Source organism: Symphalangus syndactylus, chromosome 14 (assembly GCF_028878055.3).
Source record: "Symphalangus syndactylus isolate Jambi chromosome 14, NHGRI_mSymSyn1-v2.1_pri, whole genome shotgun sequence".
In the NCBI taxonomy this organism is placed as follows: domain Eukaryota; kingdom Metazoa; phylum Chordata; class Mammalia; order Primates; family Hylobatidae; genus Symphalangus; species Symphalangus syndactylus.
The window spans coordinates 94,310,805-94,454,983 of record NC_072436.2 but is presented as its reverse complement, the minus strand read 5'-3'; the positions used below and the strand labels follow the sequence as shown (position 1 = coordinate 94,454,983).

The 144,179-nt window shown below is 41.9% G+C and overlaps 4 protein-coding genes across 11 annotated transcripts; 2 read left to right on the top strand and 2 right to left on the bottom strand.

Moving 5' to 3' along the window:
• Positions 1-23,135: 23,135 nt before the first annotated feature.
• ATP6V1E2 (ATPase H+ transporting V1 subunit E2) lies at positions 23,136-54,229 on the bottom strand. 6 transcript variants are annotated; one of them, XM_063618067.1, is made up of 7 exons: positions 53,852-54,229; positions 53,037-53,100; positions 48,267-48,359; positions 47,446-47,566; positions 45,280-45,382; positions 43,416-43,507; positions 23,136-24,096 (listed from the first exon to the last, which is right to left on the bottom strand). In XM_063618067.1, the coding sequence occupies exon 7, from the start codon at positions 23,997-23,999 to the stop codon at positions 23,304-23,306; it is 696 nt and encodes a 231-aa protein (XP_063474137.1). In that variant the 5' UTR covers positions 24,000-24,096; positions 43,416-43,507; positions 45,280-45,382; positions 47,446-47,566; positions 48,267-48,359; positions 53,037-53,100; positions 53,852-54,229; the 3' UTR covers positions 23,136-23,303. The 6 variants fall into 6 exon arrangements, with proteins under 6 accessions (XP_063474137.1, XP_063474136.1, XP_055099681.1 ...); XM_063618066.1 differs by having other exon boundaries at positions 45,280-45,385; positions 53,852-54,086; XM_055243706.2 differs by lacking the exons at positions 47,446-47,566; positions 48,267-48,359 and having other exon boundaries at positions 45,268-45,385; positions 53,037-54,086.
• On the top strand, positions 54,141-95,730 carry RHOQ (ras homolog family member Q). Of its 2 annotated transcripts, none has more exons than XM_055243703.2 (5): positions 54,141-54,840; positions 55,406-55,464; positions 87,844-88,008; positions 88,317-88,412; positions 93,552-95,730. In XM_055243703.2, the coding sequence occupies exons 1-5, from the start codon at positions 54,699-54,701 to the stop codon at positions 93,705-93,707; spliced, it is 618 nt and encodes a 205-aa protein (XP_055099678.1). In that variant the 5' UTR covers positions 54,141-54,698; the 3' UTR covers positions 93,708-95,730. The 2 variants fall into 2 exon arrangements, with proteins under 2 accessions (XP_055099678.1, XP_063474138.1); XM_063618068.1 differs by having other exon boundaries at positions 54,643-54,808.
• On the bottom strand, positions 93,835-130,347 carry PIGF (phosphatidylinositol glycan anchor biosynthesis class F). 2 transcript variants are annotated; one of them, XM_055243700.2, is made up of 6 exons: positions 130,149-130,347; positions 128,113-128,361; positions 126,869-126,960; positions 125,458-125,574; positions 105,400-105,508; positions 93,835-94,215 (listed from the first exon to the last, which is right to left on the bottom strand). In XM_055243700.2, exons 1-6 carry the CDS (start codon positions 130,197-130,199, stop codon positions 94,102-94,104), a joined length of 732 nt encoding a protein of 243 aa, XP_055099675.1. In that variant the 5' UTR covers positions 130,200-130,347; the 3' UTR covers positions 93,835-94,101. The 2 variants fall into 2 exon arrangements, with proteins under 2 accessions (XP_055099675.1, XP_063474135.1); XM_063618065.1 differs by lacking the exon at positions 105,400-105,508 and having other exon boundaries at positions 130,149-130,313.
• CRIPT (CXXC repeat containing interactor of PDZ3 domain) lies at positions 130,316-138,205 on the top strand. The gene is made up of 5 exons (XM_055243704.2): positions 130,316-130,513; positions 131,981-132,046; positions 132,819-132,873; positions 136,930-137,033; positions 137,321-138,205. Exons 1-5 carry the CDS (start codon positions 130,498-130,500, stop codon positions 137,383-137,385), a joined length of 306 nt encoding a protein of 101 aa, XP_055099679.1. The 5' UTR covers positions 130,316-130,497; the 3' UTR covers positions 137,386-138,205.
• The last annotated feature ends 5,974 nt before the right edge of the window (positions 138,206-144,179 follow it).

Sequence of the window (144,179 nt, the reverse complement as noted above, 5' to 3'; positions counted from 1 at the left end):
GTTCTCTTTATGAAGACAATGCTCTTGGCTAGGAAGGTCTTCTAGGGGGAATGAGAGGGAGAACAACTGAGTGCACAGCCCTTCAGAAGTGCTATGGGGTTTCCATTAACCTCTGCCGCAGGCTAGGGGTGGCAGGAGCTTACTGTGCCACATCAGGAAGCTGAGCCTGTGGTAGCACATCTGCCCCTCCTCCCTTTCACCAGTTCATGCTCTGGGCTTCTGGGGGACCAAATGACTTCACCCTGCAGGCCAGGACTCAGCAGAAAGTTCCAGAATGCCCTCAGGCCTGTGTCTGCCTCTGTCCCTTTTTTGATCTGACTCCCACGTGTAGCTTTGGGGAAATCTTGCTAATATACATTCATTTATTATTTAAAGGTTGCCGCTGTTCTTCAGGAAGGTTAAGCATGATTAAAAGATGGGATTTTTCCACAGGGCACAGCAGAAAAGCTAGGGCTTCCACATTTTTAAGCTGTTTTGGCCAAGCCTTGTTGCATAATTCAAAGTCTGTGACTTACTTAGATTTAATTAGCCAAAGGAGCAGCAGCTGCAGGTTCATTAGTCAGTATTTATTAAGCACCCTCAGAGGGCTTTGTAGGCTCTTAAGAGTGAAGTGGAGGATGGGTTTCGGACTTGCAAATTTCTTACACTTAAGTAGGAGGGGATTACAGATAGCTTCAGGACGTAGGCATTTTTGTTCCTCAAAGAGAGCAAAGGGGTGGCATCAAGAGGCCTGGGTTCATGGGGCAAATCCTACAAAGGGCCACGAGTCAGACAGATGTCAGTCCCTCACAGGGTTATAGTGACAATTAGTGCGATAACAAGGTGGAGGCTGGTGGTGAATGAGAAGCTACACAGATGAGAGATATCAGCCAGAGCAGGGAAGGGAAGTGACTGCTAACCTGAATTTCCAGAACTGGGAGAGGTGGGGAGGTCAGGCTCCTGAATTTGTGGGCCCAGTGCAAAAGAACAATGTGGTGTCCCTTATTCAAAAACATCAAGAATTCCACGACGGTGACAGCAGAGCATTAAGCCATGTGCAGAGCCCCCACTGAGTGCAGGGCCCTGTGCCACTGCCCTGGCGGTGGATGACGGAGACCCCAGGGTTAAGGGGCTTTTCTGGTGCCTCTAAAATCTCACCCAGAGAGTGACTATCCTTGGCCTGTACTCCATCAACAGGAGGGAGGGAGGGAGCAGGCTCTGTGCATTTTGCAGGGGCAGGGACCGTTGGAGCAGGCCATTGGAGGAAGCGAGTCTGGTGGCCCCAAGGGCAAGTGGCACCTGCACGCCTTCCAGCTCTGGGCGCAGAGTCTGGCTGCAGGGGCACCTCTTCACAAGCAGGTCACGCTCTAGGCTTCCAGCTGCTAATCACAGGGGCTCTCCAGCTTGGGGGCATTTCCTCTCTCTGCTCCTGGCTTCCGCCCCAGCCCATTCAGCTGATCATTCTCCTCTGGGCTAGAATATCCAAAAATAGAAGAAAGCTATACTTTTTACCCCCTTGAGCCTCTTGTATCAAATGACACAGTCACTTTGCCTCAAACTTTTCATCAAAGCAGCCTTTGTAAGGTCCTGGGGCAGAAAGCAGGCCTTGGAAGACAGCCACCAGGAAGCCATGCAGAAAGTGCTGAGCAGGGGGACCCTTGGTGGAGGAGGTGGGGAGGGCAGGGTTTCAGGAGCTTCCCTCTGCCCCAGAAAGAGCCAGTGACAGACACTTGCTACCATGGGGCAGCTCTTCTCTGAGCACCAGCTCTAGCTTCAGGTCTTGGAAGTGCAAGGGCAGCAAATAGTGTGGCTGCACAGACCACCCATTGCCAAGGTTCAACAACCAGACCACAGAGCTCAATCAGTGATTAAGGAGCAATGATTGATCAATCAAATAAACAGAAGGAGTGTAAGGACAATCTGAGAAAGGCTCTGCCAGCTAAAGCATTCTGTGACGGCTTCTTGAAAAGGAAGCTCACCCTTGCCGAACACCTAGGATGTATTGTACCTTGTCCAATGCTCTTCATGTCATCTATTTTATCCCACAGCCCTCCATGAAGGAGCACTGGTACACACTAGATTAATCTGCCCAGGCTGCTCTAACAAAATACCACAGACCGGGTGGTTTCAACAACAGATGCTCATTTGCCCACAGTTCTGGAAGCTCAAAGTCCAAGATCAAGGTGTTGGCAGGTTTGGTTTCCTCTGAGGCCTCTCTCAGTTTGCAGATGGTTGCTGCCTTCTCACTGCATCCCCACGTGGTCTTTCCTCTCTGTGTGCATCCCTGGTGTCTCTCCGAATGTCCAAATTTCCTCTTCCAAGGACACCAGTCAGATTGGATTAAGCCCTCATTTTAACGCCATGACTTCTTTTTTTTGATTTCAATAGTTTTTGGGGTACAGGTGGTTTTTTATTACATGGATAAGTTCTATAGTGGTGATCTCTGAGATTTTGGTGCACCCATCACCCAAGCAGTGTACACTGTACCCAATATGTAGTCTAAAGCCCCTATCTCCAGATAAGGTCACATTCTGAGGTATTGGGGGTTAGGATTTCAACACATGAATTTTGAGGGGAGATCATTCAGCCCATGACACCCACTTTGCAGATGAGAAATCAGACTCCGAGAGGTTCAGGAATTGCCCAAGCTTGCTCAGCCAGGAGGTGGCAGAGACCAAGTGTGGCAAGGAGCTGAAAGATGATTGGAAGAAAACAAAGAACCGTGCTGCATCTTGTTCATTTAGGTTTGTGAACAAAGGTTCCAAGCTGGTTTGATAACATGGGAAGAGAACTGCTACTCCATTGCAGATGGCATTGTGTGGCCCCCTGTATATCTCTCTAGATATGTGTAGCTGGGGGTAGCGGCTCCAGAGTTTTTCTGCTTATGAATCTACCCTTTTATTCTAACTATTCCCATGTTTCTTTTTTATTTGATTTGTTCTGTTTTTTTTGAGACAGGGTCTCGCTCTGTCACTGGTGCTGGATTGCAGTGGTGCAATCTCAGCTCACTGCAGCCTAGCCCTCCTGTGTTCCCACACTTCCCTCACCAAGCGCTAAGGAGGAAAATGTCTTTGAGAGGGGGAAGATGTAAGGCCTCACTCACTGGCCCACCTGACCCACACACCTGCCATTTCATGAGTGGCAGCAGATCTATACTCAAAGGCCTGGGTAACTCCCTCTGGATCCCAACCCATGTCCTCTCCTAGGTCCCCTAAGATGGGAGAGTGAGTCTGTAACTGGCAGCCTGGGGTCTTCCCTCTTGAATCTGCTATGCCTGGCTCTTTCTCTGAAGACCAGTTTGGTACGTCCACTCTGAGACAGGAGTAGCTATAAGAAAGAAGAGGGAGGTGGTTGGGTAAGAGAGAAACCCTACACAGTTCACTCTGGCTGACTTTTACTTCTGAGCAATCTCCATAGCCTCACATACACAAAGCCCATAATATTTGAGCTAGCCCAAGTGGGTTCCAAGAAAACAATGATTGGAAGACTCTGGAAGCACAGTAGTTGGTAAAAAGCTCACCTGCTCTCAGGTATCAGGCTAACTTCAAAGGAACTCCAGATGACTGCGCTTAAGCAAACTCGATGCACTGTGGGAGAATCCTTGTTCTCAAAACAGACCAGTTAGGAGACTGAGCATGGTGGCTCATGCCTGTAATCTCAGCACTTCGGGAGGCCAAGGCGGGCAGATCATCTGAGATCAGGAGTTCAAGACCAGCCTGACCAACATGGCAAAACCTCGTCTCTACTAAAAATACAAAAATTGGCCTGGCATGGTGGTGTGCACCTGTAATCCCAGCTACTCGGGAGGCTGAGGCAGGGGAATTGCTTGAACCCAGGAGGTGGAGGTTGCAGTGAGCCAAGATCATGCCACTGTACTCCAGCCTGGGTGACAGAGCAAGACTCCATCTCAAAAACAAAAACAAACAAACAAACAAACAAACAAAAACAGATCAATTAGGGCCAGGGTCAGAAGCTCAGATGCCAGGAGGGCCCAGGTGGGCCAGGTAAAAGTGGGAAGCTGGCCAGGCATAGCTGACAGGAAAGGAAGAACCCGTAAAGCAGGAAGCTTCTACTCCTTCCCTCCTTCCCATCTTCACCATGTGGAGATACACACCCCATGTCCAACTCAAGGGCAGCCAGAAATCCAGACTTTTATGTGATACCTGCTGATTTTTAAATGTTGGTTCAATTTTCTTTAGCCGCTATACAGACCTAACAAAAGTCCATGGGGCCAACAGTTCACAATCTCTGAACTTGAAGTGTTATCTCCTTTATGATAAAGTCTCTGTTTCACTCAGAGACACACTGGGGGATTTTGTTAAACAGAAGACACTCCTAGTACAAAAATAGAATGTGATTCACTCTCTAACAATGTTTAAGCACAGAAGCCGCAGTAAGGGATGCTTCTTCCCTTCACAAATTGCCTCACCTTGAGGTGTTTCAAGAGACAGATCTCTTAATGCATTTCAAATCAGGTTAGAGTGGCAAAAATCTAATTTTCATACAACTTCTTGAAGAAAGATGGCAATTTCACTAAAGCCTAGATCAAGATTAAGGAAGGCATGAAACAGAAGCCTGGGAGCAGGAAAATGAGGCAGGAGAGGGTGGCGGGGTGGAGGGTGAAAAGAAGGTGAAGCTGCATGCCCAGGCTCAGTGTTTGCAAAGAGGCTGGCAACCGTGGTGTGAAGCCAGTCAGACAAAGAGCAGTGGGGCCTGGGGACCAGAGTGAGCAGAGAGGGGAAGAGAAGGAGGGAGCATCATTGGTTGCCATGGTGACAAAGGAACAGGGATAGGAAGAAAGAGTGAGGGGGATGTCAGAGAAGAGCTATGTTGTGCTGCTGCCTACAACAAAGTCTTCTTTACCCAGGCACCCTTGTCTATGATTTCTTGGCCCCTCTGATACTTCCCCCATCCTCATTCTCTGCTCATTCCTGGCATGAATAAATTACTACGAAATTAAGGACATTTAGATCCTAAACATGGATGTGATGGATGAATGGGTACCTACTTATTGAGCCTCTGGGTCTCCAAAAGGCCTCTTGGATTCAAGATATTTTCTCCAACGTGCTTCCATAAAGCCCATGATTCCACCATTAGGGTAACATTGCTTATACTAAGGCTTTGTTCGTGTTCAAAGATAAACCCTCATTAAGAGGGGGAATATCTTGGCTATCAATTTCTAGGGTCTCATAAGGAATTGATTTATCACGTGTAATGACATGTATGTAATGATAACGTATTTAACGGGATCTTGGCTTCAGCCTAAGAATGTCCACTACTACGGCTCAGGCCTGTCTAGATATGCATGATAAACTGGTGGGGCAGACCCTAGACAGGACAGTTCATAGGACGGTTCCAGTAACATCTGCTGCGTGTGTCCGGCATTTATTTCCCCTTGATTTTCTTTTGGGCCACTCCCTCTTCCTCAATCTTAGTCCATGAGGTTCAGGTAAACTGACTTCTAGTCAAGGGGTAGGCCCAGGACCCAGATCTGGCCAACCAGGGCATTCCATCTTCTGGCCAAAATGATTGGTTCATATGTGGACACATGACCCAAGCCTGACCAGTGAGTTTCGAACCTGGATGTTTTGCGGAAACCCTTAGAAAGATGAGCTCTTATTCCATTGGCTACTAAGCTGGTAGACTATGTGTCCAGAGATGCTGTTGGTCATCTTGTTCCACTTGGTTTGGAAAGCCTACCTGAGAATAAAATCGATATGGAGAAAAGCAGAGTCAAGATATGGGAAGACAGATGGAGAAGGAGGGAGAGAGAAAGTGATTTCTTGATGACATGATTTGGGTCCCTGGATCCACCTGAGATAAGAGCTATCCCTAGACCTTTCAGCTTCCATTTTTGCTGTTAACTGATTTGAATTGGGTTTCTCTCACTCACAACCAAGAGTTCTGAATCCTGCAAGGGCTTTCTCATTATATGAGTTGGCACCTTGGCTCAGCAACAGCTAACATAGGAGATACCATGGCATCCGTGCCCAGCCTGTTCTATAAAGAAAGATGTGTTCATGAACCTAACCAAGGGAGTCTGAGGGAGATGTAGAGAAGCAGAGCCATTGGAACATATGTAAGCACGTGTGACCATCTGCAGGGAAGGGAGCCATTTCCCCACTTCTTGAGAGAAAACAGCCCTCCTCTAGCACCATGAAGGGCTTGATGACGGTGCCAAAGGAAGTAGCAGCAGGGCCTGGCTGACAGGGGATGCCCAGTGGGAAACTCCACAGACAAGCGTATGCTGTGCACTGCCAACATACAGAGCACACGCTCGCAGGATGGTCCATGAAAAGTCTGGAAGCAGCCCAGGTGTCAATCACCCAGTGGGTAGGTAAATAAAATGTGGGATATCCATACAATATTTGGCAATAAAAAGGGATGAATTACTAATTCCTGCTACAACATGGATGAGCCTTGAATATATTATGCTAAGAAGCTAGTCACAAAGAGCCACATGTATGATTTCACTTACATGGAATGTCCAGAATAGGCAAGTCTATAGACAGAAAGTAGATTCATGGTTGCCTAGGGCTCGAGGAACAGAGGGATTTGGCGGTGACAACTAAAAGGTATGGGGTTTCTTTTGGGGTAAAGAGATGTTCTAAAATTGATTGTGCTAGTGGTTGGTTGTTCAGCTCTATGAACACAGTAAAAACCATTGAAGAATCATATACTTTAGAGCATGAATTGCATAGCACGTGAATTATCTCAATAAAATTGTTACCAAAAAAACCAAGGTTCTTGAGATACCTGCCCAGTTTGCGTGTGATGGGGTTGAGGGCAGGAGACTGGCCTCCAGAAGGCAAGGGCACATCACATAGCTGCTGTCACTCTGGGACGCAGTACTGCCCTCAGACTTGGACAAGAGGGACCTTGCTCTGGGAGTGCCCTTTAAGAGGCCTCTACTCTGGCTCTCCTCCAGCTGACTCTTCTCTGTGGGGTAAGGAGTCTCCAGGACCCAGTGGCTGTCTCCACCCATGCTCACACTTCCTTCTTCCTAGACCATACTCTCGGTATACAGGACCCTGGAATTACTTGCCCAAAAGTCCCCAGATCTGTCTCTAGAAACTGCAGGCCATGGCCAGGCACAGTGGCTCATACCTGTAATCCCACCACTTTGGGAGATCAAGGCGGGTAGATCACCGGAGGTCAGGAGTTCAAGACCAGCACGGCCAACATGGTGAAACCCCTCCGGGAGTGGTGGTGGGTGCCTGTAGTCCCAGCTACTTGGGAGGCTGAGGCAAGATAATCACTTGAACCCGGGAGGCAGAGGTTGCAGTGAGCCGAGATCATGCCACTGCACTCCAGCCTGGGCAACAAGAGCGAGAATCCGTCTCAAAAAAAAAAAAAAAAAGGAAGCTGTAGGCCGTAAGAGGTGTGATTGGAACTTGGATATGGAGTCTGGAATGCCCATATCAGACTCCCCAAAGATTGAGGCAGAGTTCAGTGTGACAGGAGGGCAGGCCATGGGCTGTGAGTTGCAGGCTCTGGGGTCAGGCATGGGGAAGGCCTGCAGCCAGCCCTCCCCACAACCACAATGTTCCAGCATGGCTATCTCAGGGCAATGAGATTCTAATTCAGACTTGACCTTCCAGGTCATTATGAAGATTTGTCAAGATAGGGGGCTACAGCATTTGACAGTTTGCTATTAATAGATTATAGTTAAACATATGTCAACACAAGTTTTGTGGATCTCCTTTTGTCCTCTTGTCCTAGGTCCCCACAAATATTAGGCACTGACTCACTGGGAGGTGCTGTATTTAAGAAAGAAATCTATCAGAGCTTTTCTTTATAGCGAATCGTGGTGTGGGGTTTTCTCAGGGTGCATTTATGGATTTGGGAAACGCAATTCATAGACTCCTTGCTCCAGACTTAAAAAAAAAAAAAAAATAGCTAACACATGGCTGCCTGCAACCTTGAAGTTTAATGATTTCCCTCAATGATGTCTTCTCAGCTGAGCCCAAGGATTGAGGCATGTGCTGAGGCTGGAGACTAGGGTAGTTCTTTGAGCCATGCTAGGGAATTCCATGTCTGTCTGGCTGTCTTTAGTTTATTTTTTTAAGGTATAATGTAATAGAGTCCATTTGGCAGGGAATTCCAGCAGAAGCATATGAGAAACATCTCTGAGCAGGGCTGGGGGCAGGCCAGAGTATCCATTCATCCTTCTTCTACATCTATCCTGAGTGTCCCCAAACCCCCCTGGTTAGGCAGCTGTGCAATGCCAAAAGGTGCCCAGCTGCGGGGACATGTGGGAGCTGAAATCCAGCCCACCCTCCCGTGGCCAAGCCACGCCCCTTGGCACTGGGCTGCATCAGTTGAGAAGAAGGGGAGCTTTTTTCTTAGTACAAAGGTGTCCTGTCCTCCCCACCCCATGGGCTCATGGTGCTGCATCTGCCCAAAAGAGGGTCTTTTTCTAAGGACACAAAGGCACCATGAATGAGCGTGCCCTGGCTGGTGAGGAGAGGGAAGCTAGCAAAGGAGGCCGGTGCTGTGTCTGGGTCCAACAGGACTCTCGCTCTCCCTAGCCTTGGCTGACCCCACAATGCTCCCCTCCACTCTGATGGGTCTGTTGCAGACACCACCCTGCCCTTGAGAGGCACCCCATGGAGGAATGACAAGTAGGTTCTTTCAAGAGCTCAAATCAGGTTGAACCAAAAAGAGAAGGAAGGCTCTGAGAGAAGAGTCGGTCTGGAGAGACAGCAGCTGGCGGGCCTGGGGTTCAGATCAGTTTTGCTTTTGCCTCCTCCCAAGACAGGCCCTGAAGAAAGAAGGTCACCCCTCAGGGAGGTCAGCCCTCAGGAGAGTACCTTCCCTCCTGCAAATAAACCTTCAGAACTTGCAGGACCCCTCACCCCATTGCCTTTCTTTCCTTTGCTCACCCATCCAGGAATGGGCCAGTACAAACTAAGAGGCAGGCACTCTTAAGGATATGAAGACTTTCCAAAGGATTCGTATTTTGGTGTGGGTCATTTAAAGAGACTCACGGGACCAAATCCTCAACTTCTGCTTGGCTCTCTTGTACAGGTGACCTGTCTGAGCACATGCCAGTGGATGCTGCTGCTGCTGGTTCTCCCTCCTGCCTCTCCTTTCTCCCATTTCCCAAAAAAAAAGGGCATACCTCTTATCCATCCCACATCTTACCATGGTGCATTGACCAGGGAAAATGTCCAGTGCAAATGAAGGGAGAATCTAAATCCTGGTATCCATGTTGAGAAAATGAGCAGGAGCAATTCTAATGACCGAACAAATCAACTAGCTTTCAATTCCCTGCCTTCATTCAAAGTGAAGGAGAATCAATTCTAGCTGTCAGCTGATAGATTTTTAATGATCTGCCCATATGATCTTTGGCATTTAACTCGAAAGGAGTTTATACAGTTGAATGACACTGCTATCACCAAAGCCCTTGCATTACTTTGTCCTTATGTGAAAAAGGTTTCTGAGCTGAGCATCAATTTTTAAAAAAGAAAAACAGGAATAGAATTAATGCTGAACTCTGACCCTTTCTAGCAATAAGGATTATTCACCCATGAATATAGGAACTAACTGGGATAAGGAAGGAAGCTTCATTTCCTTAAAAGATGCATTATTCTTTATGCTTTCTTGTTACCTATTACAATTTGTAAAGCATTTGTTTTGATTGTGTACTAGTCATCCTGGTAGAAATAAAGACAAAATGTTCTTTAACACTCAGTATATGGTCACAGAAAAATTTAAAAATAAATTCATTTTATACACATAGTTTTGTTGGGAAGAAGTATGATAGGGTGAAGGGTGATACATAAAAGGCTTTGAATCATAAAAATATATGCTGCTAAAATTCTGTAGGGGAAGTAGAAGAGAAATATAAGTTCAAGGAGAAAAAAAGAAATGAAATTTGTTCAACTTGTTCATGTATTTTTAAAAGGGATGATGGTTGTATCCAATCACAATAGCATTACATTTAGAAACATTTTTCAGAGTACTGTGACAGTTTTATTTTAAAATGTCAAATATTTGCAATACACCAGAAAGTAGACTCTATGTAACTATTTAAACTTATGAAAAGAATTTAAATGTTTGCACCTAAAAATGTGCAAGGGGTACACAGATTTTCAAAATTCTTTTAGGAGTCTGCAAGGAAAATGTTTAGAGAACCAGGGTCACAGAGCTGGCGCTACCCTGCAAGGGGAGTGTACTTAGACGTAAAACCAAGGGCTTTGGGGATGGGAGGGCACCCTCAAAGTTAGGGGGTAAACTCTCACTGGAGCTGGGTTGGTGGCAAAGGAGCCAGGGCGTTCCCCCTTCATCCTAGCAATACTTTCCTCTGGTCTTTTGTTTTCTCGTTTTATTTTCAGCGTTCCTCTAAAATCCCATTCTCTCCACTACAGATGCTCTGCCAGGTCAGGCTGCGTTCTGTTCTGCGTTTTTCCACCCTGCCTAAACGCTACCTTTCTTCAGGGAAGCCCTCCCCGCCGGCTGCGCCCCCACCCCACCCCGACCCCTGGCTCCCCGAGTCCAACACGGTTTTGCGTAGCTAGGCGCGCGCCGCTTCCTCCCGTTGACTATGACTTTGGGCCAGTCCTCCCTCCCCAGCTGGCTCCTAAGTTTTCTCATCGGTGTCTGCAAGTCTGTTTCCTCGGCAGTGAGATGTCGATAATTAGAATGAAGTAAGATGAAACCTGGCACGGAGCTTGGCCTGCAGCCAGAACAGGGCACCTAGTTGCATTTAGCAAATGTTTCCTAATTGTGAGGCTAAATCGTCTGGCTTCCCAGCGATTAGAGAAGCCTGGGCTTCCCGGTGCCCAGGAAACCAAGGAGAGTTCCCAAACCCTCAGGTCTCCTTTGAGTAACTTGCCAACTTGGGGTGATGAAAACGCACTCCCCTCCTCCCGCCGCCGCTGGGTCGGGCTCTGAACGCACGAGCCTTGGAGCTGTGAGGTCATACACGGGTCACATGACCGCTGCCGCATCTGTCAACTGTGATACAATTACTAAGACTGTCCGGGCGCTTCTGACATTCAAACCTGCTCTCTCCTCCTCCTCCTCCCTCTCCTGTGCGCCGGCCCTTTTCACACCAAGGGACCGTCTCAAAAGTCTAGGCTCCAAATGCTACAATGCAAGAAAGGAGGAGAAAGAGGGAGGAAAAAAGTCGAAGATTGCACTTCTCGTTGCTGCCGTTTGAAAACTATGCTTAAGCCCCGTTCTTTAAAATCCTTTCTGCCAAAGCAAGTTGGCATATGTATTAAGAGCCTTTTAAAAATCGTCATATTCTTTAACTCATTAATTCCTGTTCTAGGATGCTTGCATATGGAAATAGTCCATACTAGAGCAAAGGTTTAGGTATACCAAATTCACTCTCTTATTATTAAACCAACTATATATGATGAGAATGAATAAATCAGGGTATAAAAGAACAATATAAAGAAGTCATTTAAAATGCTGATTTTTAAGAATTTTTCATGACATGGAACATGCACCCAACCAATGACAATAGCAAGTATTTGTCATGTGCCAAATGTTCTGCTAAATGCTTTATATGGATTGACTCTTACAACCTTAAGAGACAGATCATCTAATTCTTTCTTTTTTCTTTTCTTTTCTTTTTTTTTTTTTTTTTTTTTTTTTTTTTTTTTTTTTGAGACAGGGTCTTACTCTGTCCCACAGGCTAGAGTACAGTGCCACAATCATGGCTCATACAGCCTCGACTTCCCTGGCTCAAGCAATTCTCCAACCCAGCTTCCCAAGTAGCTGGGACTACAGGCACTCGCCAACACGCCCAGCTGTTTTTTAAATTTTTTGTAGAGACGGGGTCTCATGTTGCCTGGACTGGTCTCTAACTCCTAGATTCAAGCAATCTGCCCACCTCAGCCTCCCAAAGTGTCGGGGTTACAGATGTGAGCCACTGCACCCAGCATTCTTCTTCTTCTAAAAACTGGCCTAGACAAAAAAAAATTGCCTAATAAAGTGTGAAAAATTGAGGGTTACGGTTTATCCAAAGGGATGAACTCTGATTTAGGTTAATTTGAGTCTAGAGCCCAGCCTCTTAGCCTCCACACTCTGAACTGTCTGCCACAATAGTAACTAGTAAGAAATAAGAATACGACACTGCATATACACCATCAGGCCAGTGATGTGTATATGTGCGTATACATTTGCCACTACACACAATGTATGCAGAGGAAAAGGATGGGAAGACAGACTCCCACATTTGCACTATGGTATCTCTCAGTGGTACAGTCACCAGTGATTTAGATTTTCTTTTAAATTTTCTATAATGTGTGTGTGTGTATTAACTTAACAGTTAGACAAAATGTTATGTACGGATCGATTTCACTAAAAAGCCAGGTGCTGATTACAGCAGTATTCATTGTAATGAAAACTTGAAAGTAGCCCACATATCAATTACTGTTGATACTCGGGTCACTATTGGATTTGTTAAGTGAGTTATAAAATATATACCTATTGCAATAGTTTGCAGGCATTGAAAATGAAGATTGCAGAGACCAAGTGATACCATTATGTGAAAAAATAAAAAATGCTAGGCATATTATGCATAATTATTTGAGGATATCATTGTAAAATGTGTAAGGAAAGAGGAAATGATAACTGCAACAGGATAGTAAAATTAAATTTGATTTAAAAATTTTTTTTGAACTTCTATAACATTTTTCTATTTCTTGTTTAATAATAAAACTAGTTTCATTGATTTAAGGTTTAGTATCAAAATTAGCATGGAACACATAGATGCCCCTTTTGCCTTTTAGAATATGCTTTCTGCTTCATCTCATTTTATGGCCCAAACGTCCCAATGCAAACAGGCATTTTCCCTCCCACGTTAATGACAGGACAGTTGCGGCCAAGAAAAAGTGAGCAAGTTGCTTGATGTAAACTAGCAGATAAATGGCAATGCTGCACTAGAACCCTAGGCTTGCAAGCTCCCGCCCCAAGGCTCTGGCCTGTAAAAGCACACTGATTCTCTCACATAGAGGGCTGCAAAGCCCTGCCTAGAGAATACAAACTGCTATTATTAAGACCCCAAACCCAAGATCCAAGTGTAGGTTCTCTCTAGTGGGTAAGCCTGGAGGCAGGAGACGTGCCTATTAATGCTCTTTGTCTTCAGAATGGGAAGTCAAAGGCCTAAAGCATTCTCCTGCACTCTCCAAACTCATCCACCCACCCACTTCCCCCCAGCCATACACACACAGCCACCCTTGTCCCCAAAAGCAGTCTCCCTGGTAACATGCTTTGCCCTTGGATGGAGAGAGAGGCCAGTAGATTTGTAGTTTATCCTCTTCTTGCAGTTTAAGGTACAACCCTGCCCACAACCCCAGTAAGAGAAGCAAGGATCCCTGAGGCCAGAATGTGCCAAAGACCAGTTGCAAACCAGGCCGGTATCAGTGAAATAAGCCTGGAAAGAGAGATGAGAAGAGGTCAAGGGTCAGCGACAGCTGGTGAAGCCAGCACTGGGGTGGGAATTGGGGGCCTGGAGAGCCCCAGGAAAGTTGGTCACAGGCCCCTGGCCCCTCACTTAATAGAGATGTGACTTGCCAGGGTCACACAACAGCTGGAGAGAATGGGGAGTGAGCCCAATCTAAAGCCCAAAGGAATCCATCAAAGACAGGGCCACAATTCCACAAAGCCAGGCTCTATTCATTCATTCAAGATATACCCAGCACCCTTCTTGCTTACCATATCTTTCTGATTTTTATGGGGCCAGAGCGCCAATACCCTAGCCCTCACCCCACTCCCTAGTCCCTTGGTGGGGCCGATGAACCTCATGGCTCAAAGTGGGAAAAATCTGGGAAGTCACAGGTAAAGGGGTGGTCATCTCTCTAGGGCAACAAACCGAAACTCCAAAGCACATGAAACAGACCAATGGGCTGAGAGTCCAGGAGATGTCCGAGTCTGAGGATTCCATAGCACAGTGGGGAAAGTTTCTGGAAGGTAGAAGGAGGCAAGAAGAGGTGCCTCTCAACTCAAGTACTCGAGAAATTTAAGCATGCTTTAAAGAACTAAGAGAAAACCGAAAGGTATGGAGGTGTGGTAATGGCACAAAAATTTAAAAGGGGGAGCTAAGCCTAGGTTTAGCAGTCCTGCTGGCAGGTGAGGGTCCCCAGTAAGGAGAAAGGGAGGTGAGAGTGCGTGGATAAGGTGATGCTTCGTCTGCTGGCCTGAAGGATTTCGGTAAATAGTGCATGTGTTTGTTCCTGCCTTGGGGTGGGATTTTCATAATGTTAGCCATTTCTGCTACTAAAGACATGGGTGAAGCTAATGGTATGCTTTGCGAGGAAAAGGGATATCATCAGCCCCAAAAGCTATTTACAGGGGGCTTTCCAGAAAAAAACGTTTTAAGTGTGCATTGGTCGGAGCTGGCTGGTGACGGGGCATTGGCTTTCCTATTTTTGTGGAGTTGTTGAATTATTTTGAGCAAGGAAGGGGAGAGGCAAGTGCAAGAACCAGCACACAGTAAAATGAGGCTGTGTCCCTTACATACTTTGGAGCTCCCAGTGGCTTCCCACTCTAGTTAGGATAAATCCAAATTCCTTAAATGCCACCCACAAGACCCACAAAAACCCTATCCTTTCTCTTTCTCCTCCACACACTTAGCGAAGCCCCGTTGGTCTCCTTCTTGCTCCTTAAACCAGCAGAGCTGTTTTTGTCTTGATGCCCCCATGGTTCAAGTGTTGGCTGTGGTCTGCATGTCGGTGTCCCCCTAAAATTCATATGTTGACACTTAATCCCCAATGTGATAGTGTTAAGAAGTGGGGCCTCTGGGAGGTGATTAGATTGGGAGGGCTCTGCTCCTCATGAATGAGATTGGGTGCCTTGATCTTGGACTTCCCAGCCTCCAGACAGTGAGCAATGAATTTATCTTGTTTATAAATTGCCCAGTCTAAGGTATTTTCTTATAGCAGCCCAAACAATCCAAGACAGATGTGACACACTTGCCGTTCCCTCTGCTTAGAATGAATGCCCTTCCTATCTCCCCAGTTCCCTCCTCCCCTTCTTCTGTTTTTGTGGCTGGCTCCTTCCCTTCCTTTAGGTGCAAGGGAGATTTAGGAAGAGGCCTTCCTTGAGATGGGGTCATGGAAGGCCATGCTGCCCATAATCCTTTACTTCTCCTTAACACTTAAACCAATCCCAAGTCATCGCCTGCCCACTTGTTTAGGGTTCCTTCACAAACCTGACCCCTCCCACTGTGCCCACCCCTCCCCACTTCATCCACATTGGAATGTTCCTTTGTGAAGGCTGGGCCTTAACTGTCTTGTTCATTGCAAGGGATGCAGTGGCTGGCAGAGTGCAGGACACTTGGTAACTATTTGTTACCAATAAATATTTGTCAAATGAATGAATGATTGAATAAGAGGTCTACTGATTTGAATTTAGCTGAATGAAAACCCAGGGTTCAATTTCCAAACAAGCAAAGACCAAAATCTTCAAACACTCCCTATTGTTCTCCTTCTACCAGTTGAACCCCAACCCAGTTTCTACTCCCTCCCCTCCCCTTCCTTCCCTCTCTCCTTTCCTTTCTTCCTTCTTTCCAGCCTTTCCCTGGGCCCCTCAAGTCACATCCCTTGTGCAGTCACCCACAGGCACCCCTTCTCTGTGGGCCTTCATTTTGACTGAGCCCTGAGGTTACAACACCCTGGGAAGGAGAAATGAAGGATTTTCCGAGGATCCAGCTGTGGCTACGCACTTTCTGTCTTCTCTGTCCTGCTGGAAGCCAAAGTTCTTAAGCTTCTGTACAGCAAGTTTTTCATAAAATAAATGATGACAACCTAGTCTTTTCAGGCTTTCTGTTTGCAGTTCCAGGAGGCTTCTTAGCTGGTGATGACCCTGGACTTCTTCCTGGCTTCCTCTGGGCTTCAGATTCGGACAAACATTTGGCTCTCAAGGTCCCTTCATGCTCTAAACCTTCTGTAATCTCCAGGACATGAATCCACTCAGGTTTGGTAGGAACTGGGGTGAGTCAAACATCACCCTCTACAGGCTCATCTCCCAGTGATGAAAGCATGTGCTCGGTGCCCCCACTCCAAGGATGTGCTGAAGGGTGTGGGGAGCCGGGCCCAGGGCCTGCCTGGACTGATCCCCTTGTGCTGCATCAGCAATGGGAAGCAGAGTAACTCACCTCCCAATGAAAGGAGTTAAGAAAAGAACCTTTATCTGAGGAATACAAGTCCTTTTAATTATCAGGCCCAGAGAGACACTAAAACGAGACAGCAATCATGTCCTACTCCTCCGCTTTGAGCAATGTGTTCGTCTCTTGAAGCTGCTTGCTATCACCACAGGTAGCTATAGATCAACCTAATAATGCCATACCAGACACTGTAACCCACGCTTTATAGCTTAACAATGTATAGCCAATCAAATCAATGTTATTTATGTGAACCAATAAGAATTCCTGACAAACAACTTTATATCAGCCCATACCGTATCCTCTGCTTTTGCCTTTAAAAATCTGCTTGTAACTTCAGCTAATCAGTGTATATTCGGGGCAACTTGAATCTATGCTCACAGGTTGCAATCCTCAAACTTGACCCAAAGTCAATCTCTACTTATATTAATTTTGTCTCTGCTTCTACCTTTTAGGTTGACATATTGCTGTTCTGTAAGACAAGACCACTGGGTGAGCTGTGTGATTGTGCAGGAAAGCATGGGGCGCTAGGAAAGGTGAGGGTTTATCGTGCTTTAGGACCGCTTGCCGGGCGCGGTGGCTCACGCTTGTAATCTCAGCACTTTGGGAGGCCGAGGGGGGAGGATCACGAGGTCAGGAGATCGAGACCACGGTGAAACCCCGTCTCTACTAAAAATACAAAAGATTAGCCGGGCGTGGTGGCGGGCACCTGTAGTCCCAGCTACTCGGAGAGGCTGAGGCAGGAGAATGGCGTGAACCCGGGAGGCGGAGCTTGCAGTGAGCCGAGATCACGCCACTGCACTCCAGCCTGGGCGACAGAGCAAGACTCCGTCTCAAGAAAAAAAAAAAAAAAAAAAAAGGACCGCCCACAGGAAGGTGGGGGTGGGAGGTGAGACTAGAGTCCTTTCCCAGTGCTGTCAGTACCAGATGTGATTTCAGAGATGAACTCGTGAATTGGAAGGGGTGTCTGGGTGGACTTGGGAGAGCATAGGATGGGGGCAAAGACTTCAGCAATGTCCCTAGGGAGCCCAGGAAGGGGCTGCAGTTGCTCCCTAGAGCTGTGGTAGGGGGTGTGTCGTTGGGCCCAGAGTTGATCTGCTGACCCACTTCTAGGGGCCCTATGAGCCCAGAGTCAGAGACGAAGCCCTGCAGCATTTTCTGTTGGTTCCCCTGCCTTCTCTGAGGTCCTGCCACACAGTCAAAGCATCCCCTCCATCTCTGGCTCTCCAGGCAGCTTAAGGTCAGAACCAAATCCACACTCTCCCTTCACCAAATTACTCTGCCTACCATCCTCAGGAGGCAGCTGGCCTCCTAGCATGTGGGGCAGGACCTCCCTGCTGTGTGTTCAGCTTCCCCCAGCTCTTCCCCAGCAGGGAGTCAGTCTACAGCAGTCCCATCACCATAAGCAAAGCCTCTGCATCAGTAGCAGACAGCTTCCCTTGCGCCTGGGGAGGAAGTGTTAATGAGGAGAGGTGTAGGGAAGGGTTGTGCCTGCCTGCCGTTGTAACAGTTTGCTCCTTTTGGCTCACGGGACCAAGGAGCTTACACAAGGAACGTGCCTTCTAGAGGTGAGGATGTTAATGCCAATAAAAGATGCATGTTAGTGTGTACCATTCACTCAACTAAGAGAATGCGCCCAGTGCAAACCTTTCTAAGGTAAAGACCTCTACAGGGCCGTAGCTGTCGGAGCTCAACAGGATAGTGACAGGTAGCCCACCCCAAAGGTCAAGTCTAGCCTTGATGGCCACATAGACATGAAGGCTAAGATGTGCCTCTCCCATGGCTGAGGTCCCCATGGAGGACACAGACCAGGCCCAGTCCCTCCAGAGCCTCCTGACTCTGCACCCAGGTCCAAAGCAAAGCCCCTCCCATCTGTTTCCCATGGATGGATGGGATTCAATAAACCCTCAGGCAAGCCCAGGGGTAACCAACCACTGGACTGAAGTGAGGCAGGGGGCATATCCTGCCTGAATTTCAGGCTGTTCCCATCCACAGTCTTTCCCTGGGAGCAATAGAGGATTTTCTTGTCCAGAAGGATCTTTGGAATACAATGCACCACCTTTCCCCTGACCACCATCTCACATCCTTGCCCATTTTTATGGCCAAATCTATGGACTAGGAAAGGAGAGAGGCTCTGGAGTCCTCCATCCATAACCCAGAGCCAGGCCTGGAGAGAAGAATGTAACAATGATCAACACTTGTTCAGAACCTACTGTGTTAGGCACTAAAGTAACACAGCAGCAGGGGATGCAAAAAAGAGAAAAGACACAGTCTCTGTCCATAAGGAGCTGTGTCTAAAAAGATGAGACACAGTAGATAAAGTTGCTGACAGTAAACAAAGGCAGTGCGTGAAAAGTCCTCAGTGAGAGACACAGTCCCTACGTCCAGAGGCTGCGAGAGGCCAAGGCTTTTGTGTTGCTGAAGGGACATGGTGAGGTAAAGGCTGGAATCCACGGGGTTGAGAGGGAGAAGGCTGGGGAGAAAGAGCTAATGTGTGGCAGCTCCAAGAGAGAGAAAAGTTGGAAAATATAGAGATGCTTAAATACGACTTAGGGGAAAGTTTGTCCCATAGGTACAATGCAACCCTCTCCTCAACTTCCCACAAAATCCTTCATAAAACCTAAGACTATCCATTTTTGGGGGAGGTGAATTGATGTTGGGGGCAGCTGACAGATTGAGGGTGGCTCAGGGGGCCAGAGCTAGGTTAGGCCGAGGGGGTCCAGGCACTCCAGGGTTACAGCAGAAAGTGGGGGCTGACTTCCCGGAATGGGAAGGGCTGGGGGCTTGATCAGCTGGGAAGTGGGTGCTTTGCTGGGCCTGGAATGATGGTGAGGAGAGACGGGGGAAAGCTTGGAGGGTAGGGAGACTCTCATAAGAAAAAATTGTAAGATGTTATGAAACTGTAATAAAGCCTCAAGCATGGACAAGTGAAAAAATATATTGGGGTGGGGGAAGGGAGGAGGCATAGGACAGAAGTCACTGATTCTAATCTCTTCCACCTTTGTATCATGAAGTTCCCCTGCCTCACGAAAGAGTGGGTAGGTTATTTATCACCTCTCAGGCTGATAAATAGCCCCCGTGAGAGGTGCCCTGCCTCCAGTCTCTCCCCCACATTAATGTGTCCTCCACCCACAGCGACACTGGAATAATCTTTCTAAAAGTCCAGCTCTCATTGTTTCATTCACTCTTAAATTCCCTCAATGACCTCCTTATCACTCACCCACCAGAATTAAGTCAAAACTCCTGAGTAGGCCAGGTGTGGTGGCTCACGCCTGTAATTCTAACACTTCGGGAGGCCAAGGCTGGAGGATTGTTTGAGCCCAGGAGGTCAAGACCAGCCTGGCCAACATAGTGAGACCCGTCTCCACAGAGAATAAAAAAAATTGGCCAGGTGCAGTGGTGCATGCCTGTAGTCCCAGCTACTCAGGATTGGGGACCAAGCCCCCAGCCCATCCCCTTCTGGGAATTTGGCTCCCACTTCCTGCTGTAACCTGCTGAGATGGGAGGATCACTCGAGCCTAGGAGGTTGAGGTTGCAGTGAGCCAAGATCACACCACTGCACTTCAGTCTGGGCAACAGAGCAAGACCTTGTTTCAAAAAAAAAAAAAAAAAAAAGCAAAAAATAACAAAAACAAAACACAGAAACAAAAACAAACAAACCAAAAAAACCCCACCAACCTCCAGAGCAACACCCTGTAATGAGGCCCATCTTTCCACCTTCATCCATGGTCTTTTCCTCCTCACCCCTCACATTCCATCACGCTGAACTACACACAGCTCCTCTAATGCACCCTGCATTTTCACACCTCAGGGCCTTGGCACATGCTTTCCTTCCTTTGCCTGAAGTGCTTTCCCCAGGTCAACTGCCAAAGCCCCGGAACTCTTCTGTTACCCTCCCTTCCTGCCACTGTCTTCCCACAGGATTGCACATCAGCACTAGGCTGGCACTTGCTACATTGTATCATTATCATGATCATCATCTGTTTATGTGTCTATGACTCCTTAAAGAACAGAGCCAGATCATATTCTTTGCAGCCCAGCACCCAGCACAGTGCCTGGCTCATCACTGGCATTTAGAAAATGTTCACTGAGGCTGGGCGCGGTGGCTTGCACCTGTAATCCCAGCACTTTGGGAGGCCAAGGCGGGCAGATCATGAGGTCAGGAGTTCGAGACCAGCCTGGCCAACATGGTAAAACCCCATCTCTACTAAAAATACCAAAATTAGCCAGGTGTTGTGGCATGTGCCTGTAGTCCCAGCTACTCGGGAGGCTGAGGCAGAAGAATCACTTGAACCCAGGAGGCGGAGGTTGCAGTGAGCCGAGATCGTGCCACTGCACTCCAGCCTGGGCAACACAGCTAGACTCTGTCTCAAAAACAAACAACCACAACAACAAAAAAAACAATGTTCATTTGAAACTCAAAAGGGCCCACATAGAAGACACCCTGTGGGGAGTCCGTTCAGTTGACAAAGACCCTTCTTTCTCTGGGAACTACCCCAGACACCAAATGGACCATAGGTAGACACCTGACCCCAGCTCGGCCAAACAGATTCCCTCCTGGGAAAATGGAATGGACTTCAAGAGAAGCAAGTTTGTTTCTGGGACTATAACATGTCAACTTTGGAATGGTGGGGCATGCATATTCCACCATTTAAACTGGGCGACAGAGAAAGTCACTCGCTAAAGAAAGAAAAATGGCCATATAGAGGATTTCAGATGGCTTTCTGAGTCCCAACTCCAGCCCTCTCCTGAGATCATGAAGGATTCCTGTTCTAGGTTCTGTGAGACACCCCAACTTACTAGTAGCCTGTCCCCTCCTTTGTGTTTGAGTTTCATGAAGTTTCTGTTCCTTACAGAGTCCTAACCACACAGGCCAACCTTTGCCCTCAGCAGAGCATCTTAGGATTTCTTTTCTTCAAAAAAATTCTATTTTAATAAGTAAAGCAACATCAGGCATGGACTAGACCTTAAATCACACATACATATGCAGAACCCGCTATGTAATCTGCAGAACCCAGTACAAAATGAAAATGTGAGATCTGGCCAGGCATGGTGGCTTATGCCTGTAATCCCAGCACTCTGGGAGGCCAAGGTGGGTGGATCACCTGAGGTCAGGAGTTCAAGACCAGCCTGGCCAATATAGTGAAACCTCGTCTCTACTAAAAATACAAAATTAGCCGGGTATAGTGGCACGCGCCTGTAATCCCAGCTATTCGAGAGGCTGAGGCAGGAGAAACACTTGAACTCAGAAGACGGAGGTTGCAGTGAGCCATGATCGCGCCATTGCACTCCAGCCTGGGCAACAGTAGAGAAACTCCATTTAAAGGCCGGGCGCGGTGGCTCACGCTTGTAATCCCAGCACTTTGGGAGGCCGAGGTGGGCAGATCACGAGGTCAGGAGATTGAGACCACGGTGAAACCCCATCTCTACCAAAAAAATACAAAAAAAATTAGCCGGGCACAGTGGCGGGTGCCTGTAGTCCCAGCTACTCGGAGAGGCTGAGGCAGGAGAATGGCGTGAACCCGGGAGGCGGAGCTTGCAGTGAGCCGAGATTGCGCCACTGCACTCCAGCCCGGGCGACAGAGCGAGACTCTGTCTCAAAAAAAAAAAAAAAAAAAAAAAAAAAAAAAAAAAAAAAAAAAGAAACTCCATTTAAAAAAAAAAAGAAGAAGAAGAAAAGAAACGAAAAGAAAAGAAGAAAAGAAAAGAAAATGTGAGATCCTTTGTTCAAAAAGCAGGAAAGAAGTGCCATGAATGGCACTAAAATATAAAGCTTTTTCCTTTCTTCTGTAGTTTTTTCTTGACTTTTCATAGTGTTTATTTGCTACATAATGTCTTCTTAAGCAAAGAAAATTTAAATTATTAGCATGAATTCTGCCATTTAAAGTTTAAATTATTAGCATGAATTCTACCATTTACTTTTCTATTGTGCAATGCCTATATGCCGAGTCACCAAAATTATACAATCTGTATTTCTTGGCTCCTCCCAGAAGGTGCCTCACACTGGCCAGAAGAGATGCATCCAAGTTCCCCCAGGCACTGAACTGTCCAAGGGAGGACGCTGCCAGGCACAGAGATACTTTGCAGGCCAAGTGCAGACATTTACAAGCTCCTGAGGGTCCTGCCCTAAGACTCTGGTGCAGCAAGTTCGGCAGTGGTTGGGCCCCCTTCCCACTAGCCACCAGTGTGGGCCCGGGCCAGGATCAGGAAAGATGAGCTGGCATCTCTCCTTCCAGTGGGCTGGCTGCCCTATAGCAGATAGGTAACTCCTAGGGTCTTTAAACCTCTACACCAGGACGGGCTCAGTATCTGGTAGATAAGAGACTCACCCCTTCCCCCAAATTGTCTACTGAATATGCTATGGAGCTGCCAGCCTTGGGCAGGGATTTCTGGCCCTGAAACTCCACAGAGCATGAAACCCCATTCTGACCCTCCCTGCAGGTATACCAGGCCCCCGCCAGGGGCAGAGGGAAGCAATGCTTACTGGGTGAGGTGGAGGAAGGCTGGGCCTCAGGGCACCAGGGGAATGGGAATTGGTTGGCCAACAACCCATCCGAAGAAGGTGGGTAGGCTTTGGGAGTCAGTACTATGTGTGAGCCAAGGCTCCAAACCCCTGGCACATGCCCCAATGTTCCATCAAGCATCACTTACAAAGCACACATCCAAAGTTGGAATTAGGAATTTCAGGGCAGCAAATACAGATCACTAAACCCCAGGTGCTGGGCCCTTCTGAGCATGGGCCCCTGTGTGACTGTGCTGGTTGGATGCCCATAAAGTTGGTTCTGGACATGTGAGGAAGACCTCTAGACCTCATTAAATAGCATAAGTTTGGGTACTGATGCTGAAACAAAAGAAAAACACACTTCATATGCATATTAAACTAGAGCACCCAGATCCACAGGCCAAGAACACTATTCACATCTCACACATTCGCCACCTGAGGCCAAGCTGAAGAAGAGATGTCATCACCCCCCCTTATCCCAGACTGCAGAATGGACCAGAAGCTGTGGCATGTATGGAAGAATTGGAATTTGAATTCTGAGCATTAATTTGGGCTTTATTTCAAAGTTAACACTTTAGCTATCCAAAGGGTATTTCATGAAGAAAAACAGAACAATATCAGAGCATCAAAGAGGAGAAACACTGCTAGTTTCCTTTCCCCAAAAAACTTAAACTTCTATGGTTTAGTGGTTCAACACTAGCTTCACTTCCCAGAGGCTAATATAAAGAACTTTCTGTTGGCATTAGCACCAAACAAGGCTATTCGTATTTCTGGCATCTTTTGCTTGGCTGAGAGATCCAGTCGGCTTTCCAAGGTATTTGAAACCTTTATTCTCTGATTGCCACTGTAGACCTCCACACCTCCAGCTGCATTCACAGCCAGATATGCCTCTTGATCAATCTGGACCTCCACATGTTTTTGGGAAATTGTCATGTACTCAGGGATGGCTTTTTGCACAGCAGCCTCCACCAGGAGGAGGTCCTGTGGACGGCAGCGCACAATCATCACAGGTTCCAGCAGTCGGAGCAGACCCTGGAGCACCAGTTTATCCAGCAGCCCCTGGTAGACCTCTGGGTCCTCCACAATCCTGCTGAGTCTCAGCTTTGCCGCACTGAGCAAATCTGAGATGAGGTCATCTCGGGCTCTCAAGACTTTCATCCTCGCCCGATTCCTCATGGTGGACATCAGGATTTTCTTCTGCTGCTCTATCTGCTTCTCCTTTTTCTCATAATACTCCATAATCTTCAGTCGTTGGGTTTGCACAAGGCATCCTTTCTCAATGTTAAACTCTTCCTCAGCCTTGGCATCGATTTCCTCTGCTTTCTCCTTGGCTTCCTGCTCAATGAAAGCCATCATGTGCTTAATCTGCTTTTTCACATCGACATCACTCAGGGCCATGGCTGCTCTCAGAGGGGATGGCAGAGAGGGAGCTGGTACACTGTTTGGCTCCTTTGACTTAGGACAAAGGAGTGTCTCTGGAGTTCCACTTTCTCAGCTATACCAGTGAACAAGAGGATGAAAGAGAAAGTAAGAGGCTATAGAGGACGATTGCAGAGACCTCACTTCACAGATGAGGAAACTGAGGTTCAGAGAGGGAACACAATTTATCCAAGGTTATACGCTAGAAGAACAGAGACTTGAACCTAGGTCTCCAGAATTTCATCCCTGCTACACTCACTATCATTGTCATCAAATAATAATGAGGCAGTTAGGGCAGACCTAGTCCAGAAGTTCTCTACACAGCAGTGGCCTAAGATTCAGATAGCAAGCCAACAGAAGGGAAACACCAAATTAATACATAAATGGAAAGCATATCCACATTTTGGGGTCAGGAGGGTTGGGGAAAGTCTTAAGAAACTCACGGTCAGCCAGGATTTAATCCAGAAAGGATTTAATCCAGCCAGGATTTAATCCTTCCTGGAGGTAGGAGGGTTGTAAGAACCTTCAAATGATACAGAGAAAAAGGAGTACTACTAAGCAGAAAATGGCACCTTGGAGAGCTGAGACTTGCTTTGTAACCTAACATGAGATCCATCCTAAAGAATGTTCCATGTGCAGTTGAGGAGAATGTGTATTGTGCTGCTGTTGGGTGGAATGTTCTGCATATATGTCTGTAAGGTCCATTTGGTCTATAGTGTTGTTCAAGTTCTCCGTTTCTTTACTGATTTTCTGTCTGCATATTCTATCCATTATCTATTCACTTCCCAGAAGCTTATATTTTAAAACTTTATGACTGGGCGCGGTCGCTTACGCCTGTAATCCCAGCACTTTGGGAGGCTGAGGTGGGTGGATCACGAGGTCAGGAGATCAAGACCATCCTGGCCAATATGGTGAAACCCCATCTCTACTAAAATACAAAAAACTTAGCCAGGCATAGTGGCACATGCCTGTAGTCCCAGGTACTCAGGAGGCTGAGGCAGAGGAATCGCTTAAACCCAGGAGGCAGAAGTTGCAGTGAGCTGAGATCGCGCCACTGCAGTCGAGCCTGGTGACACAGCAAGACTCCATTTCAAAAACAACAACAACAAAACACTTTATATACTTTATATAAGCCTAGACCTCCCTACTTCCCTAGAGCTTATATAAGGGAAGGGGAAGAGATTGAAAGTGGTCTTTTTACTAGAAGTGGTTTCCAAACCTGGATGTATATCTGAACCACTTGGAGGATCTTTAAGAAATATAGCTTTTAGTGTGGTGGCTCATGCCTGAAATCCCAGCACTTTGGGAGGTCGAGGTGGGTGGATCAACTGAGGTCAACAGTTCAAGACCAGCCTGGCCAACATGGTGAAATCCCATCTCTACTAAAAATACAAAAATTAGCTGGGCATGGTGGCGGGTGCCTGTAATCCCAGCTACTCAGGGGGCTGAGGCAGGAGAATCGCTTAAACCTGGAAGGTGGAGATTCCAGTGAGCTGAGCTCGTGCTATTGCAGTCCAGCTTGGGTGACAAGAGTGAGACTCTGTCTCAAAAAAATAAATAAATAAAAACAAAAAAGAAATATAGCTTTTAAGGCCCCAACCCTATACCTACTGAATCAGAATCTCTGCCAGTAAGGTCTGGGAATCTGTATCTTTAAAAGGTTCCCTGGGATGCTCAACAAGCCCAGGAAAATGATGTATGAACAAAATGAGAATATCAAAAAAGATACAGAAAATATGAAAAAGAACCAAACAAATTTTGAAGCTGAAGAATACAATAACTGAACTGAAAAAATTCACTAGAGGAGTTCAACAGGAAAAGATCAGTGAGCTTGAAGATATAACATTTGAAATTATCCAGTCAAAGGAGCAAAAAGAAAAGAAGAATGAGAGAGAGTAAAGAAAGCCTAAGAGACTTATGGGACATCGTCAAGCAGACCAATATATGCATTATAGGTGTCTCAAAAGAAGGCTGGGAAAAAAGGATAGAAAGTTTTTAAAGAAATAATGGCCAAAAACTTCTCAAATCTGGGGAGGGAAATGTCAATCCATATTCAAGAAGTCTAATGGACTCCAACTAAGATAAACCCAAAAAAGTCCTTATCAAGACACATTATAATCAAATTGTCAAAAGTCAAAGACAGAAAGAGAAAAGAGTCTCATCACATATAAGGGAGCTTCCATAAGACTACCAGTGGATTTCTCAGTAGATATCTTGTAGTACAGGAAAGAGTAAGATGATATATTCAAAGGGCTGAAAAAAAACCCTGCTAATCAAGAATACTACATTTGGAAAAACTGTTCTTCGAAAATGAAAGAAAACTAAAGATTTTGCTAGATAAACAAAAGCTGAGGAAGTTCATCACCACTAGACCTACCTTACAAGATATACTAAAGGAAATCCTATTTGAAACAGAAGGCCACTAGACAGCATATGAAAGTATAAAGCTCACTAGTAAAGATAAAGATATTGGCAAATACAGAATACTGTAATACTGTAATGATGGTATGTAAATCACTTTTAATTCTGGTATAGAAGTTAAAAGGCAAAAGTATAAAAAGTAACTATAACTATAAAAATATGTTAATGGATACATAATATAAAAAGATGCAATTTGTGACATAAATAACAATGTTGCGGGGTAAAAAAAGAGTTTTCGCTTGTGATTGAAGTTAATTCATCAGCTTAAAATAGACAGTTAAAATTATAACATGTTTCATGTTAGCCCACAGTTACCACAAAGAAAATACCTATGGAAGTTACACAAAAGAAAAGGTGAAAAGAATTGAACTATGTTGCCACCAGGGGTTGGGGGCAGGTGTGGGGGAGTCAAACACAAGGAAGATAGCAAGAGAGGAAAAGAGAGACAAAAAGCCATGAGACAAAAAAAAAAAAAAAAAAGAAGTTAACAAATAGCAACAGTCAGTCTTTATCAGTACTTTAAATATAAATGGATTAAATGTTTCAATCAAAAGATATAGAATGGCTGAATGGATTAACAAAATAAACAAGATCTTACTATTTGCTGTCTACAAGAGACCAATTTTAGAAATTAAGGACACACCTAGGCTGAAGGTGAAAGGATGGAAAAATACATTCCATGCAAAAGTAACAAGAGAGGGCAGGGGTGGCCATACTGATGTCAGACAAAATAGACTTTAAGTCAAGAACTGTCACAAGAGACAAAGACATTATATAATGATAAAAGAGTCAATTCACCTGGAAGATAGAACACTTATAAATATGTATGTACCCAACATCAGAGCACCCAAATATATGAAGAAAGCATTGACAGAACCAAAGGAAGAAATAGACAGCAATACAATAATAGTAGGAGATTTCAGTACCTACTGTCAAAATGGAGAGAATATCCAGACAGAAAATCAGTAAAGAAGCAGAGAACTTGAACAACACCATAGACCAAATGTACCTTACAGACATATATGCAGAGCATTCCACCCAACAGCAGCACAATACACATTCTTCTCAAGGGCACATGGAACAGTCTTTAGGACAGATCACATGTTAGGTTATGAAACAAATCTCAATAAATTTAAGAAGATTGAAATCACACCAGGTATCTTTTCAACTGTATGGAATGAAACTGGAAATCAATAACCGAAGGAAAAATTAGAAAATTCACACATGTGTGGAAATCAAGCAACACATTTTTGAACAACCAAGGGTTAAAGAATAAGTCAGGCCAGGTGCAGTGGCTCATGCCTATAATCCCAACACTTTGGGAGACTGAACAAGGAATCACTTGACTGGTAGTGCGAGGCTATAATAAGCTAATGAGGTGCCAGCGCACTCCAGTCTGGGGTACAGAATGAGACCATCTCTAAAAAAAAAATTTTTAAAGAATAAGTCAAAAAGAAATCTAGAACATATCTTGAGACCAAATGAAAATGAAACTACAGGCCGGGCGTGGTGGCTCACGCTTGTAATCCCAGCACTTTGGGAGGCCGAGGCAGGCGGATCATGAGGTCAGGAGATGGAGACCATGGTGAAACCCCATCTCTACTAAAAATACAAAAAAATTAGCTGGGCGTGGTGGCGGGCGCCTGTAGTCCCAGCTACTCGGAGAGGCTGAGGCAGGAGAATGACGTGAACCCGGAAGGCAGAACTTGCAGTGAGCCGAGATTGCGCCACTGCACTCCAGCCTGGGCGACAGAGCGAGACTCCATCTCAAAAAAAAAAAAAAAAAAGAAAGAAAGAAAGAAACTACAACATACCAAAACTTATGAGATGCAGCAAAAGCAATTCTAAGAGGAAAGTTTATAGTAGTAACCTCTATATTAAAAAAAAAAAAATCTCTCGGGAGCGGGGAGGGATAGCATTAGGAGATACACCTAATGCTAAATGACAAGTTAATGGGTGCAGCACACCAACATGGCACATGGATACATATGTAACAAACCTGCACATTGTGCACATGTACCCTAAAACTTAAAGTACAATAAAAAAATAAAATCTCTCAAGTTACCTACTTTATACCTCAAGGAACTAGAATACTTGTTTACTGAAAACTATAAAACATTGCTGAAAGAAGTTAAAAACAAATAAATAGAAAGACATCCCATGTTCATATGTTGGAAGAACTAATATTGTTAAAATGTCCATACTAACCAAAATGATCCACAGATTCTGTGCAATCCCTATCAAAATCCTGATGCTGTTTTTTGCAGAAACAGGGTGGGAGAATTCTAAAATTCATATGGAATCACAAAGGACCCCAAATAGCCAAAAACAATCCTGAGAAAGAACAACAAAGCTAGAGGTCTCACACTTCCTGACTTCAAAATATACTACAAAGTTAAAGTAATTAAAACAGTATGGTACTGGCATAAAGCTAGATATATAGACCAATGGAAAAGAATGAAGATCCCAGAAATAAACCCCACATTTACAATCAAATGATCATTAATAAGGGTGCCAAGACTACACAATGGGGGAAAGATAGTCTCTTCAATAAATGGTGTTGGGAAAACTAGATATCCACATGCAAAAGAATGAAATTGGACCCTTATTTTAAGCATACACAAAAATCAACTAAAAATTGATTGAAGACTTAAATATAAGGCCTGAAACGATAAAATTCCTAGAAAGAAATAAATGGGAAAACCTTCATAACATTGGTCTTGCCGATGATTTCTTGGATATGACACAGAAAGCACAGACAACAAAAGCAAAAATAGACAAATGAGATTGCATAAAATTTAAAAGCATCTGTGCAGCAAATCAAACAATCCACAGAGTGAAAAGGTAACCAATGGAATGGGAAAAATATTTGCAAACCGTATATCTCATAAGAAGTTAATATCCAGAATACATAAGGAACTTTTACAACTCAAAGCAAAAGCAACAACAACAACAAACTTGATTTTAAAATGGGCAAAACACCTGAGTAGGCATTTCTCCAAAGAAGACATAAAAAGACCAACAGGCATAGGAAAACATCATGTGCTCAACATCAATCATCAAGGAAAAAAGCAAAAGCACAGTGAGATATCACTTTACTCCTGACAGGATAGTCATTATTTTTAAAAAAAGAAGAAAGAAAAAGAAAATAACAAGTGTTGGCAAGGATGTGCAGAAACTGGAAGTCCTGTGCACTGGGTTGGTGGGAATGTAAAATGATGCAGCTGCTATGGAACACAGTATGGTAGTTATTCAACAAGTTAAAAATAGAATTACCATGTAATCCAGCAATCCCACTTCTGGGTATTTATTCAAAAGAACTGAAAATAGAATCTTGAAGAAATGTTTGCATACCAATGTTCAGGGAAGCATTATTCAAAATAGCCAAGAGGTAGAAACAATCTACATGCTTATTGATGGATGGATAAAGACAATGTGGTGTATACATAAAATGGAATATTATAAAGCCTTAAAAAGGAAGAAAATCCTGTCACGTGTTACAACATAGATGGACTTTGAGGACATAATTCTAAGTAAAATAAGCCCATGATAGAAGATTAAATACTGCATGATTCCACTTATGGGATATCTAAAGTAGTCAAACTCATGGAATCAGGAAATATTAACAGAATGACAGTTTCCAGGGGTGGGGGTAGGGGAAATGGGGTTCTGTTCAATGAGTGTAGTTTTTGTGATGCAAGATGAAAAAGTTCTAGAGACCTGCTGTACAGTAATGTACAGTTAACAGTACTGTACCATACTCTTAAACATTTGTTACACACACACACACAACACACACACACACACACACACACACAAATACTATCCCAGAAACCTGTACCACTTACCAAGCTTGGTGGAAAAAGCACCCAGTGTTTGTGACAAAGACCAAGCCCTTGGGTTCAACCTTACAAAATGTCATTGGAAGTCAGAAGGAAAATTTATTTAGCCTATCCACTCCTCATTACTTTAGGATGTACTTTAAAAAAAACCTGCATTTTTGTAACTACAGCAAAAGCATTTTCTGCTCCTAAATAAGACAAGTCAAGTGTGTGTGTGTGTGTGTGTGTGTGTGTGTGTGTGTGTGTGTGTGTGTGTGTGTGTTAAGGCTCCCCGGGTAACCCTGATGCTGACCAGCTTTAGCAACCACTGTCAATGAAAGCAGAGAGAGTACAAGGTCCAGGAAGCCCTAGGTTACGTGTATATAGGAAGAAATATATCAGGTGAAGCCTTACCAGTCCCCTGCCAGGGGCCTGCCTTTGCTCTGGCATTGGGAGTCTGCACACAGAATGTGGAACTTGGAATGCACGCTGGAACCTGGCACTGTTGCTTCCTTCTTTCTACAGATGACCCTTGCAGTCTGACCAGGCAGCTTGAATCCAAAGAGCCAGGCTGTCACTGGGGAAAGCTGGCCAAGTCTGCCAAGAGGAGGCTAAAAGGGATTTCCTTGGCACCCGGGGCCATGACAGGGGTTATCCTTGCACATTCAGAATCTCAGTTAATTGGCACACGGTAGCCTTTAGCTCTGGGGTGGGCTCACCTTAACAGGTATGCATGGGGACCCAGGCAGCCAGTTTGCTAATTTACTAATGAAAAATCCAGCTGTCATGTTGGCGGATCATGGCCTCCTTTCCCTCTATGTGAGTTGCACGTGAAGCCAAATCTGAAGGTTGTTTAATAAGAAACCAGTACAAGCAAAATTCACCAGATGGTCTTTAAGAGAGCCACACCCACAACAGGGGATTCTGTGTTCCAGCTCATGAGGGAGGACATCCTCTTCATGCCCAGACAGGGCCTAATGGGTATCGCCAGCTTCCACGGCGGCATGGGCTCTGCAGTCAGACCGCCGGAATTCAGATCCTGGTTCTGCATTTACCATTTGTATGACTTTGGCAAAGCAGTATACCCCTCAAGCCCTCAGTTTCTTCATCTGTATAATAAAAATAATAGCAGCCACATCACTGGATTATTGTAAGGATTAAATGAAAGAAGTGAGACATTTAACACAATGCTAGGCATGGTTAATCTTCATGTCTGGTAGTTGTTATTATTATCATCATGACCACGACTACTATTATTACTGTCCTCGTCTCCTCTGATTTAGGCCTCACTCTTCATCATAGTTGTTCTGTGTGTACAGGATACCAATGAATGATTAGGTTTCCACTCACTAAAGTGGAAATATGTGCTAGTCTTGCCTCTTTGTAATAAACTTAGCAGCCCTGCCTGGAGTTAGTGGCCCTCCTCCCCACAACACTTCATGGTGCCTTTGCCCACAGTCTCAGGTGACCAGCCATATCCTTTGTGATGGTGGTGGAAGTTCCTGAATCCCAGGGATCTGAACTGGAGATGAGGTGGAAGTCATCTCACAGCCTGTCACACATCCTTGTGCCTGAATCTGCAGTCCTGAGTTCTCGTGTCCCCTCCCTGCACCCCCACTTCTAAATAGCTCATTAGTGCTAGCACATGAAGGCAGCTGCAGGGTGGGGCAGGGTTAAAAGGCAGGGATTGAGCAAGTGCCTCTGCAGGAATGCGTGTGCCCATGTGATGTGTCTAACAGATGTAACTTCCGGTCTGTCTGGGATGGAGATTATGAGCCCACATGGGCCTGTGACTTGAGCAAAACAACAAAACAAACCAAGAAATGTGAAACGTACGTGCCTGTCCTTACACGAGGGCTCAGACACTTCTACCCTGCTGAAGCAGGCGGATGCTGTAAGTGGCACCCACTCTGCCTGTGCTGGGGACAGCAGAAAGGGCCCTCCAAGCCAGACTTGGCTGTAGTGAACCCTTCACAACTAGGGCCTCCCCCCAAAACAGCCTCAGTCCCACTTAATAGCTTTGGCTCACGCTGCTGTCTTGGCTATAATGCTTCCCTCCACTTAATAAATCCTCCCCATATACTCAGGCCCAGTTTAAGCCCCACCACTCCTTGATCTCTGGACTCCTCCTCCAAATGACAGCATGGTCTGTTTTCCAGATACAATTCAGAGCTGGATTCGGTGTTTGTTTTTCCAGTTACTTTTGCTTCCTCTAGGAAACTTCTTTGAAAATGAGAATCTCCTTCCCTAGCAGGGGCTGGGTGCAGATAGGTGTTCCTTTAACATGGATCGATTGGATTAAGGGCTTGGGGATGGAAGGATTTTTTTTTTTTTTTTGCCTTTTTAAAAATTGTGAAATACAAAATGCAGTCAGACAAGTACATAAAACGGCAATGTCTTGCTTAATGAATGTTATGAGGCAAATATCCTGTAACCACCATCCAGATCAAGAGAACATTACCAGCATCCCAGAAGCCTCTCCATATGACCTTTGGGAAGCAGACATTTCCAAACTGGTGATTGTATATTTGTGGGCGTGGGAAAGGTCTTTATTTCATTTTTAGAAATGGGTTTCACCATTTTGCTGAGGCCGTTATCAAATTCTTGGGCTAAAGCAATCCTCCCACCTTGGCCTCCCAAAGTGCTGGGATTATGGCCATGGGCTACCATGCCTAGCCTGGGAAGGATCTTTAGAGGAAGTGTGAGCTGGGAAATCTCTTCTCGGGCCCTTGCCTACATGAGCTTGTGAGCATCTTGGGGAAGTACCAAATCCACGGCACCATGAGAGGGAGGAGGCAGCCACAGGGAGTGCTTGGTGGGCAAAATGTGTCTGTCAACCTGGAGCCCTGCCCAGACCCTGAAGCAACTGTTCTTCATTCCAGCTGGGATTTGTAAGCAAATCTGAGGTCAGATGTGTCTGGGTGTGTGCTTCCTACCCCTAGCCAAAAGGGAAGCAGGACCAAACGTGGGCCTCCAGACACTTAGAGATTGTAGACTGCGGAAGGAGGAGAAGGGGCTTTCCAGAGCTTGGAGCACAGGGCAACTTACAGGGCCCAGGAAGTGGGTGAGAAAATGTAGAGGAGTAATGACTCCTTTGGGGGATTTTAAATATTGAGTATGTGGGAAGTGGGGCATCCCCTCTTCTGTCTTTCTTTCTTTTCTTTTTTTTTTTTTTTTTTGAGACAGAGTCTCATTCTGTCGCCCAGACTGGAGTGCAGTGGTGCGATCTTGGCTCACTGCAACCTCTGCCTCCTGGGTTCAAGCAATTCTCCTGCCTCAGCCTCCCAAGTAGCTGGGACTACAGGCGTGTGCCACCACGCCCGGCTAATTTTTTGTATTTTTAGTAGAGGCGGAGTTTCACCATGTTAGCCAGGATGGTCTCGATCTCCTGACCTCGTGATCCACCTGCCTCAGCCTCCCAAAGTGCTGGGATTACAGGTGTGAGCCACCGCGCCTGGCCCTGTCTTTCAAAAAGTATTTTTTGGCTGGGTGAGGTGGCTTATGCCTGTAATCCCAACACTTTGGGAGGCAGAGGTAGAGGATTGCTTGAGCCCAGGAGTTCAAGACCAGCCTGGGCATCAGAGTGGGACCACATCTCTACATTTTTTTTTTAATTAGCCAGGAATGATGGTGTGCGCCTGTGGTCCTAGCTACTTGGGAGGCTGAAGTGGGAGGATTGCTTGAGAGGTCGAGGTTGCAGTGAACCAAGATCATGCCATTGCACTCCAGCCTAGGCGACAGACCGAGACTCTGTCTCAAAAAGAAAAAAAAGGATAATGGCAGAACATGCAGCATGCAGGTTTGTTACACAGGTATATGTGTGTCATGGTGATTTGCTGCATTTATTGACCCATCCTCTAAGTTTCCTCCCCTCACCCCCAGCCCCCAAAAAGCCCTGGTGTGTGATGTTCCCCTCCCTGTGTCCATGTGTTCTCAATGTTCAACTCCCACTTATGAGTGAGAACATGCAGTGTTTGGTTTTCTATTCCTGCATTACTTTGCTGAGGATGATGGCTTCCAGCTTCATCCATGTCCCTGCAAAGGACATGATCTCATTCCTTTTTATGGCTGCATAGTATTCCACGGGGTATATGTACTACATTTTCTTTATCCAGTCTATCACTGATGGGCATTTGGGTTGGTTCCAAGTCTTTGCTTTATAATTAGTGCTGCAATAAACATACATGTGCATGTGTCTTTATAGCAGAATGATTTATAATCTTTTGGGTATATACCCAGTAATTGGATTGCTGGGTCAAATGCTATTTCTGGTTCTAGATCCTTGAGGAATTGCCACACTGTCTTCTTACAATGATTGAACTAATTGACATTCCCACCAACAGTATAAAAGTGTTCCTCTTTCTCTACGGCCTCACCAGCATCTATTGTTTCCTGACTTTTTAATAATTGCCATTCTGACTGGTGTGAGATGGTATCTCATTGTGGTTTTGATTTGCATTTCTTTGAAGATCAGTGATATTGAGCTTTTTTTCATATGTTCGTTGGCCACGTAAATGTCTTCTTTTGAGAAATGTCTGTTCATACCCTTTGCCCATTTTTTCATGGTTTTTTTAATTGTAAATATGTTTAAGTTCCTCATAAATTCCGGATATTAGACCTTTGTCAGATGAGTAGATTGAAAAAGTTTTCTCCCATTCTGTAGGTTGCCTGTTCACTCTGATGATAGTTTCTTTTGCTGTGCAGAAGCTCTTCAGTTTAATTAGATCCCATTTGCGAATTTTGGCTTTTGTTGCAATTGCTTTTGGTATTTTTGTCATGAAGTCTTTGCCCATTCCTATGTCCTAAATTGTATTGCCTAGTTTTCTTCTAGGGTTTTTATGGTTTGGGGTTTTACATTTAAGTCTTTAATCTATCTCAAGTTAATTTTTTTTTTTTTTTTTTTTTTGAGACGGAGTCGCGCTCTGTCGCCCAGGCTGGAGTGCAGTGGCGCAATCTCGGCTCACTGCAAACTCCACCTCCCGGGTTCATGCCATTCTCCTGCCTCAGCCTCTCCAAGTAGCTGGGACTACAGGCGCCCACCACCACGCCCGGCTAATTTTTTTGTATTTTTTAGTAGAGACGGGGTTTCACTGTGGTCTCGATCTCCTGACCTCGTGATCCGCCCACCTCAGCCTCCCAAAGTGCTGGGATTACAAGCGTGAGCCACCGCGCCCGGCCTCAAGTTAATTTTTACATAAGGTGTAAGGAAGGGGTCCAGTTTCAGTTTTCTGCATATGGCTAGTCAGTTTTCCCAACATCACTTACTGAATAGGAGATCCTTTCCCCATTGCTTGTTTTTGTCAGGTTTTTCGAAGATCAGATGGTTGTAGATGTGCGATGTTATTTCTGAGATCTCTGCTCCACCGGCCTATATGTCTGTTTTGGTGCCAGTACCATGCTGTTTTGATTACTGTAGCCTTGTAGTATAGTTTGAAGTCAGGTAGCATGATGCCTCCAGCTTGGTTCTTTTTGCTTAGGATTGTCTTGGCTATATGGGGTCTTCTTTGATTCCATATAAAATGTAAAATAGCTTCAAAATTCTGTGAAGAATGTCAACGGTAGTTTAATGGGAATAGCACTGAATCTATAAATTACTTTGGGCAGTACGGCCATTTTCATTATATTGATTCTTCCTATCCATGAGGATGGAATGTTTTTCCATTTGTTTGTGTCCTCTCTTATTCCTTGAGCAGTGGTTTGTAGTTTTCCTTGAAGAGGTCCTTCACATCCCTTGTTAGCTGTGTTCCTAGGTATTTATTCTCTTTGTAGCGATTGTGAATGGGAGTTCATTAATGATTTGGCTCTCTGCTTGCCTATTGTTGGTGTAAAGGAATACTTGTGTTTTTGCACATTGATTTGGTATCCTGAGACTTTGCCGAAGTTGCTTATCAGTTCGAGAAGTTTTTGGGCTGAGATGATGGGGTTTTGTAAATATAAAATCATGTTGTCTGCAAACAGAGGCAACTTGACTTCCTCTCTTCCTATTTGAATACACTTTATAATGTATTGTTGACCTGAAGATGTTTAAACCAGGTAGGGGATGGTTTGAGACCTTCCATGGATAACAACAGAACACCAATAGGGAGGGAGGGAAATGAAGATAAATGAAAGAACATAAGGCAATTTAGGAAAACTCAGACAAGAAAATGAGGTTTCAGGGCACATCAACATAGTACCTTAACTTGGAGGCAAGTCACCTGGAAAATGTAGAAAGTTGGTAGTATTTATTAAGCATAATTTATCCAAATAGACAAAAATCAATCACATCTTTATAGAGACCCAACTTTAAGCAATGCCTTGTGGTTTCAGAGAGGGCCCTGGTTTAAAATAGGAGAAAAGTATCTGGCACTCAAAATGGGATGGGATAAGGGGCAGGAAAGGACACAGCTGGAGTGACTGCAGACTTCAGCCGAGGTAGCAGCCCTGTGGGCAAGGGGCCAGTCAGGGAGGGAGTAGTAAGGATGGGCACTGAGAGATGGACCGTCATCATAAGCAGAAAGAAAGTAAGACACTGGTTGGGGAGAACACTGCGGGCAAAGGCCTGCTGGTAGAAAGGGGTCTGAGGTCTGGGTGTGGAGAGCAGGTGGGTTTGGCAGTAGCCAAGAGACTTGCAGAGGACAATGTCTAGAAAGACGCTGGGGTGCGACCGGGAAAGGGTGGAAATGTCCGTCTGAGAGTCGGGGCATTATGCAGAAGAGCCCATCAAAGACTTCTTAGCAGGGCTGTACCTTTGCCAAACTTGGGCTCAGGAAGATCAGCCTGGGGGTGGTGGGGACAGGAGTCTTGGACTATATGCCAAAAGCTAGAGGGAGCCTGTACACAGTGAGGGCCAGGACACAAGACAAGGCATCACTAGTGTAATGAAGAGATGTGGCCCACGAGCTGTTGGGTGTCAGGTCTGAGGACTCGGCCTCTGGCCACACAGAACAGAGCAGCTCAGCTTGGGGTGAGGGTGTGAGAAAGCAGGGACAGGCATCCTGCTCCCTTGCGAGCAAGCTTGGGAGAGAAGGCAAAGGCGAGAGAGTTCATTTGGTCTGGAAGTAACAGGAGACACCTGGAGAGAAAATCAGAAGGGCCTGAAAAGCTTCATCTGTGCTTCAGTTGCTGATGAGTAAGGGGCCACATCGAGTTTTATTCCAAGAACTCCACTCACGCTGGCAAAGCAGGCTTTGGTCAGGACTGGAGAAAGCTAATGCCTACAGGCAGGGGAAGAAACCTTTCTCCCAAAATAATTTACATGAAGAATTCACAACTGAATTTCTCCTAAAACATCTGCAGGCAGGTTACTTCAAAGCAGTCAGGTTCTCCCCAAGAGTCATTTGCTTCAAAGCTGCATATCTAGAAGTTTCCAGTGGCAGTTTCTCCAAAAAGAAAAGCCCTTCATTTCCATCCCTGTCTAAAGGGGCAAATACTTCCCTGGTCTGTTGCCTTAGAAAATGTGGACTAGGATGTCATAAGATCTGATTTTTTAGAGAAGTTGGAAATCCTATTTTAAAAGTGAAAACTTTTTTGTTTTATTGTGGTAAACTGTACATAACAAATTTTGCCATTTAACCATTTTTAAGTGTATATTATTTATTATTATTATTATTTTTTGAGACGGAGTTTCACTCTTGTTGCCCAGGCTGGAGTGTGGTGGTGTGATCTTGGCTCAATACAACCTCCGCCTCCTGGGTTCAAGTAATTCCTGTGCCTCAGCCTCCCGAGTAGCTGGGACTACAGGCGTGCATCACCACGCCTGGCTAATTATGTATTTTTAGTAGAGACGGGTTTTCACCATGTTGGCCAGACTGCTCTCAAACTCCTGACTTCCAGTGATCCACCTGCCTCAGCCTCCCAAAATGCTGGGATTACAGGTGTGAACAACCACACCCTGCCTTTTTAAGTGTACATTTATGTAGCATTAAGAATATTCACATGGTTTTGCAACTATCACCCCATCCATCTCCAGAACTTTTTCGTCTTCTCAAATTTAAACTCTGTATCCATTAATCCACTAATCCCACATACTCTTCCCCAAGTAACTGTTGGCAACCACCATTCTACTTCCTGTCTCTGTGAATTTGAGTACTCCAGGTACCTCCTATAAATAGAATCATAATATTTGTCCTTCCTTGGCTGGCTTATTTCACTTAGTATGATCTCTTCAGGATTCCCCGTGTTGTAGCACAGGTCAGAATTTCCTTCCTTTTTATGGCTGAATATTTCATTGTGTGTATATACCACATTTTGTCTATTAATCTATTCATAGAGACTTGGGGTGCTCTCCTTTCTTGGCTGTTGTGAATAATGCTGCTATGAACATGGGTATATAAATATCTGTTCAAAGACCTGCTTTCACTGCTTTGGGGTATATGCCTAGAAGTGGAATTGCTGGATCATATAGTATGTTCTAAGCTCAGCGTGTTGAGGAACGTCCGCACCATTTTCCCCAGCAGCCGCACTATTTTATAGTTCACAGCAATGCAGTGGGTTCCAATGTTTCCACATCTTTGCCAGTACTTGCTGTTTTCTGGTTTTTTGTTTTTTTCTTTCTTTTGTGTCTTGGCTCTGTTGCCCAGGTTGGAGTGTAGTGGCATGATCATAGCTCACTGCAGCCTCAAACTCCTGGCTCAAGCAATCTTCCCACTTCAGCCTCCAGAGTAACTGGGACTACAGGTGCACACCACCTTGTCTGACTAATTTTTTTTTTTTTTTTTTTTGAGACAGAGTCTTGCTCTGTTGCCCAGGCTGGAGTGCAATGGCGCGATCTCAGCTCACTGCAAGCTCCGCCTCCCAGGTTCACGCCATTCTCCTGCCTCAGCCTCCCGAGTAGCTGGGACTACAGGTGCCCGCCACCACACCCAGTTAATTCTTTCATATTTTTAGTAGAGATGGGGTTTCATCATGTTAGCCAGGATGGTCTTGATCTCCTGACCTCGTAATCCGCCTGCCTCGGCCTCCCAAAATGCTGGGATTACAGGCATGAGCCACCGTGTCCGGCCAGTCTGACTAATTTTTAAATTTTTTTGTAGAGGAAGGAGTCTCACTTTGTTGCCCAGGCTGGTCTTGAACTCTTGGCCTCAAGTGATCCTCCCCTTCAGCTTCCCAAAGTGCTGAGATTGTAGGTGTTAGCCACCATGCCTGGTCCTGGGTTTGTTGTTGTTGGTTTTTTTTGTTTTTAAATAATAGCCATCCTAATGGATATGAAATTACCCATTGTGGTACCATTGTGGTTTTGATTTGCATTTCCCTAATGATAAGTGATATTAAGCATCTTTTCATGCGCTTATTGGCCATTTGCTTATCTTCTTTGGAAACTGTCTACCCAAGTTCTTTGCCCATTTTTAAAATCAGGTTGGTTTTTTGTTGTTGTTGTTGAGTAATAGAGGTTCTTTATCCCTCTGTGGTCCTGAGCACTCACTTCCAGCCACAAGCCAGTGCACTCAGCCAGCAGAGACCTGCATTGGGGTGTCTCCAAGTGTGAACCGTGACCCTTTGGTGGACTGTGAAATCATTTAGTGGATCATCACTGAATAAAACGAAATGAAACCAAATGGAATCAAAAATCCAGAATTCATTACAGGTGGTAAGGTTAAGTATTGTTATATCAAACCTTTGCTATATGTATAGATATATGTGCACACACACGAACATAATATATGTATGTGTATGTATTCCAGTTCACAATGAAAAATGTATTTGTTACTGCAGTTTGCAGGACAAAATATTTGAGAAACACTGCACTACAAGTTAAATAAATTCACCCTTGTTAGAAAGCAGTGAAGCAACCATCTGTTGTTACTTAAGAAGATCTTGGAAGGTCTCATGTACTCACTTAATCCACTTGTCAAAGTATTCACCCCCCGAAATAGCCCTCTTTGAAGGTGGGAACAGGATGGTGGCAGTGATCTGAGAGTCTGGCTGCATGGCATATAAGCAGTTTACATGGCTAATAGTGGGCATGCCCCACATGCTGGGTAGACGTGGGACATCACAGGATGGTGACTCCTCCAGGGCAGGACTCCCTTCTCCCGCTTCATGAGGGTGGAAACCAGGCTGACCCTGGAACAGGAGGTCTCCCTCTGCCTTGGAGGCTCCATGGGCAGCCGCTTGGTGTCACAAGATGCATCCAGGACTGGGCATCAGAGGTTCAGACCCCAGTCCTGATGCCACTCGTAGGTTGGGCAATCTGGAAAGGCTGACAATCTGCCTGAATTCACCTAGAGACACAAAACTACTTCTGTAAAACCAGGATGTTGATGAGGAGTTCTGTTGCCCTCACGGTGGAGCTGAGAAGGCCAAATAGAGGAAGAAGCAAACAAGCTTTGTAAAGTGAGAGAAGTATCAGACGCTGTCATTCACAAAGCACCACTTCCCTGCCCATGGGCTCCCAAAGCCCCTCATTCTGCCCTTCCTAGAACCATACTCCTAGAGCTGTCTATGGAGAAGTTGGCCCAGGCTGGAGGTCAGAGCCCCAGGCAGCCTCCAGAGGGGCCGAGGGTAGGTATGAAGTCAGCAAGGAGCCCTGGGAAATAGCCCTTCAGAGGCAGCTGGCTGCCCAAGCCTCCAACCTGTAAGTCGTGGGTAGGGACAGCCCCAAGAGGGAGGGCAGGAACACCAGAAGCAGTGTCAACTAGTCCTCAGCCTTCAGTTACACATTCAGATGCCCAACACTGCTTTGATACTGACTTAATTCTCACCATGACAAGTCCTGGCTGGCCTCACATTTGCTGTTAGACACAGCTCAACCTATAATGCAGGGAAGGTACTGGTTTGCAAGGAAGAGACTGTACCCATTCAGTGCTGTCCCTCACCATGCCTAGGGGCTTCATCAGTGATCTTCTTGGGAAGGGGACTATTTCTGACCCACTCTGCACTCATCTCAACACTGTCCACAGAGTCTAGTACATAGCGGTAGATTAATAATAATGATGTGGCTGGGTGTGGTGGCTCACGCCTGTAATCCCAGTGCTTTGGAAGGCCAAGGCAGAAGGATTGCTTGAGGCCAGGAGTTTGAGACCAGCCTGGGAAACGTAGCAAGACCCCATCTCTACAAAAAATTTAAAAAATGAGCTAGGCATGGTGGTGTGCACCTATGGTCTCAGCTACTCAGGAGGCTGAGGCAGGGGGATCACCAGAGCCCAGGCATTTGAGGCTAGAGTGAGCTGTGATTGTGCCACTGCACTACAGCCTGGGCAACAGAGTGAGACCCTGTCTTTAATAATGATGATGATGATAATAATAATAATAATTTATTGAACCCAGGGATGAATGGTTTAGGTGGTTAGGAAGTAGTCTCCCCAGTAGAGGGAGGGTGATGCAGTGGCCTGATCAGGGCACTCAGGGAGCTCAGGGCAGGAAATGTTTTGCAACCAGAAAGAAATTATTTCAGTATATTTATAACCTGTCCTGTTACATTGTTGCAAAGGGGGTTGAAGGAAATCCCTGACTGTATAGCATCTGCTGGAAATTCCCACCTCTAACTGAAGGTCTCAGGATCACTCAGTTCAGGCCACAGCTGCACATCTCCAGAATGCAGCTCAGCCTCCTACCACCTACATCCAGAGCTCTCTCTTCTTCCAGCCCCAGGATTCCCTCGTCCCTACAGCATGTGAGATACCAGGATGGCTCGAGGAGAGAAGCACTGGGCTGAACAGAAGCTGAGAAGAGGTTCAGGCCTGTGCACAGTAAAGGGATGATGGTGGTGGGTGAGGTGGTCGTGCCCCCAGTTCTGCCAGTATCTCTGGGTAGGTCAGGCATCTACCTCGCAAGAACCAAGAACCATCATCCTCCTCCCTTCTCCAATACTTATTTCAGAGGTCAAACAGTTTGTCATTTAGGTCCTCAAACACAAAGGTTCTCATTATTACCTGCTTTCCCTGGCCACCTGCCCTGCACGCTCCCCAAGTGTTATTATATATGACATAATTATCAGTATGGTTGGATTTAAGTCTTTTATCTTGCTATTTATTTTCCATTTTAACCAGCTATTCTTTCTTCCTTTTTTCCTGATGTATTAGTTTGTTCTCACACTGCTAATAAAGACATACCCAGGACTGGGTAATATATAAAGGAAAGAGGTTTCATTGACTCACAGTTCAGCATGGCTGGGGAGGCCTTACAATCATGGTGGAAAGCAAAGGGGAAGCAAGACACGTCTTACATAGCAGCAGGCAAGAGAAAATTGTACAGGGGAACTCCCCCTTGTAAAACCATCAGATCTCATGAGACTTATTCACTAGCACAAGAACAGCACAGGAAAGACCCAAGCCCATGATTCAATTACTTCCCACCAGGCCCCTCCCATGGCACGTGGGAATTATAGGAGCTATAATTCAAGATGAGATTTGGGTGAGGACACAGCCAAACCATATTACCTGACTTTTTTTTCTCTTGGTTTGTGGATACATTTTTTGAAATTGAGGTGAATTTAAAGTGAATATTTCAGTAGCATTTATTACATTCACAAGGTTGTACAACCATTGCCTCTATTTAGTTTCAAAACACTTTTATCACTCCAAAAAGAAACCTCATATTCATTAAGCAGTTGCTCCTCATTTTCCCTTCAAATCCTACCATCCCCAGCCCATAGCAACCACCAACCTACACTCTGTCTATGAATTTACCTGTTCTGGATATTTCATGTAAATGGAAACATACAACATATAGCATTTTGTGTCTGGCTACTTTCACTTAGCATAATGTTTTTGAGGTTCATCCAAATTGTAGCAACTATCAGTACTTCATTACTTTTTATGGCTTAATAATATTCCACTGTATCGATATACCACAATTTATCCATTCACCAATTGATAAATATTTGAGCTGTCTTCACCTTTTGGCTATTGGGAATAGTGCCACTGTGAATATGGTATGCACATGTATTTATTTGAGGACCTGTTTTCAATACTTTTGGATATATACCTAGCTCTAGAATTGCTGGGTCATATTATAATTCTGTAATTAACTTTTTCAAAGACCTTCGAACTGTTTTCCAGAGGTTGAACCATTTTACATTCCCACCAGCAATGTAAAGGGTTCCAGTTTCTTCACAAAGGGTTCCAATTTCTTCACATCTTCACCAACACTTATTTTCCTTCCCCCACCCCTAATTATAGCCATCCTAGTGGGTGTAAAGGGGTACCTCATTGAGGTTTTTATTTACACTTACCTAATGACTACTAATGATGTCAAATACCTTTTCATGTGCTTGTTGGTGATTTATATCTTGTTTGGAGAAATGTCTGTTCAAGTCTTTTGCCCCTTTAAAAAAATAAATTATTTGTCATTTTATTGTTGAATGATAAGAGAACTTTATACATTCTGGATGCTAGAGTCTTATGAGCTATTTGATTTGTAAGTATTTTCTCTCATTCTGTATGCTGTCTTTTCACTTTCTTGATAATGTCCTTTGATGCAGAAAAATTTTGTAATTTTTATGAAGTCCAGTTTTGGTTTTACTTTTGTTGTTATACTTTTGACATCATATATAAGAAACTGTTGATCTATCCCTAGGTTTTCTCCTAAAAGTTTGTGGTCTTAGCTCATGTCTTTTGGTTGTCAATTCATTTTGAGTAAATGTTTGTATATGTTGAGAGGGAAGGATCCAGATTCATTCTTTTGCATGTGGATATCTAGTTTGTCTCATCACCATTTATTGAAGAGACAACTCTTTTCCTAAGACCATTGAATGATGTTGGCACCCTCCTGACTTTCTTTTTGATTTTTTTTTTTTTTTTGGTATTCCACTTTGTCTTTACTGTTGGCTTATTAGAAATACCTCTGTGCTTTATTTATTTATTTATTTATTTATAGTGATGCTCTAGGTTTTACAACATGCATCTTTAAGTTTTCTTAGTCTACCTTTGCTATAGTTTGAATGTATGTGTCCTTCCAAAATTTATGTTGGAACTTAAGCCCCAAGGTGATGGTATTAAGAGGTGGAAACTTTGGGAGGTAATTTGGAAGGGGAGAGCCCTCATGGATGGGATTAGTGCCCTTATGAAAAGGGCTTAAGAGAGTTTTTTGTTGTTTGTTTTAACCCCCTTTTCCCTTCTACTATGTGAGGTCATAGTGTTTGTTCCTTTCCCTCTGGAGCATGCAGCAACAAAATGCCATCTTGGAAGCAGAGAGTGAGCCCTCACCAGATGCCAAATCTGCTGATTCCTTGATCTTAGACTTCCCAGCCTCTAGAACTATGAGAAACGAATTTTTATTATTTGTGAATGACCCAGTCTATGGTAGATTGCCATGATAGCAGGAAGAGACTAAGAGAACCTTCAGATAATACTATACCACTTAATGTGCAATGTAAGGATTTTATAAGAATATAGTTCTATTTCTGTTTTTCTATCCCCTTTGTTATTATTGTTATAGGTTTTATTTCTACATGTTATAAACCATGTAATATACTGCTATTAGTTTTGCTTTAGATGGTCAATTGTGTTTTTTATTTTTAATTATATATATATCTAATGTTATATTATACATCTAACATTATATTATATATCTAACGTTACATTATATATCTAACATATTATATATCTAACATTATATATAATGTTATATCATATATAGTGTGTGCATGTATGTATAGATAGATAGATAGATAGATAGATAGATAGATAGATAGATAGACAGATATAATGGTTTGGGTTTTTTTGTTTTGTTTTTTTTTTTTTTTGAGACATGGTCTGGCTCTATCACCCAGACTGGAGTGCAGTGGCATGATCCCAGCTCATGCAGCCTTGACCTCCTGGGCTCAAGTGATCCTTCCACCTCAGCCACCTGAGTAGCTGGGACTATAGGAGTGTGCCACCACACCCAGCTATATTTTTGTATTTTTTGTAGCGATGGGGTTTTGCCATGTTGCCTAGGCTGGTCTTAAACTCTCAAGCTCAAGCAATATACCTGCCTCAGCCTCCAAAAGTGCTGGGATTACAGGTGTGAGCCACCATACCCGGCCAAAGTCAATTATGTTTTAAAGGAATTTTGTAACAGAGAAAGAAATGTCTCATATTTACCCATATATTTACCATTTCTGGTGCTCTTCATTTCTTTGTGTAGGTCAGTGGTTTCATCTGGTACCATGATCTTTCTGCCTCAGGAACTTTATTTCATATTTCTTGTATTGAAGATCTTCTGATTGAAAAAAATACTTTAAGTCTTGTTGTCTGACAAATATTTATTTTACCTTCAATTTTAAAGAATATTTCTGGTGGATATAGAATTCTAGATTGACAGTGCTTTCTTTTTCTTTTATCACTTTAAAGAGGCGATTTCATTAAGTTCTAGTTTGCATTATTTCTGAAGAGAAGTCTGCAATTATATCTGTCTTTGTTCCCTGTATAAAATGTGTCTTTTTTTCTCTTTCTGCTTTTAATTTTTTTCTACTTATTACTAGTTTTCAGTGATTTAATTACAAAGTGCCTCACTTGATATGGTTTGCTTTGTTTTTATCCTACTTTGGATTTGTTGAGCTTTTTGGAGCTATACGTTTATAATTTTCATTAAATTTGGGACTTTTTGGCCTTCAAATCATCACCTTTAGTCCTTTTCGAGGACTCCAGTTTTTAATATCATCTTAAGGTGATTGAGGCTCTGTGTTTCTGTGTTTCTTTTGTTTCCTTTCTCTCTGCTTTAGTTTGGATAGTTTCTATTGCTATGTCTTCAGTGTCACAGATATTTCATTCCACAATGTCTAATCTACTGTTAAGCTCAGCCACTGAATTATTCATTACAGGTGTTGTATTTTTTAGCTCTAGAAGTTCCCTTTGGTTATTTTCTATATCTTCCAGTTTTTTCTTCACTATGTTCATGTTTTCCTTTAAATCCTTGTGTTTAATTTTTTAAGTCCTTGTCTGCTAATGTCATTATCTCTGTCATTTTTGGGTTTGTTTCTATTAAATGATTTTTCTCCTGATTTTGGGTTCTATTTCCCTACTTATTTGCATATCTAGTATTTTTAACATTCTGAATTTAATGTTGTTAAATGTCTGTATTTTGTTGCTTTAAAAATGGTAAAATTTGTTTTGGCTGGCAGTTACGGTAGTAGCGGATGAACTTCCTCTTTTTGAGGCTGCTTTCTAAACCTTGTTGGAGGAAGTCTAGAGTTACCTCTACTTTTCGGCTTAGTTCGCCCTTCTACTAATGCCGTATTACCCTTTTGGGATTTCTACTGAATTCCCTGGACAGTCAGCAAGGTTTCTTCACATTGGTGAGTTGAAACTCAAACATTGCCCAGTGAGCCCGGGAACCAATCAGCTCACAGCTCCGCGGTAGTTCTTTGCCTCGCATTGTGAAGTTTCACCTTATGCATGTGCAGCTTAGTATTCAGCAACAGATTCAAAGGGATCCCAGGGGCCTGTTTTGCTGTTATATTCTCTCCTCTCTGATACTCTGCCTTGAAAAGTCTGCTCAACTATCTCCTCAACTCAGCAAGACCACTATGCTCTGCTTGGGTTCCCCCTCATTGTGCTACAATTTAGACGGCATTTTCAGCAGAAAGTTAGAGTGATAGTAGGGTTTGCCCCATTTGTTCCCTACTTTCAGGAATCACGGTCCTGTGCTACATGCTGTTCAACATCTGAAAAGAGGTTTCATATATTCTGTTCGATTTTAAAGTTGCTCAAATTAGAAAGGTACATCTAGTAGCAGCTATTTGGATATGGTAGAGGTAGAAATCTCTACTCTCTCTACATGAAGCACATTAATAAAGTGATCTGCTTGTCCAATCCCTTCTCAGGAGCCTGGGTTGCAAGCAACAGAAGCTGTTTGTGGCCGATTAAAAAGAAAAGAAATCTTAAAAGGATCACAGGCAGGTCACAGGATTGTAGAAAGGCTAGAGAAGCTGCTCAAGATAGAAACAGTGCCCGACACATGACTCAGGAACTAATTTGATGAGAAAACCACTTTCAATACCATTGCTTTCACCAAACCCTAGACAACTCATGTGTACAGTTGTCACTTCTGAACCAGGAACTCAATTATACCACAACCAACACCACTGCCTGCCCTGATGTGCCACTTCCTGGGTCAGGAACTGAATTGTGTACCCACCACTAAAGCTGCAGCCTCCAGAGACAGTGTGCCCTGTATTTAACTCTGGCTATACTAGCTTTTAAGTCTGACAAGGAAAGCAAGAGTCTGTCATTTCAGCTTCTATAAGGAAGGGATATTCTTTTCTTCCCACCAAGGCTCACCATGTAGAAGATTCTTCAAACTCAAAATGTGGTTCTGATGTCCAGTGGCCAAAACATCCACTATGGAGGAACAACTCTATGTGAGTCTTGGGATGGTTTTCTGGCACTCTTGGTTCTGAAACTTAAAATAAAATCATTCATTTCATTTTTGGAGGAGGGATCTGTGATCTAGTCTCCTTTGGAGCCTATGAGAGGAGACCACTCCTAAATCATATGAGTATTCCATACCAGCAACCTCTAAGGAAATGTCCTTTCCTATAGTTCACTAATGGATGGTGATGCCATCAGTCATAATGACTAGTCTCCCAACCTTAGGTTGCAGCAGAAAACAGTTAGAAATGAAAATGGCAAAACATTAAGAGTGTTTGAGCCGAAGTTCTCAGAGGCTGGGCCATTCTTCTGAGTTTCTGGTATGTAATGAACTAGAAAAAGAGATCTATGTACATTCTAACTGGGAATGAAAACCAGGCAAACCAATCCTACTGGACTTATTTATCAGCCTGATCATTAGGAACTAGTGACCTTTAAGAAATTGCTATGGTGTTTAAGTCATTAATACCTTAGCTCAGAATATTGTGCAGTGTACCTACACTGGAGCACAAAGAGAAGAGGGTGCCAGTGGGAGGTTTTAGTGGCAGGGAGAGAAATAGGGATAGGGATAGTTAGGGTATGTGGCAGGATGCTGTAGGGAAGGCCAACAGGCACCCTGGGGAATGAAGAGGCTGCAGTGTGAGGATTCTGGGCATTGTGGTGGGAAGAAGCATAGCAGAACAGCAGGGCAGCACCAGTGTTAAAGAATGACCATCATTTTATCTCCTTACCAGTGACTTCTAAGAAGATGCTTCAGACAGGGAGAAGAATACAGGCCAAAATTAGGGATTGAGTCAGTATGGACTCCTGTATTGACAATCCACCTGAAATTTGGAACAAATCACAGATTTGATTTGGAGCCTTCTCACTTTCCTTTCCTCTTAACATTTGCCTCTCTCCTAAACTTCGTTTTTTTTTTTTTTTTTGTGACAGTGTCTTCCTCTGGCGCCCAGCCTGGAGTGCAGTGGCACCATCTCAGCTCATTGCAACCTCTGCCTCCCGTTTCAAGTGATTCTCCTGCCTCAGCCTCCTGAGTAGCTGGGATTACAGGTGCCTGCCACCACTTCTGGCTAATTTTTGTATTTTTAGTGGAGACGGGGTTTCACCACGTTGGCCAGGCTGGTCTCAAACTCCTGACCTCAACTGATCCTCCCACCTCGGCCTCCCAAAGTGCTGGGATTACAGGTATAAGCCACTGTGCCTGGCCTCTCCTAAAATTCTTTATTTCCAGTGTAGCCAGGGGAAGGCCTAGGAACGTTGACCCTTAGGCAACAATGTAGATGTATATTGCTGGTTGCCTCCTCAGCATGCATTCCCCCAAACTTGTCACCCACTGTGCAGAAACCATAGAACCCGGGTAGGTGTGAAACCCCAGCCCCTGTGGGGGCAGGGCTGATATGTCCAATTAGGATAGTCCTAACTCCTTGCCACAGTGATGGTTTTAGGGATGGGCAGTAGCCCAGGCCTAAGGCAACAGTCACCTGACAGTTTACTACCCACCATGACTGGTTCAGGGATGAACTAAGTTGAGCTAATCAGAAGAAGTCCAAGACTTTGTTCAATGAGTGGGTCAAGACAAGCTCTCTTTCCTTCTGGGAAACATGGTATATGGATGGTGATGCCTGGACTTGGTGCAACTATTTTGCTTCCAGGAAAGAAAGTATGCTGAGTAGAAAGTTGACCCATAGAGAAGAAGAAAAACTGAGATGTGCAGAAAAAAAAAAAAAAAAGAGTTCTGATCAATTCATGCCTGAAGCTTGGACTACTTCTGGATTTTTCCATAACAGAAGTCCATACACTTCCCTCATTGCTGAAGCTGGTTCGAGTTGAATTTTCTATGACTTGCAACCTAAAGCATCCTAGCCACACCACCAAATGATCCCTTGGAGTCCATTTTTCCATTTCCTAAGCAGACATGAGGGAACACACAAAATGATGCAAATGAATGTGTTTTAGAACATACTGTCCTCTAGAGTTCTAATCTCAGCTTGATTTAGACAGTCAGTTGCGTGGTTAGGAAACAATCGGAGATGGAAAGGCTTAAAAAGCAAGGAAGAAGTCCAAAGAAGAAGTGGGAAGATAACAACAGAGGACATAAAAAAAAAAAAAAGAAAGTAGATGAAATCATAATGTAGATGCCTCAGAGTTATCGTAAAAACCTTGTTCTCTCTCGCCTCCTCTGTCATCCCCACATCCCCACACTGCTACCAAGCCCTGTTGATTCCATCATCCAAATCTCCCTGAAACCCACTGCCTCCTCTTCATGTTTACCACCATGCTTGGGTCAGACTGTTGTGATCTGTCTCCTCCTGGCTCTTTCTGCCTTCACCCTTATCCTTTCCAAATCCATTTTCTATGAGTCCCAGAGTGACCTTCTCAAATGACAGGTCCAAGCTTGTCATTTTTTTACTCAAAAACTTTTGATACCTTGTCAATGTGGAATATGGCAAATGCATTAGCTTTGAAGAGAGATGATTTTGAAACCTAGCTCTGCCAGTTACCAGCTGTGTGATTTGGGGCAAGCTTCTTAATCTCATCATCTATCTGAATTATAGATATAATATTGTAATAGGATTCCTTTGGTTACCAGTTACAGAAAACTAACCCCTACTAACTGGGCAAAAAAAAGGGGAAGATTTATTAACTCAAATGACCAATGGGAGAACAGCTGTGCAACAGGATCTCGGGGATAATGCAAATCAGTAACTCACAGATGGCCTGTTTCCTCTCTGCCCTTTGTGATGGGGGAGTAGTGGTGGTGGTGGTGGTAGTGTTCTCTCTCTATCTTTGCTTCTCTCTGCACTTTAGCTACATTTCCTTGAATTGGCTACTTTGTGAATGGCTGAAACATAAATGACCTACAGCTTCCAGGCTCACATTGCCCAGTTCAGTTAGTAAAAGAAGAGAAACTCCTGCTGTGAATCCCAAATTCAAAATTCTCAGGCAAGGCTTGGTGGCTCATGCCTATAATCCCAGCTTCTTGGGAGGCTGAGGTGAGCGGATTGCTTGAGCCTGGGAGGTTGAGGCTATAGTGAGCCAAGACTGCACCACTGCATTCCAGCCTGGGCGACAGAGTGAGACTGTCTCAAAAAAAAAAAAAAAAAAAATTCAGGAAAGAGTTCTAATTGTCCCATCTTGAATCAGGTGTCCACCTAGGGCTCAACAGGTACCAGGGGCAGGATGTATAAGAAGATGGAAGCTTCCATTTAAACCACATGATTACAGAGATTACATTATAAAAACATTTAGCAGAAGCAAATGGTGCTGTTCTGGATAGACAAACCAATAGATACTCTCTACAAAGTTTACAAGGTTGTTTGGGGGATGAAATAAGATGTCCCATATCAATGAGCACCAAATACCTGGGACCATAACTGGATACAGTATACAGCAGATGCTCTAGAAATTTGTGTTTATTCCCTCCATTACATCCTCGCTCCCAGAACCACTGCTTGTCTAGACAGTGCCTTCGTCTTTTGCTACGTAGACCAAGGTTCCCCTCTGAGTGGATGCACCCCTATGGGCACAGGGTTTGACAAACAGAAGTCACATTTGTGATAAGAAAAAAGTGCCCTTCTTGCAATGAACACAGCCTTGAGCTGGGGCCATGCCTTTGTAGTAAGCGTGTGGGTCAGATTTCTTCCTCAGTGGCCCCATTGGCCCTGGCCTTTGACCTTTGTACAGTGGAGACTGCCCAACCCATGCCAGACACTGCATTCTTCTTCATATGGCTTTCAGAAGCTTATGGACTGTCTGAATTATATGGTTCCCAATTAAATACAAACCAGTTCCCCAGCACCACTAATCATGCTCTCTGTCCACCTTACATGCTTCACCATTCCCAGGAAGTTGTGTGCTGTTCCTTCTTGCTTTGATGCAGGGCTCTTGGCCTTTCCCAGGCATTCTTACCTTACTCCCATTAGACTCTTAAGCCCCAGGTCAATGACATCACTTCTGCAAATCCTTCCTCAGCACACCTGGAGCTATGTACTAATTGCCTCCTCTGCACCTCCAGAAACCTATAGTCGATTCTCTAGCACAGCATTGCTCACACTATAGAGTGCTTGCCTGTTTGCTAATAAGTTCCTTGAATGCTTTAGCTAGAAGTGACTGTGGCTTTCCAGCTCTTTGTCCCCAGCCCAGGAATAAAATCTGGCATCTAACAGACCTCAATAAATGCTTGTTAATTGAAATATGGAATGAATTAAGCAGGGGAGGAAGGAGGGAGTACAGGAAAAAGAGTAAGAGAAGGCTAATCAGGAATTTCACTGTTCTCAGCCAGGTGCAGTGACCTGTAAGCCCAGAACTTTGGGATGCTGAGGCAGGCGAATCACTTTGAACTCAGGAGTTCGAGACTAGCCTGGGCAACATGGCGAAACCCCACTCTACAAAAAAATACAAAAATTAGCTGGGCATGATGGCACATGCCTGTAATCCCAGCTACTTGAAGGCCGAGGCTGGAGAATCACTTGAACCAGGGAGGCAGAGGTTGCAGTGAGCCAAGATCATGCCTTTGCACTCCAGCCTGAGTGACAGAGCAAGACCCTGTCTCAAAAAAAAAAAAAAAAAAAAAACAGAAAAGAAAAAGAAATTTCCTGTTCTCACACAGACCTGTGTCTGTTTCAACATTTGCACAAATAAAAGGAGAGAAGCAAGCAGGCAGCCTATGGGACACTCACAAACAAAGTGCTTTCTATCTCCAGTCCCCGAAATTTGAGAGCTTTTTCTGTAACTTTTTTTGTTTTGTTTTTTACCCCTTGGACATTATTTTCTTTGCTCACGGGAAAGTGAGGTTTCTGTTAAGGTCTGATTGGTGCTTCCAGCTAAGGCATTCATGGGCTGACAGGGGGGCATGCTGGATAGCCCCCCTCACCATCCCACATACACACCAAGTGGGATCAGCCCCAGAGCTCTAAGTATTCCTGGCAGTCAGTTTTGGCAACTCTGCGGGCCAAAAGAATGAGGTCACTGTCACCAATGAAGTCACCACTGCATGATTCATCGGACATCAGTTCCCCACTGGGAGTGCTATGACATTCCCAGAGCTTCTCCTACTCTTAGTTCACATTTATAGATGAGAAAACGAAGGCCCAGAGAAGGGAAGTGACATGCTCAAGGTAACACTGCTAACCAGGGTCAGAGCTAGGACCAAACTCAGCTCTCCTGGCTGAGTGCTCTCCTTCTCAAGCTCCTGGATAGACCTTCCTTTCAGGATACGAGTCCCTGCAAATGCTGCCTGAACAAATGGTCCTGCAAGCGAAGAATGGGGCAGGCCCTGCTCTCTTTCTCTCTAAGAGCAAGTAGCAGAGGCTGGTCTTGAACCAGGAACTGACCTTAAGGCACTGTTCTGCCTTCCTCAACCTCTTATTCAGTCCATACAAAATATCTTCCAGATTCATTGCATCTAAAGCAGCTAGCAATGCGCATACCTACTCGCAGACACGCAGGGCCAAAGGATGGGGCCTGGGGAGAGGCTCATTGAGAATCTGCAAGGAACTTACAGTGATTTCCGAAGCCTTCCTGGGAGAGTGGAAATCAGATTTGGAGTTTGACAGTTCAGGCCTCCTGGAAAGTGAGGAATGGGAATACAACAGTGAGCATTTCCCCAAGTGTCATCCAAGTCCTTGAGTACTGGGAACAGCTGGAAGCCTTTGGGACAACCGCTTCACCTTTCTAGGTCTCAGTTTTCTTCCCTACAACTTAAGGGTGATGGTCCAGTTGACCTCCGCGCTGCCTCTCAATGCTGCATTTTTCTAACGCTGTGAATCGATGAAAGGAAGCGATTACCTCTAGTCAGCAAGTTGAGGGGAGAGGTGCGGTGTCAGCGCGGAGTGCACCCCCGCCCCAGTGCCCAATGTTCAATGCTGCATTCTTGGCCAGTGAACAGGACCTGGCCAGACGGGTGTGTTCAGGCCTCGCCAGGCAGAGGGGCAGGGGTTGCCGCCTGGAGCACAGGCCAAGTTTCAGAGCACTAGGGTGTATCAGTTCTCCGGGATTACAACGGAATACCTTCGAGGGACACTGTGGCCTCCAGGGGGAGCCCAGGTACATTTGCCGGGTCCAGAGCCGACGGGGTATCCCTTTTCTGGCTGGTGTGTGTGGCGGGGGGGGGGGGGGCGTGCTTCAGTGGTTCAACACGCTGTATCTCCCTTAGTCACCAGTTTCATAGTAAATGATTAAAGCTCGTGCTACGGAAGGCGTGGGGTGGTGGTGATGGGGGGGACCACGCAATAAGCCAGGGTCCCTGCTTTCCAGCTCAAGGACCGCCACCACCCCACGCACCTTAAATTTTTTTTTTTTTTTTTTTTTTTTTTACCCTTTTGGTCTCTCTTCCTTGATTTCTAGTTCCGTTGTGCACTTAAGAGGCCGAAAGGATGGCTCTGGCCTTCCGGGTGGAGGTGAAATATACATGTATAATTTGACATGACTATTGCGTCATCGTGGAAGTCGTCGTGGTTCCCCGAGAGGCCTCCACGTCTTCTCCCAGCATCGGGGCCTTTGGACGCTTCCGGGCGCTGCGGGCACTAGCGCGAGGAGCCCTCGGCTCCCCAGGCGGCTCCCCTCCTCCCCTCCTCCCCTCCGCCCTTCCGCGGTCCTTGGCTCCTCCTCCTCCTGCGCGCCCCTCCGCGCGGCCCTAGCAGGGAGTGAGGCTCGGGTGCGCCGGGAGGGCCGCGCGGCGGCGGCGGGCGGGGGCGCGGGGCGCGGGCCGCGCTCGGGGAGGCGCCTGGGCCCGCCCTCCTCCGGGGAGCCGCGGGAGGGGCCCGGGCTGGCGCGGGGCGGGGAGAGCCGCCTGGCCCCTCCCCTCCGCCGCCCTCCCCAAAGTTGCCGTCTCCCCCGGGGCCGGCCGGTCTTATGATCCGGCGGATCCTCCTGGGGAGGCCGGGCCGGGGAGAGGGCGCGGGCGCCGAGTGGCGGGGGCAGCGGGCGGGTGCGGCGACTGGGGCCGGGGCGGGGATCCGGGCGGCGACCGCGGCGGCGGCAGCGCCCCGGGCCCGCCGCCCCCTCCCCTCCGGCGAGGGGAGCCGCTGCATGGGGCTGGGGGGGCGGCCCTGCGGCGCGGAGCGGCGGCGACGGCGGCGGACCCCCCAGGCGGGCTGGGGCTGAGCCCGGGGCCGGGGCGGGGGCTCCGGGGGGACCATGCCCGGAGGCCGGCCGGCAGCAGCATGGCTCACGGGCCCGGCGCGCTGATGCTCAAGTGCGTGGTGGTCGGCGACGGGGCGGTGGGCAAGACGTGCCTACTCATGAGCTATGCCAACGACGCCTTCCCAGAGGAGTACGTGCCCACCGTCTTCGACCACTACGCAGGTATGCCTCGGAACTGCTGACTAAGGGGCCGCTCCCCGGGCCGGGAACTTTGGAGCAACTTTGGCGGAGCCCCCTCGCCGCCTCCCCAGAGCGCGCTCCTCTCCCCTCCCCCGCCGCGCCCTCTGCCAGGCGGCCGGCCCCACCCCCGAAGCTTCGCTCCTGGCAACCCCTCGCCCGCTGATCCACCCCCTCTCCCACCCGCCCCGCACGCGGCTCCCGCTCCCCGCACTTCCTACCCCTCGGCGCCCTGGGCCGTCCTCCTTGACCTTCCCACATCCCCTTTCCTACTGCCCCAAGGCCCCGTGGGAAACATTCGAGGGGACCAGGCGAGACGTGGCTACGGGACTTGGGAGAAGGGGGTGGACGGCTGGGGACCACATCACACCCCGGCCTCTTGCCGGTTCACAGTGAGCTGGGCGCACGGGAAAAGGGGGTGACATCTCGCGGGGAGCACCCCCACGCCTCTAGCTGGGTTGGGAGAGGAGGGTCCGGGTGGGGAGCGAAATTACCCCAGAGCCCAGGTCATTGTGAGCTTCTCTCCCCGCCCCCACTTCTGTCCTTGCAGTCAGCGTCACCGTGGGGGGCAAGCAGTACCTCCTAGGACTCTATGACACGGCCGGACAGGTGAGTGTCTTGGCCTCTGGCCGGCGCCCCCCTCCTGTTCCCCAGTTCTTTGTGGCTGCGAAGGGCCTTTGGAAACCGAGGTGTCTAGGTGGGAGGGTGTGTCTGCGAGGGGCTCCCCCTGGATTAGGTCTTTATTTCTTGTAACAAGTCAGCAAATTAGGAAAACAAACAAAACAATCAGACCCGGATCAGCCCACCCATGTGAACCCATGGGCTGTGAAAGTTTTTGCCTGTGTGGGTCGTTCTGTGTGGCGCCCGGTGTGTGGGTCCCAACTCCTGTTGCAAAGTGGCAGCAGCCAATCATGAAGCGCCCTTATTTTTAGTTGCAGATGACCAGGTCTCCCCCCCACAGCCTCTGTCTGGTCCCTCATTGGTGAGTGGTCTGCCTGCCCAAGGAGCCTGATTGGTGGGAAATGGCATCATCTAATATGATGGGAAGGCATTTGGTCCTGGTTATGTTTATTACAACATCATTGCACTCTGGGACTCCAGTCCCTGAAAACGTAATTTGTGGTGTTACCGAAGGACCACAGGGAAAAAAGAAAAGAAACAGCAACCATCTAGCCACTCCCTGGGGTGGGGAGGAAGGGTTAGGAGTTCAGAGTGAATCTTGGAGGAGGAGGGGTTCCCCCGGCCCTACTTCAGAACGGCCAGGTGACTTTGTCTGGGTTTTCTTTGGGAGAGATTAATTGTGCAGAAAGAAGATGCACACTTTGCCCTGCAGCCTCTAGCCAGGGTTTGCACATCAGAGGTGGCCAGGCTGTGCTTCTAAAGGACTAAGGTCTTCTCTCTGTCTCCCTGTCCCAGCTTCAGCCTCTTCCCAAACCCACTTTTGCTCTGGGGATAAGTAGTGTGTGATGAATTTTGTAGAATCCAGCACTATGATTAGAGTTGAAGACTCTGGCAGAAGTTTCCACATGTCATACAGACTTACGTCCTTGAGAACACAGGTGCAGCTGAAAGTCTTAGAGAATGTCTTCGGGGGAAGTCCAGTAGTAGAATTTCCTTATCTGCAAAATGGGGTTTAAAAAAATAAGATGATCCCCTTGTGCAGATATTGTATGGCAAATGTCTAGCACTGAACCTGGCACACGCTAGGTGCTCAATAAAGGGAGTGATGTACTTTGAAGCTTGTCTAGATTTGGATTTCAGAACTGTGATTAGAGTTTGGGTTGGATTCTGAAACATGCCTTATTGAGGGGGAGTGCCTTGATGTGACCTCTGGTTTCTAAACTGTTAGAGGAACGTCTGAAGATAGAGAACTGCTGGCAGTTCAAGGTACCTGAGGCCATCCCCTTTCACCAAAATGGCCCAGGTCAGTACACCCAGTTCTCAGCTCTCCTGGGCCCCCTTTGGTTGCCTGCCCTGTAGTCGTTATTCCTTCTACCTTCATTGGAGGATGTGGAGGGCAAGGGGCAGAGCTTGCTCAATCAACTAAGACTGACTTTTAAGTCGTATTATTGATAAACAAGAGGTTGACCTTATTGGTTGAAAAGAGGAAGGTTTTAAAAAATCGCCTCTAATTTGAACTTCTCACTACCTTCCTTTCTCTTATCTCCTTTACTTGTGAGCATGATAATTTTTGACCGCACTCCCTGTTCAACAGGATGTGTGTAGTCAGAGCTGTTCTGAGCACGTTTAAACCCTACTAGTATTTACTGAGTTTTTTCCTACATATCGGGCCAGGGGCAGCCATCTGCAAATATTACTTTATTTAGTCTATAAAACAACCCTATGAGATAGGTGCTATTCCATCTTTGCGGTGAGGAAACAAGCTCAGAGAAGCTAGGTTGCTTGCCTGAGGTCACACAGCCACTGAGGGGTGTTGCTAGGATTGGGACGGGGGTCTGAATCTGCTCCAGTTTGAAGTAGTTATACACACAGGACACCATGGGAATGCTGAGATGCCACGGGGTTGATTGGATTGTTTGCGCGTCCATAGATGTGGTACCTGTAATCTTCACAGCCATTCTCTGAGTGGGTGTTGGATGGCACCTCTACAGAGGAGAGAACTTAGATCCAGAGTCACTTGAAGTTGACCCCACTTACAAAACCAGGGCTTTCCATATATTGCCATGATTACTCTTTCTAGTGGAGGACCGTAAGATATAGACCAAGCAGGATGAACATATTAGTAAGGCTCAAATACTACTGTTTACTGTTTTCACCCAGTGGTGGGACACCTACTCTGTTGGCCTAGATGTGTGTTAAGCCACATTGGTGTTTTTCCCAGTGTCTAGACTTTTGTTTTTGCCTCAAAGCTAGTCATATTTCATCTCCCAGCATTTGAGGGTTTATTACTAATAAGCAACTTAGCAATGATGAGACCAAATGGCAAGTGCCTGCTGTGTACCTGGTACTATGTCCAGGTACTTTTGCACCTGGGGAGTGCAAAGGAATGAATTTAAAATGGGGATCTACCACGGCTGATGTCAGCAAAGGGAGAAATGTCTATCTCAGGTCTCTGTTCATGTGTTGTATAGGAGATTTCTACATTGTACTTGGTCATTAAGACCTCAGGCTTCTAGGAATCCATATCAGATTTGTCTTACAATAATAACAATAATAAATAAACATGTAAATAAAAAGTAAATAAAAAACAGTAAGGGTTTATATATATATGTATCCATATACACATATACATATATATATAAATCCTTAAGCCTAGTGGGCAGCAGAAAAAGGTCCATGGGCTTTGGAACAAAACAGGCCTGGGCTCAGATCTCCACCTTAGCTAGTCATGTGATTCTAGCTAAATTATTTACCTTTGTGATCTAGTAAAAACGTGGATAATTAGAATTTGCATTGCAAGGTCATAGGCTGGCTTAAACTCTTTAACATATTTAAAAGCAGCTGACACTTCATGCATAGTGGGTGAGTGACAAATAATACAGGAAATTATTATATTCCACTATGGGGAGTTTTGTGGGGAGAAAGGTTCACAGAGTGGAAGAGAACAGTATATTGTGCCTGGAGTTGATAGAAATTCCACTAGAATGCCAGATCCTAGAACCTTTTCAACCAAGGTGTGCAACAGCTTTGCGAATTGTAATTCCCATAGTCCCCATTGTGGGATCCATGGTTCCAAGCCCAGTGCTCCCTGCTGTGAATGCCCTGTTGTATCAGATGGTTTTCTGTCTTAAGCAGAACCCGTATCCCCATTGATAGAAGAGAAATAGCTTCGAGTTCCGTGCAGAATTTGACAAACAAGTAGGGTATGTAGGCTTTAGTTGGTTCTACTTTCAGAGAGTTAAGATGGAACGAGGCAGCTCATGGCACTACAGGTCAGTTGCCTTCTCTCCAAAATGTTCAGTCATGCATGTGAACAGCATTTGAATAACAGCAACAGTGCCTCCCTCAGTTTGGAACCTCTAGTCCACTTGCTCACTCATGATCCCTGCCTTAACCCCAGTCAAGTTCAAAGCCATAGGTATCATTTGTCCGATTGACATATTAGGGAATCTAGCAGTCAAAGGGTGATTGTTGTAGATGACCTTTGGCCCTCTAGAGCAGGCTGCTTGCCACTTGACCTCTGCTGCTATTAGCAGACAGAGAGAATGGGAGAGAGAGTGTATTGGACTTCAGTCCCCATCATGTGCACTGCCTGGGGACATCCCAGCACACTCAGAGCATCACTGCCAAAGGGAAGGCTTCCCCTCTGTTGGCCAAGCCCATGGGTGGTCCAGAAGCAGCTGTGACATTTTGACTGCCAAGCATTTTGGAGTGGAAGTTGACCGGGGCATCTTCCTTCTCACTGGGGGCCTTGCGTGTGTTTTGGGTGTGAGGGGTTGGCTTCCTGCCTGGGCCTCTGTGGAGCTTCTCCTTTCTTGTCCAACCTTCAGGACTTCAGTGTGGGCTCTGCAGCAACCCCATTGTCTGCTCAAGGAGGGACTGGAGAGATGGGATTTTCCCTCCTGCTACTGCACTGGAGCGATAGGAAGTGGAAAGAGCTCTCCCTCTCTGTCCAGACAGGCCAGTGGGGAGCTGCCTGGCAAGCTGCTCTCTAGCTGTGGGCTCCAGGCTGATCTCTTAATCCTTGGCAGGAAGGCAGAACTTGATACCCTGGAGAGGGAAGGACTGAAGCCCAGTTTATTCGGGTCCCAGAATATCCACACTCAGAAGGATGTGTGTTGGGGGTGAATTTGGGATCCCTAGAGTTCCAGATTTAGCCACTGTCTCAGTGTGTGGAAGTCCATTTGTGTGCTTTGGGATGTATTGTTTCTATGTCTGTTAACTTAAACACGCAAGTTCAGGGAAGCGTCCATGACAGCTATAAATATCTTTTACTCTGGTGTCCCTTGGTGTTGCTTTTTCAATGACAAGTGAGATTTGTTTTACACTTGATATAACCCAGCAGCTGTGGCTTCCCTGCATGCTCTCTGGGTGCCCACAAGGCACTTCCCCTACAGAAGGGAATCTCCACCGGAGGCAGGCTTGGCATGCCCCACCTTCTGCATTTTAGCAGAAGGGCCTGGCATGATGAGAAAGGGAAAGTAGAAAGGGCCATGGGATCGCCACTCACCAGGCTCCTCCTACCTCCAGGTAAGTCATCCTCACAACACCCTTCAAGGTAGACTTCTCCCAGATGAGGAAATTGGGAACAAGTGGGCTTATGGGAACCAGACAGAGATGTGATTAGGAAAAAGGTTTTCCTACTTTGGAGAAGGCCTGCAGGGAACATTAGTAGGGTTTAGGAAATGCCACTCACAACATCAGACTCTGGGTCCTTGTAGCCCCGTGTTCCATCCTTGCTCAGCCCGGTGAGCAGAGCCTGGGAGGAGCCCCAGGGTTCCTTCTAGGCATCAGCTGCAACAGGTGAGATGCTGGCACTGAGCATCCTGGTTTCCCTTAGTAACCTACTGTAGATTTGTCATCTGTGCATTTTGCTAACCTTTTTAGAAGCTATTTATACCTCCAGCCCGCACCGCATCACACGGGAATGCTGGTTTCCTCCTCTGCGTTGGGAAGGTGGATAGCCTTTGTTGACTCCAAAGCCTTTGCTGTTTCTGAAGGCCCTGTGTTCCCCTCCTTGGGACTCTGATGTGGGTTTAGGTTATGCCAGCTTAGACTGTGGGCCGGCAGGCAGGGACCTTAGGGTGAGGGCAGTACCCACCAGCTCTGGTTGGTCTGCAATTATGCCTCATAATCGGGCACATAATCTGTGCCCCATCCCCGTCCTGGACCTTTGATCTGTTTGGCTTCTCCACTTCCATCATGATTCTCCTGAGGTTTGGTGACATTCCCATGCTTTGAACGAAAGCTTCCCTGCAGGTATCTCAGGCATGAGTGTTACAGGTGTGCTGAGATGCCAAGCTCTCATCTTTGAGGGGCCGGGGGAGTGACAGCCTAAGGGGGTTGAGCATGTATTGTCAGTTGCTGTGGGTGCTGTGATGTGAAAAAGGTGGGAAGCATTGCTTTAAGCCCTTCAGGGTCAGAGGCCTCATGGAGAATTGGGCTTTTGCCGTTTTGTTGTGCAGTTTGGGGTTTCAAGAGATGAGATCTAATGGTATGAAAACAAAGCCAACAAAGCAGCTCTCCACGGGGGTGTCGGTTTCCAGAAAGGGCACATGTGTCGGCAGCTGTGGGTGCTACAGAGGTCTCAGATACAAGAGTAATGCTTCAGGAGGAGAGGGACGCAGTTACAAAGAAACAAGACGGAAGACCATGTGTGGCTCTTAAAAATTAAAATTCCTGACTCTCAGCTGAATTTCCTTTCTCTCTGACAGGCTTGGCTTTGCCCTAATTTGGCACACTTGGGTCAGAGAGCAGCTTTCCTTGCCCTCAGCAATTTGCCATTCCTCTTTTAGTTTCTGACCACAGCTGCTTTGCATGTACGGAGGTTGGGCCGTCTGAGCTCTCAGGGGTCCCCCAGCTCCCTGGGGGAGAACCCTCTCCGGCCCAGTGCCTGCCAGGACCTCCTGGATGCATTCTTGCTCTCTTCAAGAACAGTGTCTTTCTCTACCATGTTGCAGTGCTCAGCTCGGTGCCTGGTACCTTGTAGGCATGCAAGAAATACATCTTAAAATAAGGCAATTCTTGGCCAGGCAGGGTGGCATATTCTTGTCTGTAATCTCAGTACTTTGGGAGGCCAAAGCAGGAGGATCATTTGAGGTCAGGAGTTCAAGACCAGCCTGGACAACACAGCAAGACCCCTACTTCTACTAAAATTTTTTTTTTTTAGTTAGCCAGATGTGGTAGTGCATGCTTCTGTAGTCCCAGCTACTCAGGAGGCTGAGGTGGGAGGATCACTTGAGTGCAGAAATTCAAAGCTGCAACGAGCTATAATACAAGGCTTCATTGTACTCCAGCCTAGGCAATAGAGCGAGATCATGTTTATTTAAAAAAAAAAAAAAAAAAAAAAGAATTGATTCTCATTTGACTGTCAGCTTGTTTCTGCTAAAAGGTTAACCAAGGACTAAAGTCATAGCTGCTAAATAATAGCATCAGCACAACCTCTTTCCCAGGAAAGCTTCACTAATACAGTAGAAGTCTCCAAGGTTCAAAGGAGAAACAGGCACGTAGGTATGGGGCAGGCCACCAGTTTTGTCTTTACACAGGCCCAGGGGCCTTAGTGATCACCAGTGGGGCTGTCTGTCCCCCAACACTCTCTCTCAGACTCTGGCCTTTGCATATTTCCTGAGACCTCTTGCTCCCAGATCACCTGAGGGGGAGACAGGTTGGCAGTGGAAAGAGTGTGGGTTTTGGAGCCTCCAGATGAACTTCGAATCCTAGCTTTACCTCTTTGTAGCTGTGAGACATCGGCCAGCTGGCTCACTTCTGTGAGCCTCTCTTCCTTCCGTGTGAAGTGCGGAGATAATTTCTACCCTGCAGCGTAGCTGTAAGGATTAGAAATGATGTATGTCGTTACCCTGTAGGGCTTGGTGCTGAGAGTGCGGGCCCAGGCTAGCTTTGGGGGCTCCACACTGGCTCAGTTCGGTTGGTGTTGATTCAATGCCTGGTGTGCGTTCCCATCTTCCACAGGAGACGTTGGGGGATTGGGCCACAGAAAGGTCCACTACACAACTGGGCAAGTTCATCGTGTGAAATTGAGTGCTGCAGGGTCCCACACAGGAAGAGGTGACAGGGAGGAGCTTTTTGGAAGATCGAGGCTTGCAGGAAGAGATGGGGGCCAATAGAGTACTGGTTGCCAGTGTGGACCCCCACACTGGACTGCCAGGGCCCAACTTCAGCTCTGCCACTTCCCAGCAAGGGGCTTAACCTTCGGAAACCCGTTTCCTTATCTGTAAAATGGAGATTATGATAGTACCTCCTTGTGGGGCTGTTAGATATGTTGGAGCTTCCCAGCTCCCAGATAAGGGATTTCCTCAGCCCTCAGGGCAGCTGGGTAGGGCCTGGGACAAGCCAGGGCTCAGGTTGTCCTAGCTTGAGCAGTCTCACCTCAGGCATGCTGCAGTAGCAGTGGCTCCCCTACCCCACCCGATGTGTGCTGAACACATCATCTCATTTTCTCTGTGTGCCATGAAGTGAAGATTTGGGAAGCATTGACCTAAATGAGTTCCAGCAGGCAGAGGGGTGTGGAGAGCTCATATTCTGAGTGGGAAGAGCAGTGTAAGGAAGAATGGCAGAGGGGGGTGACCCCAACGCGTCTTTTTATGGACCCCAGATCCCTGCTATCAGTGTCAGCATGTGGAGCAGGGTTGATAACTAAATTATGGAGTTTTTCACCTGGTGACTGACAACTTGGTAATTAAAGAGATATTAATCTGGTGCTGTGTTGCTTGTTGATTTTAATAGAAAGAAAAGAAAGTGGGGGAAGGGGTCTTTATTGCTCTCTCTGTTCCTTTTTGAGTGAATGGTGGGAGCACTGAAGCAGCCGCCTCTCCAGATCCCTAGATTTTCCTACTCTACGCAGGCTCAGGGTAGACTGAGGGGCTTAAAAGTGGCAGACTCATCATCCAATGACATTTTTACAGCACATAAAGCATGTTGCACCTGGTACCCCCTTGAGTTCCCTCACTTGCTCTGTGAGTAAAGGAAGCCAGTGGTGGCTGTCTAATTTTGCAGGTTCGGGGAGGTTAAATGACTCACTCCAGGCCACACAGTTGGTAGAAGGCAAAGCCAAGATCACCAGGCAGGCTGTCGGCCTTTAAGCCCTGGGTTCTTGATGTTAAGTTACTCTCCCTAATCATCTGGCCCATGTTAAATGCTTCTTTTTTATCACATGCACTCCGTTGTTCAGCATTTCATGTAAAAGGTACATTCCAAGCATATCACTTTTCTAGATAGAAGAGTTGGTGGAACATTGTGTATAGATGGAACACGTAGGGACTGCTGCTAAAATGGCTCCTACAAAAACTTCTGCCCCATGTGACATTATGTGTGTTTTGTCAATTTGTCCCTAAACCACCATGCTTCCCCAAAAAGGAGCAGGCCTGAGGTGGCGCTGATGGCCCCATTGCTGATGTGTGTGTGGAAGAAGCTCATGCCATTTGCCTAAAGCTGTGGCCCCTTCCCAGAAGAGAGGGACAGGGAAATGCTCTTTGTGGGGCTGCCAGGCAGGCCAGCTTTAGCCTGCAAATGACAGATGTCGTTTCTGTCCCATGGGGGCTACCTGAGGCCTTTCCTTTCTCCCTTCAAGGATTTTCTTATTCAGGGGAAGCCTACCTCTTCAAATCTGTTTGTCCCTCTTTCATCTGAATATTCTCTAAATATGGCGCAAAAGTTCCTCTGCCACCTGCTGCTCATATTGTTTGCCCTCTTGGGCCATCCCCATTGCCACCACCTCTGCATGGGCTCCCTAATCCTGCCTGGCTGCTTCCTGTGGTGGCTGGCAAGCCTAGAAGAGAACATTCATCTAGTCGGTCAACATACATTTCCTGAGCACCAGATCTGGGCCAGGGGCAGGTGTTAGAAGATCCATCAGGCACAGGCCTGGCCCCCAGAGGCACAGTGTTTTAAGGGTAGGTCAACCATGAGTGATGGGAGGGCAGTGGGGCCTATTTACTGGGGGCACAGAAGAGGAAGGCTTCTCCTTCCAAGGAGGTGAAATGCTAGTAAGAGTTAAGTTGAGTAAGGTTGTTTCCACGAAAGTTGTTTTTTAGCTGGAGAAAGTGATCAGTTTGGATTCTTACATGTACTAGATGCTCAGCGAGGCCTTGAATGGTGGCACTGGTTCTCAAAGTGTGATCCTCAAACCAACATGGATTTCCTGGGAACTTGTTAGACATCCAAATTCTTAGGCTCTACCCCAAATCCTCTGAATGAAAAACTAAGAAATCTCTTTTATAAAAGCCCTTCAGGTGATTCTGATGCTGGCTAAAATGTCAGAGCCACTGAATTAATGACTGTGCGCTTCTGTACCTGCTCTTTGCAACCCGTCTCCACCCCCTGCCCCCTGCCCTTCCTACCACATCCACCCCTGTCTTACATACACACTGTCCCTGGAGTGCAGAGAACATGAGTTATTTTATTCTTTTTTTTTATTTTTTCAATTTTTAAAAAAATGTTGTGGGTGTGTAGTAGGTATAAACATTTGTGGGGCACAGGAGATGTTTTGATACAGGCATACAATGTGGAATAAGCACATCATGGAGAATAGGGTATCCATCCCCTCAAGCAGTTATCCTTTGTGCTACAAACAATCCAATTACAGTCTTTGAGTTATTTTTAAATGTACGGTTGCGTTGTTATTGAATATAGTCACCCTGTTGTGCCATCAAATAGTGTCATGTTTTTTTCTTTTTTTTTTTTTTTTTTTTGAGACAGAGTCTCACTCTATTGCCCAGGCTGGAGTGCAGTGGGACAGTCTTGGCTCACTCAACTCCACCTCCTGGGTTCAAGCGATTCTCCTGCCTCGGCCTCCCAGGTAGCTGGGACTACAGGTGCCCGCCACCATGCTCAGCTAATTTTGGTATTTTTAGTAGAGACAGGGTTTCACCTTACTGGCCATGCTGGTCCTGAACTTCTGACCTTGTGATCTGCCCACTTCAGCCTCCCAAAGTGCTGGGATTACAGGTGTGAGCCACCGTGCCTGGCCCTAACTATTTTTTTGTACCCATTAATCATCCCTGCCTCCTGCCAAGCCCCCAACTACACATCCCAGCCTCTGGTACCCATCCTTCTACTCCCTATGTCCATGAGTTCAATTGTTTTGATTTTTAAGATCCTACAAATAAGTGAGAATACATGATGTTTGTTTTTCTGTTGCTGGCTTATTTTACTTAATGATCTCCAGTTCTATCCATGTTGTTGCAAATGACAGGATCTCATTGTGTGTGTGTGTTTTGTTTTTGTTTTTGTTTTTTTTTTTTGAGACGGAGTCTCGCTCTGTCGTCCAGGCTGGAGTGCAGTGGCGCAATCTCGGCTCACTGCAAGCTCCGCCTCCCGGGTTCACGCCATTCTCCTGCCTCAGCCTCTCTGACTAGCTAATTTTTAAACCCCCAGCCCCACAAAACACACCCCATACACCCTTATTTCTAGTTCTTTACACATGGTTGAGATTATCCGTAGTTGCTGGAATGAATTGAATAATTCAGCCATGGGTGCTCCCTATCCAGTTCACCTGGTGGAGAAGGGCCGCAGTGCTATCAGGAGAAAAAAAACGGAAGCAGAATTTTGTGGGGTACCTTGGCTCCATTAGTGTGCTGTGTGGCCTAGGGCTGTGTGCCCAGTAGGCTCTGCAGGTATTTCTTGATGAGGCCTAAACAGCAAGCTATTTCTCTCCCGCATATTAAGGGGCTCGATAGACAGGACGCCTGGACAGGGCTCTGTTCATTGTGGCTGAGGTTAGCACTCCTCTGGGTGGTGACAGACCCTGTCCCTGAGAAGGATGGCAGCTTGGTTTGTGCTAAATTAGTTCCAAAGCATCAGATGGGCAATGACGTCCTTTCTGTGTTAACATTCCCCAGGCGGGTCACAAGGAGTGGCTGGAGGGAGAGGAAGGGCTGTGTTACTCAAACACCCATCTTGCCAGTAATTACTTCTTTCCTGGCTGACCTCTGCTTTCTGTGCAAGTATCCTCCCCTCCCTTTATTCTCCTGCCCCCACTCTTTTACATTTTTTCTTTCTTTTTTTTTTTTTCAAATTTGTTCCAATCTAGAAAACCCATCCTCTTTCAAATGGCATAATGGTTGGGATTATAAATGAGTTGGCTCAAAGTGTGCCCCCTCTAGGAGCTGCCACTGAGAGAGCATTTAATTTTGAGCATCCAGTTCAATTAAAATTCCATTAAATCCAGCTTACTTTTCACAGGGTTGTCTTCCCCAGTGAGCTGATTACCCGGAGGTGTTTCCAGCAGCCTCCTTGGCCCTGGAGGAATGGGGAAGGGACTGGACATGAGGAAGGACAGAGCAGGGAGACGGGGGCTCTGCTTCCTTCGGACAGGGACTTCGTCCAACAGGCGAGAGCTTTGGGTATTCATCCACTGCAGAAAGTGAGAAGTCCAACTGAGGCTGAGGCACCCCATGACCTCCTCACCTCTGACTCCGGCCCTCTAGTGGTCGAGTCCCTCCTTAGAATTTCCACTAAGTGAATTGTCTCCAGGCTGCACTCTAGCATTTGGTTTTATTCATGTGTAAATCTTTGCTCCCCATGCAGATTGTAAACTCTTCCCCTTCCCATCCCTGGAGGACTGCATGTAGCACATAGCACTTTGCACAAGTGTTGGGGGCCCCAGTAGGAACAAGGTGTGTGTTACATTTAGGGGAGTCTGGTGGTAAGATTATTATGGAAAGAACCTTTCCCATGACTTTATATCATCTCCATATTGGCTTTCCTATCAGCTCATTTGAGAGGAAATTCTGACCTGTCTGGACATTATTGAGTGACTTTAAAGCAGGTTATAGCTGGCGATTTGAATACATTGACCATTTAAGCAAAGTGGGACTCATTTCTGGATTCACGGAGCTCATTAGCAGACAGGCTGCCAGGTCTGTTTGGATGAAATACTGGCTATGGGCATGTACTGTTCTCCAGCAAGTCTAGACCTGTAGGAGTCCTTCACTGTGCTTTATGTCAGGTGTGCTTCCAGAGTGGCCTGTGGCCCTCTGTGACAAGTCAGGAGGAAGGGGACATGGTGAGGATGCTGACCTGCTCACTTGTGTCTTGACCCGGAGACCGGAATGCCTCCTGTTGTCTGAACAAGGTAGTATGGAAGTATCAGCATCTGGGCAAGCTGGTGTTAAGAAGAAAGTAATTACTCAGAGAAATTGCTGGTGTGTCAAACTGCTTGATATGTAAGTTTCCTCCTCTTTCCTTTGTTTTATTTTTTGAGACATAATTCAGAGAACACTTTCATCACCCCAGAACGAAACCCATACCCACCGACAGTCACTCTCCACCATTCCTCCTCCCCCATCTCCTGGCAACCACTAATCTGTCTTTCTGTTTCTATGGATTTACCTATTCTGGACATTTCATATTAATGGAATCCTGCAATGTTTGCCCTTTGTGTCTGGCTTCTTTCACTTAGCATAACGTTTTCTAAGGTTCATCCATGTTGTAGAAGGTATCAACATTCCATTCCTTTTTATGGCTCTGTGATCCTTCCCTTTCCATTTTATTCCTTTTTTCAGTCATTCTGCCATGGCCATTCTTTCCCAGGCTCTGGGGACTATTTTCAGGGTTTCAAGGTAAAAAGCGAAGTTCTGCTAGTTGTGCACTTGTGGTGCCGCCTTCGCCCCTGGCTTAGGTGGAGGCGAGGGCTGATCTCTTCTCTACCCTTCTGATATTCTTTTTCTTAAAAAATTTTTTTTTGTATTTTTTTTGTTCCTTTTAATGCTTGGGTCTAGACCTTCCAGTGTTCTTGTTTTCTCTGTGCCTCTGTTCATATACTCTCCCACCCCAACCACACCCTAATAGCTTTATTTATCAAACATATGAGTATCCATTAAACATAAGAGTGAGGTGAGGAACACAAAATTCCATCAGATCGGGTTCTTCCCCCATAGGAGTTTACAGTCCAGTTGGAAGAGAAGATGAATAGAGCTGGCCAGATGCAAGTAGAAAATGGGACATGCATATAAATCATGAAATGTGAGTGAGGAGTGTTAGAAAGGTGCCCAACTACCTGGCTGTTTGACCTGAGCTTCCCAGATAGGCAAAGTTTCTGTGGGGCCATTTAGATTCAGAAACGATTTTATTGGGGCTTGCAAGGACCATCAGGTACATGGGTCTGATTTATGTTAACTCGTAAGAGATCAGCATATAAATGAGGTTGCCAAAGAGTTAATCTACCATGTAGCCCCAGTGGAAAAATGGACAAGACGTAAACCAATAGCTCACAAGAGAAGAAAAACAAATAGCCAATGTAAACACACTCTGTAAAGACATGTGAATAAAAACTTTGTTTTTCAACCTATCAAGCTGAAAAGGAGAAAGGAAAGTAAATACTCTCTGCCTCATTTTTGGGAATGAAAACTGAAACTACCAGTTTGGAGGTTAATTTGCCAAAGATTCTTTAATTTGCAGTGATCGGATTTTATGAATTTATGCCGAGAAAACATACAGTGTACCCAGAGATTTACATAAAATGATATTCTTCACAATGTTATTTATAATAGTGATAAATTATAAACACATTGATGCACAGTAAAAAGGAAGTTGCTAAATCACAGAATGATTTATATATATCAGAATAATCACAGCCATTAAAAACTGCCTTCAACAAATATTTAAAGAAATGTGAAAAGGCTAACGATGTGTTAAGTGTGAAAAAGCAGAAATCAAAACCATATATATATGTATAGTATGATTAAAACTTTAAAGAAAATGCACATGTATAATATGCAGAGGAAAAATCAGAACAAAATAGTCAACATGTTAAAGTGGTTGGTTCTAGGTGGTGATCGTGAATAATTTTAGAAATTTACTTCTTTATACTTTATTGTGTTCCCTAATTTTTTTTAAAAAAAAAACTCATTTTTATCAAACTTCTATATGCAGATGGTTTAAAGAGTCAGCAGTTCTGGAAGGAGTTATTATGAAGAAATAAAATATTCCTCTTTACTTCTACAGGAAAGACATTTCCCACTACCCTGAGACAACCACTTTCAACTCTGCTGTTTATTTTAATAACAGATATTCTCTATTGAATTCACATGATGACTGATGAGGCCTTAGCTCCCTTTCACACATATCTTCCACTTCCTATCCACCTTTCTGTAGGAGCTATATTGTAATTTCAGTTTGACCACTGATTAGTGTTTATATTTTTATGACTATTCACAGCTGAGCCATGTAGTGTACTATGATTATATTTTTCCTTCTTGTACCACTTTCTGTTTCTCAAGTGAACAATTATCTTGTTGCTTCTCTTACTTGGTTTTCACTGTATGTCTCAGCTATTTCATGCAAAATTCACCCTCCCATGCAGCAAGACATATCAAGTATTCTGTCAGTTTCTTCTTTTGCAGCCATCCCTCCTGCGCCTTCTAACCTGGTCTAGCTGGGCTGGTGCCTCTTGCCTGCTGCACAGCTGTTATCCTGGGATTTCCCTTCATGTTTATTAGGATTCTCTTTGCCTCTATCTCTTGTATTAGATCCCTGTTTCCAGGATCTCAGGTCTTACTGGTTTATTTCCTCACTTTGGTGGAATGTATATTTTATTAGTTTCTTGAGAAAAGGGTCATTGTAGGCAACTTTTGGGATACCTAGTATGTTTGAAAATGTTTTTATTCCTTCATGCCTGACTGATACTTTGAAAATAGATTTTTCCCCCTTTTGGAATTTTTAAGGCATTGTCCCATTGTCTTTCAGCTTCTATTAACTTGTTTAGAAGTCCCCTGCCAACCTGATCCCTGATCCATTGTCAGGAACCCATTTTTCCTCTCTGAAACTTAGGATCTGCCATTTTAACCTCCTGAAATTTCACAATCATAGGCTTTGGGGTAGGGCCGGGCTGGCTACCCACAATCTGGAAACTCGTATCTTCCAGTTCTAACAAATTTTCTTGGATTATTTCTTTGGTTTCTTTAGTTTCAGTCAGTCTCTTCTGTTATCCTAAACTTCTACTATTCAGATGCTGGAGTTGCTGAAATGATCCTCTAATTGTCTTACATTTCCTTTCTGTCTTTTTTCTTTATTTTGGGGAGAAATAGAAACTTCCTCAAGTTTATCATCTACCCCTTCTATTCTGTTTTTGAAATGTGATTCTGTTTTTAATTTTAAAGTGCCTTTTCCTGTTCTCTGGATGTTCTTCTTTTTTTCTTTAGCATCTTCTAAGTGGTTTAGGTTTTTTGTTTTGTTTTGTTTTGTTTTGAGATAGGCTCTCACTCTGTTGCCTAGGCTGGAGTGCAGTGGTGTGATCTGGGCTCATTGCAACCTCCACCTCCCAGGTTCAAGTGATCCTCCCACCTCAGCCTCCTGAGTAGCTGGGACTATAGGTGCATGCCACCACTTCTGGCTAGTTTTTTGTTTGTTTGTTTCTTTGGTTTCTTTTTGTTGTTGTTGTTGTTGTTGTTGTTTGGTAGAGGGGAAGTTTTGCCATGTTGTCCAAGCTGGTCTTGAACTCCTGTGCTCAAGTGATCCACCTGCCTCGGCCTCTCAAAGTTTTGGAATTACAGGCATGAGCCACTGTGCCTGTCTAGTTTGTTTTTTGATGGTATATCATCTCTGATTTCTCTGAGGATATTAATGATAGTATTTCAAAGTTTTTATCTCTCTGTGTAGTCTCTAATTTTGATCTTTCAGGTAGTTCCTCAAATGTCTATTTGTGTTTACAAGAGTGGCATTGAGCACATGAGAGACTATGTATGGGCAGGGCTGGTTGACTCTGAGCTTCCCTGTCAGTCAGTGTTTCTCAGCTTCAGTACTGTTGACATTGAAGGCTGGATTGTTTGTTGTCGGGGGCTGTCTTGTGCACTGTATGTTGTTTAGCAGCATCCCTAGCCTTTTCCCCCTAGATGCCAGCAGCATCCCTTCTCCATTGATGGCAATCAGAAATGTCTCCAGATACTGCCAGATGTTCTCCTGGGACAACACCAGTCCTCACTCACCCCACCCCCAGTTGAGAACCACTGTTGTAGGGTGATCTGTTGGGGCCTTTTTATTGGGGAAGCTGTAGGGTTAGTAGGTATTGGTCTTCCCCCTTGGGCTAGTCATATAAACCAAGAAAGAATCTTCTACTCTTTTGCCTGAGGGATTCATCCTGGGAGGCAAGTGCAAGAAACAGGGTATTGGAGGGAGGTCTCAATTTTCTTTGTGTACCATGGCCTTGTGTGCTTCGACTGGGCCTGGTGTCTCCCATTTGGGGAGCCTAGTTCTGCCCTTACCAGAACCTGGTGTCTCCCATTTGGGGAGCCTAGTTCTGCCCTTTACCTAGTTCTGCCCATCTGCCTTTCACCAGGATTGGGGAGCATTTATCATGATAGGGAAGGGGAAAAGGTATTAAAAAGCAAACTTGTTCCACCCTCTTGCTTGTGGCTCCGTGTTCAGTCCAGCTGCAGAAGCAGGCGCTCTTCCGGTTCCCATACCTTCAGACCCTCAGGAAGGTCTGCTGTGCAGTCCGGTGTTTAACTGGCACCTCATTGCTGGCTCCGAATTTGGCTCCCTCGGCCTGTTAAGTCAGTTCCGCATGTTTTTTTGCCTTTTAGCTTCTAAATTTTGTTGCTGTTACTTCTTTTCTTATTTCTTTTGTCCTTGTGGCTTTATGTTTTTTAAAACAATTACTGTACATGTTAGAGGATTTTGGAGAGGTCAAAGATAAATGCATGCGTTCAGTTGGCTGGGACTTAACTGAAGTCTTCTCTTTTTTTATAGTTAGAAACATAAATATGAAGAACAAAGTTATAGTGGTGGACATTCTGTTCAGGGCCAGGCTCCTGATGAATTCATAAAGAAGTTGCTTGGCATATACAGGCTTTGGAGCAAAATGAGTTGGATTTCTGTTTCAACTAGGGAGGAGATTTCTGTTTCAACTAGGTCCTGGGGCAACGTCATCACGTTTTCCTTCCATACGAGAGCATGGCTTTCTAGTGGCCAGGATCTGTTGTGTCCACCAGCTCCAGCATCTGCTATCTTACTGTTGGACAGAGGTAGATGGACACTAATATTCTCATTATGCAATTTCTACTTTGCTAGACTCTGTGTAGAGTCTGTATAGACCATGACTTTTCAGTTAACATATTTTTCAGATAGGCCAAAACATACTCTATTAGATTACAGCTTTCTTTAGTTACATTGCAGTCACCTTGATTAGATTTGGGTGTTTTCAAGTGTCTCAGTCATCTGAATATAAACCATATTACAGATGACTAATAACTATTACAAACTGATTTTCATTAACTTAATTTTCAAAATGTAGCCCTATCTCAAATGAGTAGAGTATCCTACTATAGACCCCATACATAAACACACACACACACACACACACATACACACACACACAAAATACCTGTATATATATATCTAATATATAATATGGATTATTATAGATATATTAGATATATATATGTATATACAGGTATGTGTGTGTGTGCGCGTGTTTATATGTGTGTGTGTGTATATATACATATGCGTATATATATACCTTTGATATATATGTGTGTGTATATATGTGTGTATATATGTACATATGTATATATACCTTTGATACAGGTATCAAAGACATTGGCCAGGCATGAAAGAGTACGTCCAGCTCTGGGGACGTTGGGGGAGGGTCTGGACAGTTTTCCTAAGTGAGTAGCTGGTATGCGTGTATGGTTTGGGGTGGGAAGGGGGCCCAGGTAAGACAGAATATTCCAGGCCAAGAAAAAAGCACAGAAAGAGGCATGTGGGAGAGGCTGGGGTGGACGGGGAGGTGCGGGAGCGGCCTATGTTCATTTTGGCTACAGAATAGTCGTTCATCAGAGAAGCCATTAAATCTAAGGTGGGAAGAGGAGTTTGATGACTGCATGGCCAGCCTTGAACTCTGAGCTACATAGTTTGGACTTCTAAAGGCCACAGTCTTCTGAAGATGGGTGCCTTGATGGAGAGATTAACAGAGAACATCCAGCAATACCTATTTTTCCACGTAGCCTTTTCTATTTGTCAAGGGCAGATGTATTCTCTCCACTCTGAATCCCTGTGGCACTTAGCATCAATGGCTCTTGGCTCTTGTATTCATCTATGCCTACATTTGAGGCTTCCTTGGACCCGTTTATCCCATTTAGCCCTAACAATGACATTAACAGATAGGTCATACTGTCTACCCCTCCCTCTGCACCCCATTTTTTTAGTGGATGAGGAAATAGGGTCAGAGACAGGGAAATGACTTGAACGAGATTACATACATGGCCAGTGAGAGGCCACCCTGGACCTCGGGCCAGGCCCTCTGACTCCAGATCTGCATTCCGCTGTTCTCGTGACATCCCCTTGTTGCCAGTGTCTCACTGGTTGCTTAACTAAGCCAGTGGCTCTTTGAAGGGAGACTCACACGATTTGATTTTCCAGGCAGCACATAACACAGGCCCAAGCGATGGAGCACAGGCTCTGACAAGACTCACTTATCGGCAGCACAGGGTGGGGATAAGAACAGGGACCTAGCCGGTTCCTATGCAGTTTCACCAGACTGTAGGGTACACACCTCTAAGTTTGAAACTCCCTCACCCCCCACTGCTGCCAGCCCAATTGCTCCAGTGATAGTTTTCCACCACTTCACCGAGAGCCTAGGCTCAGCTGCTGCCCTCACCGCCCTGGAGAAAGAGAGGAATGACACCACCTGTCCCATTGCTGACTCTAAGGCTTTTATGAGACTACACAAAAGAGAATAGATACTTGAAACCACTGGAAAGACAGTTTGTCTGGTGATTTTCTTATAAAGTTCTATTGTTGCTAGTTTCCTCCTCCATCTGTACTGTTGCTTCTCTTTGATTTTGTCTCACTGGCTCTTGCTTTGCTTCAGAAATGGCATGCCTCCCTAGCCAGGTCCTTTAGAGTAGGAAATCAAGAAGTTGAGCTGCTAAATTGTCTGAACTTCTTGGAACACAGAGGATGCTAGTGTAGACATGTGTGCATTATTGTACAGGGAGCCACTGAAACCTGCCTGCTGTGTGCAAAGCGGGCTGAGAGGACTCCGTGGCCACATCAAAGCCCGTGTGCGTTTGACTCTTTTCCCTTCCCAGGTCTTACTGGCCATTGATTTTTTTTTTGAAAAACATATTTGAGATATATCAGTTTAGCTGTTTTCTCAGTATTTTAATAAAATACCTGACTTTAGTCCTTGCCTGCCATGTAAACCTACGCACTTATTTAAACCAGCAAAATTTCTCAGTGTGTTTGTTCTGAATTTCACATTCAGTTCTCATTTTCTGCCTATTTATTACTCTGCCCCAAATCTGCTGAAACTGAATGGAAAAGGAACACTATTCGGTGGACATGGTTATAAATTAGCAGCCAGCACATGTGTTAAGTGCCTTTCATACCTTAGCTCATTTCTTTTCCCAGCGTTTAAGAGAAGGCTCCATTAGTAGTCCATTTTATAGATAAAAGAAACAGAAAAGGTAAGTAACTTGCCCAGGGCCACACAGCTAGGAAGCCTGACTCAGAGACTTAGGAGGTCGGTGTCTGAAACCCCATGAAAGACTACCTGGTTGAAACAAAGAGAGGGTGTGTGGGAGAGGGTCCTACACTCGTGGTTAGGAGAATTGCATTCCTGCTTCACTCCTACCCACCTCTCTGTGTGACTCTGAACGGGTGGTGAGCTTCTTCGATCCTATTTCCTCATCAGTGAGGTGGCAGCTGACCTATCTCCTAGGCTGATGGTGAAGAGCCAGTGGGTAGGCTGGGTTGCTGTGAAAGCATGAGCAGGCACTCTTCTGGGCTGTGAAGTTACATAGGCTGTAGTCATGTGGTGAGGCTATTTGTTTTGTGATACGCCAGGAAGAGCCCCCACAGAGAACTGTCTGTAGTATAAAAGGGCCAGAGCTGGTGGGAAGAAGATAAAGGGAAGTAATACAGAACAGGCAGGGGGAGGGGAGGGCATCAAACCCGTGCAAGGAGGATAAGCTATGCTTAGTGGTGATGGATGCATATTGCGAAGAGTTGATGTCAACACATCAACTCTTGGCCTCCAGGGACTTCTGAAGCAGGGTAATTCTGCAAGAATTTTCTGAATTTTCAAAGAAATCTAGGTGAGTGTGCATGTGTGCATACACATGCATGTGTGTGTGGGTACCTGCAAGGCAAGATCATACCTTTGCACACTTGTGGACCTGTGTGTATTTCTTTCCTCTTTTTTTCTCTTTTTGTTAATAGAGACAGGGTCTCCCTGTGTTGCCCAGGCTGGTCTCAAACTCCTAGGCTCAAGGGATCCTCCTGCCTTGGCTTCCCAAAGTGCTAGGATTATAGGCGTGAGCCACCACGCCCAGCCCGTGTGTATTTTTTTTAAATTAAGGCGAAATTTACACAACATAAATTTAACCATTTTTAAGTATATAATCAGGCTGGATGCGGTAGCTCATGCCTATAATCCTAGCACTTCGGGAGGCCAAGGCAGGAGGATTGCTTGAGCTCAGGAGTTCAAGACCAGCCTAGGCAACACAATGAGACCCCCATCTCTACAAAAAATAAAAAATTGGCCAGATGTGGTGGCACGTACCTGTAGTCCCAGCTACTTGGAAGACTGAGGCAGGAAGATTGCTTAAGCCCAAGAGTTTGACTCTGTAGTGAGCCACGATCATACCACTGCACACCAGCCTGGGTGACAGAGTGAGATCCTGTCTCCTGTCTCTAAAAGAAAAATTAAAAAATAAAGTATACAATCCAGTGGCATTTAGTACATTCACAGTGTTGTACAACCACCAGCTCTGCCAGTTCCAAAACATTTTCATCTCCTCCTCAGAAATTGTGTGTGTTTTTGAAAGGGCCTGTTCTGTGCAAGCATGCCTGTGAGGGCATCCTGATTTTGCCTGCTGGGAAGCCATCCTCGTCCTCAGATGGCAGATTGCACTGTATGCGTTTGTTTCGCCAGCAGAGTGGGGCTCAAGTATTCACATTCCACATGGGTTTGTTGGTCATGGCTTAACTCCTCTGTGCACTCTGGCTGCCTCATCTGGACATAGAGGAAAGCAGCACTGCAGCCTTCATCTGAGTGTAGTTACCGGGGTCTTCTCTTTGCTGCTTGGCTGCTTGTTGCCTTTGTCTATTAAAAGGATGTGTGTAAGTATGTATGTCAACGGGGGACTTCAGCCTCTGTAGGCCAATTGTTGAAAAGGGTGAGAGGGCTGCTCTGGTAGAAGTGTCAGACCTGGCATGTCTACACCTCCCTCTCCATAGCTAGTCCTGGAGATAAGTAAGAGCGGGTTCTGGGACTGAGCTCTCGCATAGACCCTGGTGGTGATAACAGAAAACACAGCAATGGCCTATGTAGAGGGAGCCCTGAATAATCTCTATGAGCTGCAGAGATAGGGCCAGTGAATGGCAAATCCTTTTATACTGTGGGGGAGAGGAGGTGGGGAGCAGCTGCAGAAGGAGAAGGTGGGGCAGGAGCTACGTTGAACAAGCCAGTGAATACTTGGCTCTGATTGGATAACCCAGGTCATGTGCCCACCAAAAACCAGTGACTTAGTGGGAGGGGCAGGAGTGGGTAATGAAAACTCAATGATTGGCTTAATCCAACTGGGGACTCTCTATATAGCTAAGTATAGGGCCAGGGTCCCCAGGGGCGTGTGTCTGAGTGGAGAAGGGGTGGTGGGTCCTGAACTGGATCAGAGTTTTGGAAAGAAGGAGGAAGTAGGAGAAGAATCCTGGATAGACAGTCAACTGTATTCTCCATACCTAGATAAGACAAATGTCAAGACAATGCAGAAAAAGTTGTGGTGAAAAGCAGCAGCAGGAACTAAAATGCTTAAAGCATCACTCAGTCTGAGGCTCTCCTATTAAGAGTTCACATTATTCAGGGAGGTGGGTTGGACCCATTGGTGTGCCACAGAAAAATGGCCCTGCTCGCAGAAGGCAATTTGATATCTGGCCGAAAGTGATGTCAGCAGCCTGAGAAATTAACCTGTTACTGGAGAGAATTCAGGTATTTGATCCACTTTCTCAAGCCTTGTAGCTGGTGAAGGAGGTGCAGCTAGCACTGTGCAAGCTACCTCTACAATGACTGCAGCTGACTTTTCTCACTGCACCTTCCCATGAGCTACCATCATTGATTCAGCAGGAATGTAATAAGCTGCTACCATGAGCCAGGCCTTGAGCAATAGTCCCCTGCCCTCAGGGAGTCCTGTTGCAGAAGGGGAAGATGCAGATCAGAAAAGAGGCAATTGTATTACAGTGTAAACAAACAGGATGACAGGAGAAGCTCGTGGTGCCACAGAAGTGTGGAGCAAGGGGATGCTTAAGCTGAATTGGGGGTTCAGAGAAGATCTGCTGGACGAAGTGATTTCCAGACTCAAGCCTAGAAGACAAGTAGGAGCTCCCAGGTGAAGAAATACAGAGAGAGAGAAGAAACAGGGAGACTCGCTGGGCAGGTGACTGCTTTAGTGTGTGTGTTTGTGTTAGGGGTTGATCCTGAGAACTTTCAGGTTTCTGGCTTGTGCACCCTGATTGAGTGGTGATATCTTTTAGTGAGATGGTGAACACAGGAGGAGTTGCAGTTTTGACTGGGAAGAAATGAATTTGGTTCAGAAAGGTTGAATTTGAGATGCTTCTGGTTCAGCTAAAAGGAGGTACATAATAATAAGCTAGTTCTGGAACTCAGAGGCAGACACCTCCTCTGACCACCTGCTTGACATCTCAAGCTTAACACGTCCCAAACTGTCCTCTTGAGTTCTCTCCCTATGGTGCTTCTCTACCCTCAGTCTTCCTCGTCCCTCTAAAAGATGCCATATCATCTAGATATATCCAGAATATATCTAGAATCCACCATTTCTCTAGCTGTCAACTGCTATCCCTTAGTCTAAGCTTCCATCTTCTCTCAGCTGAATTACTGTAATAACCTCTCCCCTTATAAGCCTGCCTGCCTAATTCATTCTCCTCAAAGTAGCCTGGATTATCTTTTTCAACTTTTGTGACTTTTTTGCGGGGGCGGGGGGCTCACCTTTTAATGACTTTCCATTGCAGGTGGGCCCTGGTGGTCCAAGCTGACTCCCTCTCCAGCCCCACCTGTCCCTGTGGTCTTCAGTATGTCAGGGCTTTTCTGCCTTGGGACGTTTGCATACACCGTCTTGTTGTCTGTCTCCTTAAGTGGTCCCTCAGATCTCAGGTTCAACATCACCCCTGCAGAGAAGTCTTTCTTGCCTGCCCAGACTGAAACTCATCTTCCTGGTTATTCTCTCTCCCAGAACCTGGCTCTTCAGAGCACCTGTCCCAATTTGCATTTATAGTCATTTTTGTCCCAATTTGTTAAATGCCTGATTTGATACCTCAATTTTATCAGACCCATCTCCCATTTTTATAACAAATACTTCCTTTTTACTTATCCTCAAATGAAACCTATAGCTAATATAACCTCCCTATACATGTAATTTTAAATCAGTATAACGTCCTGGCAGTGATATAAAGGAGAAATAAAAAGGAAAGTAATTCATTGTAAAACTATTTATTTCATTGTTAAATTCCTAAATTCCCAAGGCTGACTACTCCAGAAATCATAATGAAGTAATCAGGCCTGCACCTATTAGGTAAAATGACCATAAATGCAACAGTTACAAATATTGGCTGACATAGTTATGTTTTATTAGTGACTCAGATACTAAGAGCAATGTTGCCAGTGGCATGTGATTTTCTGTGATGGTAAGTAACTCCTGTGATGCTTGTTTTTTCTTTTTCTTCTTCTTTTTTTTTTTTTTCTTTGAGACAGGGTCTTGTTCTGTCACCCAGGCTGGAGTGCAGTGGCATGGTCTCAGCTCACTGCAGCCTCAATCTCCCAGGCTCAAGTGATCCTCCCACCTCAGCCTGCCAAGTAGCTGGGACTATAGGCACACACCACAACACCTGGCTCATTTTTGTATTTTTGTAGAGATGGGGTTTTGCCATGTTGCCCACACTGGTCTTGAACTCCTGGACTCAAGCAATCCACCTGTCTCAGCCTCCCAGAGTGCTGTGATTATAGGCATAAGCCACTGCACCCAGCCTCCTGTGATGTTTCAAACAAAATAAAGTACAATCTTTCTCCAGTGTGGACTGAAATTACCTTCCTAGAAAATTCATTAAAGTCTGAGGGCCGTGGCTCTTGCCTGTAATCCCAACATTTTAGGGGGCTGAGGCAGGATAATTGCTTGAGCCCAGGAGTTCGATACTAGCCCGGGCAACAGAGCAAGACCCGTGTCTCTACAAAAAGAAATAAAATAAAAAAATTTCTGACTAGCTGGGCATGGTGGCACACACCTGTAGTATCAACTACTCAGGAGGCTGAGGTGGAGGCTAGAGCCCAGGAGGTCAAGGCTGTAGCAATCTGTGACCACGCTACTGCACTCCAGCTTGGGTGACAGAGTAAAACCCTGCTCCAAAAAAAAAAAGAAAGAAAGAAAAAGTTTCGAAAATGCACTAAAGTTATGCCAAAAAAACTTTATTTTTATATATGCAGCAGAATCAGGTCCTAGATTCATGCAATTATAAAAGGTGTTCCATGGTGAGCAGGTCTATGCAAACCTACCTTCAAAGGCCGAGGGAGCTGAGAGGCTGAAGAAAGAGACTGACAAATCCAGTTTCTCAGAAAGAAATATTTAATAGAGACTTAGAAACAGAAATGATGTCTAGGTAGGCCAAGAGATGGTGGATTCTCACAACCAACCTCCAGAAAGTGTCCTTTATATAGCAAGCTTTTAGGGTAAAGACACAGGAAGCTCATCATCCCTGGCTTCCTTTAGAAACTCATGACCACGGGGAGGTTATGAGGGCTTATCTATGCTACTGGAACACCTTGAACTGTAGGCGTCGAACATTGGTCATCATGGCAGTTTTACTTCAAGATGGCGTCACTCTTGCTATGCAACAGGCTGTTTTCCCACAGGAGTTTTTCATATTTATGAATGTCTAGCAGTACACTCACCAGTCATGCGGGCCTGGGGCTGGTTTTCCTCATACAGGTCATGTAGCAGCACGGCTCTCACCCTTAAATGCTAGCAGTTTCCCCATTCATTTTGACAATTGACAGCACCTCCCAAATGTCTGAAATGCCCCCCAGACACAGGGTGATACTGCCCTAGCTGAGAGCCCTGTGCCTACTCCTCTGCTGTACTCTACACAGAATGAGGGCAGGGTCTATACACAGCACTCAGCACCTACTTGCCAGATATTTGTGGAGTGAATGAATGAATATTCTATCAACATGAAATTTGTGCCAAAAAGTTAGGAAGAGTATACCACATGGAAATGTGACCAGACATTTACCTTCTTTCAGCATGCTTTAGGCCAGCTGACCTCTGTTTTAGTGCAAGAGACTTGTAATTATAGCTCCAGACAATATGGAATTTCAGCTCTAAATCCTTTCCAACTGGGGAAGTCACCTCACCATGCACAGAAGAAATAGCACTGGCTCCGAAGTTGTGGGTTGTCTTTTTTTGGAAAGTCAGGCTTGTCTGCCGAAGAGCTCGAAACACTTGACCAGCTCTCTCATTTATCTTAACATGTGTATGCTATATTTATTCTCCCTTCACAGATGGGGAAGTGAAGCTTGCCTGAGGGCCGTATTTAGCCAAGTCTTGATCCTCTGCCTTGTGATGGTCAGCTTAGATAAAATGGAATCCTAAAACTTGATTTTTATCCCGTAGTGTGAACCTCCTCCCACATTAAATCTGCTAGTAGGGCTGCTCACAGGGTAAGAAGTGTTAGTTTGAGTGTTTTTCATCATGTGACATGGCGGTCTTCTAGTTCAGTGCCCTGCTTTTAGAGATGAGGAAGTACCAGTTCATCACAACACCGTTAGATAATGACAAGGCCAGTCCTCTAGCTGGTTTCTTTCTGCTCCACCAGATATAAATTTTCTCTCTGTTTCCTCCAGCCAACCTAAACAGGAATTACGATCAGTCAGGTGGCCAAAAGGAAAGCACAACGGAAGAGAAGCCCAAGATCTGGTTCCCTAGCTCCTGAATAATTGGTATATTAATTAGGAGGCTGACTTATTATAAATCAAAATATATGAAGATGACAGTAGCTAAAAGTAAGAAGCTAAACCTTTAATTTCAAGAATTCTTTTACTAAGTGCTAATCAGGCCAGTGACATATAAATACCATTTCACAACTGAACTGAACATTAAAAAAGAAAAGAAAACACCAGATGTTTGCAAAGTCTTTGAAAAACAGTGACCTCTTAAGAATTTATAGCACCTAAAAAAAACCTTTCTCTTCCCCAAATTTTCTTTAGTCCAAGAGTGCTGGGAGGTAGTAGGAAGTGGTAGGCAAATTCAGTAAACTCATCACTGGTGAGTTTTGAACCAAACTTACCAAAGTGTTTTCAAAAAGGACCCAACCCAGCTTCCTTGAAAAACAGAGTTATTTTTAAGGAGGTAAAAACTGATATTTTCATTTCACAAAGTTAAATATAAAATGAACTCAAAAGTGTCAAAATGACTACACGATAGAAATGAGGTTTCAGGCCAGGCGCAGTGGCTCACGCCTGTAATCCCAGCACTTTGGGAGGCCAAGGGAGGCGGATCACGCGGTCAGGAGATTGAGACCCTCCTGGCTAACATGGTAAACACCCGTCTCTACTAAAAATACAAAAAATTAGCCAGGCGTGGTGGCAGGCACCTGTAATCCCAGCTACTCAGGAGGCTGAGGCAGGAGAATTGCTTGAACCCGGGAGGCGGAGGTGGCAGTGAGCCGAGATCGTGCTATTGCACTCCAGTCTGGGCTATAAGAGTGAGACTCCATCTCAAAAAAAAAGAAAAAAAAGAAATGAGGTTTCATAGACTACTCTGACCAAGCATTACCATAGACACGTTGTGATGTAGGAGAAAACAGTTGCATTCTCAGAAGCTGGCTTCATGACATGTGTCCTCTGGGCTTCTGTGTAGCACCCTTTGAAGGGTGGAGGGTTTCAAGAGCCCAATGCCTGTTTTGGACTTCTCGCTAGAAACAGATGTTGTAGATGAAGATTACTACTGTGTGCCTTGGAAGTGACACAGAGAATTGCTACTACACAGAACACAAAGCCACCACTTTTCAGGGATATTCTTACTTAGTTGTCATACGTTTTATATCTGTCTTCAAGTAGTCAGAAGCTGCTTTAGATTTTGGAAGGCTGGGGCTTATCTGTTACCTCTTGTTCTAGGTTGTTTCTCATTCTAGGTTGTTACAGAGGAAAACTCTAGTAGGTTTTGATAAATGACTATTTCCTACATCAAAGTACTATCCTGCATTATTTGGGATTGTAATACATTCCTATAGTACTTTATGGTCTTCAAAGCATTTGTCACTGATAAGTCTCCCATTTTTCAGACAGAGAAACTAAGGCCCTAAGGAATAAGGGACTGGACTAAAGTCGCATTCCTAGCATGTTGGATACGTTCAAGTTCTCTCCATTCTGTAAGGACCAACTCAAGTGACTTTTCCAAGAAGTCTTTTCTTAGTGTCCCCTCATTACTAATTTTTATATTTACCACATTCTAACTTGTAATATCATGTTCACATACATCTTGTCTACCTTACTATGAACTTCCTAAGAGCGAAAGCCATTATGCATTTGTGTGTATCTCCTCACCTATCAGAATTGTTCTTCTTGGGTGCTAACCTGATGCACGTTCCCACACCAGCCTGCAGTTTCCTCTTCTAGGCTGTGGCTTTGAGGTCTGCAAGGCGCTGGAGTGGTGTCCAGGCACATGGTGGGCACTGCTGCACATTCAAGTGCATTGCCTTATTTTTAACATACAGATACTTAATGAGAGAGCTTTGTAAATGTTTACAAGGTTTTACAAATAGATGTTATTTGAATCTCATCCTTCCCTCCTTTATTTATTGCAGTTAGCACTGTTCTGGGCACATAGTAGGTGCTTAGTAATGTTTCTTAAGCATTTCTATATTCACTTGCTCCAGCTTACACTTTTATTCCCTCCTATTGTTGTATATGACTGTCTTTTTATGTTTATGTCTTGGATTCCCAACTAAACTGCAAGCTCCAGAGGGCTATAGTCTCAATGAATCTTTGCTGATTGCTTTTAAATAACACATGATAGCATACCAGCTAACAAAGCATGGCACAAGGTAAATCGTCCAATGTGAGTGTTTTTATTTAGGATATGTTTTGGATATGTATTTTAAAGTAGACATACACATCCTAAAAACATGTGTTTTAAACAGAGATCACTAAGGTAGGAGGGAACACCCAGGTCCACATGAAGGGGACAAAGAACAGTACAGAAGTGAGAGGCTCATGGGCACTGCTGGCTGAGCAGCACACAGAAAGGGGTCTCCAGCTGATGGCCATTGGCTACATTTCTCTGTGTCATTGGAAGAGCTTTTATTTCCTCTCAGAGCACATTTCTTTAGTTTTTTGTTTGCAGATTCTTGTCAGGTGGTAAGTGTGCGATTTCTTTTTTTTTTTTTTTTTTTTTTTTTTGAGATAGGGTCTCACTCTGTCACCCAGGCATGTTCATGGCTCACTGCAGGCCCAACCTCTTGAGCTCAAGTGATCCACCCACCTCAGCCTCCTGAGTAGCTGGGACTACAGGCATGTGCCACCATGCCCAGCTAATGTTTGTATTTTTAATAGAGACAGGATTTCACCACATTGGGAAGACTGGTCTCGAACTCCTGGACTCAAGCAATCTTCCCACCTCAGCCTCCCAAAGTGCTGGGATTACAGGTGTGAGCCACAGCGCCTGGCTGTGTGTGATATTTTTTAAGTAAGGTTGTCATTATCACATATCGAGGACTCTTCAATAAGGGAGAGCCTGAATACTAAGCTGCCAGAACACACTTAAAAACTTGATACTTCTGGTACTTAGCCAATTGGTAAGAAGCTAAAGAGTCTGCCATGCAGTCCAACAGCCATGTTGACTAAACTCACCAGTTCTTTCATTGTTTTGATGTTGAACAGTTGTCTTTAATACACTTTTCTCTACTCCTGAGAATGTTCTAGTTACCATGCTGAAATGTTTAAATACCTACATTTTAAAATTAGAACTAAAATATAATTGGTTTGTTAATTAGGAGGACACTGGAGAGTTGGCTGTGAGAAGTTGTGACTTTGATAAGTCGATCTTTTAAAAGTAAGGGCAGTTGCTCTACATTTGACTTCTTTGTGTTCTCAAATTTAAAATATATGGCTCGAGATGAAGATTCTGCACACTTCCACTTATTCATTCCCAAATCCCACATTTCATATTAAATTCACTCAGGATACTGTGTGATGGATATAAACCATTTTATATGATGCAGGGTCCAGTATGCACAGAGGATAATTTATTTTCTAAATTTGTTATCTATTATTAGACTTCTAATTACTCAGCTGGATAGAAGCAGAAAGGTCTCATTCTTATGCTAACTGCCAATTTTTTGTTTTTTGAAACGGAGTCTAGCTCTGTTGCCCAGGCTGTAGTGCAGTGGTACAATCTCTGCTCACTGTAACCTCCACCTCCTGGGTTCAAGTGATTCTCCTGCCTCAGCCTTCCGAATAGCTGGGATTACAGGTCTGCACCACCACGCCCAGATAATTTTTGTATTTTTAGTAGAGATGGTGTTTCACCACATTGGCCAGGCTGGTCTTGGACTCCTGACCTCAAGAGTCCCACCTCGGCCTCCTAAAGTGCTGGGATTACAGGTGTGGGCCATCATGCCCGGCCACTAACTGCCAATTATTTAGCCAGAGATGACAGGCAGAAGGAATTCATTTTAGATAGTTCAGACTTAAGAAGTAACATTTCTTTCCAAGGAGGTCTAAACATACGTGTGTGTTTTATTTTTTAATAGCCCCAGTTCTTCACATTTTAATCAATCAAACAAAACCTGCAATTTAAGAAATATCTAGAAGTGATTGGTCTAATTGTCCTCCTTTGTGCCCACATGTCTCTCACGGGGGAAAGTCAGGATTCACTGTGGTTATGAGAGGAATCTGTACAATATATTTACCTTCTGTAAAATATTTGGATTAATATTGTTAAGCATCTCCAGAGAACATGGCATTCAATTAGTTTTTTATTTCTTGTCATCTCTCACTAGAGAAAGAGCACACACTTCTGTTTCCCTGAGGAGGTAAACTTGCTTGAAAAGTAAAATTTCCATTAAAATCTCTAATTTGGCTTTCTTAAATATAAATCTATTTTTGTTACATTTTAAATAGTCTTAAGGCTAAGTGACTAATCAGTACAGTAATAATATATCATTCTCTTTTATTCATCTGAAAATTATACTGTCTCGAGAGACCTGAGTTTTGTGTGTTTTGATTTTATTTCTTACTAAAAGACTTCTTTTCTGTGATTGGAGGGAGCTGCAAAGCTGAAGCAAGTGTGGGACTCAGGGGACCCGGCGAGGGTTTGCAGAGGAATAAGAGACTTGGTTTCCCATGGGATAAAGAATTTATGTTTAAGCATTGAAAGAGTTCTTTGATGTGCCAGGTGCTATGCAGAGTGCTTTAGTTGCATTATTTCATTTATTCCTCATAATCCTATGGGATAGTATCCCCATTCCTATTTCTGTGAAAATTGGAAATACAAGTATGGATAAGGAGTGCTTTTTAATGAGAACACCCCATTTCCCGGCCATGCCAACTGCAGGTTTGCTCAGAAGTGTGGAGTTGCTGGGTGGGATGCTAAGATGACATACTGTTTCTTTTTTTTTTTTTTTCTTTTATGGACTTGCAGTTTGAAACAGGCAGTAGAGCCCAGAAAGTACATACAAGGCACCCAGTTGTACTGTTTAACACAAGCTGATTTTAAAAACGTTAAATTTTCAAGAAGTCTTCCTCTAGTAACTGTCTGGGGGTGTAACGTGTTTCATACCCACCCTATTTGATTTCTTCATTGTGAATTTCTCAACACCAGAGCACTGCTTTAATCAAAACCATTTAGAGGTGTTCACTTTAAAAAATAAAAGTTGCAGAAGATTGGGGGTGGCATTTCCCCTCTCGTCCTGTGATAGCCAACACCTGAGAAATCTTTTAATGCCCACAGCTCCAGATGATAGGTGTGCCCTTCAAAAGCATCACAGAAAAACAAAAGGGTTACCCACCAGTCAAGGGTTTGAGACATTAACATGCTTGAGTTGAAAGTTATATTATGAAAAATGTCAGAAAAATGCATGAAAGGAAAATTGTTCCATGAGGGAAATACTACTGCTGAAACTCCAAGTGGAAGATGATGTTTTTAGTATTCCTTTAGTTCCACATTTGTGTAGTTCTGTAGTGAAACGAGTCATTTAAGAGGGGAGGTGGCCCAGGCTAAAAATAAAGTTTCTTTGAAACCAGATGAGAGTCTAGCTATGCCAAAAATGGAATCCGGACTCTGTTCACTCTCGAGAATGTAAATAAGTAGAATTTTGTGTCACATAAAATAGTCTATGCAAAAAAGGATATTCACTGCCTTTTGTGCTAGAGACTAAAATAACCATCAGGAGTATAGATGTTCTGGGGACTCTGAAGCAACAGTGTAAAATGATATGGTAGTCTAACGTATTCTGATTTAGAAAGATGTCCAAAACAAAGAAAGTGCAGAACAACAAGTACTGCATGATTTCATTTTATGTACAGACGTACGAATATGTGCAGTTACTGGTATATTCATGCACAGAAAAAGAACTGGAAGAATAAACATGAAAATATTAGGTAGAGGGAATGAAAGTTGGAGAGTAAAGGAGGATTTTGGTGTATTTACTGTATATGTTTCTCTTTAAATTTTCACACACACACACACACACACACACACACACAATTAATAAAACGATAGAAACAAGGAAAGCAAAGCTTGAAGGTCTCAGTGAAGCTGTATAGTGGTTAAGAGTATAGACTCCAGAGTAAAAACTGCCAGGATTTGAATATCAGCTCCTTGACTTACTGGCTACACATCCTTACCCAAGTAATTTAACTTCTGTGCTTCAGTTTACTCAAATGAAAGTCAGGATTAAGGGTACTTGTGTCATACTGTTGTTACAGGGATTAAATAAGTAATCCATGAGAGAGCATATAGACTAGTGCCTGACACATAGTAAATATTTAGTATGTATTATTATAAATTATAATACTTAGGCAATGTCTAGCTATATTCAATTCTTTGTGCAAACTTTTTAGTTAAAAATGTTTTTAGTGACAGCATTAGTGATCATAATGTATTTTTCCAAAGTTTTCATTGTCATTGTTAATGATAGTCATTTTTTTTTTTTTACCTCATGGGTGTTCAGAACTTCACAAAGAAGAATAACAAAAACAGAGTTATCTGATTTTACTTAGAGTGCCATACATTCCACTAGTGGAGTACTCCTGAATTTGCATCTTTGACCATGTAATCTAATGTACATATTACTAGTAAACGATAGAAATGTAAATATATAATGAGGCTTTTCTTTGTTCCTCAGGAAGACTATGACCGTCTGAGGCCTTTATCTTACCCAATGACTGACGTCTTCCTTATATGCTTCTCGGTGGTAAATCCAGCCTCATTTCAAAATGTGAAAGAGGAGTGGGTACCGGAACTTAAGGAATACGCACCAAATGTACCCTTTTTATTAATAGGAACTCAGGTATGTCTGCTTTGATTTTCTGCATTTTAGAATAAGTTCTTTGGCCTGTCATAGGGGCTGCTCTCAGACAAACAGTCCCAAAGCTGAGCAAATGATGTAAGTGTTTAATCTCAGCTGCAAGTTAATGAGTTCTATCATATTTTTGGAAAAAATTGTGCCAAAGAAAGCAATTATATTCCTGGTTTTTAAAAATTAAGTTCTTTTGTTTAATCTTTTTTTGGTATGTGGGAATTAAGTGGGATTACGTGCTTTGATTTTTCTTTAAAGATTTGTAATATTATGGGACATTATTGACCTTTCTTAATTAGATTGATCTCCGAGATGACCCCAAAACTTTAGCAAGACTGAATGATATGAAAGAAAAACCTATATGTGTGGAACAAGGACAGAAACTAGCAAAAGAGGTAATGGAACACTTACAGAATTTAAGCATGAATGTAAAGATGCTAAGATAACAATAGAAGCTAATTTTATTGTGCATTTACTGTGTGCCAGGCACTGTGCTGGGTGCTTTACATGCATTATCTCATTTAATCCTTGCATGAACTCAGTGAGGTAGGTCTGTTTCCCCTGTTACACAGAAGAGAGAGTGGAGGCTTGGACATATCAGATAATTCACCCAAGATCCTGCAGGTAATAAATGGCAGAGTTGGGTTTCAGTCCAAAGCCTGACTCCTGAGCCGAGGCTCTTACACCTGTGCTACATTGCCAGTGATATTTTCCTAAAAAGTCATATATGGAAAAAAGCATCGGAAATACGTGTCACTACTTTCAACCCTTCTTCATTACTTAAACATTTGCACTGTGCCAAATCAGCTCTGTCTTAAGACTCATTGAGTTAGACAGTGGAGCCACCTAGGATGACAGTTTAAATTTGTGGTTAAAACCAAAAAGTGATGACTAGGTTTGAAAAGAAATGTGTTGAAATTTCTCCAATCTTTTTATGAAAAGAGAATAGAAAATACAAAAATTCTAAAAATATATATAACAGTGATGCATGCAATACCTTGTAGCTTATCTTCCTTTGTGCCCCAAAGCTAGGTTTACTTTTTCCCCTTTTTTCCCATTTGGCCTTAACATTATTGGATTCTAGTTTTTAAACGTTGTGATTTCAGTAGGACTTTTGTGGAAACAGAATCCCTACATGGTCTTTTTTTTTTTTTTTTTTTTTTTGAGATGGAGTCCCACTCTGTGGCCCAGGTTGGAGTGCAGTGGCGGGATCTCAACTCACTGCAAGCTCTGCCTCCCGTGTTCACGCCATTCTCCTGCCTCAGCCTCCGGAGTAGCTGGAACTACAGGTGCCTGCCACCACACCCGGCTTTTTTTTTTTTTTTTTTGCACTTTTACTAGAGAAGGGGTTTCACCATGTTAGCCAGGATGGTCTCGATCTCCTGGCCTCGTGATCTGCCCGCCTCGTCCTCCCAAAGTGTTGGGATTACAGGCATGAGCCACCGTGCCCGGCCCATATATAGTCTTTTAAAATGTAGTATCAGGAGGCAAAAGAAAGCAAGAAAACTTTCTGGAGGACAGTTTTTCCTAAAGCAAAAAATAAATGGCTTTACTAACAAATCACTTCAGAAATTCCATGTATTCAATTTTGTAATGTTGGGGAGAGAAGGAATTTCTAAATGTCATAAAGATAAAAGTCATAAATGAAAATATTAATGATTTAACTGCATAAAAACTTAATACCACATCAAATGCCAGAAATAAAATGAAAAGTCATGTAACCTGAGATGGATGGCAGAAAAATGGATTAACATCCTTAGTATACAGGAACCTCTTGCATATGAGTTAATCAGAAGCCACAGATTCCAATAGAAAAATGGGCTAACAATGAAAAATTCACCCCCCAAAATGCAGATTGCCATTGAAGATAGGAAATATGTTCAAACTTATTAGTAGTCAAATGTAAGCTCAATTTGCACCTATAGAATTGGCAAAAAATGAGAAATTAATTATAATACCCGTGTAGTAAAATGGACACTCTGTTGTACTATTGGTCATTGAATCAAAGCAGTCTTGACAGTATGCAAAATCCTTAAAACCATGGACACTTTTGATCAAGCAATTCCATATGTAAGAGTTTATCCTAAGCAAATCATTAGGCTGTTGGTCAAAGGGTACAGTGTTAGGAGGAATACGTTTTTTTGAGATAACACTGCACAACATGATAACTACAGTTAATAATGGTGGTGCTGGGCACGGTGGCTCGCACCTATAATCCCAGCACTTTGGAAGGCTGAGGTGGGTGGATCATTTGAGCCCAGGAATTCGAGACCAGCCTGGGCAACATGGTGAAACCCCATCTCTACCAAAAAAAAAAAAAAAAATTAGCCGAGCATGATGGTGCATACCTGTAGTCCCAGCTACTTGGGGGGCTGAGGAAGGAGGATCACTTGAGCCCAGGAGGTGGAGGTTGAGAAAATTTTTGCAACCTACTCATCTGACAAAGGGCTAATATCCAGAATCTACAATGAACTCAAACAAATTTACAAGAAAAAAACAAACAACCCCATCAAAAAGTGGGCAAAGGACATGAACAGACACTTCTCAAAAGAAGACATTTATGCAGCCAAAAAACACATGAAGAAATGCTCATCATCACTGGCCATCAGAGAAATGCAAATCAAAACCACAGTGAGATACCATCTCACACCAGTTAGAATGGCCATCATTAAAAAGTCAGGAAACAACAGGTGCTGGAGAGGATGTGGAGGAATAGGAACACTTTTACACTGTTGGTGGGACTGTAAACTAGTTCAACCATTGTGGAAGTCAGTGTGGCGATTCCTCAGGGATCTAGAACTAGAAATACCATTTGACCCAGCCATCCCATTACTGGGTATATACCCAAAGGACTATAAATCATGCTGCTATAAAAACACATGCACACGTATGTTTATTGCGGCACTATTCACAATAGCAAAAAGTTGGAACCAACCCAAATGTCCAACAACGATAGACTGGATTAAGAAAATGTGGCACATATACACCATGGAATACTATGCAGCCATAAAAAATGATGAGTTCATGTCCTTTGTAGGGACATGGATGAAACTGGAAAACATCATTCTCAGTAAACTATCGCAAGGACAAAAAACCAAACACCACATGTTCTCACTCATAGGTGGGAATTGAACAATGAGAACACATGGACACAGGAAGGGGAACATCACACTCTGGGGACTGTTGTGGGGTGGGGGAAGGGGGGAGGGACAGCATTAGGAGATATACCTAATGCTAAATGACGAGTTAATGGGTGCAGGAAATCAACATGGCACATGGATACATATGTAACAAACCTGCACATTGTGCACATGTACCCTAAAACCTAAAGTATAATAATAAAAAATAAATAAATAGATAAATAAATAAATAAATAAAGATAGTGCCATTGCACTCCAGCCTGGATGACAGAGTGAGACCCTGTCTCAAAATAAATAAATAAATGGTGGACTGCATATTTCAAAATTGCTAAAAGAGTAAATTTTAAATGTTCTCACCACACAAAATGATAAGTATTTAAGGTGATAGATGTTAATTATGTTGATTTAATCATTTCACTTGTGTGTGTGTATATGTATAGAGAAAATATTGCTTTGTACCTCATATATAAAATTATAATTTGTCCATTTATAATGTTTAATAATAAAAGTAAATTATTAGGGATGTGCTTAAAGAGAGCTACAAAGATGCTGAGTTGTTTATAATGGCAAAAATTCCCTGCATCTATTAAAACTTCATACTATCTGTTAAGATTTCATATTTATTATATAGTTAAAGGGAAAAAAGTAGTTGTAAAACAATATGATCTCATTTCTAGACTCATCAGCATTTGGCACAGTTGCGTCCTTCCTGAAACTTTCTTCACTTGGACTCTCTTGGTTTTTCTCCCCTCTCATTGGACTCTGCTCCATCTCTTTACCTCCTTGGTCCCCGGTTGGAGGGGCCCCAGTGATGAGCACTCAGCTTTGTGGATGTCTTCTTCTATAGCTACACTCCCTAGGCCTAAATGAGCTTCTGTCAGTCTTGTAGCTCGCACAGTCTACAACCAAAGATTCCTAGATTTCCATCTCCAGCCTGGACCTCTTTCCTAAATTCTCAATTTGGTTATCCAGCTGTTTACTCAACAAGTCCATCTATGTGGCTGAGTATCTCAAAATTAACATGTCTAAGATATGATTCTTCTTTTACCCTCCAAGTTACTCAGGTCAAAAGCCCTCAGCTGGGTGCAGTGGCTCACACCTGTAATCCCAGCATTTGGGAGCCCGAGGCGGGCAGAATCACCTGAGGTTGGGAGTTGGAGACCAGCCTGACCAACATGGAGAAACCCCATCTCTACTAATACAAAATTAGCTGGGCGTGGTGGCACATGCCTGTAATCCCAGCTAGTCAGGAAGCTGAGGCAGAACCGCTTGAACCCGGAAGGCAGAGGTTGTGGTGAGCCAAGATCAAACCATTGTACTCCAGCCTGGGCGACATGAGTGAAACTGTCTCAAAAAAAAAAAAAAGCCCTGAAGTCATACTTGACCTTGCTCTTTCTCTCATACCACACATCTAGCCTTTGGCACAACATACCTTCAGAACATATCCAGAATCCAGACACTTTTTTCTAACTCTTCCTTCTATCACCTGATTCAGGCCTCCTCCATCTCTGGCCTGCTTTACTGGAATAGCTTCCAACTCACCTTTCTGCTTCTGTCTATGTTCCATGGTCATCTGTTCTTAACACAGCAGCCAGAGTAAGTCCTAAAAATGTAAGCGCAATCATGTCACTCCTCTGCTCAGAATCCGCACTGTGGCCTACAAGCCTCTGTTCCCTCTCTGCCTTACTCATTGTTCCCCAGGCCTCCTGGTCTCCTTGCTGTTCCCTCAAAGTTCTACCTGAGAACCTTTGTACTTTTGCTGCTCCCTCTGCCTGGAATGTTCTTCCCTATGGACATGATTCATTCTTTCACTCTTTTCAGGTCTCTGCTCAAATACCACATCCTCAGTGTGATCCTGTTCCTTGACTGCTCCAGGCATGCTCCTGCATCAGGATCTATCTGCCTGGAGCTCTTCCGCTAGGTATCCCTCACTGCTCAAACTTCCCCACTGAGACTCAGCCTCCCCGGACCCCCACTACCATTGTCCTCAGCACTCCCCCCCTCCCTCACTCTGCTTTTTCCCCACAGCATTTGCCACCATCTGCTCTGTATTCCCTCCCATGTGCCTCTCACCCAGCAGATGTCAGCATATGTGGACGCCACATAGCAGGGACTCTGCTCTTTCGTTCAGTTCACTGACATATCCCCAGGACCTAAACAGTGCTTGACATATAGTAGATACCCAGTAAATATGTGGTGAATGAAATAATTTTTCATAGAAAGTCTGGAAGGACATATACTAGTATTTTAAAATCCCCTCTGGGGTTATGAAACGGATGATGTATTCTTTTTGCATAGCTGTATTTTATAATTTTCTTTATAATGATGTGTTTATGTCATGCCAATTGTATAAACATGATTTTATATATTTGTGATTTTTTTTCTCCCTCCCAGATAGGAGCATGCTGCTATGTGGAATGTTCAGCTTTAACCCAGAAGGGATTGAAGACTGTTTTTGATGAGGCTATCATAGCCATTTTAACTCCAAAGAAACACACTGTAAAAAAAAGAATAGGATCAAGATGTATAAACTGTTGTTTAATTACGTGAGAAACATCGTCAGTGGCCAAGGAAACTGTCCATTTCTCTCAGAAAGCAAATGAAATGCTACAACTATACCTAGACCTTTTATAGGTAATGAAGCAGTTCAAAACTTGAAAGAAAACAAAACCTGTCCTCAGAATTCTATAAAGTTTATTAAGAATGTCCCTTAAAGGTTTAAGAAGCAGTAAGCAGCATCTGAAGCCACAATCTATTATAAATACTTTATTTCAACTAGAAGGTACAATCTCTCAGGGGTTTCATAGTTTAAAAAGCTACAATCACATCATGTTGTAACTACATAAAAAACAGAGCTGTAAATGGAACTGCTTGGCTTTGACCATACACATTTCTGCACAGCCCTTACAGAATCTGCACAAAGAAATATTTCCCTTTGCTCCAGTTAATTGTTCTTGTATGTAAGTTGCTTTCTATTCCAGTATATCCAGAGTGGTGAAATAACAAGGCCAGCCACGTAGCCAAAGGTCGCTCCAAGCGTACAGGAGATGGGCCATACCTGAGGAGAGAATGTATGAGATCAAAAAAGAACAAATGTTTTATTACTTGAGCACAAGTGTAACCTAAATATTTCTATATTAAAGCTTAATGTGCTTTCTTAAAGAATGCCAAAAGTGTAATAAGGTCATAACTGCATTTATCATGAACACTAAAAATGTACACATTTTAGTTAATGTGCATTAAACTGTAACAAGGCTTCTGGCAATTGTAGACTTAGTTTGATGCTCCCCAAAGTGCATGAGACACATGCTAAAATTACAAATTAAAATTTTGGGTCAGACTTTGCCATAATGCTGGACTCAATTTAGCTCTCTGAACTAGTTGGTAATTTTTTTTTAATTCCCACTTTGGCTGTGTACATCAAATGAAATGAGAAGTGTGTATGCTGACCAAACCACAAGAAACTTTCTTTAAGTTGTGTTAAAGAGGAAAGACCTAGAATCCAAGCATATTACATGAAAATTGTAACAGAGCAGCTGCTCCCACCTTTCAGATATAGATGTTGGAACCACAGCAGAAGTTATAGAGCGACAACTTACATACACACCTAGAATGTAAGTTAAACAAAATACCGGCTTCCAGAGACCCATTTTCTCCAGCCATATTACATTAGGCTAGAAGTAATTAATGTTGATTTATTTCATCTACAAGCAGTTGGTCCCTAAGTGAAAGGCTCTGCTTAAAAAAAAAAAAAAAAAAAAAAAAAAAAAGTTGGAGAAAAATTTTCCTGTTCTTCTGTGAAGCTTATTTGGTACACTGGAGCCATTTCTAATCTTTCTCTGGGGGGAACAGGCCACAGAACTGTGTTAGAGGTGAACCATCTTAATTACTAGTTCTATTACCTAATTCAGCTTCCTTGTTTGGTCTGCTGTGGATCTGCCTTATTGCATATGCCATGCATCAGATAATGGTGTTAGACAAAGCTTCATTGTGAACAACCTAATGCATTTTAGAGAAACAATCTCATCTACACATTTTTTTCTAGCCTTTCCTACATTTAAAATTGCTGTTGCCTAAATTATAATTTTTTAAATGTCTTTGGTGGGCTTCTGTTAATTCACATGACTTGAGCTTATAGCTATGTCTACTGCACAGATTGGGTAATGGAACACTAAACTTTTATACTTGAAAATGACAGCCTTAAATGCTCATATCAGTCACAAATCTAGGATGTACTGTCTTGTTGTATGTGAGCTTTGTAGAGATTTTTAAAAATATAAGCATCACCTTCCCATTGAAGAGTGGAGAGAGTCTACTGGATGACTGGCCAGGAACTTTCTCTCTGAATCGGACATTTGGATGTCTTCTTTCTTCCAAGAAATGGTGGTTCACATTAAAGTATCATGGCCTTATGTATGCTCAAATGGAATCTTATGTAACTTTCTTATTTAATTTTGGTCTGCTATTTTTAGATAAAATTGAAAGGAATTGTATAAATCAATTAACATATTAGCTAAGTTGTCCAACACATGGTATAAACGAATTACAACAGTAAACTATTATACATTTCCAACTTGCCTTTGGGGATTTATGAGGATTTTTTGGGGGGGGAGGGGGCTCCAATTCGTATCTCTAAAACCCTTCACACTTGGTTTACTAATTCAAAGTTAAAAGTCTAGAATTTGTCCTGCCCTAACAGAAACAGATTAGGAATTTGTCAGCACAAACTGGTGTCACCTGTTTTTTGACTGGGCTTTGGTTTCCTCATTATAAATATGGGAGGTAGAACAGAGATCTCCAACGTCTCTCCCATTTATCACAATAATTTTCTTATTCACAGTAATCATTGTTGGATGTTACCTTTTCAGTTTCACATTCTCAAGATGGTAAAAATCATGTATATAGATTATCAGAACTCTAAGCAAAGATGACTGTCGCATCTGAAGCTGAGGTGCCTTAGGTACTCTACTGACCTTGATGGGTTTGGAGTTCCCCATTGCTTATCAAGAGCTTTTTAATTGTTTTGGTTCTTTAGTCTTTCTTTTTGCAAAAATCCTTCCTGTCACTTTAACTAAAAACCAAAGATTTGTTTTCTATTCATAAGCAGACTAGAGAAAAACTGCCTTATTTTCGGAAGCATGTCTTCATTAAAAGCTTAGGCTTCAATAGAAATTCAGACTAATCACTGAAATGACTATTTCAAACTAGTGAAATATCTGGGAAATAAACTGCTTCAAAAATATTTTACTGACATGAATTTTGCTAGTGAATACAAATACACTGCCTCAAATAAGGCCATGTATGAATGAACTTATAAGATATTTGAGTTAATCAGTGTTTGCATGTAGAGAATTAGTTCTAAAGTTCTTAAAAATAAATGTAGGGGCTCCCTGAAATTTTATTTAATACTTTGCTAACTTACACTCTTGTTTTATCTCCACAGGTACATTTTAGGTTAGCTCATGGTGAATTCTATTTACAATAAGTAGAGCTTGGATTAATGGGTTTTGTTATGAATTATCTTAGTGACTTTAGACACTGTTTCCATTTGATTTTTAACTATTTAAAATACCAAATTAAATACCAGTTTGTTGGTTGTTAACTTTTAAATGATTGTTACTTTAACAGTGTCCCTTCTTAACACATGGGGTTACAAATAAAATACTATGCATAGTTTACTATCTACATAAAGCATTGAACTTTTTACCTTAGTAGTTTTCATTTACTACCCTATGTAAACATTTAGGATAATACTCTTTCCTCTGTTTATGCTGACAGTCTACTAATCATTGGCAAAGTATGAGTCCCTATACTCTGTTTAAAAAGCTCACTGTTAAAGTATAGGGAGAATAGTAATCCCTCATGAATCCCAGCTAGATTCCAATTTGGGTTACTAAATTGTATTTTAATCATTTTGTAATTTCAGTATGGCTCTTTGTTCTCAAACACATACATACCACCACGCACATTCTTTAAACAGCTGTCACACCTCACCTCCAACAGAATGCCAAAAATGAAATGTTAAAAAATTTTGTCTAATGAAGGGTTACGGCTTGGAACACTTGGTTATTCATGTTATGTAAATCAAGAAATGCATGCCATCAGCAAATTAAAATGTGGACTGGCTTTGAGGACTGTTAATGATGGGTCAGGCTTTGTACTTACAAGAGTACCTGCTTGGCTTTCCTGAAATAAGCATTTCTTAATTGTAACACTCATATTTTTAAAAGATAATTGTTTTAAGGGCAGTTTTCATGATTTTTGAAGATCAAAATAGATTGTCAAAATAGGGAACAGCAAAAGGAGGGAGGCTGCCCACTAAGAACTATTCCTCAAGCAATTTCCTACTGATTTTCTTATAATTATTCTAAAAATTTTTGAACTACACTATGGCAACAGAATTCATTTGTAAATCCTAGCTTAATCAGGTATTTTCATAATTAGATCCTAAGGTTTTCCTTTAAAACTATTTCCTTATCTCACATACAGACATGTTTCTATTCAACATTTTTCATGCCACAAATAGGATTCTTTTAAAAGTGGTATCTATTAAACACATAATTCAGCTGCATCACTATAAATATTTCTCCAAATTATGGTAATCTGAGATGGCTTTATATAATTATTTTGTTTAAAGAAAATAGGAAAATTAGAACAAAGACATTCATGTAAAGGAAGTCATTCACAAGTGTTTGCCACCAAAATGACAAGGGCCCAAGCACTGGAGGCCAGCCTGGGCAAGATAGAGTTTTTTATAAATTTACGGTTTTTTTAGCCAGTAAATAGAAGAAACAACCTATGGTGTATAATCAAATATATTACAAATCAAGTGGGTAAAATTATTAAAATTACCAGGAAGAAGAAAAATCTATTTAAAAAATAAGTGGTACATCAGATGTTAAGTGACCTTGGCCAGCTCATTTTGACATCTGAGCCTCAGTTTCCCCATCTACAGAACAGGGACAGAAGTACCTACTATACTTAAAATGCAGGGCTGAAGTAATATCTTAAAATTTGTCATGAAAACTATAAAGTACCATGTACCAGTATTCTGTATATTACATGTTTTAACTTGAAAAAATTAAACTTACACAAACAGCATTTCTTTGGTCACTGACACTACTACGTAATAAGTAGAACCGGCAGTTTAGAACAAGTAGTTCATGAGTAATATGTTATATACTGTGTGGTAGGAAGTGGTAGGAACTATTCCTTACCCTTGTAAAGCAATCATCTTTTCTTTTTTTTTTTTTTGAGACAGAGTCTCACTCTGTCGCCCAGGCTGGAGTGCAGTGGCACAATCTCGGCTCACTGCAAGCTCCGCCTCCTGGGTTCACACCATTCTCCTGCCTCAGCCTCCCGAGTAGCTGGGACCACAGGTGCCTGCCACCACGCCCAGCTAATTTTTTTGTATTTTCAGTAGAGACAGATTTTCAATGTGTTAGCCAGAATGGTCTGGATCTCCTGACATCGTGATCCGCCTGCCTCAGCCTCCCAAAGTGCTGGGATTACAGGCGTGAGCCACCGCGCCCAGCCATAACGCAATCATCTTTAATACATGCTGTTCTTCATGTGAAATGTCTGTTACAAGAGCAAATTCAGGAGCTGTACAACATACTGGCATTACGTTAACCATCTGTAGCCTTACCTCAGAAGGAGGAATGATTCCCTGCTGCTGTCATTTTTCATAAATTTTAAGAAACAAAATTTTAAGTACAGATAGTGGTTTTAAACTAATCATTAGTAGGCATTTGTGTTAATTTTTAAAGGTTCATATGAATGACTCCATTCATTCAAAACTATTTATTGAGCCCCTACCTTAACCCAGCAGTTAAAGGTGTAAACTAAGATTAAATTATTTAATTTTGGATACATTTTAGTATAAATTCTTAAAAATGTGTTCCAATATAATAAATATTATTTATAATTTGGGGGGAGATTTACACTGTCACAGGTAATATGGAGAAACTGACCTATCTGCAAATCAGAATACCTATAGACATTTAGAACAACTCACAACCATTAGGATTACTGTCTCTCTCGAGATAAAAAGGAAGATAAAATCCAGTTCTCAATCTCCCATGAGCTACTTTTCAATACGTTTGTTTTGTTGATTGTGCTTATCACAAATTTGCATTTGCATGACTGAGAGTTCATCTTTCAAAGCCTGCTGACCTACTGGTTATAAATAATCATTTATATTCTCCTCCAAAATTGGTCTTGAACAGTATGTTTTTCCAGATATTCCTAAGGTAAATGTTATTGTCTGATACAGGAATACATGCACAAATGAATCTACTCATTGGGATACATTTCTCTAGTTAAAAATCTGCACTCATCCATGTATACACTCTCCTGTGACTAAGAATACTACTTTAGGAAGAGTTATTTGCGAAGGGGTGTGTAGTTCCTGGTCTGGAATTCTTGTCAAAATGACACTAAAAGGTCCTGGTCACAACTCATGCAAACGAGTTAACTTGGCCAGCATTATTCTCTCTCACATGAAAGTCCTGTTAGCAGAGCATTATCAACATGATTACCCTACAATGAACACGCCTTTTAAATCCAAAACCATTTCATGCCAGTTAAGTGTTAACACATTTTTCTCATGCTTGAAACATATAAACCATATTCATATAAATGAGTATTTTATTTTGGTCTAAAACACAGTATCATCCCTTTGGTAATGGAAATACCAATTAACGTAAAAACCTGCAGCTCTTCAATCAATCAAATCCGTAATCTTAGTTTTAATCTCCCTCCAGCATTTTGCAGTAATTCATGTAGTTATAATGCTATGATTCCTAATTTCAACTTATGAAAGAATTATCTGTGGCATCTGTGACTTTAGGAAATGAATATACATATTTCACAAATACTAAATTTCTAACCTGGTAAAACTGAAAAAAAAACCCCAAAATTTTTTAATACAACAATGCCTCATTTATCTGGTGTCTGATGGGAATAAGTACAAATATTTTAAAACAACTTTAAATTGTTTCAAACACAATCTCAGGTGTCTAAAATTCAAAATCTCTGAATTCACTTATTTAAAATACTTTATATCAATTTTCCTTTTTACCTTTGTAAGAAATAAGCATCCTAGAAGAGACTTGATTATTTGGTTCAAATCTTTTTAAAGATTGTAGCACTGAAGTCCGCAGTTTAAAGGCATGTGTGGATTTGTTAGGGACAAAAGCATTGCATATTAGCTTTAAATATCCTCCTACAAATAAGTTACAGCCTAAAATACAGACACCACCACAATGGTCAAGGCATTTAATGAAAACAATGTGGGGAAAGAAATGAAATATAATAAGTACTTTAGCATTCCAGAGAGACCTAAGCTATGACCATTTTTTAAAAAGAAAAGCCATATTTTAGTCTCCAGCAATGAAAAGAATCATGGTGCAGTGGGGCTGTCATGTGAATCTTAAGTCTCCCTCTTCCCACCTGAGTAATGCTAAGCAAGATGTGTACTCCTCCCCTCTCACACTGGGGCTTTCTAGTGTATCAAATGGGAGTAAAACCTACCTTGCACTACGGTTGTCAGGATTAAGTTACTCGTTTGACAGTGCCAAGCCCCGTGCAGGGTACATGGAGAGATCTACAAATGCTACGTTTTCTTTCTACTGTCATCGGAAATGTCAGACAGGATTGAAAATTATGTGAAATCCAAATACCCTAAATTGGCATAACTAAATACCAGAGAAATAGATAAATTAATAGTCCACTCTACCAACTGAAAGACTGCTGGGCAGAAAAAACAACAAACTGAGACAATTAACATATTCTCTAATATATGAGAACTCAAATAAATAATGGAATTTGCATTTTTTGAAGGCTAAAAATATAGTCATTAAACTATGTCTTTTCTAGGTCACAAATGCCTGTAACATTAATTAAGTAATAACCACGTGTCAGGTGCTGAGCTAGGCATTTTAGAGGGATTTTATTATTTCATCCTCACTAGCAAGTGACAGAGCCAGGATTTCAACCCAGTAATCTGACGCCAGAACTCCTAATCATCATGTTACCTCCCATTAATAAAACATGTGAGTTTAAAAACCTTATGGTCAATTTCCTGTGCTCAGAATAACCAACAATATTTCTTAACCTTCCACTAATTTTTTATAACATGAAATACTAGCCATGTTTTGGTAAGACATTTTCCAGATGAAAAACCTCATAGCTACATATTCTATGAAATAGTTACAGCATATTAAATCTAAATCACAGTTCAAGTCTAAATTATTAAATAATTAAATTCCAGTCCTGGGTGTATTTAAGTATCTGTTGTACTTACTTACACAGAACATATGCTTTGCATACAGTAATAACAACAAATACTTAATGATTAGCTATTTAGTTACAGCAGATAAAGAATCAAATTATAAAATACAAAGGTTTTCATTAGTCCAAGTATTTATTTTGTCAGCAACTATAAGCTTTCTCTAGAAGATGAAAAAGGCTATCTGGATTGTGGGAAATTCAAATATTTGTTTTCTTGCTGAGATTTTAAGGCAAATAATTAAGGGAGAGGCAAGAAGATGACTTTCAAATATTAAAACAACAACAAAGATGACCAACAGTATAATGGATATCTACCCTACCATATACTCTTTAACCACATCCCCTTGCTGCCTTCTACAAAAGAAAGGCTTCCTCCAACTATAAAGATGCCTAATCTTTCATCACTTGCCATTATTTAAAATCACTTAAGATTTATATTAAGTTAAAAAACTTTTTCATTGAGATCACATATTTTCAGTGGGCCTTTCCAGTCATTTAATGAAAAAATTATTTTAAACATAAAAATATGCTTGAAACAGCTCATTACAGAATCCACATCACTATAATCTTATGCTTGGTCTCAGGAATGTTATACAATGATTTGAGTTCAAAGTAAAGAAAACTGAAATAAAACATGTAGATTTTGTGGGGTTTTGTGTGTGTGTGCATGTGTGTGTTTTTAAAGGTATAATTGCTTAACAAGATATTCCTGTTTCTCTGACTGGAATATAAATAAAACCAGAACACAATCCAGAAAAGCTTGCTTTACCACAAACAGACCAAATCTGTATTGGGCTACAAGGAACACAGAACAAGAATCTCTTCTTTTTTTTTTTTTAATTTTATTATTATTATACTTTAAGTTTTAGGGTACATGTGCACAATGTGCAGGTTTGTTACATATGTATACATGTGCCATGTTGGTGTGCTGCACCCATTAACTCGTCATTTAGCATTAGGTGTATCTCCTAATGCTATCCCCCCCCCTTCCCCCACCCCACAACAGTCCCCAGTGTGTGATGTTCCCCTTCCTCTGTCCATGTGTTCTCATTGTTCAATTCCCACCTATGAGTGAGAACATGCAGTGTTTCTCAGCAAACTATCGCGAGGACAAAAAACCAAAGAATCTCTTCTTAATACATGTTCTATTTTAGATAATAAAGTGTATACTGTATTGTCTTCTCATGAAATTTTGCTCTAACAACATCTCCACTTTTAGAAAATGCCATATTCCCTTATCTGATTTATTGCTTCTCTGGGAGATGCTGTTCTGTGGAGTTAGAATTATTAAAAAATAACAATAACAAAAAAACAAACAAACTTGTTTGCTGGAAATAAAAAGTGAAAAAAACCTCATTTCTTTAGTTTATTAGTGAACAACTGCTAAAAGGGCAAGGGGCAGATGATTGCTATATGAATAAAAGATTTTTAATTATACATCAATTCTATCATTCCCTCAACAATACATTTCATAATTTAAAAGGTTTACAGTGAATACGTGGGTCATTAACTTGGAATACTCTAAAAACAGCCCAATAGTAAAGATAATTACACGGCCAGGAATATTCCAGCTGAATGAAACGCTCTTAATGGAAACCAACACTTGTTATGTATTTAAATTAGATTTAAAATTAAATTAATTTCCAGCTAGCTAGAAAATCTTTTTAAAAAGTCAGTAATTCAAATAGAAACTTTATATTAATTTAAAAAGTAATACCATCGATTTGGATCTAGTTCATCCTTATTGTTAACAAGCACTGAGGTAGAAAAATGGGTCATCAGCTAAAAGCCTGAACAATCCCAACATGGGTGACTGAACTGTAAATAATTAAGATACATATTTTCTAAGCAAACCTAAACACATATTTATAAAGCACATATATTCATTCCCCTTAGTTCAGTTTCTACTTCTGCACTGTCTTGTAAACAGAAAAGACTTAAATTATGTGTAGTATATCACACCTTTACACCCTAAAGTACTGCATCATATACAAAATGATACGTTTATATTATCTTACCAACTTATTAAAGCTGATGTCCCATAGTACTTTATTTATCAATACTTTCTATTTAGATTTAATTGCATTACTTGATAGTAATGAGTCTACACAGTTTCAAACAATTTTCTGTGTATACTTTTCAATGATTTTGATTGTCCTCCAATTTAGAAATCACTGACACTCTGTTGAATGACATCAAGTATGGATGACTTCTATAAGATGTCAACTTAAGAAACCTTTACTAGCATCAAAAACTTGGGATGGGTATCTGTGATGATACACACCCCAAATCTCCAAGGATTTCTCTAATATGGTGATGAAGAGTTAAATCAGGGAAGGGCAAACCTACCAGAGTTATTAAACATGAAAGAACAATTTGACTTTCGGGGAGACCCAACATCTAACTGAAAGCACAAAGAATGGAGCTAAAGGTAGGCAGTTATGTGCAAGGCACACAATCTGGATCCCACATTTGGCAAATGAGGTATGTATCAAAGATTTAATTCATCAATTCATTAGCTAGGACTTTACAGAGAAAATTGGACGAATATGCAAAGATGTACGTTTAAGTATGATAATGACCATATTTGATAATAAAATATTAATAATAGTAAAATAGGAAATGACCTAAATGTTCTTTAATAAAAAACTGGTACAATATTTTACACAAATAATTGAATATTACATATATGTAAGTTTTCATTGACATAGAATGAGCTCCATAATATACTGCTGAGGGGGAAAAGCAGATTAAAAATAACATGATTATAGTTACAGGCATGGAGAGAGACAGCTGCAAAAATTATCACCAAAAGCAAATGGAGGTTTCCTCTGGGTGGTTGGGGAGGAAAGTAATTTTTACTTTCTTCCTTAGAATTACTAATACTGCTTAAATTTTCTAAATAAATATACATTATCTTTGTGATCAGAAAAAAGTTCTCTTCATGTTGGAAAAAGAAAGCACATTTATTTTTTAATACCATAATTCTTTTTGGGAGTAATTACTCTATGAAACTAATTAGAAAAATTCATGAAGCTATAGATTCAAAGATTTTATCACAGCAGTGTTTATTATCATAAAATACTGGCAATAATCTAAATGATCAATAGTGAATTTGTTAAATAAGTTTTAAAGTAACTATATAATGGCATACTACAAAGTCATTAATATTAAGACAAAGATACAGTCATCACTGTAAGTTCAGTGACCTTGGGAATGTTACATACCCTCTAGGTGTCAGTTTCCTCATCTGTAAAATGGGTATAAAAAGAACACTTACCTCACAGTGCTTTACCTAGCATATCAGCTTTATCTTATTGTGATACAAGACAAAAAATCTGATGTTTGTGAGCTTTCTTGATAACACAGGGCACTGCTGCAAAAATTACCTTGCTATCTGCTTCTAAAACTTTCAAGATGAACATTCAATCTGGCCATCAATTAAGTTCAGAAAATATGAATATAAGACCACCAGGGCAATAAATATCAAAGCTGAAAATAGGACATTTCTGTGACTATTAACCTAGTTTTTAAAAATTCCTATACTGGCTGGGCTCGGTGGCACACACCTGTAGTCCCAGCCACTTGGGAGGCTGAGGCAGGAGGATCATTTAGGCCTAAGCATTAGAGGCCAGCCTGGGCAAGAGAGTGAGAACCTGTCTTTTTTTAAAAACAATAAACAAACCGCCTATATACAATCACAAACTAAGCTTGTTTATTCATCTGTACATGTGCAAAAAATACTGCTAGAAGATAAAACCAGGGCTACCTGGACGCCTGTGGCACTGGACAGTCCCTATTAAGAAGCTGCCCAGATTACAATGACTGATAGAAGTGGTATCCCTACTTAATTGAACAACAGAACAATTTACATATACTAGTTTGCTTCATCAGTTTTACTATCATTGTACAAACATTCATTTTGTTGCTTTAAGTAACTGAAACCAACCTGCCATGGTCTTTCCCAATCCAGTGGAATAGGAAGTGCTCCAAGCCATGCTCCTACAAAACTAGAAATTGTAGTGATCTGGAGACTATTCTCCCATATGGATGTAACTCTGTGAAACACAAATTGGTACATCATTGGTGGTATATACATTAGCTGCTGGAGAATCCAACAAGCACTCGCACACATTATCAGTATACATGTATTTTCTGCTAATTTAAAATGAAAATCTCAAAATGACATATATTTACCATGAACTATTAATAGTTAATTGGTAAGAAGATATAAAAGTTTTCCATTGGAAAGATAATATATAGATGCAGTAGGAGTCAAACCATGCTAAAGAGCATTTGTAGAAACAGCTAAGTCTTCCACCCCTATCATCAACTCCTGGTTCCTTTCCCCACAGGCAACTGCTATTACCAAATTATTACATATTCTTCCAGAAATATTTTATACAGGCACAAATACATATATAATTTTGTTTTGAAGGATATATGTACATTTGCATAAATCACATGTACATATGTATATTTCTTCAAAACAAAACTCAGATGCATCATGTTATAAACCGAGTTTTGCTTGTTTTTCCTTGGTAAGAGCCATAACAGTATTCCATTGTATGGATGGTGCATCATTTATTCAACCAGTCTTTTTTTTTTTTTTTTTTTTTTGAGACGGAGTCTCACTCTGTTGCCCAGGCTGGAGTGCAATGAAGCGATCTCAGATCACTGCAACCTCCGCCTCCCGGGTTCAAGTGATTCTCCTGCCTCAGACTCCTGAATAGCTGGGATTACAGGTGTGCACCACCACGCCCAGCTAATTTTTGTACTTCTAGTAGAGATGGGGTTTCACTGTGTTGGCCAGGCTGGTCTCAAACTCCTAACCTTGTGATCCGCCCACCTCGGCCTCCCAAAGTGTTGGGATTACAGGCGTGAGCCACTGCACCCGGCCTCAACTAGTCTTTCTTACAGCACATTTCATTTATACAAACCAATTCAATTTACTTGGCAAGAAACAGGCAGAGAACAAGAACAAAGTATTTCAAAAGATCTGATTTTGCCTACCGTTCCTATTTACTAAGTGCACATCCGAGAGTGTAAAGGTGGAAAGACTTAATTCTGCCATTCTTTTACTAGGTGTTAGTTTCAGCATGGCCCTCATAGTGTGAACACTTCATCATGTAGAACAGGAGTCTGGTTACAGTCAGGTAAAAGCCCACTGCAATGCAATAAGTGGGGTCCAAATATTCAATTGTTTAAATTGCAAGGTGAAGTTACTGTGAAGTTAATGAAAAGTAGCCTCTTCTAGATAGTATGGGGGAAAACATTTGTTTTGTTAGATGATTTATCTAATTAGAAACAGGCCAATTATTACACACAAAATGTACACTGAATTTTAAAAGTTCCAAATGATGACAAGTCAGTTCACAAACCAATCCCTCTATCATCCTCCATCTCATACTCCCCAACTACACAAGATAAGACCTTAGCTTGTTTCCATTGAGAAGGAGGGCTAAGAACGGGCTAGAGCCAATCACATATATCCAAATTTGTACTATTTGTAGGGCTTTATTATTCTTTTTTATTTCATATGACAACTATAAATATGTCAGCTTTTTCAACTAGCATTCAATAGAACAGAGATCTGTTCCAATGTTGGAAGGAAAAACTGGCCAAGTTCAATGTAAAGGGAGTTGTACTGTTCAAGCAATTTAAAGGATTTTCTAGGGCAATTTTTGACTACATGTGGCTGACAATGTTAACTAAGCTTCAATTTAACACACACCTCCTCTATACCATAATACATAAAGTGATGTGCCTGGAAACATAAGGTGTGGTAGAGGTGGAGAGCAGAGATTACTTTCTGTTGGGAAGAATTCACTTTTTCTATTTTATGGAACAGGAGGAAGTTCAGCTGGATTGGAAAGAATACGTAGCATTAGGTCTTAAACTGGAGGACTGGAGAAAGAGCTGCACTGCAGAAAAGAGAACATAAGTCAGATTGCTAGAGGCCAAGTGGAAGAATGAGAAATAAGGCTGGGAAAGTAGAGCAGAGTTAGGATTTTTTTTTTTTTTTTTGAGACGGAGTTTCGCACTTGTTGCCCAGGCTGGAGTGTAATGGAGTGATCTCAGCTCACCGCAACCTCCGCCTCCCAGGTTCAAGCCATTCTTCTGCCTCAGACTCCAGGGTAGCTGGGATTACAGGTGTGTGCCATCACACCCAGCTAATTTTTGTATTTTTAGTAGAGACGGAGTTTCACCATGTTGGCCAGGCTGGTCTCGAACTCCTGACCTTGTGATCCACCAACCTCGGCCTCCCAACGTGCTGGGATTACAGGTGTGAGCCACTGCGCCTGGCCCCCACACGCCCCGCCCCCTGCCCCCCGCCCCCCCCCTTTTTTTTTTTTGAGATGGAGTTTCGCTCTTGTTGCCCAGGCTGGAATGCAATGGCGCAACCTGGGCTCACTGCAACGTCCGCCTCCCAGATTCAAGGGATTCTCCTGCCTCAGCCTCCCGAATAGCTGAGATTACAGGTGGCTGCCACCACGCCTGGCTAATTTTTTGTATTTTTTTTTTTAGTAGAGATGGAGTTTCACCATTTTGGTCAGGCTGGTCTCCACAGTTAGGATTTTTAAAAATAGCTTTATTGAGTAGAGTCAAAAATTATCCTAGAAAATCCTTTCTAGCCATACAATTCATTAATTTCAAGTATACAAATCAATGGTTTTTAGTATATTCACAGAGTCGTGCAGCCATCACCACTGTAAGTTTTAGAACATTTTCATCATCCCTAGACTCTTTAACCATTACCAATCACTCTCCATTTCTCCTTCCTCCCAGCCCTAGGCAACCACTAAGCTACTTTCTGTCTCTCTGGATTTGCCTATTCTGGACATTTCATATAAACGGAATCATAAAACGTGTGACTGGCTTCTTTTTCCTAGCATAATGTTTTCAAGGTTCATCCATGTTGTAGCATGTATCAATATTTCATTCCTTTTTATGGCTCAATCATATTCCCTTCTATGGATATTCCACATTTTATCCATTCAACAGCTGATGGACATTTGGGTTGCTTCTGCTTTTTGGTTATTATGAATAATGTTGCTATGAACATTTATGCACAAGTTTCTGTGTGAACATGTTTTTGTCTCTCTTGGGATTACACCTAGGAGTGGAATTGTTGGGTCATATGGAAACTCTTATATTTAATCACTTGAGGAACTAACTACCAGACTCTTCCAAAGTGGCTGAACCATTTTATATTCCCACCAGCAGTGTATGAGGATTCCAATTTTTCCACACCCTCCTGACACTTGTCATTATCTTTTTTTTATTACAGTCATCGTAATTGGTGTGAAATGGTATCATGGTGATAGATTTAGGGTTAGGATTTTAGAAAATTCTTAAAGTCAAACTAAGGAACCATGAAGGTTTTTAATCAAAGCAACTTTACGATCAGAGATGTTTCAGTAAGATTTATGTGGCCGGGCACGGTGGCTCTTGCCTGGAATCCCAACACTTTAGGACGCAGAAGCGGGTGGATCACAAGGTCAGGAGTTCAAGACCAGCCTGGCCAACATGGTGAAACTCCGTCTCTACTAAAAATACAAAAAATTAGCTGGGCGCAGCGTCGGGCACCTGTAATCTCACCTACTCGGGAGGCTGAGACTGGAGAATCGCTTGAACCCAGGAGGCGGAGGTTGCCGTGAGCCAAGACCACGCCATTATACTCCAGCCTGGCGACAGAGCGAGACCCCATCTCAAAAAAAAAAAAACCTCTAAGCTCTAAGTTCCTTGGGCTAAGAGGCAAGATCCATGCCTTCACATTTTTCATTGTTCCAGAACACTTGTGGTCATCTTATGTTTATTAAAATAAAAAGTATGATCATCCAAGAGGTTGCCCTCTATTTTGTGGTAGCCAGGTGTTTATGATCCTACATATAATAAATGTAGAAAAAAGGGAGCCAAGACCTATTTTTAAAAATAGAAAAACTCTGTAGCCTGTCTTTTTAAAGTAAAAATTTCATATTTATCAAAATAATATATGTGACATCTTTAAAGTAAAGGAGTACAATTAAACTAATAATAAAAATAGTGGTCTCCTCTTCCATCCCTCCCCACTCCTGATGTCTGCTCCAAGGCAGATATTTTCAACTCTTTTTGCTGTTTCTTCTATTTACCTCAAATTAAAAAAAAAAACAAACATAAATTAAGCATAGATTTTTCAAGATTAACTTACTTTCTGCCATCTTCTATGGGAGAAGATTTAGCACCTTTTACCTACAAACTGCCTACCTCCACATACACATTTCTCCCTCACTCATGTCCGTTCTACAATGGTAACATCTTCTCCTTTCAAACGAATCAATAGTAATGTCTACATTATGATGATTATAAAACTGCTAATCACAGTAAACCACAATTATACATTTCTTTTCTCATAGTAAATATAATCTTTAATTGTCCATGGATGTTAAGAACTGCCTCTTTTTCCCCCCTCCGTTTGCTTATGTACCTGTCATTAAATAATTTTCAAATATTCCAAAGAAGCTAAGTAATACCTCTAAATGCTTGATCTCTTCTCCCTGCTCCTTCCATCTTTTTGGAGCCACCTAGGACTGCTGCGCAACTGCTGTGCTGTGGGGTCCCTTCACGAGCATCTTGTGAATTCCCTTTGCCTCTCTCAGTTCTTTTGGATCTGCTCTTTCCTAAATTCCAAGACTTCCTCCATCTATGTTCCTTTTTCTTTTCTTTTTAAGCACCTCTTTCAATAGATTCCTGAGAAAGGAATTTCCTTTTTCAGCACCTCCTTCCATAGATTCCTGAGAAAGGGTACATGGAAAATAGATTCTTAGAGATGTTTTAGGTCTGAAAATGACTTTACTGTAATTTTTGGGAATCATTCTGCCTCAGAATTGGTGGGGGATTTTTTGTTGTTATTTTTTTTGAGATGAAGTCTCACTCTGCTGTCCAGGCTGGAGTGCAGTGGCGCGATCTTGGCTTACTGCAACATCCACCTCCTGGGCTCAAGCGATTTTCCTGCCTCAGCCTGCCGAGTAGCTGGGATTACAGGCGCCCGCCACCATGCCCAGCTAATTTTTGTATTTTTAGTAGAGATGGGGTTTCACCTTGTTGGCCAGGCTGGTGTCGAACTCCTGACCTCAAGTGATCTGCCCACCTTGGCCTCCCAAAGTGCTGGGATTATATGCGTGAGCCACAGCGCCTGGCCCTGCCTCAGAACTTGGAAGGCATTGCTCCACTGTTTTCTGATTCCCACTTGAGAAGTTCAGTGCCATTCTGGTTTCCCGTCCTCTGTAGGTATCATGTTTCTCTCATTCTCTAGAAACTTTTAGAATGATCTCTTTATTCCTGGTTATCAAAAATTTCACAAAAATGTTTTTTAAAGTGTTTTTTTATCCACTATGCTGAAAATATATGGGCCTTCTTAATCTAAAATCTCAGGTATTCTGGTTCTTAAAATTGTCTTCTACTTAAAGATCTTGTTTGATCAGATCACTTAAGAATTTTTCCCTTACTCTTTTGCTAGGAATACTATTATTTTGAACTAATTTCTGCTTTTATCTTTTAATTCATTTTGCAATCTTTACCTTTTTGTTTGACTAGGGAATCTTTTCAACTTTTGTCTCTACCTCCGTTGAGTTTAATAGTATTTTTATTTCCCAAAAGTTTTCTTGTTCTCTGAATATTCATTTTGACTGCCTCCTGTTCACCTTTTATGATAAAGTTAAAAAAAAAAAAGTTTTTAAGTTATCTTCTGTCTTTATATACTGCCTCTATTTCCCCTGAGTTTCTTTTTTGTTGTTTTCATTTCTGGATTTTATTTGAGGTATTCCTCAAATATCTGGTGATTCTTTACTTCTCATTCTACTTAAAACACCATGTATGAAATGTCCAGACTAGGCAAATCTACACAGATAGAAAATATATTAGTGTAAGCTTGTCTAACCCACGGCCCATAGGCTACTTGTGGCCCAGGATGGCTTTGAATGTGGCCCAACACAAATTCATAAACTATCTTAAAACATTATGAGATTACTTTTTTTTTTTTTAGCTCATCAGCTATCGTGAGTGTTAATGTATTGCATGTGTGGCTCAAGACAATTCTTTCCTTCCAATGCGGCCCAGAGAAGCCAAAAGATTGGACACTCCTGTAGTGGTTGCCTGGGCCATGGAGAGAAGAGTGGGAATAGGGGATGACTGCTAATAGTTATAGTTTCTTTTTGATGTGGTGAAATGTCCCAAAATTAGATTGTGGCAATGGCTGTACAATTGTGCCTATACTAAAAACCACTGAATTATACACTTTGAGTGAATTCTATGGTATACAGTTATATCTCAATAACACTATTTTTAAACAACAGCAACAACAAAATGAAACATTAAACAGTTGACTGGATGCTTACAATGCATAAGTAAGATAATTCAAGCAGGGGGATGCACAGAACTAGGGACGGGGTAGGAACCTGACTTTCGAGAATCACAAAATGTCAGTACCATTTTCCCTTGAAAGAAGTATTTCAATATTCTACCTAGATGGTATAAGCCTGGCTCCTAGTACTTTGGGCCAACCAGGGGAAAGGGGCTAGGTGTAAGGTGGGGACTCATGGTTTGAGATGTAGGATTTCATTTAAAATTTATTCCCCAAAGAGGTTGTACCCAACAGGCCCAGTATCTGGGGACAGCCAGAATAGCTGGGGATATGAAGGGTACAATTATATTTTCTTCACTTCTCCTCCCTGCACTGTTTAACTTCCATTGCTTGTATTAGTTTTTATTTACGTTGTTCTACAACTCTAATTCATTCAATTATTTTCTTGATATAATGAGTCCCTTTAATGTACAAATTGGAGAATCCCCTCATTTGTGGAAACTGTCTTCTGTCATATCTTTGAATCATTTTTTGTTGGGTATTTTAGAGTCACTAACTAGTCTTATGTTTGCATCTCTTTTGTTTCTCCTCTATATTTATCACATCTTCTCTAAATGCTTTATTCTTCCCAACCCCCTCCTTACCCCTCATTCATTTTGATTAGCTCAAACCTTTCTTCCATGCTAAAACCTGACTTTCTGATTTGTCTGTTTCTTGATATTTTTAATTTATGCCCTGTAATAGTGAACTTTGCATTCTCAATTTATTTCACTAATTCTGCAGTCTTCTTCTCCACGTCATTTTGTTTCATGATTTCATCTTTGCTCTTAATTTATTCAATTCATATCCTTAGTACTATTTTTCATGGTAAACTGTGTGGAGGTTTTTTTGTTTGTTTTTGCTTCTAGGATAGCATTTTCTCTCAAGCCAGATTCTTCATCTTCTGCATGCCCTTTTTCCTTCTTCTATAGTGCATTTTTAGGGTTGTCATGCTGTTTCTTTTCTCTTGCTCATACTTCACATGGGAACACGTCCTATCTTAACTAGCCCCAATTTTCCCAGTCTTGAAGCTGCCTTTTGAGGACTGCATGTTATTTTCTACTGAGTTTTCTGCAACATGAGGCAGGAAAGAGAATGGAGGCAGGGAGGCTGGGTAAGATAAATGCTATCTCTGTGATTCAGTTAGTAATATTCCACTGAAATTTAATAAATGGTGGTTCTATAAATCAGACTTAAAAATTCATGGCCAAGGCTTATGCCTCCTCTTAGAAATCAGATGAAGCTACTATAGTGCACAGTCTGCCCCCTTGGCAGATCCCTGTAGGTAGCAGCCCTGGTAGATTGATAAGAGGTAAAGAGGCCTGATGGGGAGTCAGGGAAACCTACACTCTATTGGTAGGAATATGTATGTGGGTATATACATATTTTTCAAATTAGAACTTTAGTTTGACAGTGTCTATCAACTTCCTTTGATCTAGGAATGTTACTCAAGTAATCTAGTCTACAAAAACCTTTGCACAAGTATACAAAATTATATGGTACAAAGATATACCTAACAACATTATTTATTATCATGAAAATTTGATAATAAACTTTAATAGGAAATTAGTTAAATAAATCATGGTACATGGAATACTTGTAATGATGATTAATTGCTCAATATTCATCTCAACCCTGATGATTAGACTAATTAATTAAACATTGATGAACCCATTCTGTTTCCTAATGATTAGGAAAACTCAAGGAAGAGAAGCTGCTGCCATCCCACTACCAGTCTGAGGATAATAACAGGGAGAATCGGTAAGAAGCACAGCCATACCATGACTATCTGTATCTAGAGCCATCCAATTTCCGTTATGTGACATAATCAGTTTCCTTATTATTCAAACCAATATAAGCTGAAGTTTTATGTTACTTATAGAGATATACTAGCTAAGAATACTATGCAAGAAAAGGTAGATTATACACACACACAGATAACGATGTTCATAACACATTAGTGGGAAAAAAGTTATAAAGCCATCACTAGTTTAACTATTTTGTTTTAAAATTATATATATATATAATTAATACAAAATTCGAAGAACATATAAAATCTGCTAGTAGTTGTTCATTGCTCTATGATAGCATTACTAGGATCTTTAACTTTCTATATTTTTGTTTGAATTTTTACTACAAACATTTATATACATTATTTTGTAATAAATAAGATAAAAAAATAGGTAAATTCTTTTCTATTAACTAATTTCTAGCATCACTGACATTAATGTAGTCTCATTTTATAAGTTTCCATAATAAAGCTATTTGAATTCTACGGTTATTGGCTAGTTTTTTCAAAGTTAAGGAATATATGCACAGTCAATAGGGCTCAGAATAAATGGCTCCCCTGTGAACAAACTTAAGAAGTGACTAAAGCAATGTTACAGACCAACCTTCATGACACTGTGCTCCAAGTACTTGTCCAAATTATTTGACTCCACTGGAATTCATTACATCAAATATTAATTGAAGTAAACAGGCCATTTTGAGTGCCTACTATGTGCCAGACACTGTATCAGGCACCTGAGGGTAGTTCATAGTCAACACTCATGGTTTAAATACACTGTCATCAAAACAGTGTTTGTTTAAATAGGTTTAATTTTTTGAACTGCTAGTCTCTTCATCTAAAAAAGAGACACTGTACAACTCCTTCTAGTGGCTAAAGGCATTTTACAAAATTCTAATATAAATGTTTTCCTTCCCCACTGAATATTAAAACAAATGCCTCTTTGCCACTAAATTTTTTGCCCACATTTATACTAAATTACCTACTTTTTATATGAGTACATCTTTGGTCACTCACTATATTTTCACTCTTAGTGTCCACAGTGGTTGCTTCAATATAAAATCTATTTCAATACAAAGATGACAAAAAGAGGCTGTTATCTTTGTCTACACAAATAGGTCTTATTGAATGTTTTCACCTTAGCTAGATCACTACTTTTGGCAATATTTTTGTTTAGTACCATTCAGGAATCTATTTAGTTCACCCAAAGTGATCAGGTTCTAACTTAAACATTCAAATAACAGCATAAAAGAATTGATATGTCAAAAAGCAAGTTTCAATGAACTATATAGGTGTATAGTAGTCAGATTATTACTTTCCTTTATAAGAAAGTCTGCAAATAAAAAAAACAAAAACAAAATAATTTTAATGCCAATGCAATAACTGAATTAAATTAGTACAAACTGAGTATATTATTTAATAAGTATAACAATAAGAAGTTGGCAGAATATTTTAAGAAACCAAATGACTTGTCCACTTCCAAGTTTCTTTATAATAGTATTCTTTTGTTTTGTTTTCCTGGAGTAACTTAACATTTACTGTAAGGAGGAATCCTGTTAAAATAGTGTCTTTTAGTTATGTATAAAATCCCAATAGTATCAGAATTGATCCTTAACTTGTAGGATGTAGTTCCTATACAGTTCACAAGCTCAAAGCTTTGGTGTTCTCTGTCTTCACATGACTATCATCTGTTCAACGTAAGTTTTCTACAAACATGCAAATAAATACATTAAAAACTAATATATAAACTTATTTCACTTAAAAATATTATAAAACATTTATATGGATTCAACACTAATTGAGATGTCATGCCAATTCAAAATTAGCCTGTTCACACTGAACATCTGAATTGTTCATATTTTAATAATACTAAAAGGGCTGTCTTTAAGTTAAAAAAATACACACAAAATTCTACTGTGTTTTACATATTAAAATACAAGATCAATGATAAAAATATTTAAAGCTCTAAAATCTTCAGTTGATACTTCAAGTATTTTAAATACTTTTTATTAATTAGAACTACAGCATAAGAACTTCAAATTGAAATTTTAATTTCTGTTCTAAATTATTATTGAGTAGGAAAAAGCATGTATTATTCATGTATTTTGTACAATCTCCTTGAATAATAATAGAATTCTTTGAAATTAAAGTTGTGACTCAGGAAGTCCTAGCTAGAGCAATCAGATGAGAGAAAAAAATAAAGGGCATCCAAATTGGAAAGAAAGAAGTCAAATTATCCTTGTTTGCAGATGATATAATCGTATATTTGGAAAAACCTAAAGACTACCAAAAACTATTAGAATTGATAAACAAATTGAGTAAAGTTGCAGGATACAAAATCAACATACAAAAATCAGTAGCATTTCTATATGCCAACAGCAAATAATCTGAAAAAGAAATAAAAAAGTAATCCCATTTATAACAGCTACAAATAAAATTAAATATCTATGAATTAACTTCACCAAAGAAGTGAAAGATATCTGCAATGAAAACTATAAAACACTGATGAAAGAAATTGAAGAGGACACAAAAAATGGAAAGATATTTCATGTTCATGAACTGGAAGAATCAATATTGTTAAAATGTCCATACTACCCAAAGCAATCCACAGATTCATTGCAATCCCTATCAAAATACCAATAATATTCTTCACATAAATAGAAGAAACAATCCTAAAATTTATATGGAACCACAAAGACCCAGAATAGCCAAAGCTATCCTGAGCAAAAAGAACAAAACCGGAGGAATCACATTACTTGACTCAAATTATACTACAGAGCTACTGTAACCAAAACAGCAAGGTACTGGCACAAAAACAGGCACATAAACCAATAGAACAAATAGAGAACCCAGAAGTAAATCCATACATCTACAGTGAGCTCATTTCATCAGAGATGCCAAGAACACACACTGGGGAAAGAGCAGTCTCTTCCATAAGTGGTGGCAGGAAAACTGGATATCCATATGCAGAAGAATGAAACTAGACCCCTAACTCTCACCATATACAAAAACCAAACCAAGATGGATTAAAGACTTAAATTTAAGGCCACAAACTATGAAACTACTAAAAGGAAACATTGGGGAAACTTTCCAGGACACTGGATTGGGCTAAGATTTCTTGAATAATACCCCACAAGTACAGGCAACCAAAGCATAAATGGACAAATGGAATCACATCAAGTTAAAAGGCTTCTGTACAGCAAAAGAAACAATCAAGAAAGTGAAGAGACAACCCACAGAATGGAAGAAAATATTTCCAATCTATCTATCTAACAAAGGGTTAATAACCAGACTATACTGGGAGCTCAAACAACTCTACAGGGAAAAAAAACCTAATAATCCAATTAAAAAATAGGCAAAAGATCTGAATAGACATTTCTCAAAAAAAGACATACGAGTGGTAAACAGGTATATGAAAAGGTGCTCAATATCACTGGTCGTCAGAGAAATGCAAATCAATAATACTACAATGAGATTATCATCTCACCCCAGTTAAAATGGCTTTTATCCAAAAGGCAGGCAATAAATGCTGGCGAGGATGTGCAGAAAGGGAACTCTCATATACTGTTGGTGGGAATGTAAATTAGTACAACCATTATGGAGATCAGTTCTCAAAAAACCAAAAACAGATCTACCATATGATCCAGCAATCACATTGCTAGGTACATACCCAAAAGAAAGGAAATCAGTATATTGAAGAGACAGCTGGACTCCCATGTTTATTCCATCACTAATCACAATAGCTAAGATTTGGAAGCAACCTAAGTGTCCATCAACGGACTAATGGATTAAAAAAAAAGTGATACATACATGCAGTGGAATACTACTTGGCCATTAAAAAATAATGAGATCCTGCCATTTGCAACAATGTGGACAGAACTGGAGGTCATTATGTTAAATGAAATAAGCCAGGCATAGAAAGGCAAACTTCGAATGTTCTCACTTATTTGTGGGAGTTAAAAATTAAAACAATTGAAATCATGGAGATAGAGAGTAGAAGGATGGTTACCACAGGCTGGGAAGCGTAGTAGTGGGGGTGGGGGTGCAGAGAATGTGATTAATGGGCACAAAAAAGATAGAATGAGTAAGATCTAGTATTTGATAGCAAAACAGGGTGACTATAGTCAATAATAATTTAACTGTACATTTAAAAATAACTAAGAGTATAATTGGATTGCTTGTACAACCATACATACAAAAGATAAATGCTTGATGTGAATACCCTGATGTGATTATTATGCATTGTATGTCTGTATCAAAATATCTTATGTACTCCAGAAATGTATATATCTACTATGTACACACAAAAAAATAAAAATTAAAAAATAAAGTTGTGATTCAATATGAATAATGCTAACTACATATTGGAGCAATTTCAGTATAACTAGTAATTTTTTGTGAATATTTATATTATCACTGCAAAACCATAGATCTTTGAATTTTTAAATATTTTTGCTTAAAAGTGAACATTTAAGAAGGCAAACTCTAATGTTTAACAAGTTAATCTAATTATTTCCTAGCTTATTCAAAATTTGACATGCTTTCTATAGTAAAATTTGGAAGTATAACAAAAGTACTAAGAAGAAGTGAACTAACTCTAGTGTATGGTGGAAACATAAAGACTTGGATTCTTCTCTTATGTCAAAGTTCAAATTAACTTCACATTAAATTAAATGAAAAAACCAGCCCTCCTCCACAGTTATCTATGCACTGTGCTCCTTGGTCTGTCACCTAAACTAGGAAGAAATACTGAGACAAACTGCAGTAAGGATTGAAAGTATGATACATAAAATGTTCCCTGACATTTTTTAATCCATTCAACAAACATTTCTTGAGCACCTACTATTTGATTTCATTCATTTCACTCAGTTCTGACATGGCCCTGCAAAGTACATATTAGTTTTATTCTAATCATATTACATATAAGGATATGTGAAGTTAAGTAGCTTGTCTAAGATCACTTGGCTGCTAAGAAGTAAAAACAGGGCAAGAATCTGTTTTCTGATCCTCAATTACTGGATTCGTCTAACTTCTATACCATCTAATTATCTAGATTCCAATCCCAGCTCTACTACTTCCTGGCTACAGAACTGGGGCAAATCACTTAACCTGTCAGCTTTCTAGGTTCTTCATCTAGAAAATGGTGAAAGTGAGTATCTCACTGGATTGCTCTGAGAAACTCTATAATGAAAATCCTTTAAAAGTTATTAAAATATTTTTGCATTGCTATTTCATGTCATGTGCTATGTGATATTATATAAAATGTTTTACATTACAAATTGATAATTTTTAGCCATAGTTCTCTGGAGACTAGGCTGTTCTCCAGTATGTTGGAAATTTTAGGACAACTTTTGCAGTCTACTGAAGTTTAGGTGACATCAGAGAAATCTAGCAATTTCCTGACATAGGCCTACTTTCCATAAGCAAGAAGAAAGTTAAGTACTGGCAAAATCTAACTCATTATAACTTTTATTTTGACTAGGTAGTACATTAATGTGGTTCAAATTTCAAAAGATAGCAAAGGATATTCAGTGGAAAGTCTCTTTACTTTGTCCTCTAGCTTCTCAGATCCCCTCGCAAGAGACAACAGGTTTTATCAGTTTCTCACATGTCCTTCCAGAAATATACATGTATCTATGCCCTCTGACAACTTCTGACATAAATGGTAGCATCCTGTACACATTTTTTCACCTTGCTTTTTTCCACTAACTTATCAGTAAATAAAGAGTTTTGTTTTGGGGTTTTTTCTGTTTTTATGTGTTTAGTTTTTACAAATGCATAGTACTTCACAGTGTGGGTTAAATTTATCCTAGCCCTATCCCTTATTAAAGGATATTTAGGTAATTTTCAATGCTGAAATGAGTAATCTTATATATTCAACATTTTGTAAGGGTGCAAGTATATCTACTGGATAAAATCCAAGAAGTAGAATTGCTGGGTCAAAGAAGTGTATTTGTAATTTTTACAGATACTACCAAACTGCACTTTATAGAGTTTGAACGCTGGAGCTTGCTTCTCAAACCCTTAACACTACCATGTGACCCAGCAACCCCTCTCTTAGGCATACCCAAGAGAAATAAACACCTATGTCCATAAAAAACCTATACACAAATGTTTGATGCAGCTTATTCACAATAGCCAAAATGCAAAATGTGGAAAGAACCTAGATGTCCATCAACTGATAAATGGGTAAACAAAATTTGATATGTATCCATACAATGGAATATTATTCAGCCACAAAAAGGAATGAAGTACTGAAGCATGCCACAACATAAACCTTGAAAACATTATGCTAAGTAAAAAAAGGCAGTCACAAAAGATCACATATTATAAGACCCAATTTATAACAAATTTCCAGGATAGGCAAATCTATAGAGACAGTAAGTAGATTAGTGGTTGCAAAAAACCACTGAATTGTATATTTTAAATACGTGATGTGTACGGTATGTGAATTATATCTCAATACTGTTTTAAAAAATACCCACCTCCCAGCTATCCCAGTTTACTACGTGTCATGAGCCAGACAAACCCACATCTGGTGTTAATTTTCCCTCAGATTTCTAACAACCATCTCACCACTTCGCAATAACTCACAATAGGCAACCCTTCTCATGTCTATTTCCAGAAGCAAACCTTTACCAAGGAAACCTTTTCCAAGGAAAAGTGCCATGTTTATTGTAATATTTGGGTGCAGGCACACCTTTTAGATACTGCAGATTTGGTTCCAGACCACCAGAATAAAGCAAATTGTACAATAAAGTGAGTCATATGTATTTTCTGGTTTCCCGGCGCATATAAAAGTTACATTTCTACTATATCATAGTCTATTAAGTGGGCAATAGCATTATGTTTTTTAAATGCACATAATTTAAAAATACTTTATTACTAAAAAATGTTAATTATCTGAGCCTTCAGCAAGTTGTAATCTTTTTGCTGGTGGAAGGTGTGGCCTTGATGTTGACGGCTGCTGACTGATTAGGGTGGTGGTTGGGAAGGCTGTGGAAATTTTCTTTCTTTTTTTTTTTTAAGACTGAGTCTCACTCTATTGCTCAGGCTAGAGTGCAGTGGCGCAATCTCGGCTCACTGCAACCTCTGCCTCCTGGGTTCAAGTGATTCTTGTGCCTCAGCCTCCCAAGTAGCTAGGATTACAGGTGCCTACGAGCACGCCCAGCTAATTTTTCTTGTATTTTTAGTAGAGACAGAGTTTCACCATGTTGGCCAGGCTGGTCTCAAACTCCTGACCTCAAGTGATCTGCCTGCCTCAGCCTCCCAAAGTGCTGGGATTACAGGCATGAGCCACCACGCCCAGCCGGCAATTTCTTTTTTTTTTTTTTTTTTTTTTTTTTGAGACAGAGTCTTGCTCTGTCGCCCAGGCTGGAGTGCAGTGGCGCAATCTCGGCTCACTGCAAGCTCCGACTCCCGGGTTCACGCCATTCTCCTGCCTCAGCCTCTCCGAGTAGCTGCGACTACAGGCGCCCGCCACCACGCCCGGCTAATTTTTTTTTTTTTGTATTTTTAGTAGAGACGGGGTTTCACCGTGATCTCGATCTCCTGACCTCGTGATCCGCCCGCCTCGGCCTCCCAAAGTGCTGGGATTACAAGCGTGAGCCACCGCGCCCAGCTGGCAATTTCTTAAAATGAAATTTTAACCATGAAGTTGGTCTCATCAATTGACTCTTCCTTCCAGAAAAGATTTATCTGTAGCATGCCACGCCGTTTGATAGCATTTTACCCAGAGTAGACCTTCTTTCAAAATTGGAGTCAACCCTCTCAAAGCCTGCCATTGCTTTGCTTTATTAACTAAGTTTATGCAATATCCTAAATCCTTTGTTGTCATTTCAACAATATTCATGGCATCTTCACCAGTAGATTCCATCTCAGGAGACCATTTTCTTTCTCATCCAGAAGTAATTCCTCATCTGTTCAAGTTTTATCATAATGTTGCAGCAATTCAGTCACATCTTCAGGCTCCTGTTCTAATTCTAGTTCTCTGGCTATTTCCACCACATTCACAGTGTTTTCCTCCACTGAAGTCCTGAACCTCTCAACATCATTCATGAGGAATGGAATCAGCTTCTCGTCAATGTTGATATTTTTATCTCCTCCCATGAATCACAAATGTCCTCAATGGCATCCATCTAGAATGGTGAATCTTTTCCAGAAGGTTTTCAATTTACTTTTTCCAAATCCATCAGAGGAATCACTATCTATGGCAGCTATAGCCTTACAAAATGTGTTTCTTAAGTAATAAGATTTGAAAATTAAAATTACTCCTTGATCCATGGGCTACAGAATGGATCTTGTGTTGTAGGCATGAAAAAAACATTAATATTCTTGTACATCTCCAAAAGAGCTCTTGGGTGACTAGGTACATTGTGAATGAGCAGCAATATTTTGAAAGGATTTTTTTTTTTTTTTTCTGAGCAGTAGGTCTTAAAAGTGAGCTTAAAATATTCAGTAAACCATGTTATAAACAGATGTGCTGTCATCCAGACTTTGTTGTTCCACTGACAGTATAGGCAAAGTAGATTTAGCATAATTCTTAAGGGCCCTAGGATTTGCAAAATGGTAAATTAGCATTGACTTCAACTTTAACAAAGTCTCTAGCTGCACTGGCCCCTAACAAGAGAGTCAGCCTGTCAAGCATTGAAGGTGGCCACTGACTTCTCCTCTCTAACTTTAAAAGTCCTAGATGGCATCTTCTTTCAATAGAAGGCTGTTTTGTCTCCATTAAAAATCTGTTATTTAGCCACCTTCACCAACGATCTTAGCTAGATCTTCTGGATAACTTGCTACAGCTTCTACATCAGCACTTGTTGCTTCACTTTGCACTTTTATGTGATGGTGATGGCTTCTTTCCTTAAGCCTCATGAATCAGCCACTGCTAGATTCAAACTTTTCTTCTGTAACTTTCTCACCTCTCTCAGCCTTCACAGAATTGAAGAGAGTTAGAGCCTTAGTCTGGATTAGGATTTGGCTTGGAATGTTGTATCTGGTTTGATCTTCCATCCAGACCATAAAACTTTCTCCCCATCAGCAATAAGGCTGTTCCACTTTCTTGTCACTCATGTGTTTACTAGAGTAGACTTTAAATTTCCTTTAAGAACTTTTCCTTTGCATTCACAACTTGGCTATTTGGCACAAGGTGCTTCACTTTTAGTCTGTCTCAGTTCTTGACAACCTAACTTTTTCATTAAGCTTAATCACTTCTAGCTTTTGATTTAAAGTGAGAGACAAGTAAACTTTTTCCTTTCACTTGAACACTTAAGAGGCCATAGTAGGGTTATTAACTGGCCTAAATTTGATATTTTTGTATCGCAGGGAACAGGGAGGGGAGAGAGAGAGGGAGGGTGGGGGAGGGAGAGAGAGAGAGAGAGAACATGTTGGTAGGTGAAGCAGTCAGAACATGTACAACGTTTATTAAGATCATCATCTGATATGGGCATGCGCCGTGGTGCCCCAAAACAACTACAAAAAGTAACAGCAAAGACCACAAATCACCATAATAGATATAATAATAATGAAAAAGCTTGAAATATTGTGAGAGTTTCCAATGAAGAGAACACATGCTGTTGGAAAAATGGCGCTGATACATTTGCTTAACGCAGGGTTGCCACAAACCTTCAATTTATAAAAAACAGTATCTGAGCAATATCTGAGAAGTACAATAAAGTGAGGAACAATAAAATGAGGTATGCCTGTATTTTGTAACCATTTTACACATGTAAAACTGTGCTACCATTTTTATTAAGTTCCTATCTTCTCTTTACATGTCACTGACGAATTGTTTTAGTGTTATGACCTAACCCCATCTTTCCCATAAGCTCTGTGGTTTTTATTGCCCATTTTGTACGGAACACACAGGCCACATTACAGCAGAACTAATTGTAAAATCACATGACAGTATTGCCCCCAAATATACCCATTATTAGACATAGATTTGAAAACTGGAGAAATCACTAATCCAAAGTAATAAGATTTCAATCCAATTTCACTATTTAAAAATTTCAAACTAAAAGGCTAAAAGCAATTGATACCATCTGGGATATTATGGTAATAACGTAGAAAATGCTTTCAGTTGTTACACTTCTGTTTTCTAGAGACTTTATGAATATTAGAAGACGGTTCCAAGGGAAAACAAACAGTACTAATTCCTTTTTTTTTTTTTTTTTTTGAGACAGAGTCTCACTGTGTTGCCCAGGCTGGAGTCCAGTGGTGCGTACTCGGCTCACTGAAACCTCCGCCTCCTGGGTTCAAGCAATTCTCCTGCCTCAGCTTCCCAAGTAGCTGGGACTACAGGCACCTGCCACCACGCCCAGCTAGTTTTTGTATTTTTAGTAGAGATGGGGTTTCACCATGTTGGCCAGGCTGGTCTTGAACTCCTGACCTTAGGTGATCCACCCGCCTTGGCCTCCCAAAGTGCTGAGATTACAGGCATGAGCCACCACACCCATCCCAAACAGTACTGATTTCAAAGGGAATAAGTCGGTAATTTATGAAGCCAACCTACTCAGCATGCATCTTTTGCTCTCATTGGGCTGTTACCTTTCAAATCATACAAAAATACTCTGTTCATTTCAGTTTCAATGCTTTTATCCATTCTCCGTGCACGAGGTGCCTTTCTCTTCCTTCTTGTTCTCACCAAATCATATACTCTTGACTTAAGTCCATCATAGATCATTCCCATCTCCCCCTCCATTATTTACTGATGCTCTGTCCCTTTGAGTTCCTACAGCACTTATTGCTGGATTTACACATTTGTAATCTGATGTTATTTGCTCATTTTTTTTCCCTTGAACAGATAAGCTCCTCAGCAAAAGAATCCTCCTAATAAAGCCAGGTGCAGTGGCTCACACCTGTAATCCCAGCACTTTGGGAGGCGAGGCGGGCGGATCATGAGGTCGAGATCAAGACCATCCTGGCCAACATGGTGAAACCCTGTCTCTACTAAAAATACAAAAATTAGCTGGGCATGGTGGCATGCACCTGTAGTCCCAGCTACTTGGGAGGCTGAGGCAGGAGAATCACTTAAACCTGGGAGGTGGAGGTTGCAGTGAGCCGAACTCATGCCACTGCGCTCCAGCCTGGCGACAGAGCGAGGTTCCATCTCAAAAAAAAGAAAAAGAATCCTCCTAATACTTCAGAAACCACACAGCTTAGCATAACACAGAGCACAGAGTAAGTGCTCAAGAAGTTCTTGCTGCTGGGTGATAAATAAGAAAGAATCAAATAACCTTCTGACTTTCTTAGCTAGATCTCCACTATTTCTGGTGCATATCATTTAAATGACTTTCAAGAAGCTAAAATTTTAACTTAGCCATGCTGAAAATCTATACGGCCGCCAAGGAAATGAAATCTCATAAAACTTGCGCTCTGGTATCTTATCACGACAAAGGCTAAACAAGAAATTATCACTGTTACACAACACATTTTTAGATTGTGGACCCCACTTCTACCTTATAAAATGTATGTAAGCAATTTTATTTACAGCAATTTTATCACAGTGCCAAATTATCCCAGAACCATGGTTTTCAAGGCTTTCTTTTAATAGCAGAATTTTTTTTTATTTCTTCTTTTTTTTTTTTTAAACAAACAAAAGGCTAGGTGGAATTCTACCATACAGAAAAAAGCAGAGCTGATCTTGCTAATGTGGAGGGAGGGGCTTGTAGTTCTGCCTGCCCTGTCCCCAGTCCCCAATTGCAGTGACCCCTTAAGGCATCTCTGAGCACCATCAGCAATGAGAAGCACTCAGAATAATCAGCAAACTGCCATGAATAGAAAAATACTTCATTAATTATATTTTAATTTCAATACCATTATAATATAAAATTAAAACTTACCCATTTCTACTGAAAACTCTTAGCCATGCTTTGAGGTTTGGTCCTAACAAACATAAGCAAGGCACAGTAGTAAAAGCAGACAAAATAAGTGCAAATAAAAATGTTTCCAATGCCAACCTAGAAACAAAAAGATTAATTTTTTAAAAAGTGTTAAAGGTACACATACACATACATAATCTTTATTATATAAATAAAATATGAAATATCTTCCTATGCTTTAATTTGAAAAGTAACATGAATGCCACCAAAATGATGACTATAAATAATTTTACTACCAACATGTAGCTTTAAAAAACAATCTAGCAAATATTTCGCTTTAATGATAGATTTCAGAAGTGTTAAAGACCCTAGGATCCATGCTGAGACTTTCATTGCAAAAACAAACAAACAAACAAAATCCATTTCTAGATAGTTAGCTTTCTCCTCAATAGTCTCTGGAACTTTCTCTACAACTAGTGGTTCAATGTTAACATATATTGGAAACACCTGGAGAGCTGGATAAACTGAAGATTGGCGGGGGCTCTACCCCTAGAGTTTCTGACTGAAGCTTGAGTATTTGCATTTTGATATAATGCTGATGCTGCTGGTTTGAAAACCACATTTGAGAATCACTGTGCCAGACACATTCATTCTACTTTAAAATGGATTAGACAGGAACCACCATTTTCCATTACAAAGGTCTTGTTCTCTCCCATCTAGAAAAGAATAACCTGTCAGTTTAGTGTGTGTATGTAAAACTATGTATAAATATATATATATATGTATATAAAACGGTATACTTAGCAACACATATATATGTGTGTGTATATGTATATGTATCTCATCACTCATTTCGCCATGATCATTAGTCACTGCTAAACTGAAGCTTCTCAAACTATGATAAATATTATGTAAGAAACATTCATGAATTTTGTTTCTAAGAATTTGAAATTTGTCAGTTCAGAAAAAGTGTTAAATTTTACCTTTAAATGATAAACACCAGCTTATTAAGTACTTGAATACAGGAATCTATTGACTTTTGTAAGAAAAACTCCATTCAAGTACTTTAGAGTCACATTTATAAGAACTGATATGCTAATTATAACTAACTTACACATATAATCATAGCAAGTTCTCTCAGAGGTTCTAAGGGCCAAATACTTATTGGTATAGTACAGTTTCTCTACTCTCCCTTCTCTCAACATGCAATTGGATAATAGAAGGCTAGGTAACAAGAGTATTTAATAAATTAAGTTATTCTGCTTTTTTTTTTTTTTTTCGAAAAAGAATAACACTGCTAATGATGTTGGTGTCCTTACTTGATCTATTAATGATGCACATCATGGTTTTTCTCTAGTTGCTAAGAATTAGCACACAGTTTGGTAAATGAATGTTTTAAAATATAAATTTAGGGTAAAAATTTCAAACTTACTCTATTAGTGGTGCTCCATACAGAACAAAAATTACATGAAAGGAGAAACAAGACGTAAGAAAGTAGATACAGCATTTCAAAAATCTGGTTCCCTAAAAGAGAAATGAATAACCTGAAGACTCAAGATAATGCCTAAAGGACAATAAATTCTTCCATTTTATCTACAAACACAACTTGTTCCCATAATGCGTAAAACAGTTCAAATGTTCTTGGGTATACTCAAATCAGATCACATGTTCTGTACCCAGTCACATACACAACCCTCGATACAGACTAAAAAAGCGTAAAAGGCAAATATCACCTTCCGCCCATATTCTACCCATCTGACCTACATAGGTCGAAAAGAGGTTCTGTTTCCATGGTAATATAGAGCTATGTCATTAATCAATATTTATCAAATACTGATTGACATCAGAGAGCTAGTATACAAAAAATAGAGTATTATGCGATGATAGAGGAAATATCTGCAGAAAATAACAATTTTTTTCATTTTAAAACAAAATTCCTGGGAAAATTGCACTAAAAAAGCAAAATACTAAATAATTCTTGAAATCACACTCATATTACACAACCCGTATGAAAAAAGACCTGAACATCTACAAAAAAACATGAGATCTTCTTGATTTGGAGCTTAAGAATATATAAACATAACACATACATTCAGCTTTTCCAATCATAGGCAGTAAATGACCTACAGAGCTTATACATGGTAGAAAATAATGTTAAGTGTGCACATTATTAGTAATAGCCAAGTGAATATCTACTGCAGTGAATATTCTGGAAAATTGATTCTAATATCTGAAAACTGTTTAGTCAAGGAAGGCCATGTTGGAAACAAGCATTACCACAGGCTTATATTGCAATTTCTGAAAAACCCATTAAGTGGCTTTCAGAAATGCAAAAACAATAAAAATAAACTGCAATGTCTTATTGAGTAAGGTTTAAAGATAGACTGTCACATGTATTTATTTTCAATGGTGACATAAAACAATGACTACACAGGCTCACAATATTATAATACGCTCTGAAGAATTCATAATTCCACAATTAATGCAAGGCAAGGATCAATCGAACATTGTGGGCAGCCTTCCAGCAAGTAACAGGCTACCAATTTGGGGGAAAAAAAATCAGGTTCCCTTTACTCACTATAAATAACTTAATGAAGACTTGACGAATACTTTATTCTTTCATTAAAAGAAACACTAGCTCCATCCAAAAATCGGTTATTGAGACATAAGCCTTACCTTGTGTGATAATGAACTTCTTTTAGAGGATGTATTTGGTTTCACTACTAAATATAGTACTAGATTGACAGCAGTTACAAAACCAGAACAGATGCACAACCATGTCAAGTGTGTTTCCAATATTGAGAAGTTCTCCAAGAAGAGTGATGGGATGAAGACACTTAGGATAATTGAAAATATGCATAAAAGATGGGTATACAGTAGTCTCTTGATATCGGTATCTTTCATGGTGTTTTCTTGGGTGGCTAGCTAACAAAAAACAAGAAAAGAAGAGCATATGCAATAAAGACTTTTTCCATTGTTTTAAATGTTTTGACCCCTAAAAATAAGTCATAAAGTCAATTTTCTATGAGCAATGTATTTGTTTCAAAACACAGAAGATGCAGACGTGTAGATGCACATACAGACTTAGCCTTCTATTCTACCTTTGATTTTGTTAATATGGTACAAACATCTCTCAGAGCCTAAAAAGAACAAATTTACTAATTTCTTAAATATTGTGACTGGTTTCTGCAAAAGGGTCATGTCCTAGGACCAATAAAGCAATTCATTTAAACTTTTTTGGCCAATATCACAGAGATGAAATCAACTGTGTGGATTAAATTATCTACTGCCTGTTGGAATTATAACCAAAGTTTATTTATGAGGTTTCTAGAATGCATAGGTTATAATTCCAACAACCCCACAAATAGGCTGAATTGTTGGTATTTTTTTTTTTACTCTTGTCTAACATTACAGTAGTTCACATCTTCTAGCAAATGCCAAATGACACCAAGTGCACATTCCAATACTCAAATGGTGGCCGGCGGAATCAAGAGTTCAAAGAGCACCACACTAAACCAAGGGATCCCAATGCTTCAGAAATACCAAGATGACAACGTCTGTTACAGGTGTTAAAATTCCAACCAAAAGTAGAGAACGAATGGAAGAAGGAAAAAAAAATTACCGTCTCTAAAATACACATATTTAAATTACCTGAGAGCTGACTAATTGTACTGTTAAACAAGGACTTTATTAATTTAAAGTAACAGTCAATATGTTACATTATGGAGTATATTCCAGAAAACAGAAATATCTCAGAAAAAAATACTACACACACACACACACGCACACGCGCGCGCGTGGGCGGAGGGGCGCCCACTAGTGCGAAAAGCAGAAGGGCGAACCTGGGCCTTATCCTAATAGCTCTCATTTAATTCACCCAGTGCTTTTCAAAGGCAGACATTTTACTGATAAGGACTTAACACGGCAAACAGGTGAGGTGGTCCAAGGTCCCATGCGCTACAGCCATCTCTCTGGTATAAGGAAATACACTAGGCATGAAGAAGCAAACGGATGGCAAGAAGGGACAAAGGGAAAGTTTCCCATAGATTCTATCTTAAGCTGATTGAGGGAGGGCAAGGGGATCAGGAATCCATTCTCTCAACAGATAGCCCTTCAGCGATTTTTCTGAGCCACCCTCGGAATCGCAGCTGCCATCAGCAGATGTGGAGGTAATACAGTGAGCAGGACCCAAACTCAAATGTTTGCTGAATGAATGAAGGAACCAGAGTAGGCAAAGAGGGAACCAGCACCGTGTTAGGCCCTGGCGTGCCCCCAGGACGCCTGCAGAAGTGCCACGGGCATGACACGGCCCACCTCACCAGGCACCGCAGCGGAGACAAGGCTCTTCCGAGCGGCCCCCAGAGGAGCCTTCGCGGGCATCGCCGCACCTTCACCGGCAGCCCCACCCCAACCCGGGTCCCTCGGGATTCTGCCCAAGTCTAGGCCGGCGCGAGCGTGAGCAGCGAGGAACCAGCTGAGAGGCAGGATCAAAGAGCTCTGGAGTTGAAGACAAGGGAAAACTGGGGGACAGAGGCGAAAACTCGGATCCGAAAGGGGGGTCTGTCCATCAGGGCACGCCGGAAGAGTGGCGCTCGAGCTGACGGCGAGCGCGGGCGGGCCGGGGCGCCGAGGCTCAGGGTTGCTTCGGCAATTCGCGGGGGTAGCTTGCACCCCGGGAGGCGAGAGCGCCGAGGGAGACCAGCGGGGCTTACCTCACTCTCCCTCCCGCGAAAGGGAAGCGGGTAACCACTGCCTCCTACCATCAGGTACAACGGGCGGCCCAGGCCCACGCGCAGGCGCAGGGTTATGAGGCGGAGACCCACGGCAGAACAGCCAGTCGCAGAAAAAGAGGGGCGGGCAAATGGGGCAGCCCCGCCTAGCTGCTCGCGTTCAATCCTCCTGCGGCTTTCCAGGTTTCGGGTAGGCGGGAGCGTGGGCTTAGAAGCCGGAAGTGGGTTGACGTAGCCCGGAAGGGGAATACTTCCAAGTTATAGTGTTGATGTTTTCAGCCTGCTGCTGCTGCTGCTGCTGTTGCGGCTAGGGGAACCGTCGTGGGGAAGGATGGTGTGCGAAAAATGTGAGTTAAGGGGCAGCTTCTGCGGGAGGAGGAGGCTGGGAGAACCTAACTGAGCTCTCCTTTGCCTTCTCTTTCTTTTTTCGTCGCCTACAGGTCTCTGATTCTATCCGCTGTCTTTCTACCCTATCCTTTTACCATTTTTGCACCTCCCCAACGACCATACAGTCCTATATGTTTTGCACTCAGAATGGTCTCAGTTCTGCACCTCCTTCTCTATTTCTGTTGCCTTCCCCCAGCCCCAGATCTCATCAGCTCCCCTCCCATATAAAAATGTTCAATTAAACCCCAACGACACCTTTCTGTCTTGGCGATTCCTGACCTTTCCTTTTTATTCATGTAACAAGTATTGTACTCCTGCCAAATGCTAGACACTAGAACCAAAGACTAAGGACTTTGCCTTATTCATTCTCGTTAGTCATTAAGCCAGGATATGGCTTAGAGTAAGCCCAGAAGATGTTTGAATTGAAAATCAACTAAGTGCAAATTATTATTTCCCTAACTTAAAACCTTTAATAAATTCTCAGTGTGCAGAGAATAATTTGGGGATTCTATATTTGGAACCTGGCGTTCAGGACCCTCCACACTAAGGCCCCAACTTATTTTTCCAGCTTCATCTTCACTGACCCTTATCCTCTTCACATTTTGACCAAACAAAATACTCTTTGTGCCCATGTGTACTCTAAGCTTTCATATGTCTTTCCTCAGAATGTGTCCTTTATCTAGTTTGCCTTCATCCTCTTTACTCCTTTTTGTTCACAGTCCTATTGCCACATATTCAAATCCTCTCTCTTGCCTTCTCCCCAAACTTTCTTTTCTTGGATTTCCTTAGCCAGGGTTATTTCTTCCTGCATGGAATTTCACCTAGTACTTTAGCTCTCGATTATTACACCTTTTATTTTTTAAGCTAACATTTTGGTTGAATGGTTCTTTTGGCGGGGAGGGTCTGTGATCCCTCTGAGAATCTGATGAAAACTATAGACTCCTGCCAGGAAAAAAAATGAATATATAAAAGGTTTGTGTACAACTCCACCTTGTTCACATATCTCTTAAGATCCACCTGTGGAACCCAGGTTACAGCTTGCTGTTAAAGAAATTAGTATACTATAATCTCTTTAAAATTGTGTCTGATTCATCACTTTATTTTTCTCAGCACTTTGTATAGTTTATACATGGTAGATGCTTAGTAAATATTTATGGAACAAATAGACTTACCAGATTTGTTTAAAGTATAAACCAGCAGTGAAAGCTTATTATAAGTCATCTTATTATCCTACAGATTTTACTGAGGGTCAGTCATTCACTGGCCACAGTTAATATGAGTCTCAGTTGACTGGCTGCTCTCCCAGCATTAACAGGCTCCTACGGTAATAGCACTGATAGTCGATACCATTGTGAACCTTAGGCACAATGTAATGCACCTATTAAATAGTAAATTTTAATTTTCCTTTTACTATCTTGTTCTAACAGGTGAAAAGAAACTTGGTACTGTTATCACTCCAGATACATGGAAAGATGGTGCTAGGAATACCACAGGTATTTCTTCTTACAGAAAATAGGAATTTAACCAAATACTTACTGTGAATAATACTTCAGCTTTTACATTATTTGTACAATGAAAGGTTATGTGTTCAAAGTATTTTATCTATTAAACATTAAAGAATACTGGGTCCCCAAGTGATTTAATATCTTCTATTTAGTTCTCAGTTACTTGTACGGGTTCCTAGTATCAGGAGATAGCAAAATTATTAAATGATTGTCAAGTGATGGCAATATCACAGTATTTGATTTGATTCAGCTTATTTAGAGTCTGTATTTAATTTCTGCACTCTTCTGAGGAGAAATTTCTTTTAATCTTCTGATTTTTATATTCTTGAATAAATTCTTTAACCCATTTTACCTTCATTATCGTTAATTACTTATGATGAAGTATTTACCTTCATTATTATTAAACACATATAGTAAAGTATGTTTTCAATGGGTAGAAAAATAAACATTTTCATTGTATTCAAGGTCTATGACACTGAAGTAGTGGCTTCTAGATTTTACGCTATGTAGAGTAAATATAGACCCATTCCTAAAGTACTCCCTTGAGTCTGAGAAATAAAATGATTGTATTTTATACAAATTTTACTATTTCCCTAATAAATGTTTTCTTTTTAAGCAGTGTCTTAATAACCTATTAAATGAGGATTTAAAAATTAGATATAGGCTACTATTTTGGTAGAAAGTCAAGGAATGAACTTCTTAATATTATATGTTAAATGTATAGAAATAACCCACTAAAATATCTTTTATTTTGATACAGAAAGTGGTGGAAGAAAGCTGAATGAAAATAAAGCTTTGACTTCAAAAAAAGCAAGGTGGGTAAGAGGATCCATAGATGGGTCATATAAATTTCCTTCTTTTAGTATTAAGTCTGCTGGAGTGAATTTGATGTGCATCGTTCCATTTGCAGGAAAAGAGTTAGATGGTTCCTAGCACTCAGAACCAAGCTATCTGTTACAGTCCTGCTGGTTTTACCTTATTCCTCCTCACTGTATCAATATATGAAGATATTAGTGTTATTCTCTTACAGTTTCACCAGAAAACATGACTTTTGTTTATCTCCTTCTTAATTATCCTATGAATCAGAGACAGCAGGGAAATGTGGAAAGATCATAAGCTTTGGAGTCAGACCTAAATTTGAATCTAGACTCACTGTCTAGCCTTATGACCTTAAGCAAGTTAAGCAAGTTTCTTGACCTTTCTAAACTTTATTTTTTCCTGAGAATTGGGTAAAAAGTCTCCCATCTTAAAAACAAGTTTTTGATACCACAGTTTATTATATCCAGTCTTAAAAATTCGGCTGGGTAAGGTGACTCACACCTGTAATCCTAGCACTTTGGGAAGCCAAGGCAGACAGATTACTTGAGCCCAGGAGTTTGAGACCAGCCTGGGCAACATGTGAAACCCTGTCCTACAAAAGATAGAAAAATTAGCTGGGTGTGGCAGCACGTGCCTGTAGTCCCAGCTACTCAGGTGGCTGACGTGGGAGGATCACTTGAACCCAGGGAGGTCAAGGCTGCAGTGAGCCAGGATCGCACTACTGATCTCTAGCCTGGGTGACAGAATGAGACTCTCTTTCAGAAAAAAAATTTCGTGAACGCTTTCGTCTGCCATCTGATTTCTTTGCTCTCCTTCACATCAGAAGTTTTCCAAAGTCTTACCTAGACACTTTTTCAGTGTCCTTAAGTTCCTTTCCCTCCTTCAGCCACTCTAGTCATGTGTTATCCCCACAACAGCCCTGAAACTGTTCTTGTTGAGATCACAAGTGACCTTTTAGAGTGACTTCAATCTACTGGCTTTAAATTCAAGCTATATGTTATATATATATATATATATATAATAATATTATTATATGTATATAACTCCCAAATTTATACCTCTGGCCTGACTTCTCTGAGCTCTAAACATATATCTAACAGCTTATCTGACATACCTCATTTAATGTCTAACAGGCCACTTCTTTTTCCTTCCATCTTCTCATCATAGTAGCACCACTCTGTAATCCAGTTGTTCAAGCTAAAAGCTAGAATTCCTCACTGAGTCCTCCTTTTCCTCTACTTCCCCTATCCATCAGCAAGTTCTTTGGATCTACCTCCAAAATGTAAAATGTAACCTGAAACCACCTGCTTCTGTCCATCTCACTGCTATTATCCTGTTCCGAACCACTGTTATTTCTTACTTGGAACTGTAATAACTATTGAACTATCTTCCTGCTTCTTCTCTAGTTTCCCCCAGTTGTCTCATAGTAACGAGAGTGATCCTTTACAAAGTTCCTTTGCTTAAAATCCGCCACTGGTTTTCTTTTTCACATAGAATAAAATCTAAGCCCCCTACCATGTTCTTACAAGGTCCTCCTTGATATAACCCCTCCCACCTCTCTGGCTTCGTATTGTACCACACTGCTCCTCGTTCATCATACGCCTTCCTTATTAGTTCTGCCAAGCCCACTCCCATCCAAAGAGATTTGTACTTGCTGCTGTCTCCTAGGAGTCTTCCGTTAGAGCTTACGTATCTGCCTCCTTCTTGTTGTTTGGGTCTCAGCTTCAGAGAAGTTTCCCTAATCAGCATCTAAACTAATCTCTTCTTTCCTTTTCCTCATCTCTGCCTTAGTATCCTGTTAGAATTTTCTCTATAATGCTACTATTTGAAAACCTTGCTTGTTTTATTAGATTGTCTGTTTTCTTACTGTTTACCTCTTCTCAGTAGAATATTATCTGATGAGGGCAAGGGCTTTGCCTATCATGTTCATCTTTGGTATTTAGAACAGTAAATACCATGTAATAGTAAGCACTCAGTATATATTTGCTGAATGAATAAATACCTGTTTTCTGATGTCATCCCAAGGATTAGAAATAACAACAATAAAGCCTTAACTACATACAGTGCCTGGCACATAATAGCATCTTTAATGCAGAGTCACACTATATATTGTTGACTGACTTATTGATGTCTTTGAGGACCATTCTGTTTTTATTGACTGAGCTATTATTTGTACAGATTTTATGGTTTTATATACTTGCAGTTCCTTTATGCTCTCAAACTTACTCTGATATCATTAAAAAGTAGCTGTTACTCTTGCGTACTCTCTCACTTTGGAAAATGTACTATAGTATTGCTTTGAATCTATGGTACCGTTATTTATCAGATGCATTGTTACTTTAAGAAAAAATTCTGCCAGTTTTAAGATTTCCAAGGTTAGGCTGGGCACGGTGGCTCACGCCTGTAATCTCAGCATTTTAGGAGGCCGAGGCAGGCGGATCACAAGGTCAGGAGATCGAGACCATCCTGGCTAACATGGTGAAACCCTGTCTCTACTAAAAATATGAAAAAATTAGCCGGGCGTGGTGACGGGCGCCTGTAATCCCGGCCACTCGGGAGGCTGAGGCAGGAGAATGGCGTGAACCCACGAGGCGGAGCTTGCAGTGAGCCGAGATCGCGCCACTGCACTCCAGCCTGGGTGACAGAGCGAGACTCTGTCTCAAAAAAAGGAAAACGAAGATTTCCAAGGTTCAAATGTGTATTTTTGAATAATAAAATATGGTTTTAAGAAAAAATAGCCTCTGGAAATACATGTCCAAACAAATTGAACTTATTGAAAAGAAGAAGAGTACCTATCTTTTGTGGGGAGTAAAGTGATATCCTCAGCTGGGCGCGGTGGCTCATGCCTGTGATCCCAGCACTTTGGGAGGCCGACGCAGGCAGATCTCCTGAGGTTGGGAGTTCGAGACCAGCCTGACCAACATGGAGAAACCCCATCTCTACTAAAAATACAAAATTAGCCAGGCATGGTGGCGCATGTCTGTAATCCCAGCTACTTGGGAGGCTGAGACAGGAGAATCGCTTGAACCCGGGAGGCAGAGGTTGCAGTGAGCCAAGATCGCGCCATTGCACTCCAGCCTGGGCGATAGAGTGAGATTCAGTCTCAAAAAAAAAAAAAAGTGATATTCTCTGTGTTTGGAAAAATTAACCTTTGTAAATGGGCTGTTGTGCTATACCCAAGAGAAGACACCAGGTCTAGGATGGTGTCTCGTATCTAGTATGTGAGGATCATTACAAAAACTCATTTTGTAGTTAGGGAAGCACATTTAAATCAGAGTATTCTTGCCATTTTAGGGGAAAGTATTTCTTTTTTTCACTCTTGTCACTATAAGATGGCATTTTTATATAGTGGAAGCCCTTTTATCTAAAAGGATTGAGTCAGTTAATTAAAAATGTCAGCTAATGTAAGCAGTCATTAAAAGATACACATACCTTATTTTAAATTAAAGCACGTAACTGTAGATGTATTAATCATTTGGTATTGAAACAAAGCCTTTTGAGCATAAATTGACTGATAAGTGCTCTACATGATTGTCGTCACAAAAATCACAATCAGAATATGTTCAGTATCTTTAAAGTAGAGCAAAAATTGATGCTTGAGGTGTGGAGTTCCTTTCCTAGTGATTTTCCCTCAGTTTTCAACAGTTGTCTTACCCATATCTAATTCAATAGCAATTCAGATGATACCTAGTCATCCTAAAATAGTCACTTAGGTTTTATGGAATCATTCACTCTTTTTGCACCCACATTTCATCAGTTTCCATAATATTTATGTCACACAAATAGAATGACAGATACAATTGATATGAACACGTCAAGAATAAATACTGTACAACTGATTCTTTATAAGTGTATATCTCACATGGATGGAGCAGAGCAGAGATGTACAGGCGTTATCAGACAGTAGCCATCTGGAATAGGCTAAACCGATCAATTGTAGAGGTTGATGGAGGGATGGAGAGCATGGATTAATCCTGTGTGTTACGTAAGTGGGGTTATTTAAGAGTGTTTCTAGTGTAATATACAATTTTCTCTCTAAAAAAAATCTCTAGATTTGATCCATATGGAAAGAATAAGTTCTCCACTTGCAGAATTTGTAAAAGTTCTGTGCACCAACCAGGTTCTCATTACTGCCAGGGCTGTGCCTACAAAAAAGGTAAGTTTCTTTTAATACCATTTTCTATTCATAAAACCTACTTCATTTGCTGCTAATTTGGTTAACAGAAAAGATGTAGCCTGTCATAAATTCTGTTAGCCAAACACTCTCTTTATCCTAAGGCAAAATAGAACCTAAAACCTGTTTATAATTAAAAGTATATATATATATTTTTTCTTTTCTTTTCTTTCCTGATGCTGTTAAATTATGTTTTAAGCTTCAGGATTGACTTAAACCAAACAGTTGGTATTATGATTTGATTGATCACATACCTTCTTTTATTTCAGGCATCTGTGCGATGTGTGGAAAAAAGGTTTTGGATACCAAAAACTACAAGCAAACATCTGTCTAGATGTATTGGTGGAATTTCTGGCTTTCTAAATTGTTTTACTTTCTGCCTTGAATTTTCAAGACATAGATGTCAACTTACAGAATAACATGTTTTAAGACAATTAAGTTTAAACCAGAGAATTTGATTGTTATTCATTTTGCTCTCATGTTCTAAACAGCAACAGTGTAACTAGTCTTTTGCTGTAAATGGTTATTTTCCTTATAAGCATTTTAAGAACTAAGTGGCAAATTCCATGAAAATATTTCTCAGTTCTGTATGCACTTTTATTTAACATTATTCATATAATTCCCCCCCACACTTTATTTATAGATACTGCAAAAGTGAGAAGGAGATAATAGATATTTTGCTCTGAATTTGGCATCCGGAGTTAACATTTCTCCCCTCACTCCCTTACTGGTGTCATAGTTATTAGAATCAGCAGCCTCTTAACTAATTGCAGTTTCATAGGATATATAAATGTTTCACGCCATTATTGCTGAATGGTTCTTTAGTTATTAACCTAGACCCAAATCAAAGACCAGTTGGATTTACGATATTTTTTATTTGTTCTTGCAGCCAAAGTGCCAGTTCCTTTAATATGTGACCAAGAACACAAGGAGCATCCATATGTCCAAATAAATACACTGAATTTTAGAAAAACATATTACTTTGAATTCAAATTGTCATGAAAACCAGAACAGTGTTTGTCCATGTTGCATATAATGAAAATAAATCCCAACTCTGAGAAAAGCTCTTTGAAGCAAAAACCAAACTTTTTTTTTTTTTTTACCTCCTGTCTTGCCCCCTAAAAGAAAGAAATAAAGCAAACATCTTGACTCTCCCTTTTTAAAGTTTGTTGTTTTTTTTTTTTTTTGGATACAGGATTTCACTCTGCTGCCCAGGCTGGAGTGCAGAGGTATCATCAAGCTCTCTGCAGCCTCCATCTGCTGGGCTCAAGCACTTCTTCCACCTCAGCCTCCTAAGTAGCTGGGGACTACAGGTGTGTGCCACTGTGCTCAGCTAGTTTTTATTTTTAGTAAAGACAAGGACTCGCTATGTTGCCCAAGCTGTTCTCGAACTTCTGATCTCAAGCGGTCCTCTGGCTTCAGCCTTCCAAAGTGCTGGGATACAGGTGTGAGCCACAGAACTCGGCCTCTTTTTTTTTTTTTTTAACACTACAGGTTTCACATGAATACTTTTCTTATGTTGCTTTCAGAGGTTCAGGACTTCTGCTTTTAAAACCTGCAGCCTACCATGGGAGACCAAAAAAGCATTCCCTATTTCCGACTGCAGTATGTATAAATACATACCACTACAAAATGTATAGAAAGTGTGATGAGATACATGAATGGCATTTTTATTGGTCATAACATTTTGATGAAAAGCATTTAAAGTTTTAACTTTATAAGGCTTTTCAAAATGTGTTTTTCTGAGATACATTGTTATTTATTCATATCCAGAGAAATTACAAGGATAATACAGAATATAATAATTTCTCTGAGAGCAGGAAGTATCCTCTCATGCTTAATCAGTTTGGGGTTTTTAGTTATAACACAGGGAACTCATAACAGGACCTGGTCAGAGAGCGTCCCAGATCCATTAAAGACTGGATTCGTTGACTTGGAGAAAAGTACATTTCTCGGGGATCAACTAGAATCTGGACTTGCCTAACTCACATTTCATTTTTTTGTTTGTTTGTTTTTTTATAATGTCAACTTTTATTTTAGATGTAGGGGGTACATGTGCAGGTGAGTTATATGGGTATATTTTGTGATGCAGAGGTTTGAGGTACAAATGATCCTGTCACCCAGGTAGTGAGCATAGGCCAACAGGTGGTTTTTCACCCCTTCCCTCCCCTCTTCCCTCCAGTAGTCCCCTATGTCGGTTCTCATTTCTATGTCCATGTGTACCCATTGCTTAGTTCCCACTGATAAGTGAGAACATGCAGTCTTCGGTTTTCTGTTCCTGTGTATATTCACTATAATGACCTCCAGCTGCATCCATGTTGCTGCAAAAGACATGATTTTCGTTCTTTTTTATGGCTGCATAGTATTCTATGGTGTATATGTACCAATTTTCTTTATCCAGTCCACTATTGATGAGCATCTAGGTTGATTCTGTGTCTTTGCTGTTGTGAATAGTGCTGTGATGAATATGTGAGTGTATGTGTCTTTCTGGTAGAACAATTTATTTTCATTTGGATGTATACCCAGTCATGGGATTGCTGTTTCAAATGGTAGTTCTGTTTTAACTTCTTTGAGAAATCTCCAAACTGCTTCACAGTGGCTGAACTAATTTGCATTTCCATCAGTGTAGGCGCATTCTACATTGCACTGGCTTCTACAGTGTTGAAGCATTCCCTTTTTCCCACAGCCTCACCAGCAACTGTTATTTTTTTTGACTTTTTGATAATAGCCATTCTGACTGGTGTGAGATTGTAACTCATTGTGGTTTTGATTTGCATTTACCTGATTAGTAATGTTGAGCATTTTTTCATGTTTGTTAACCACTTGTATGTCGTCTTTTGAGAAGTGTCTGTTCATGTCTTTTGGATTTTTTTAATGTTTTTTTTGTTTGTGTGTGTGTATTTTTGTTTTTGTTTTGAGATGGAGTTTCGCTGTTGTCACCCAGGCTAGAGTGCAATGGCACCATCTCAGTTCACTGCAACCTCCACCTCCCGGGTTCAAGCGATTCTCCTGCCCCAGCCTCATGAGTAGCTGGGATTACAGGTGCCTGCCACCACGCGTGGCTAATTTTGGTACTTTTAGTAGAGACAGGGTTTCACCATGTTGGCCAGCTTGGTCTCAAATTCCTGACCTCAGGTGATCCACCCATCTCAGCCTCCCAAAGTGCTGGGATTACAGGAGTGAGCCACCACACCTGGCCACGAGTTATTTGGTTTTTGTTTTCTGAATTGTTTTAGTTCCTTATAGATTTTGGACATTAGACCTTTTTCAGATGCGTAGTTTGTGAATATTTTCTCCCATTCTGTAGGTTGTCTGTTTACTGTATTGATAGTTCCTTTTGTGGTACAGAAGCTCTTTAGTTTAATTAGGTTCCACTTGTCAATTTTTGTTTTTGTTGCAATTGCTTTTGAGGACTCTTACAGCTTGAAGTCTTACATTTAAATCTTTTTTTTTTTTTTTTCCAAAGACAGTGTCTCCCTCTGTTGTCCAGGCTGGAGTACAGTGGTACAATCTTGGCTCACCATAACCTCCACCTTCTGGGCTCAAGTGATTCTCATGCCTCAGCCTCCCGACCTAGCTGGGATTACAGGCACGTGCCACCATGCCTGGCTGATTTTTCTATTTTTAGTAGGGACAGAGTTTCACCATGTTGGCCAGGCTGGTCTTGAACTCCTAGCCTCAAGTGATCCACCCACCTCTGTCTCCCAAAGTGCTGGGATTACAGGCATGAGCCACTGCACCTGGACCCTTATATTTAAATCTTTAATCTATCTTGAGGTAATTTTTGTATATGGTGAAAGATAGGGGTCCAGTTTGATTCTTCTGCATATGGCTAGACAGCTATTCTAGCACCATTTATTGAATTAGGGAATCCTTTCTCTGTTGCTTATTTTTGTTAACTTTGTCAAAGGTCAGATTGCTGTAGGTGTGTAGCTTTATTTCTCTCTGTTCCATTCCATTGGTCTATGGGTCTGTTTTTATACCTGTACCATGCTGTTTTGGTTACTATAGCCTCCTTATAGTATAGTTTAACTCAGGTAATGTGATACCGCAGCTTTGTTTTATTTGCTTAGGATTGATTTTTTGGTTGCATATGAATTTTAGAATGGATTTTTCTTTTTTTTTTTTCTTTTTTTTTGAGACGGAGTCTTACTCTGTCTCCCAGGCTCTGAGTGCAGTGGTGCAATCTCAGCTCACTGCAACCTCTGCCTCCCAAGTTCAAACAATTCTCCTGCCTCAGCCTCCCGAATAGCTGGGATTACAGGGGCCAGCCAACCATGCCCAGCTAATTTATGTAATTTTAGTAGAGATGGGGTTTCATCATCTTAGCCAGGCTGGTCATGAACTCCTGACCTTGTGATCCACCCACCTCAGCCTCCCAAAGTGCTGGGATTACAGGCATGAGCCACTGGGCCCGGCAGGATTTTTCTAATTCTGTGAAGAATGATGTTTGTAGTTTGATAGGAATAGCATTGAATCTGTGGATTGCTTTAGGGCAGTATGGCCATTTTAATGATACTGATTCTTCTAGCTCATGAGCTTGGAATGTTTTTCCATTTGTTTGTGTCATCTCTGATTTCTTTCAGTGTGTTTTGTAGTTCTTGTCCAGCTCACATTTTATCTTCATACTTTGAGTAGCCTCCTTCCATGAATGGATCATCCAGTGGCCACACTTAGGTTCTCCTATGAAGATTTTTGTTGTGTTGTACCTCAGAACCACCTCCATATTCTCTAAATAATAATAATGATGGTCATAAATTGAATAGAAGTATTTACTAGATGAGGAGGAAAACCCTAAAACAAAACATGAACATAAAATATTTTTAAAAGGAAGGCATACAAACAGACACTGTAACAAAATAAGATGACAGAATTAAGGCCTTATGCCACAGCCAGAGTTGAAAAATAAAAAGCAGAAAAGTTTAAAAACAAAGAATTAAAGCCAAACATAACTTTTATCAAAATAAATGTAAAAGTGATGAAAGAATCTAATTGTTAAGATATCAGATTGTAATATAAAAGATAGTAGAAACAAATGCCAATAGAACACTTAAGTACATTTTATATATTCATCCATTAGAATATATAGCTGTCAGAATGATAGAAGAATTACATATGTGTGCAGAAGTTTATGTATCCATATGGAAAACACAGGAAGCTAATAGTACTGTTTTTCTCTGGAGTGGGTGTAAGGGTAGAGACTTAACTCTTTACATCCTTATGGCAGCCTTCGAATACCTTTTAACTCCCAGTTCCCTTACCTGGGGGTGCGTGTCCCAGAATCCTTGACCCATTAGAAAGTATATTGTAGACATCATACTCTTTACCCTTAATACTACATATGTACTTCATAAGAACAAGCATGCTGTCTTACCCAAGTACAGCTATCAAGTTCAGAAATTTAACATTGACATAATACTTTACAGTCCATATTTCAATTTCATTTGCTGTTTTATTGGTAATTTTTTTCAGCTCCACGATCCAGCCTAGGATCGTATGTTGTATTGCCATAACTCTCTAATCTGGAGCAGTTCCTCAGCTTTGCTTTGTTTTTTATAATAGTAATATATTTGAAAAATACAGGACAGCTAAAGGATAGAGTATCCTTCGATTTGGGTTTTTCTGATGTTTCCTCATGGTTAGATTTGGGTTGTGCAGTGAGGGTTGAAATGCTGTAAGTGATATGTATTGCAGGTATACATCCGGATGCACAGAATGTCCATTTGCCCCTTATTGGTGATGCTAATTTTGATCACTTGGGTAACATGTTGTCCAGTTTCTCCACTGTATCGTTATTTTTTTTCCTTTTGCAATTAGTGGGTAATTTGTGAGGAGAAACTTTGAGACCTTGTTGACAATTCTGCTCCTCATCAAATCTACCCCTCCTAGATTTAGCATCCTTTGACGATTCTTGTCTGAATAAATTTTTACTAGGATGTTTCCAAAATTGCGATTGTTCTAACTCCATTATTATTTCTGTATTAATTAGTTGTCATTCTACTGTAAGGAAGAGGTTTCCCTTTATCATCAACTTCGAGTAAGTACTTTTTTCTGAGCCATTTGAATATGCCTTACAAGATGTGATGCCTCTTTACCCCAATTACTTGAGTTTGTATTTCCAAAGAACAAGGGTGTTTTCCTGCATAGCCATAGCACAATTACCAAAATCAGAAAATTAACATTAATACGTTACTATTATCAAATCTTTTTCATATTTTGCTAATTGTTTCAGTAATATGCAAAAAAAAAAAAAAAAAAAAAAGGCTGATTTGGGATCCAGTCTGGAGTAATACTACATTTAGTTGTCATGTCTGTGGTCTCCTTTATTCTGGAGCATTTCTTCAGCCAGTCTTTCAAAATGCCAAGGTTGTGGGCCAGTTTTTTTTTTTTTTTTAATTCCAACTTTTATTTTAGACTCAGGGAGTATATGTGCAAGTTTGTTACATGGGTATATTGCGTGATACTGAGGTTTGGGGCACCATTGATCCCGACACCCAGGTAGTGAGCATAGTACCCAGTTGGTAGTTTTCCAACCCTTGCACCTTCCCTCCCTGCCTCCTCTAGTAGTCCCCAGTGTCTATTGTTCCCAACCCATAGACTTTTTATGGAGTAACTCTTCATCTGGGTTTTTCTGGTGTTTCTTGATGATTAGACTGAGCTTATACATTTTTGGCGGGGATACCACAGAAATGGCATTGTTCTTTTCAGTGCACCGTATCATGGTGTCAGTTGTCCCATTACAAGGATGTTAATTTTGATCACTTGTTTTAGGTGATATCTGCTGTATTACTCTACTGTAAAGTTTCTAATTCTTTACAGTAAGTTAATAAGCATTTTGTGGGGAAATACTTTCAGATGATAACTGTTTTGTTTCTCAACAAACTTTCACACACTCATTTTAGCATCCAGTGATATTTCTTGGTGGGATTGTTACTCTAGTGTTGCCAAGTGGGGATTCTTCCAATTGTATTATTTCTATGTTTATTCTGTGGCATTCTACTATAAGGAAAATATTCTACTAAAGCCTTGGAATCAGCCATTTCTCCAAAGAGCCTTAGTTTCTTTTAGTGGAGAATGGTTTTTAGAAACCATAATCTGAGCCTCCTGGGTTGTCATTGCTTTTAGGCC

Excerpts from the sequence above, each read along its gene's own strand:
- ATP6V1E2 (XM_063618067.1), bottom strand. The coding sequence starts at position 23,999 with ATGGCCCTGAGTGATGTCGATGTGAAAAAGCAGATTAAGCACATGATG.
- RHOQ (XM_055243703.2), top strand. The coding sequence starts at position 54,699 with ATGGCTCACGGGCCCGGCGCGCTGATGCTCAAGTGCGTGGTGGTCGGC. Across the intron at positions 54,841-55,405 it reads CGTCTTCGACCACTACGCAG|TCAGCGTCACCGTGGGGGGC; the intron begins GTATGCCTCGGA and ends CTGTCCTTGCAG. Across the intron at positions 55,465-87,843 it reads TCTATGACACGGCCGGACAG|GAAGACTATGACCGTCTGAG; the intron begins GTGAGTGTCTTG and ends TTTGTTCCTCAG.
- PIGF (XM_055243700.2), bottom strand. The coding sequence starts at position 130,199 with ATGGTAGGAGGCAGTGGTTACCCGCTTCCCTTTCGCGGGAGGGAGAGT. Across the intron at positions 128,362-130,148 it reads TTCGCGGGAGGGAGAGTGAG|CTAGCCACCCAAGAAAACAC; the intron begins GTAAGCCCCGCT and ends GTTTTTTGTTAG. Across the intron at positions 125,575-126,868 it reads TATGGAGCACCACTAATAGA|GTTGGCATTGGAAACATTTT; the intron begins GTAAGTTTGAAA and ends TTTTGTTTCTAG.
- CRIPT (XM_055243704.2), top strand. Across the intron at positions 132,047-132,818 it reads TGGTGCTAGGAATACCACAG|AAAGTGGTGGAAGAAAGCTG; the intron begins GTATTTCTTCTT and ends ATTTTGATACAG. Across the intron at positions 137,034-137,320 it reads GGGCTGTGCCTACAAAAAAG|GCATCTGTGCGATGTGTGGA; the intron begins GTAAGTTTCTTT and ends CTTTTATTTCAG.